Raw genomic sequence first — 144,179 nt, 5'->3', positions numbered from 1 at the left:
AATAATAAGGAAAACTTTAGAGTAAAGTGAGCATTTCTGCACCAGAAAGGTGTCAGAGCTTCTACGTCAAGGGTAAGCGAAACGTCACTGTAACGAGAGTTATGTCTAGAACAAGTTCGACGCGGAATGGAGGAATCAAGAATTTCTCCAGAAATAAATAGGTGAATTATGGGCGATGCTGTTGTCCTCCTGGCATGAGATTTTCGACAAAGCTTGCCTGTAGTTCCGCGGTCTACACCAACCGATGAACTTAACGCCTATCTTAAACCACCAGCCTTATAGAACATATGAGTAAAATGAATATCAAGACGAACATGCGTGTTCACTTATGAGGTGAAACAATTGCAGAACAGTATGTACAACTGCTGTTAATAGGCAATAGAGTATTTCCTATAGACACATTTTTGCAACATGCTCTCTTCACTCGATGAACTTATAACTAAAGCGCTTCCAAATACACATGAAAATTACAACTCACACCAATGACTGTGCGAAAAGGCCATTTTGGCTTCCAAAAACGACAGCGTTAAATAAACGATCACGTACAGAATGTGCTTTCCGGCAATCCCACTAAACTATTTATCCGTTGATACAGTAAGGGATACTGAACAACTGTTAAATACCCAACGGAACTTTTAAATTCGCTGGAACCCCTGGGAACGCCCCCACACAATTTGACTTTAAAAACAGGCTCCCCTATCATTCTATTACGTAATACTGATCCGCTAAAACTGTGTAACGGAACAAGGTTCATCATAAATATCTGTTGCTCAACTTAATAGAAGCAACGGTCATCGTTGGGAATGCCGCAGGAGAAAACATTATAATCCCTCGCATTCTGTTGTTACCCATTGACACAATTATGCCTTCTACGTTCAAACGATTGCAGTTTCTCACCCGGCTTGTATTCGCTATGATTATTATCAAGGCACGGAAACAATCACTTTGTGTGACAGATATTAATTTGGAAACTCCATGTTTTTCGCAAGGCCAATTATCGTAGCTTGCTCAAGAGTCGAAACACGCCAAATAATTTGCCGTGTTGACTCCAATTCTTCAATAAAGTGGACAGTTACACAGTTGCTAAAATATTAGTTTTTATTAACATCAAATATTTATACAATTATTAATTCAACAATCTTACATGAAATATTAGGATAGATTAAAATTCCCGTTATTTCTCGTATTATTACATCAGTATTATTCGTATCCCCATCAGTTGCTGATTAACTTAAGTTAACCACTGGTGATTAACTTTGGTTAATCACTGGTGTGTCGTATAAATAAAAGTTAATAATAATTATTCAGTTTAGTGAACTCCTGTATAATGGATACAATGCTAATTTCGATCTTACGGTGTAAAATATTCAGTTTTTATTATTGGATTATTTGGTCAGTAATAACAAATGGAAAAGGAACAATCATAAAGGATAAAGAAAGATAACATGAAGAAATATATCTAAAAAAAAAAAACAAGAAGATTAATATTAAGGGGAAGAAAATATTGTAAACAAAGAAAGAATAAAAACATTAAGAAACGATGATAAATATAAAAAGGGAAAAAGAATTAAATCTAAAGAAAGAATAAAATTATTAGGAGAAGATGATAAATATAAAGAAGAAGAAAACCTTATGACCAAGGAAAAAATTAAAATATTAAGAGAGGATGATGAATATAAAGAGAAAATTTGAAAACTACCGAACGTGTACAAAAATTAAGATCAGAAGAATCTCATCAACCCAAAGAGCGATTAAATGATTAGCAAAAAAAAAACAAATAAACGAACTGATGGTCAACTCCGACTTAGGGAGAATATTGTCCGACAATATCAGAGGAGTAATGAACTGAAAGATAAAAATTTTTTACAATTTAAATAAGATCGGGGCATGCATGCCTCAATGTATATGTTACTTTGTGAGGGTCTATTTTTCAGTCACTCTGAGTTAACTTTAATGTAGATAAAATTAAATAGAAATTCAAGATTAATTAACAGTGATAATTAACAAAGATAATTAGCAGTGCCGCTCCTCCTTCCGGATAAACTGCTGTCCGATGGGCGTGATCGCATTGGGTGAGTGGCCTGTCCGGTGACGCAGCGTACCTCCAACGAACTGTCTGCTTTAGATGCTGGAATCCAGGCCACAGGCCATGTTCTGTAATGGCGCAGATAGAAGTGGCCATTGTTTTACGTGCGATAAGTCCGGCCATACACGTAAAGATTGTAAGCAGGAGCCTCGGTGTACATCCTGCGAGTTGTACGGTCTTGCGCCCGGAGTTCGAGAATGCAAGGCGGGTCCATCTGCTTTACAGTAAAGTCATGGTGTCTTTGAGATACAGCTCCACCCGGGATGGGCGAGAGGCTTCGGTCTTCCACCTTCAATGTTCGGGTGGGGACTCCTTTAGGATGCCATTGGAGAGAATGTAAGACCGGAGTCTCGGTGGGAAGTTCCCAAAAGGGAACTCTTCATTTGAGGCATGGCATGCAAAAAGACCGAGCCCCGGCTGCCTGGGCAGGGTCTTGCGTCCTTCCGAGGTAGTTTGAGGCGAAGGCACCCCATGATTAACAACAAAAATTCCCTAAAATTTTATTACTTGTTTAAAGTTTAACACCAGCCATTTAGTAAAGATTATATATTGTACATTATTTACATTTTTAAGAATATTTTTAAAATAATAAATTAGAAGAAAAATTTTATTATCTAGGTACTGGAGTCACAAAGGACAGACGATATATTTTTTTATATTTACCGTACAAAAATAATTTAAAAAAAATTAAAAGCATAAATGTATGGTTTAACTTCCATGGTATGGTAATTAAGCATATGGAAAATTCGAATTTATATTTTGACTGAAGAACCGTTCATTTTATTTAAATGTGGATAATAAAAAAGAATTACGTTGCAAGGCTTCTTAATTTCTTTATATTTCCTGAGTTACTGGTAGGCATTTTGATATTTGTTTCAATAGAAAAAATTTATACCCGTCCCCTATTTTTTTCACTACTGAGAAACACCGACCACTCATAATTTACAAATAGTCCATATCTACTTGATGTTATTAGTTTACTGTTGAAAAAACGTTTTTCTCAATAGAAGGCAATTGATGTTTTTTGGAACCCTCCCACGCCAAAAAAAAAAAACGCACAGGTGGTACTTAAATAAAAACAAATAACATATTGCTAATGTATTACGTAGTGAATCGGTAACTACCCGAATAAAATTATAAAATTAACATTTTTATATAACAGTAGATTATTTTACAAAGAAAACATTTAAATTTTACTATTAACTTCTAAAGTTTAAAATTATTTCCTGTAACAACTGTAATTTGTTGGTATTAGATCTTTTAAACTTTATATTAGCAAACTTTTATAATTTATTCTGTTTCTTATTTTCAATAATACTTTCTTTATAATGTAGTGCATAATATCAATATTTTATTTAGAAGCATATTTTAATTAATTTAATTTGATAACTTCGTCATCTTCTTATACGTCTATTCAATGAAATAACGTTTATAGGTAGCTGAAATTTTTTATTACGGAGAAAATACAACAGGAAAGATTTAAAAATAATTTAAAATCGTAAAAGAAAGATAATGGTAAAACGTTTTATCGCTTTTCTATTTGGTCTTGAGTTAAGAGATCTTAAATTAGAATCAATTATGAGATGCAACCAACCAGGGTAAAAAATCCCCTTAAATATGTCGTTACTGTAATTAATGCTGTTAACAATCCCAGGAAGAAAATTATGTTTCTCAAGACATCTTGTCATCAAATAAGTAATTATCCAAGTAGCTTACATCCTAAAAAAACGTTTTTCCTCATAAAAAAATAAAATAAACTGTTAACTAAGTTAAAATTCTTAGTCAGAAAAGGCTGTACTAAAAACTCAAATTTAAATAGTTTGATATAAAAATATAGTAACCTACCCTGCTAAATTTCTTCAAACTTTTAATAAATTAAATATACCCACCCCACAAAGTATAATTCGCTGTCCCATCACCGTTAAAATCAGCCCACTTTAAAGTATTTTTTCAGTGAGAACCTACCATTCCTATAGGTTTTTCTCTGTGAAGTGAATAATTTATAAATACAATATTATCTTTCGACACGGATTACACAGTTTAAAGTATACCTAAGATAACACTAATAGTATAAAAACCGTCTAATAACACCCTCGTTCACGTCATAATGTCTGAAATTTACATAAACCAAAACTTTATCGTTGCATAAGGATAGAAAGATCCTTAATCACTGTTACTTGGCGGAGAAACGTAATAAGTGTGGACATGAAACTGCTTACAAATCCGTCAGCTTTGGCATGCCTAATTGATGATGGAAGAAGCCTGCAAAATTAACGAGACCATTACAGTGTTTGTAGAGATTAAAATCTTTGTCCGATTTGAAAATTTCTGACAATTCTGCTACTCAAGTAAACTAATGACAAATTAGGAATAAGATAGAAAGAGAAAAATAAACAATAAGATAGAAAAATAGAAAAAAGAAGTACAATACAGTAAAATAGTATTTTGGCTTAACTAATATGTACATATATATATACAAAAAATACATACAAATACACACTCAAATATCATAATATACAATCAACTTATACTCATGCAAATATATAGTACCCCCGCCAGGAAAAAAATCAAAACCTACCGCTTCAGCTGGTAAAGTGATGCTGACGGTGCTTATAGATATTAAAGGCCTAATTTACTGCGATTATCTGGGAGAAAATCGTACTATCAACAGTGAGTACTAATCCGGCATGCTAGAAAATATATCAAGTAAGGAGGACACGTCCTGATTCTACCTCAAAAGGCATAATTCTTTTTCTTTATGATAACGACCGCCTTCACACCACTCAAAAGATACGAGAAGCTAAAGGCTGGTAAAGGATTGCGTTGTTAATGCTTGACTTTATAGCAATAATGTAAATACAATACTCAAGTAATGAGAAAATTTATTAATAGTAATAAAGTAATTCTACATAAATTAGATTACTATCAGTTTAGTATGAATACTTGTAATTTACGGTGCTACCTTTTATTGATTCTGTTAAGCATCTTGGGATAGATTTTGACTGAAATCTGAAGTTTAATATCCATAAAAATAATTTGATTAAGGTTAGGAGGCTTGAATACAAATTTGGGATTCTTTGCCATATTTTGTTTTATAACCGGCTTAGAATGGTTTATTGAGCATTTGTCCAGGTCATACTCTCCAATTTTGGTTTGAGGGAATACGTTTGACTATGTATTCCAAACGCTATTAGTACTATCGACTCCTTATTAACATTTATCTTGTTAAACTGTATATTTTTCCTAGTAATTTGCTTTATTATTTCTTTAACGTTGGTAATCTTTAAAATTTTTTTGTTAAAAATGTATTACTATTTGTTTATAAAAATCAACATTTATTTAAATTCTTTTATAATCATTCCTGTACAGGTACACATTCTCTGATGATCTAAACCATTTTAAATAATAAATATTATTATTTAAACCTTTCAAATAAAAAAAAAACTCTGATGTAGATGACACATGACTAATTAATTACATTTAGACATTATTTTAAAATGAAAGTACATAAAATTTTATTTCGTTAAAACTTCTTTTTCTTTTGTTATAGTTTATCGTAATTTTTTTTTTTTTTACAATCAGAGGTTAATAATTATTAATAAATCAATATATTTAATTAAAGAAAAAATAGTTAAAAAATGGAAATGAAGTCTGATTCGAACCGATGTTGGATGTTAGGTGAACCGATGTTCACCTAACGTCCAAATATTTCATAAAAGGTTTATTAGGCTATAACTCTGGAACGAATGAAAATAAGTACTACACTTATGATATATCGTTGAAAAGCTCTCAATGAGGACTTATTACTGCAGTTATAAAACTTGCTTTTACTGCTGTTTTGGGCACGTTTGGTTCAGTCGATTGCAATCAAAATGGGAGGTGCACAACTAGATGTTACAACAGTCCTAAATCCAAAATTTCAACATCCTAAGATTAATAGTTTTTGAGTTATGCGAGATAGATACTTACGTAAGTACGTACATACATACCCACGTACAGACGGCACGCCGAAACTAGTCAAAATGAATTGAGGGATGGTCAAAATGGATATTTCCTTGGACATCTGGAAACCAAATTTTTTTTGTAATCACAACACTTCCTTTACTTCGTACAAGAAAGTTAATTTTAACAAATTGTAACCCTATAAATTTTAACAAATTTTAACAAAAAATTAAAAAAATTAAACGACGTTAATAATGTCTCGTATAATATCTTTAAAAGTTTCTGTTAAATTTACAATTTTCCAATTTTCCAATTTTTAATGCATACGTTTGATGCCTTTTCATGTTATTTTTTACCTCATGCTAATAGAGTTCTCTTTGGGAAAGGTTTAATATCATGAAGCCAGATGGTATTACTGTGATATGATATCAACCACTACATGATATCAACCATTAACAATTTAATGGTTGATATTGATTTGGGTATTTTGGTTTTTGTACACTCCTTAAAGAGAGATAACTGAAGATTTTTTTCTGTAAATGGTGAGTATGATTTTAACAGCGTATATTAATTTTAATATTTATTTATATTTAATTATTTATATTTACTTATTTAATTAGTTATATTTATTTTAATTTAAGTATTTTGTTTTTATTCCTCGAAGTATCTAAGCGATGTTTTTATTAAAGATATTTTATTGCAGTATTATTATATGGTATATGCGTTGTATTAAATAAGTAAAAATGCTTTTGTATATGATTTACAGTTTATTTTATTTCCCATAAATTATTTCCTTTCGACTCTGAGAGGTATTTAAGTAATATAGCTTTAGAAATAGATTATGATTTTGATAACATTTATTGTTTACATTTATCACAAATCTAGCACTCGCCAGAAGTATTTACTTTCGAGAGCAAGGTTAATGTGTATTAGAAACGATTTATTGAATCAATATTTTTAACTTTTTATTATATTTTTATTTTCGTATTTTATAATATTTTGTATTTATTCAAGCGAATTTTAAATAAATAAAATAAAAATAAATAAAGTAACCCCCACCTATTTTGTTTGTCAGTGAAGTGCGTGCTATAAAAAGACTATCATGCATTTTACATAGTACAAACGAGTATTTATTCTTACGATTTTTCTTTTTAAATCGCAACCATTTGTAAAGTCCAGGAAGACTTTGCTATAGCTTTTCTTTGATCAATCTTACCCGATAAGTCAGCAATTTTACGTAAGTTGCTGCTAATGTAGAAAAGTGATAACGTAGGTGAACAAAAAGTTCGACCGGCCAGCAATTTTAAATTATGAAACTTTAGTATCTGTACATCCGCTGAAAACGATCATTTCGAAATCAACAAGAATGCTACCTCAGGAAATTAGAATCTCGTACGGGAATGTCTGAAAAGCCATAAATAAAATAAAATACGTCTATTTCTAATTCATGACAAGTAGTAATTGCGAGAACCCGATCACAGAAAATTCTTCAAGTATTTCAAACGCTTTATGCGTTTTGTTGAGGCAATACTTGGATCTTGAATAGAATTTCTTTTTGTGCCGAAGTTTAATTAGACAACTTTGTCTAGGTAGCAATGTAAAGAGGAAGAAAAACTGATATTAGAGTACAGAGGAACCACACTTTTTTCCCCAACAATTCATAACATCCAGAAAAATTCGGATTTTGTTCCGTAATTTTGCGGAAGAGATTAGTGAATCCAATATTTTTCACGGAAACAGTAATACCTGAACGCTTCCTGCAAATTATAACCAATTTCATAGCGTTGCTATAACAGGAACTCGATTGCTGACTGCAGCAAAAATGTGCAACAGCCCACACATCGAATAACACAATGTTAAATTAAATGAGTTCTTTGGGAAGAAATTAATTTCCGGTGGTCTATGATCACCTACCTCCCAGATTTATGTCGCACAGAATTTTGTCTTTGAGGTTATTTAAGTCTTATTGAGTAGTCTAATTGAATAATTGAAGTTATATATAGGAAGAGTCATTGTGTGATCGTGGTTAGGCCATATGAAGTCGGTAGCACGTTGTATAAATATACCGATGGAAATGTCTGCTGAGGCATTTGCATCGTTAGCCTCCTGAAAGAGACCCAACCGATAACTGTGGTGTGTTATCAGGTTTAGAGGGTCTAAAAGACGACCTCCTGTAAAGCCCATCAGGTCTACGATCGGAGAGGGTGGTGTGGCGACCGGGATCGTCACAAGGTAGGTTTCTTTCCCTACGGGGGTTCAATATGAGGTTATTTAAAAGAAATAATATTAAGAAATGATAATCTTATAAAAGATCGATTCAAACGGAATATTGAAGTTGAATATATCACTAAGTGCTGCAACCATTAAAAACCCTGTTAACATGAAGAAAATAGTTTCTGTATTGCTTAAAATGCAGGACACTTCGAATATTTATTATAAAAAAATGACTATAATTTACGATATTTAATATCGTAATATTTAATATTAATTTATTTCTTAAAATTTAATATAGGTTTTTTACATATTGGTTTCTAATTTTTTCATATACGGGTTCCGTAACTTCACTCATTCTGTGTAAAAATATATTAAATTCTTTAAAAAATATACAGGACACATTTGTTAACAAAAAAAAAACTGAGATATTAATTTATTTTCTAAAAGTTAACAATTTAAAGAAAAATATAATTAGAGAAAGAAATGAAATAAAACACTGAATTAATTATAAAATAATCCAACTACTTCTCTTTTAAATTGGCAACATTGTCACCTCACAAAGTAAATTTATAATAAGAAGAATAGATTAAACACTGAAACGGAAAAAAAAATAGAGAACGGAAGAGAAAGTAAGGTAAGAGAATTTGAGATGAAAACAGATATACGATCTTAGTAGAGTGGTTTTATTAATACACGGTTAACCAACTCCAAAACAGAGCGTGTGCAGCCTCGGGTTTTAATTAGTTCAGAAATCCAGTAATAATGTCTCTCGTTCAACAGTCATTCACTTCTTCCTTCTTATCGTAAGTTCTATCATATGATTTTGGTTTATTTATGTGCTTCTTTATCGGGAATAAGAGGATATTTTGCTTAGAAACTTCTCTTATTAAGAAATTTACATTATTATTTCGTCTTATCCCGATTTTATTTATTTTCCTGTGACGAAAATTGGATAAAACTTTTAACCAAATAATAATAAAAAAAGATAGAAAGTATTTTTAATCAAATAGTTTACCACTAATATCGTTTACAGAATCCAACATTAATTTTTTTTTTAATTTTTAATTGGGTTATTAAACTTTACACCTTCCTTTTTAATTTGTGTAAGGAATATTAAGATCATTTTTTAAATAAGCTTAGCAACCTAATCTAAACCGTTTGTGATACAAAATTTTTTAAAACGAATTTAAAAATAAAACGGTAAAATTAAACCCAAAAATTAACTTCTTCTGAATATTAAAATGTTGTTTCATTTTTATAAGAAAATTGCCCTAAAATAGCTTCGTTATGTGGGAGATTATTTATTTAGGAATCCAAATGTAAATGAAGTGTTCGGAGTATTAAATAATGGTCTTTATCAAGACATAGCTTTGCCTTTCTGTTCCGAGTTAACTAGAGACACTGTATTCTCCGATAAGTTTCTTGCTAGAAAATCAATAGTCTCGTGTTATTTTCTTATAAATTATCTAAGATAATTTATAAAAAAAATTTTTTTTTTCATCAAAACTAAATGCAGCCGCTTTGTTTCGTTATTAAGAAATTCGATATCTAAATAATTTAATAAAACTAAAGATATATTTCCACATTAAATTCAGGCCCACAATTTCCATATTGGTAATTGTGAGCCTGAATGTTCTCAACTTAAATATCTCTTATTGAAATATGATGGACAATCGAACTAGTACAAAACAGAAAAACATGTAGTAGTAGTCGGAAAGCAGTCTTTATCTGTATAGGCTTCATAGCTGATAAAGCGCTCAAAAGAAGTTTGCGATATTATTGTATTGTGCTGAGTTATGGTTAGCTATTCGGAAGTACCGTGACGTGTTTCTGATAAATGTGAATTAACCATAATTACAACAGTGAACTTTCGCAATCGGTTGATAACGTTCGTAAATTTTTCTATGATCATGGGGCATTACGTAAAACTAAGAAGTTTCCTGTGTGCAACAAAGACATATGGTTGAATAATAAAAATCATATATTTAGATGTAAAAAACTTGTTGAAACAGTAGAGAAACATAAGAATAAAATTAAAAAGCAGTGCGATATGTCTGTTTGTGTGGTATGGTTTGATAAAAGAAAACTTCCTTTACAAACAAGTTTTTGCTTTTCACTATTTTGGTGTTTATTAAAACCACTGTGACAATAGTTGTGTAATGAATTAAACATTAGTTCCCATGCAGTTGTCGACTGGTCTAACTATTTCCGTGAATTTTTTTTTTTTTTTCAGTTGTTTTGTTCAAATCCGGTACAAATAGGAGGACCTAAAAAAATCGTCGAAATCGAGGAAACTAAATTAGGGAAAAAAAAATTATAGTAGAGGAAGAACTATTAGTGGTAGTTAGTTTTTTAGTTGCATTGAGCTAGAGACAAAAGCACTATTATTGGTTCCTGTTGCAACACGCAGACATACCACTTTATTGCCTGTCATACGAAAGTATATTCTTCCCAGTACAATAATTGTTAATGATTGATGGAAGACATATAATTGTTTACAAAACGAAGACTAGTAACATTTAAAGGTTAACTACAAATATAATTTCACACATCCAGACACGGAAGATCATATTGATTTGCATGGCATTTCTCCCGCCATCATTCCCATTCGGTCGCCCTAAAGCATAAGACCGAATGTCTGTGCCACAAACTGTTACTGAGCCTCGAATCAGTTTAGCGACCAATGTCCTAACTAGCTCCTCGAGCTAACCTAATTGCGTGAGCGAACTAAGCATGGTGCCAACACACCACTTGCTTCGTGTCCCACCGCTCACTTGTCATATATCCTGAAATGGGTAGGCGAACGCTGTCAACTACTAAAATATGTGACATTCAATAAATTAAATTTATCACGTCAAGTCAGCAATTCGCTGCCACGCTTATGTCGCTGAATGTCAGCAAGTACCTGTCCACTATATATTAAAGCGCTTGGAGCTTCTATTGGCTGATAACTCTCGGGTAGCTTCCTACACTAATGAAGTAGGAGTCTTTCCCTTAAATAAACTGCTGATGCCGGTTGAATAAAGCAACGGCATCAAGGAACACCCACACGGTCCGACAATGCGGATCACGCCGCAATTTTTCGCTTGGCCTCTAAGTTCCAGGGTGGCCTGAGTTCTGGCTCCCCCAAGAGCTGGGCACTTAAACATAAATGTTCGTTCGACTGGACCTCCCCGCAGACGCACAGCTCATCACCTGCCGGGCGGATCCGAAACAAATATTGGTTCAAGTTCACGTTGTTGGAGAGCACCTGGGCACCTGTTGCCCTAAAATCGAAGGAGAGGCATACCATCCCCCCAAGTTCTGTGTAAATCTATACAAGGACCTTCCCTTAGTCGTGGTGTGCCATTCTTGCTCCATGCATCCATTGCGAGGCTGTAAATCCTCCTCCTCAGGCGGGAGATGGACAACTGAACGAAATTTAGAACCGGTACATTGCGATCACCGTTCCGCTCCGGTACAGGCCCGGCTCGAAACGCATGCCAAATACCTCGGCCTCCCTGCCTCTTTGTAACTTCCACATAGCCGCACGAACTTTCACCACTAAATTGATTGGGAGAGCCTTTCCCAGTAAGGTGGTAGCCTCGTAGGAGGTTGTTTTAAAAACACCAGTGCATAATATTAATGTTCTGCGCTAAGCATTCCTTAAATTCTGAATAAATGCTCTATATGTCCAACCTATGCGCCCCAACGGACGCAGTATAAGAGGCCATACTTTCGAAGAATACTCGATACACCATGTACAAATGAAGGCCCGACAGCCCGTAATCGTTCCGAGCAATACTCCTTAGGTTGTGCATCACTGAGACGACGTCCGCCGCTACTTGCCTAACGTGTTTGCTAAACAGCAACTTCTCATCAAACAAAACACCTACGTACTTATGAACTGTAACTCGGCTGATCACACAGCCTTTATACTTAATGTGGGGGTTACGACTGCACGATAATTTTTCTGCACCCTTGAGAAGCATTAACTTCGTCTTGGGCACAGAAATCATTAAATTTTGTACGTCCATCCAGCCCTCCGTGTTCGACAAAGCCGCCTGCTCCCGGTCTTCTGGCTGCGGTCGTGAATTACCACCAACTAACAGGACAGTCATCGGCCAAAGCCTGGGCCGTTACCCCTTCTGGGAATGTCAGTCTCAGAAATCCGTCAAATACCAGGTCCCACAGCAGGGGACGGAGAATGGAACCCTGCGGGCTTCCCCTGATGATGGACGTTTCCACAGCCGGGTGCGCATCTCTAAACATAGTCTTACGGTTAGACAAATGATCACGCACTATGGCCTGCAGGGCTACGGGAACATTGTGACTTTCCAACTCATAGAGAACAAAACTCCAACACAAGGAAAGAAATGCTGCCTCTATGTCAATAAAAATTGGATAAACATATTTACAGTCGGCGCCTTCCACCTCGGCTAGAGCATTTAAGATGCAGTCCTGGGTGCCAATCCCATTCATAAAGTTATAATGGCCTCGATTTAGAAATCAGTTCATATCAATGCTATCCCACAACCAACCTTTCAAGCAACTTGCCGATTACCAGCAAGAGGCTGATGGGTCGATAACTGCTGACCTCACTCGGATCCTTTCCTGATTTCAACAGCACCCTCACCAAAGCCTCCTTCCAACAAGTCGGAAAGCAACCCCAGCTTAGGCACCCCGAGAACAGCCTGCCAAGCGGCTCTCTTATGTCACGCAGCAGATGATAGAAAATATCTGGGTCAAGTTGGTCAATCCCCGATGCTTTTCTCAGTGTCATTCGAGAAACCACTCGATCTATATCTACGTGTTCCACAGCTCGTACGCCAGGGAATTCTCTCATCCGCCCTAACGCCGACTGCTGCTTCACCCCCCGGAGCTTCTGGAAACAGAGTATCCAGGAACGCGAAAAGGCAATTTTTTGTCTTTTGTTTTAACCTCCGGTACCACCGTTAGGTATTACATCAGAAGATGAGATGAATGACAATTTTTAACGTGTGAAAATGCCATCCCTGACGGGGATTTGAACCCGGGACCTCCAAATGAAAGGCCGAGACGCTACCACTCGCACCATGGCGGCCGGCCAAATTGTATCCGTGAGGCTTAACGCACAAGGTAGCAAATTATTAAGCGTGGAAAACTGAATCCATACCATAAAAATTTACATTGAAATCATATAAGTTTAACGTACATTGAATATTCAATGGCTAACAGATCTTTGATAACTGGAATATTCACTGTCATTGCACACGATTGTCCATGTCCATGCGCACGCGTTTTTCCAGAAAATGTAAAGTAGCATACATTTTATATAACATATGTGCTGTAACAGTAAACAGTTTTAATGTAATAATTTGTTAATAATTAATGATTTTATATTTTAATTAGGTTTATATTACAAATTTATTCATAATCACTATTTGATTATTATATCCAATTTTGTAGAATATAACCTAAATAAACAAAGAAAGGACGCTTAGTAAAATATTGTCCTTTGTTGAAAATTTTCATACAGCCCGCTTTTCTCTTTACCATAATATTTCTGGGGGAAAAACTACACATTTTTTATGTTTATATTCTATTACTTTTGGAGTGGACATTTACACAAGAAAATAAAAGAAAAAAAGATAATGTAAAAAGAGAAGGAAAAAATCAGGTCTGTAAAAGGTAATAGTATGAGTAGTAAAATGAGAGGGAAAAACTCTACCCGTGGAACAGAAAGGCTCGTTTTAGACTGTTGGGATTTAAGGCATTATCTGAGCCAGCGTGTGTCAACAAACAGAAAACGGAGTACACAACGCCTGCTACCGCGACCTTTACTCCACTCCCCTTTCCTTTTTCAAAAACCCTCCCTTTTCAGTCCCTCTTCAACTCTTCAACCCCAAACCTAGTCACAACTCTCGACCTTCTCCTGTATACTACACACGACACCCACTATCGCTGACGTTTCCACTAAGTGCTACGGATAAACGCATTTATTTATAGATTTTATTAGAACAAATATTTAACGAATCAAGTGACAGTTTTGATAATAAAACACTGACATTTGATAACGATAATTAAAGGATTAAACAATGCTTTATCCCAAAGTACATTTCGGAAGTTTTATCGAAATGAATGCCATTTTATCTTAATTCTTAAACAAATTAAGATAAATTCTTTAATTATCTTAATTCTTATTCTCAGTTTTTTTTATAATATTTCCATCAAAAGTTTTTATAGAATACATTACATTTCATGAATTTGAATTTCATATATATATATATATTTATATTTCATTTATTTAATATAATTTTGTTATTGTGTAGAATTAATATTTTTTAAATTTTTTAACGCTTACTTTTCCCTTAATCCTTATTGAATTTTGCTTATTAATAATTTAAAAAAAACTTATTGATCAAGTTAACTACACAAAATTAATAAAATATTAAAGACAAACTCTTTTGTAAATATAAATTTCTTAAGAAGGATAAACTATTGCATTGTACTTTTGATTAATACCTGTTAAAACTTCTCATTTCGCAATTAAAGAGCCATCCATAGCTTATCCAATCTATGGTGTATATTTACTGACAAGAAAAATCACCGATTAAATTTTCTTATGAAATTTATTGCACGTCACTTGCTAAGTGAAAAAAAATCACATTTATTTTTTTAATATTATTCATCCGTTTTATAACAAAATTTTTCTTTAATAACTTTAACAAAACAGATATTTTCTGTATATTCCAATACTTAATTTAATACAATACAAATTTGATTAGCCGTACTGATTGTTCAGTACTACATTCAGTGACTCGTAATGATCGATCAGATCATGTTCATTTAAAGATAAATTGCCTATAAAAAACTGTATACGCATAAAAACAGTATCGATGTTAAACATTTGAAAGAATTTAAATACCTAAACGAGTATAAGGTCAACAACCAAATTTTGCACGTAGGGCAAATAGCTCTCGGAAAAGCTTGAACACGGGGACAAAAAAATACAAAAATAAAATACTTAACGAAATTTATTAAAGATTTGAAAACCACAATAAAAGTAAGATGATTAAAGTTTCTCGAATACATGACTAGAATGAGTCCAAAATGACTAAATAAATCTTTTTAAAAATTTCGTTTTTGAAAGCTAAATTTAAAAAAAAAGGGAAACAATATATAAAGCAGATGAAAGAAGAATTTCGTAACGTAAGGATTAAAGAAGAGGACCGTTTGGATAGAAGTTAAGAAGAATACTTCACAAAAGTTAAGGTTCTTTTAGAGAGAAAACGAAACACGGGTACAATCCGAAATAATGAAGGAAATATGGAAAAGAAGAAAAAAGAAAACACAAATGATATTGGCGTGGTCTATAGAAGCCGATTTCGAAATAAAATAAAAAAATTTACATAAATTATAAAACAGACAGATTTTGTAATACTCCACCTAATATAAAACCTTTAATTTTGTTTCCTAACTGCTTGAATCCGAATGTTAATATCGCACGTTTAAAAATTAATGAAGTATATATAATTGCAAAATAGCCCCAAAAAGATACTTTAGAAATACCACAATGAGTACGTTCATACATTCTTTTAAAATAAATTTACCTTTCCTTTTGATAACCGAATGATTTATTAAAAAGAAAAATATTTCAAAGGATATACAATTAAAAATATTTTATTTTTCCATCAAAAATACATTTTCTGACGCTATAGAAAATACTGTTAAACGTTCAGAATGATTTTTAGACGATGGAGATTTCTGACACGTGAAGATTGTTTGCTTTTACAGTGATTTCTAACGAATATCCAACTAACTGTAAAGAGTAAAGACAACAGAACGCACACCATATAGATGGCCGACAACATAACGAGTATCCAGCTCGGTAGCTGCCTAAGTTAGATAGAACCATATACGATAGAACTCAGGAAAGCGTGAAATAGACCTTCACTCCTATGGGACAGCATTTTATCCCTAGCGGCGTCCAGTAGTCGGCGAAATCCTATTTCTCTCGTGAATAACTTCTTATTTTGCTTCTTCTCAGGTTCTTTAATGATAAGAACAAACCAGACGGACCGTGTCTGATATTACACACATCTGGTGGATTTCTTCCTTTTGTAGGTAATTTATCGTTTAAAAAGTTTTTTTTCTTTTAGATATTTTATTTTATGTGTTAATGGGCTTGGAGATTAAAGAATTTAATAATCTAACGAAAAATATCTCTGTATATAATAAAAGTAAAAAGCTTCATCTATGAAAAATTTTTTTCCGTTAAAATATTTAACTATAAATATTTTCAATGTATCTGAGATTTAAAATACACGTTTAACAAAACCCAGCTTAAACAATTTTGAAGAAACTTAATATTAATGTTGCTAAACTTCTCGAGAATTAGCAGAGCTTAAATTTAAAACTTCTCCGTAAATTTTACATTAGTTTTACATTTACGACCTTTTTTATTTAACTATTTATTTTCTTTATTAAAAGAGATACGATTAAAAAATAGAGCTATAAAATTCATCTAAGTTCAATACTATCCTCTATTACAGTACAGTTTATAAGGATACATAAAACACATTAAAACACTTCAAGTAAAAATATTTTGATTCTTTGAACAAAATAAGAAATTTTTTAAGAAAAGTTAACTCGTTTCCCTAACCGCTATGATTGATGAAATTAAATATCCTCACCCTAATAATTTCACATAAAAAAACATTTAAAGACAATTCTAAGAATACAGGTTGAAATAATTTTTATACAATTTCTGTTACAAATGATATTTTAAGGTAAAATAATATTTTTCACAAACGATAATGCCTCATTTCAAAAAGAATTCATATTAACGAAGAAACAACATTTTCTTTAAAGTTGTCAGAAGAAAGAAACCGTGCAATTTTTTTTTTTTAAGATTGGGAATGCTTTACGTAAATATTCAGAAACGATTGTCCTTACGAAAAATTTGTAAAGTTAACTCTTAAAACCCTAAGTCTGAACCTAGTCGGCCATTTGGAATATTAAGAAATCATCAGTAGAGACTTTGGAAAATTTAATTTAAAAAAGTAGTAATAATAAATAATACAGTACTTACAAAAGAGTATAAAACAAAAATTTCTACCGATATTTTACAAAAATAATAAAAAATAAACTTAAAAAAAATACATAAAATGTTTCAATCCAGGCAATCTCAGAAGAATGTGCAAATAAAATATCGAAACAAGTAGCGGCTCCCGTGTACGCACTGTGGAACTGCAGCACACGTATTTCCAGTTGGTATTATCGATAAAATTTATTATGATGAGTCCCTTTTTCTTTAATTCTTTCTTTATACTTCTACAATATATAAATAAGCTTAATGTCAGCAGCTATAAGCTTAAGCTTAATGTCAGTAGCCGTAGCTATCCCCCAGTTTATGAAAAATATACAAAAATCTTTGTATGGAACTGTGCGCTTCACAGTTCCAGCGGCGTGGTGTTTGGCTGTTGTGGCCACGCGCACATAGGAAGTTGCACGCAGAAATAGGAATAGGAAATTTCAGGGCATAGGAAGTTGACTGCGAAGGAGAGATAGAGCACTGTCGCTCCCGCAGTGCCGACCCTGGCGTGCTGGTTAAAGGTAGTTTTTTTTTTTAATTTGCTTGTGTATGGAACGTTCCTTGTTCGTTCTCTTTTTTAGTTTAGTCGGTGAAAGGAATATGAAAGCGGTTTAGTTTTTTTTTTCAGTAGCGATCACAGAAGATGGCGGAAAGCAGAACTCTTTCATTTCCAAATCTGTCAAAAAACTCGCTGGAAGGCGAAAGAGAAGGCAATTAGTAAAAGCTAATTATGTATTTGTTTCTGTGTACATAGAAATTTAAACTAAGCACCGTTAGACTATAGTGTTTTTAAGCGAACATTTCATTAAGTTATTATCTAATAATACTAAAAAAATATATTAGCTACATTGACAATTTATTATTTATTCGATTAAACCAGACATGGTTTTTAAGCACAATGTCCTTAAAAACTGTGTATCATATTCTTGAATGCGATAAAGTGTAGAATTAGATTATTATCGTGCTTCCAGTAGTTCTATTTGATTAATTATTTTTCGGTTCTTTATTTTACAGAAAACTTTAACCACGGCCTTCCAAAGGCCCAGAAAAAACTTTCTGGAGCAGCACCCCCACTAATTTTAGCTACGAGCCGCCACTGATCGAAACAGTTTTAATTTATAATTCAGAAAACCGACCACTACTTTGCGCACGCCTCATTTATAGGTTGGGTAAATAAAACTTACTCAAGTAGATAATATGAACGTTAAATCAATCAAAGAGACATTGCTGCCCATGAAAAGCAGTTTTATATTCTTACGACAGAAATCATTCAGAAAAGAATTTTCAACAGCTTATTAGATATCGGTTCCCTACAACATTTAAAATTATAAACTAAATAAAAATAAATTAATATCATTTCTAATATAATAATTTTTTGGTTCCAAATCTGTGGTCTTCTCTAGTTATAATGTGCTAAATACTTCGTTAACTATAGTTTAAATTTTTCTCTTAGTTTGTCGCAACCAAATATCTCAAATTGGAATTATTTCAACTAATTAGTTCAGAAATGTTCACACGTTTAGACATGTTCAGTTTTACCTTTACTGTTTCCTAGAACAAAGGAAAATTACCTGATGCAAAAATTCATATATTTTAATTCTTCTGATTATCTAAATTACAGGATTAGAAAACAGTATAACCTCTACGATTGTAAAAAAATAAAAGAAGAGATTATAATAAAATTCATATATTTAGATTTTATAAACATTTTTATAGGAAAAGAATACACATTAAATTAAGGGAATAGCTAAATTGAGTAGAAATAAATTAATAAGGAACACGTTTGCAATTGATTAACTTGAATTGCTACGGTCAGCGGTACTTGATGAAATGCAATTGTTATACTGACCGATACCATCCGCTATGGTAATGAACTGTTCTTACTTTGGAATAAATTCAAGAGAACTATTAACAATTTATAGACTTCCACAAGAAGTTAATTCAGCTACAAAGTTATAATTAAATATTTCGTATTATACAAAAAAAGAGGGAATATTAATTTAAAACCCGCTTGAACTGTAATATAAAGTAGGTTGCAATTATGAAGTAAAAAATAAAAATAAAACTATAAGATAATTAAACTTTATATGAATTTTTGAAATATTATATCAGATGAACTAAGTATGTCATTAGGATAAAGCAAGGAATGTTTCTGCAAAAAAAAATCATACTGATATAAGTTCCAAAATGCTTCGTATCGAATTATAGTTACGAGAAAATTTTGCCCTGATTTCTAATTTGCAGGTTAAATGATCCTATTGTAGTATCCACTGAGATATAAACTAAGGGACAAGATTAGTGGTTCTATGTAATATTTAACCTAAAAACACATTTTTGAATTGATCCTATAAACCTTTGATTGTGGTAAAACAAAAACTGTAGTTAAACAACACTACTTTTTTTTAATAACCTCCGGGACCATCGTTAGATATTACTTCAGAGGATGAGATGAAATAACAATGTTGTAGTAAGTGAAAATGCCATGCCTGACCGAGATTCGAACCCTGGACTCTGGATGAAAGGCTGAGACGCTACCACACGCGCCACGAGGTCAACTCTTTTATGTCTGGCGTAAAATAATTTTGTTAAATTATTTATAAATAACTATAACAATATAAATGAATTTTGTAGAAATTAAATAAATTTAACTATGAAGATCTGTAACTAAATAAAGTCAATCAGAGAGTAATTCAATTTTAAGAAATTCGACTTTTATTTAAAATAAAACACAACAGAAACTTTTATAATTTCATAACTATAAACCGTAAATAAATTTTAACTGACTGATTACCTTATAGATATTGTTAAAAAATGATTTCCTTGGCTATTTCATTGTTTAGACATGTTCGTTTCTAAAATAAAAAAAAAAACCTTTTCTGCAGTGGGGCAAAAAGTGCTTTTTCACTAAAATTAAGCGCCTATACACACGTCTAGGGTTGTTGTTGAAAAATTCCATATCTACTCTTCGAAGTGATCCCACATGCGCCGTATTCGACTAAATTTGTCTCCTATCTGTTACTTCCTCTTTCCAAACCTAAAAAAATGGCTCGTTGAACAAAGATTCACTTCAAATGGTGAGGTCAATGCTGACAATTCCGCTCATTTTGGAAAATTCGCAAATTGGGCAAATCGCATTATACTAATCGTAATCAAATGTTGGGAAGTCGTTGGTTTAAATGCATTGAATTGCAAGGTGACTAAATTAAAATATTCTGAAAATCTCAGGCTTCTTTGTTAGGACATGACCTTTCCAAACGGCTCTATAATGTTTTCTAGAATAAATATCTGTACTGCCTATCCGGTGCGTCTTATATTTTGTATTCAAACCTATATTTTATGATTTTATCTAAATTTCTTAATAGATACTCATCAAAGCTCACAATCATAGGTCTGATTTTGACCGGTAATGCAAGATTTAACAAAAAATTGATTCATAAGAGAATAGATATGAAAACTCATCCGATGAAATTACAGTTTTCTAATATCACTGTAAAATAACACTTCAATTTTAATTCGTAATATCTTATTGGTAGAATTTTGGATGTACTTAAATTACTGCTTTTGCACATTTAATACGACTTTTACAAATCAGTTTCACTGCGAAGTTCAGGGATGGTTAATATTTGCTAATTCTTACTTCAAGAACATTATTGTTTCAAATCAGTAATAAATAACAATTTATGACAATTTTCATAAATTATGGTATTTATTATTGTACTCGGTTTCCATAATTTAATTAATAATTGAATTTATATTTAATTATAACATTTTAGAGGTTTATTAAACCAGCAATCGCAAAAATGTTCAATATTTTTATCCATGATGGATTGTGATAAAAATATATAGAAAAGAAAACTAAAATTATTTTTAATTTAAGTTTTAAAAACTTACGTTCCAAAGCGTTCAATGACTTTTATAGCCACATTCATTAATTTAGTGTTGTTGATTTGCCATTCTGGAATCTTCTGACTGTACGTTTTAGTAAGGAAGACAAGAATTTAGAATAAAGATGAAACAAAAGAAAATATGATTATAAATGTGTTGAAGTATCAAATAGATTAAGATTTTACTTAGTTAAAAAATTTGGGTTGTTATTACTGGTGGATTTTTATTTGCCTCTACAAATATTAGGCCAAAGTTTCCTCGATGTTATTATAGAGTGCTTTTATGTGTTATATCTATAATACTAATCTATGACCCATTCGTCTAGAATATAAAATTATGTTTTCAGATCGTCGTTAAAATTAAACTAGAAAATCTTTAGTATAGGAAAAAAATTGTTCAGTTTAAAAAGTCAATAGTTTTGTCACAATGACAGATCTGAAGAGCGAGCCGGCTGAATGCAGATCGGCAGAAATCATGTATCACAATAAAACGGTTGATGGCATTTCCTAAAAAAATGTAATTGGTTAATTGTTTTTTATAATTGTGCTATGAAGATTAAAATAATTTATGGGATCGACATTTCAATTAATTTTATTAGTTATTTAATCTTATTTTGTAAATGTATTGTTAAATAAGGCTGTAATCACATAGAACCGATCCTGTGGTTGACATAGCCCATGGACTGGCTGAAATCCTTTATCAGGCCTAATGTAAGATCGATTAACTGTTTACCTACGTTTTACGCGAGTACGTATTTTTTAACATAACGTGTGCAATATTAAATAAATTATAACAAAAACAACAAAAAAGTGTTAGGAGATTACACAGAACCGGGTAGCTGACTACGACCCTCTAGCAAGAATCTTTTATCTAATTCTTTAAAATATTATCGCTTAACTTGATCTTTGTTCATTTACTTTATCTCTTTATCTTTAATAAATATTATTACAATATATTTGTTAAATCGTTAAGGTTTTTTTATTAAAACAGAATACTTTAATAATATCCTAGATCCAAAAATTTAATCCTATTCCAATATCTAATTTTTTTTTAAATTTGAATATAACGATCAGAATATATTAAAACTGTTTCTTAAAGGTGATAAATTCTGATTAAATTAAAATTAAAGGCTTAGTAAGTTCTTTATAGATATCATTACAGTGTACTAATATTATTTAGTTAACATCTCAGAGGAAGAAATATATGGAACTACATATATACTGGGTTAGTCTGCTAAGATTAACTGGGACACTAACAACTTGGAAAGCAGATTAATTTTTGTTCGTTGCTTTTTTTTAGAATTAAATACTGTACATATATATAAGAGATGGATATATATTTTACCTGTAAGTCAATTTTACTGTAAGGAGAATAGAAAAATATTGATGCGATTTAATATTTAAATGTTATCTTTTAAAATGGTTTATATAGAAGCATTTTAATAAAACGCGCATCATTATTAATTGTGTACACCGACGTTTAGAAAATTTAAGTGTTAACTTATCTATATTATTGAATATAAAATTTTTCTATTAAGAGAAAAAAACAAATATCGACCTCTACAAACCAGACAACAGGATTGTTGGGCATAACTCAACACTACTGTTCGGCTTACGAGAAAGAGTATTGTTATGGTTATGTTGCCATTTTTATTAGATTAACGAACCGTTTATACGAGTAAGATCTTTCCGCTTATTTATTTAAGATACAATTAAATGTTCTTATTTTTATAGTTTCTCTAGATGAATTTTAAAATAATTAAAACATTATTAAAGAAAAATCCTGAATTTTCTGTATCACTTTCAATGTATACGTAAATACACGTATTTGCTCACATAATTTTCAATAACATCCTCTGATTGGTTAATTACTTATAGTTATTTTTTATATTATTTAATACTTTTTGTAAATTAATTTAATATATTTACATTTTAATTAATTAATAACAACATACATCTTTTTATATTTTAATTAATTGTATTTAATGTGATTATTATTTTCCAATTACAATAAAAGATTTAATGTATTTATATACTTTACCAAATCAGAAACCATATGAAACAACTTTCTAAAAACCAGTCGTTTATGGGAGCGTGTGAGAGTTTTTTTATTTTTGTGTAATAAAAATTATATTTTAGAAATTTTTTTGCAGCCAATCTATTGTCTTTAATATACTTACATATATCAAGATGCCAATATTTATTCCTCCAAACAAACAATAAAATTTGTCTTAGTAAATTAAATATTAAATTTATATGATATGATTTCCTTTAAACATTTGTCTCAAAAAAAATAATAAAAGTTTATAATCCCCTAGAAACTTTCAGAACTTCCTAAAAATAGTTCATCTAATCTTACTTAATACAAGTAATTATAAATCTATAGTATATTTAACGAGTAATTAAAATTTATCTGTTTTTACTTAGTATTAACAAAGTAGAATACATTATTTTATTTCTTGTTTTAACCAAAAATCAAACTTTTTTCCAATTAGTTCATATTCATCAAAACTTTATGTCTAAATAATGTTAATTTTATTAAATACATAATAGTTTTTCACAATAACGAAATGTATTTGATTTTAATGACATTTTCTTGTTAATATTAAAAAGAAAATCCTGATTATACTCGGATATAAATGTATATATATTTACAAGTAAATCCGTTTAATCAAGCTAAAACAGTGAGTTTCTTGAGACAAGAATTACAAATAATACAGTTAGAAAGGGAAAGAGTTATAAGAAATACAGTGAGCGGGTGGGATTGAGATGTACAGAAAAGCAGATTGGCTGACTTGAGAGATGTGCAGTAACATGTGAGTCTTTTTAGTGAGAGACGAAAAACAAGAAGGACCTTCTTGAATATGTTCTTCATGAATAATACACAAAAGTAAGAAAAGAGAAAATATATTTAAGTAACGCAAGAAAATTTGAGTGGCTTTATTTTACTATAACAGACTGTTTTTTTTCTTTCTATTAATCTGTAAAACTGGCTTCTTACATTTGAAATCTAAAATGAAGATTATTATTTCTTTTTATGCAGAATTTATTAAAATTATGACATATTAAATTTTACTTTAAAAAATACTATTAACTATAAAAAAATTACATTTAAAAATAACTAATCTGTGCAAAAATATCTACTTGGAAATTTAAACTTTTCTTGACAAAATATACGTTTAAATCGGACCGACTGAATTAAATCATTGCAGAATTTTGCCTTAAAAAATTTAAAGAAACAATTCTTTTTAATTAAGAACTATTTAAAGTGTTGCTAAACTATTTAAGAAAGTTGTAATCCTCATTTCATTTACTTCCGGATTTGATCATGCATTTTATGGAAATAGAAATAATTTAAAAAAAGCTGACAACAAAGTTTCCTGAAACTGGTTATTTATTTATTCTTATATATCGGGATAATAACGATATATGAAAATAAACTAAAAAAAAGTTTTAAAAAATCATGAAAACGATGTTTGTAAACTTTCATCGGCGTCCGCACTCCCAATATTTCCCCTGGTATTCTTTTGGGTCACTTGCCCAACTATTATGCCAAGAAAGATATAAAAAAAAATTGAGTTAAAAGTAATAAATAAAAAGATGGGAAAAAAGATGTGGGAAAAATTTTTTTTTAAATAGGAAGATAAGTATGTACGCATGCACTGACCTTAATTTTAAGTGGGGTTATGGTTGAAAAATTTTGAGAAAATTGACACCCAAAACCTATCTACCCCAATCCCCAAGAGACAATTTTTCTACTATACTTTATTTACAGCCGGTCTCCTACACACTTTGAAATCATAAGTAAATCGATTGACAAATTATAAAATGAATAAATACTATTCAATGACATTCCTCGTCGAATATAAAGTTTAATAATATACATTATTTCTCAAGAACGTATAATGAGAGTGTACAAACAGAAAGGTATACCAGCACAAATAAAATTAATAGATTACTAAAATTAAAAAAAGTAATAAGAGATTCATCTAGAATAATAAGTGAGACGACAAGTAATAAAAAAAAAAATACAGTAACAAATGAGATAACAAAATCGAAATTAACATCCTACATCAAAATAATCAAGAGTTAAACAATGGTAACAGGCAATACGACAACACAAGTAATGACTCCTTAATATAACATTGAAGTCGAATAATTTCAAACGATAGTTAAATTCCTACTCACTAATCGACACGTGAATTTAATTATAACCAACTATAACATAAAATCTGAGACTATGGGTATAATATAGAAATCAATCTATCGTGAATAATTGATATCATAGCTGTCATTCCAGTCTATGAATTCGATATCCTGTCCCATATATCACTCAGGTCTAACACGTAGAGCCTTTTTAGTCGTCTTACGTCCTTACTATTGCCCAACACATTCACGCTATACAGTTCACATGTGCATTTAATCAAGATATGTAGTCCGTGCTTCCCTTCTGGAATTATACCCAGAGATATTGACCGCATAACTTTACCAACGTAGTGCCCCATAACACTACCCTCCGTAAAAAATTTCATCAAAATCGGATTATCCAGTCAAAATTACTAAGTATGAAACTTACCAACACACGTACGTACATAAGAACATACAAATATTAACCCGCTGTTTTTGTTTTTTGGAGTCCTTGGGTCATGTAAGGTAGAAAAATGAGAAAATACCCATATCCCGGTTTTTGACTGATTATCATACATTCCTTCTTAGCTGTAGAACTACGATGTCAGGAAAGTAAAAATAATAAATGATTTCGATTGCTACGAGAGATGCTACGATTTGCTGATGATATAGTAATTCTAGCCGAGAGTAAAAAGGATTTAGAAGAAACAATGAACGGCATAGATGAAGTCCTACGCAAGAACTATCGCATGAAAATAAACAAGAACAAAACAAAAGTAATGAAATGTAGTAGAAATAACAAAGATGGACCACTGAATGTGAAAATAGGAGGAGAAAAGATTATGGAGGTAGAAGAATTTTGTTATTTGGGAAGTAGAATTACTAATGATGGACGAAGCAGGAGCGATATAAAATGCCGAATAGCACAAGCGAAACGAGCCTTCAGTAAGAAATATAATTTGTTTACATCAAAAATTAATTTAAATGTCAGGAAAAGATTTTTGAAAGTATATGTTTGGAGTGTCGCTTTATATGGAAGTGAAACTTGGACGATCGGAGTATCTGAGAAGAAAAGATTAGAAGCTTTTGAAATGTGGTGCTATAGGAGAATGTTAAAAATCAGATGGGTGGATAAAGTGACAGTGAAGAGGTATTGCGACAAATAGATGAAGAAAGAAGCATTTGGAAAAATATAGTTAAAAGAAGAGACAGACTTATAGGCCACATACTAAGGCATCCTGGAATAGTCGCTTTAATATTGGAAGGACAGGTAGAAGGAAAAAATTGTGTAGGCAGGCCACGTTTGGAATATGTAAAACAAATTGTTAGGGATGTAGGATGTAGAAGGTATACTGAAATGAAACGACTAGCACTAGATTGGGAATCTTGGAGAGCTGCATCAAACCAGTCAAATGACTGAAGACAAAAAAAAACAATTTTTCTTCAATTCTATTATATTTTTACAGACACAGAATTTCTACAATCCTTAGAATTTTAGCATTACGTACATTCAAGCACCTGCACAAGTAGAGCCATCAGTTTTTGCTCTCTGCCTGATCATTCCAAAAGGAAGATTGCACGACCATATTAATTTTGAATATTTTATTTTCATCAAATTTTATTATGTAGACACATAAAAATGCATTCTAAGAATAATTGAAATTTACAGACCATTAATTTTTCGATTGTCTTTTCCGGTGTACATTTACAATAAATGAAATGTTTTAGGATAAATTTCTAAACTGCAAAACCATTACATTTTTATATACCTTTTATTACTGGTTTTTTAAATGAAAAGTTGGAGAATATAAATATGAAAATTTCTACTTAAAATTAACCCAAACCAGCCTGTAAACATCACAACATTTGTACGGATCTTTGACTAGTATTCCAGAATCGTTCTTTAAAAAGAATAATTCAAACATCACAGTAATTCTATTTTCATCAGTTATAAGTTGTTATTATTATCAATCAATCGTAAGTAAGTAAATTATAAATTGGTATAAATTATAAGGGTAAGCTGACGGGTAAAAGAGCCAAAAAGGGTAAATTAGGATTAATAACTACGACATTATTATGTAATGTATTTAGGGAAGTTAAGAAGGTTTGGAAAAAAAAGAGATTTTAAGAATAATAAAATATCACATTACACATTAGTTTTCCTCAAGTTAAATGTACTGCAGGAAGCTAGAGTATTTGCACTTTCACCAAATCTTACGATGATTCCCTTTTTAAACCCTAAAATTTAGATTTCCTATTCTGATAATTCTAAATAGTTTTCTAAAAAATCACATTTTCTATTATTATCTTTTTTGATTATTATTAACGAAGATATCTCACAGAGGCGCAGAAAGGGGGAAAATTAGAGAAATAAACGAATTGTAATATTTATAAATTTGTTATTGTAATTTTAAAAGCAGTGATTTTAAGAAGTGAATGAAATTTACAAATCGCTTGAGTAATTCGTGAAATTACTTCGGATAAATCTACATACTCTTTCACTTAATGGCAATACAGAAATACAAATTTAATGGTAAGCGGTTAGAGAAGTAAAACTTCTTAGGGTCACAGCTACTATTACTGTGTATAATACATAAGTATTACTTAACTAAAAGAAATGTATATATCTAAAATTAAAAACTATTTTCTACTTCATTCACCAGCTGGAAGAACTGAAACCCGTAAAACGCTTAAGCTTACCCTAAAATGCTTATATTTAATCAATTAATTCTAACACCACCTTTAGTATACTTGTATAGGAAGAGAATAGAAGGAGAAAGGACATCATTATGAGTTTCTCTTACTAGTCATTACAAGTAAGTAATTAATTTCCACTACGAAGTCAGATGAACTGATAGTATACTTCTAATACCGGTAAAAAAGTTTTAATCGGTGGCACGACTTTAATATTCCCGCTGCTAAATCTTGAATATGAGCGCAATCGGAAGAAAAATGTACTAATAAATTTTGAGATCTTACCGAATCGGTTCGAATAATAATCGGTTAGAAACGTTTGGGAACAAATCACTTTTCCGAAAAAGAGAAGTGATGTGAATTACATCATTTATTTACGACTTTGATTAGTTCGCTTATAACTGGGTGAAAAAAAAGGAAATGAGGAGGTATTGCGGCAAATAGATGAAGAAAGAAGCATTTGGAAAAATATAGTTAAAAGAAGAGACAGACTTATAGGCCACATACTAAGGCATCCTGGAATAGTCGCTTTAATTTTGGAAGGACAGGTAGAAGGGAAAAACTGTGTAGGCAGGCCACGTTTAGAATATGTAAAACAAATTGTTAGGGATGTAGGATGTAGAGGGTATACTGAAATGAAACGACTAGCACTAGATAGGGAATCTTGGAGAGCTGCATCAAACCAGTCAAATGACTGAAGACAAAAAAAAAAAACTGGGTGGTGAATTTAACAGAACTTCCGACTCATATACATCAAATCAAAATGAAAGTGATTGAGATGACATTTTATATTGAAATTTTAGGAGGAAATATTGTGACTCCAACCGCAGAATTCTACACTTGTTAGAAAATATGCACAAGGATTTCAATATTTTGTTAACATTGATAACAACTTGTCGTTTTTATAGATATCTACTAACGATACTCTTATTTTAGTTCTTCTCAGTCGAATGATGAGATTTTATGATCGAAAAATCTTAAGGAGAACAAGAAGTTAGTCATTTTAATAAAGCAAAACACTTTGATTATTGAGAATTATAAAATCGAATTTTTTGTTTTACAATAGAAAGGTTTATTGGACAAAAAGCACTCCAGGCGGTATTCTTTCCACGCTGTTTCGAGAATCCAAGATCATAGCATGTGACCTTATCCTCATAATTGTTACATTTGCAAAGGAAGATAGGAAACAATAAAATCATGTACGGAAAATTTTCAGGCTCTTCTGAACACTCAATTGTTTGATTTGATGCGTCATTTCCAAAGAGTCATTGTTGGTTAACAATTTAATAGCAACCCAGTTTTCTTATCGGATTATTAAATTTTATGAGAAACTACTTCAACGTCGAGAAGTAAGATTTATGACTATCTGAATAATAAAAATCTAATAATGTGGAGCTTTTTTACATACAAGAGCTTTTAATAATAACGTTTTGCAATTTCCCAAGAGTGTTTGTGGAGATGGAAGTACAGATCGCTTTTTATAAATAGGTCGTGATAGGTAACAGAACGCTGAAAGCACAGCATAGCTGTTTAGTTTTTTGATGAATCAGTAAGCTATCGGCTTCGAGGGCAATTTGAAAAAGAGAATTTTAAATACACGATTATTCTGATAATTTTATTTACGTTAACGATCGAAAAAAATTTCCCAGTAAAGATTGAAAATTTCCCAGTAAAACTCAGAGACGATGAAAAATACCAGATTGTTACCTTTCGTTCCTATGTAAGTAAGGCTGAGAGTATAATAGTTAAATGGAAGAAAAGTCAAGTAGACTTGCTTTTAAAATCAATTTGCAGGTGTGAAGTGATTCCTGAAACCTCTGAATTATCCTTAGTCGTCTGAGTTATCATAGTTAAAAACCCTGTCCGGAACATTTAGCTGGACAAAATTATTACGAAAGCTAATGAGATAATTATCCCTTCTAAATGTTTGTTAGATTAAAGATTGGGACCGACTGTTCCAGAGAGATTCTATGATGATGAAGCACAACTGGTACCGCGCTAAGATGTAATAAAGGTAATGAACTTTTACCACAATAATGAAACAAAAATTCTAAATTTCTACAGACTCCAGTGCTGTATTAGAGGTTGTTCTAGGTTTAAATAAATCTACGTATTATTACGACGATGAGCGGCAAACAGAAAGAATTCTCAAACCGGATTTTACGCGAGAAATTTTATTAATACTCTGCGCTACTCCAGCGTTAATTATGTGGTGAATGTCTCTTATTGACATCACAGCTAGGGTAACATCACCAAGTTTTTACGGTTCTTCCAATTATTCTACTCGTTGTAGACTCATGAAGTTGAGGGATTTTATACCTGGAGTATCATGAACATTATTGTACTTTGCACAGACAATTTCAGTGGAAATCGGAAACGAAGAGGTGGAGGCACATATGCGTAGTGTCTAACCGAAGGCTTTCCGACAGCTGAAACTTAGGAGGTGTATTGCAGTTTTCTAGCTGGTAATTACACAAACTATGGTGTTTTAAATATGTAGTAAAATGAAATTCATCGACAAACAAATTTCATATACACTGTTAATCAGGCAGTACTTATACCACTCCATTCAATTTTTTGTATTAAAATTGGTGAGACCTTATTCTTTAACTTTAAAAAGACATTGGTTGTCAGGAAATCAAGGCAAAGAAGACAAGAAAAAGAGCTGATGATGAAGCAAAAAGGGGACGACTTTTCGGTTTAGTCAATTTGAGACCGATTGTAGCAGAGATTCAGTTATAACTGCAGTTTTAAAATAGACCTATAAAAGTTTTATTAACAATAGGCGGAAACGTCTGGAAAAGAGACTATTTTTTTTAATCTAATAAACAGTTCTCGAACTTTCTCGTCCAATTAGGTAGGTAGAGCTTGAAGAAGAAACATTTTTCGTTAGTTAACATAGACCGTTCTGGAAGAATATGTCTACTGCGACTTTATCTAGGGATGATATTCTATGTAATTTTATTCTATATTCTACGTAAAGTTTGTTATCAGTTTTCTGATAGTTCACTTATCACTGAAAGTGATACTCTAGACGGTAACATGTATTAAATATTTGGTGTCAATTTACTGGGATGTGTGAATGTTCCTGACTGTTGAAAAAATTTGCTTTTCACATTAGCGATACAGGACTGAATGTACTAAAATTGGTATCCGGGTTAAATTATAACCTTATGACTCAAGTGTCTTGGGTGGAATCTCGCTCCGTTATAAAATAAATAAAAAGGAAAAAATGTATTTGTAATATCTGTTTAAACTTTATTAAATTAAGAGAACATCATTTTTCATACGAATGAGCTTAAAAAGTTTTTAACAATATTTTTAATTATATAAGTTTATTTTAACAAAAATTAAAGTTTATTTAAAAAATAAAAAATGTTTTTGAAAATAGAAATAAACAAAACAAAAAGTAAGTAAAGTTAATAAATAAAACAACAAATAATAAAAAATAAGTACATTGAATTTTATTTTTCGATCAAATTTGCATTATAAAGCGGTTAATACGGATGAATTTTTATTATTTACATAAACTTCACGTGCTTTGTACTACTGTGCTTATTTACACTACACATTTGTTTGTTTTACCTGCTCTGGAACGCAAATGGACCTCCCAATACGCAATCTAAAATTTACACTTTATTTTTTTACTCTGGATAGTTGTTTTGTAAAAAAAGTAAACTTAGAAAATAGAACCGAATTAATTCTTTTTCCCCTTCATATTTAAATTTTTATTTCTGAACTCGGTGAAAATTACAAGTTACTAATTACTGCTAATATCCTAATATAATTAATTTGGTACCGATTTCTAAATGAAGTTCAAAAACGAATTAAAAAAGTTCTTTAAGATATTTTATGCTTTTTAAAGTTTTTTATATATTTTTTAAAATTTTATATATTAATTTTCCTGTTTTCTCAAAATATTATCTAAAAATACTTTTAAAATCAGAATTTCATCAGAACGTAAATAACATTACGCTCTAACAATTCAATATTAATTGTTAATAACGAAAAAAAATTCCAATTATCTACATCGACTTATAATTTTCGTTATAAAAAATTCAATTAAAGAACAAATTTTCAAATTATATAAAAAAAATTACTATAGGACCATCTGATAGAATTCTTCAACAAAATAAACAAAAAAATCATCGTGCGTAATATATTTTCGTGGTGAAAAGGTTGAACCATTTGAAAATAAAATGGGGTTAACAACATTAAAAAAAAGCATTTGGGTTGATTTAAGAGAAATCTTTTCTTTTTTGAATTTATAATAACAATAATAATTCAACATGAAAACATCATACCATCAGGGGTCAAATATGGAAAACGACATGACCGATTTAACCTTCACGGTCGATCCACCGACCTAAAATCGAATATCAAGAAAATCTCGGACTTCTAGGTGGTGGTAGGGTGGTGTCCCATTCAGTACTTATAGTAGTGGTGTCCATCTTTTCCATCATTGTGCATCTGATGAATTGGAAAATCTTGAAGCATGTCCAGATAAACTATACATTTACTGGAAGAAGAACGGGCAATACAGACTTTGTTTAGTAAGAGCACAAAAACATTGAACTTACGGCTATCCGAAGGCAAAGTTTCAAGAGCGTTTTCTTTTCCCCATATTAGGCAGGTATGGGGGTTCACCTTGCTACTGATGTGAAACTTTGACTCATCACTAAAAATTACGCTGTCTAAAAATGTATCGTTGTCTGCAATTCTAGCCGTCATTTTCACATAAAACCTGCTGACGAGAAACTTTGTCGTTATCTGTAATGTGTTGAACCACAGATAGTTTAGATAGTTTGTATGGCTTCAAATTCAATCGTTTACGTAATACGCGCCAAAGGGTCGTTTGTGGAATGCCAGCTTCGCGTGACGCACGTAGAGTTGATTTCTTTAGACTACGTACAGAGCTTTCCCCGAGTTGTATCACAGTAGCTTCAGGGACGCATGGGCGTCCTGTTGATTTTGTACGTACAACAGAACAACCTGTCTCAACGAAGGTTTGCTGCCAAGAGTAAATTGTATGCCTACTAGGAAGCTCCCTACTGTACAATCTACGAAAATTACGTTGAACTGCAGTTGCTGATTGCAAATTGTGAAACCAAAACAAAAAGCGAGCACGTTCCGTACCATTAAATGTATCCATTTTTACCAACAGTGGTAAAAGTGCTGGTGACCGAATTCGGTACTAATGAACTACTCGAGTTAAAACTTGATGGGTTATGCAATGAAATGAGACCTCAACAAAACTTATAGGTTATTTAAGTAAGTTTTTATATTCTTTTAAAATTCATCGATCTTTTAAAATCCGCCGATCCAACTGCGAGCACTTCAGATGAAACGAGTATATGAAGACATGAGTAGAGACGATGCCGCCCATTACTAATTGAAGAGTGGAAAGCAAAATGGGATGCAGCCCCTACGGGGACTTGGACGAGGAGACTTATACACATACTGGGGCCGCGGCTAGGCAGGAGTCACGGGGATGTTGGATATTATGTCTGATATTTATCTACAGTCCTCTCCAGTCTCGGGGAATTCGGAGCCGATTTATAGAGATTTAGGCGACGCGAGCTTTCCAACTGCGTGTACTACGACCTAGAAGATACCCGCCAAAATACCTTTTTTGAGTGTCGTAGATGGGACAGACTTAAGGCAAAGTACAACGTAGGAGGTATTATCCCAGAATCCACAGTAGCAATCATGCTAAAGGTAGTTGAGAAATGGAGAACAGTTGAGAGATTTGTGGCGGAAGTACTAAAAAAGAAAAATGTTGATTACCAAGAATGGAGGAGTGTTTTAGATGTGTAAAGAGAACGCGAAAGGAGAGGGTTAAGCTGCCGTCCGCTCTGTTAAGAAGCCGTCCGTCCGTGCTTGCACGAATGGGTGGTGGGGAAAGATGCACGGGGAATCCCGCACCCTCCCCTGCATGAAAAAAAAAATAGAGAGAATGAAAAACACAGAGTCCCGACTGCTGGGGCGTTGACCCGGGAACGACATAGCCGAGCCCGGCTCCTTGCGCCCCACCCCTTAGAGGCAGGCAAAGAGAGACAAGATCCGAATCAGCAGACTGACCTGCCGTGCCGGACGCCACGCCGATATAGGGAGGCCCGTTAGAGTCAAAGGACACCCCTCGGGCTCGAGTATTACTTCATTGTGGAGCCGATCAAGAGGAACAGAAGAAAAAAAGTTGAATGTTATTAGTTTTGCGTGATAAGGTACGTCAAATCTGTCTTGATTATGTCGAATAATATTTACACTGAAAATGTTTCTCACATCGAGAGGTTTCATTAACTGAAACATCAGTATGAACTTCTTCAATTTTCCAAAACTCTCAAATATAATTGAGAGATTTTTATAATTGTTACTAGCAAGGAAAGGTGCCAGCATCATTTCCCTTGACTTTATTGCGAAGGCAAACACTAAGTATATATCGTAAATTGGTTTCCTGAAAAATAGGAAATCCGGAATTTCGAATGGATTATCCTGGCAAGATAAGATTCAGATAAAACTAAGCTCCATCGAGGATGTCAATACCATTCGCTACGTTGAAATTGCCATCTACTGGAAATATATTATGTGGTAGATTGAAATGTGAAATATCTAATGTGGATGAAGGAAAGCTGTCAGTTATTCTGGTAAAACAGCACATTGCAATTAGAATGAAAAGTTCTAATATCGAAAGTGCAGTGTAAGTTTAACACTGTATTCAGATTGTGATGACGCGTATTTATTCCTAGAAAGGGAAGATCGGTTTTAATAAATTTAAGTCCCAATCTTCGGGCAAAACTATATGTGCAAAAAATTGCTTGACTACCAGAATCTAATACGATTCTACATGAATGAGTATTACCATACGCGTATATATATGACTGGTATTACATGTACCTGTAGATAAATTATATTTTATCTACATATAATATATATTTTTGTTTGACTGATTCTTAAATGAACAATAGGTATTAATTTCACGCGTGTAGCCTTCTAATTTAGAATCATTAATTTTGTCCATTTGAATGATAGTATTATGCTTTTTAGCACAAATCTTACATAAAGTTTTTTAATAATAATATATAATAGAATGACCTTTACGCAAACATTTAAACAATAATTATTATCCCCAAAACGTCTTGAAGATCATCAATGGACTAATTAAAAAATTCTTTAAAATGTAGTAAATAATGATTTGAATTACAAAACAAACATTGGTTAAAGTTAGATTTTGAATAATAACTGACATTATTTCCTTTGTACTGCTTGTTAGCATTTAAGGTAAAGTGTTTGAAAGTTTTAGTGGAATTGTGTAACGTTTTCCTTTGATATTGTTGCTTGTATTCACTTACCCGTTTGAAGTAACTACAATGAAATTTTTGAGAAGTTGTTTCGAAATAATAAAATCTTTAAATTTGACAATTTCTCCCTCCATAATCTTGAGGTGTTGTAGACCATTTTTAATGCTAGAAATTTGACGACGATAAATTCATATGTGTTAACAGGAAGTTGCATTGCTTCATGCGAATTTACATATAAGGATATTTCGATAATAAATTTAGATAAAGAATCTACAGATTCTTTTTTTATAGAATCTGATCTTGAAATGTGATCAGCATTATGATATGCAATTATATATTTGTTGTCATATCGTACCCTTAATGAATCTAAAGCAATTATATAATTTTCATTTGTTATTGGCAGATTTTTAATGATAGCTAATGCTTCATCTTTCAAAAAAGAATGCAAATAATGTAATTTTTATACATTGGTTAAATCATTTCTGTTATGTACTAAATCATTAAATGTGTTGTAATAACGTCGTAAATCTAAAAAATTACCTTCAAATGAAGGTATATTAATGGGTTGTAGTTGTATCTGATTAATACTAGTATTTGAACTAACCTCTTGATTTGAAGATTTTGGTTATCATTACAGTTTATTAACTGTTGTAATTTATACTCTACAGTACACAAGTCTTCCTCGACTTGTTCGCGATCCGATGATAAAACATCATCGTCAAAATTCATTTCAAGTTTTGATTGAATGATATATTTGCCTTGTAAATCAAGAGATTTCTGAACTTAATTTGGAAGGCGTGTCTATCACCTTGTGAAGGATCATATTCATTAGTAAATGTGCCGATTCTTGTTATACAGACCTTTACTGAACCTCTTTGTAAAATTAACTGCTCTTTATCCATTATAATATTAATAGCTTAATTGACAATCTAAATTATTAACAATTTAAATTAAATAAGAAATAAATTAAATGTTATTACGTTAATGATGAAACAATAAAATTTAAATGTAAAATAAAATAAAAAAAGACATTACACGGTATAAGCAAAAATTACACCGTATTGTTCAAAATCTACAAATGAAGAATTCAATTAAAAATATTCTATCTAATACAACTGAAGATTTAAATCGTGCACTGATAAAATGAGCTACTTATGACAGTATTTATACCGCCATAAGAGTAGTATTTACTCTTTATGGCGTTATACTTTAGAATCAGGCTGTAATTTTGAAGGGCTGATCGTATATTTGTATCCTAGCAACATTCTTTTTAACAACGCACAGTTTAGGCACTTCAACTAAACACACTCAGAACATGCGCAATACATATGTAAAAGCAAACAACTCCCCACTCTTCTAAAGCTAACCGAACAACAAAACCAAGGCAATACAGTAAGAAAAACATTTATTAATGAATACAGTTCTACAAACAGTTAAAAATAGAAAACATGATATTACAAAAATATCAGAATTAAAGAAAATCCCCTAAAAATTATTTAATGCGAGAAGTATACTGCATGATCCGGAATTGGAATTTTTCAAAAAACATGCATGAGAAATTTTTTTTCCACTTCTTTTCAAGATATAGTCATGTTTTACATACCTTTTGTACAGCTAATTGTACAATATAATAATCAATAAAAAAATTAAAACCCAGTTTCTAATAACTTTTACCAAAGTGTACTGGGTGGGATACGAACACGACTTAAAACTAAAACATAACCGAATGAATTAAATGCATACAAAACCTGAAAAAACACACATGTATAAAAATATATAAATAAAAAATAAAAACAACCTACAGAGGGACTTACCTGGGCGAATACCATATTTTTCTTAAAATACCATGCATATATTTATTATCCGAATATTCACATGTTTACGAAATAAATATATATATATATATATACTGGAAAAAGGACCATCTGCTACAAAATAAATATTTCTCCTTCCAGTCGTTAGTATTACGTTAACAGAAATAAATATTTAAGTAAAGTTAACGTTGTTCAAATAATCTACAGTCTTTAACCTATGAAGTAAATTACCTGAATCGTACCTGTAACAATAGAACAAAAGAATTATGTTAAAAAAATATTATTTGGGATTTTTTTAATAGTTTAATAAAAACAACACATCAATACAGCACCATTCAAAACATAATGGTATAATCAATCAATACAAATTATAATCATGAGAAAAAATACAAAACCCTATTTATTAATCAAATAAAAAGAAAATTACTATTTGTCAAAAATAAATATTTCATAACTGTTGATTAGCTTGAAGATTGAATAATTAGACGAATCCATATTGAGTTTATGTAGCATTTGTAGAATACATTTTTGATAAGATATATCTGGTGGTGTTGTTTGTTGTAGTTTGATTTCAGTTTAGTAATAACACATTGGATATTAATAATACACGTAATATTTTGAGTATTGAAGTACATTGAATCGGATTAACGTAAATTAATTATTGAATAAGTAAATGCATTTACCTTCCCACTACATAACATCTTGCAACGTGTGTCCACAATACTCGAGTGTGAAACAAAGGAAGAGAACGCGTCTGAACAGCCCTAGCGGCGTGAAATGTAACTACAACAACAAGCTACCATTACAATATTTTGAATAAGAAAACATGAAATTAAAACTTAACATAACTGACCGCCAAATTCGGCAGATTTTGAATATAAACGATTGAGTAATACATAAATAATTAAGTTATAAGAAAATTCATAGTATAACGTAATACAAATATGATACAGTTTTTTAACATAATGTAACCTTGACAAATAATACAATATTAGGTAATATCATATAATAGTTAATGAGATATACATAAGTAATAAAATGAATACATATAAAAACAAAAAAAAAAAAAACATTGAATAAAAACCATTAAGATTTAATTATTTATCTGATAAAGGTAGCAGACACAATTTATGTATTGGTCTACGAAATACACCATTTGATGTACGAATGTCAACAACTCTAACTAAATTATCAGAACCCATGAAAGCATGAGTAACAATTCCAGATTTCCAAAATAATGGAGAAGTATTGTCATCACAAATTAGAACTAAATCGCCCTCACAAAGATTTCTATTGAGAAACGCCATTTATTGCGTTGTTGCATTTGATGCAAGTAATCTTTAGACCATCTTTTCCAAATAACTTGAATAAATTTCTACAATAGTTGCCACCTACCTAAACGATTTTCTGGAATTTTGGAAAAGTCTGGGTCAGGAAATGAAGTAAGAGGAGAGCCAATTAAGAAATGAGAAATGGGTCAGGAGTAAGCGGTTCAGGATCTTTAGGGTCATTAGAAATAGCGAAAAGTGGGTGAGAATTAAGACATGCTTCGATTTGAGTTAAAATTGTATAAAACTCCTCGAAGGTAAGAATGGTTTGTCCAATGACACGGCGAAGATGAAATTTAACACTCTTGATCCCGCTTTCCCACAAGCCACCAAAGTGGGGCGAGGAAGGGGAAATAATTGACCATTTGAAATTTTGAGAATTTGAACAAAAGATTGAATAGTCGTCGTATTGAAGTCCTTTGATTCAAAGAATTGAAACAATTCATAAAGAGTGTTCCTAGCACAACGAACGTTAGTAGCGTTATCTGAATACGTTTGATTACAAATACCTCTACGAGCAATAAATCGTCTTAAAGCTGCATTGAAGGATTTTGTTAAATCTGAAACAAGTTCTAAATGAATAGCCTTAGTAACTAAGCAAATAAAAAGCGCAATATAGGCCTTTGAAAGAATTTTAGATTTCTGCCCGCCATGGCGAATCATAATAGGGCTACCATAGTCAATAGCGCAACTAGAAAAGGCTCGCGAAGGAGTAATTCTAGAAGAGGGTAATTGACCAAGTTGCTGAGATTGCTTATCAGCATTAAAACGAAAACATTTTAGGCATTTCCGAACTATAGAACGAATAGCTATTTTTGCATTCACAATCCAAAATCTTTGACGAAGAGAACTGTGAGTTAATTGGAGTCCAGCATGTAAAAGACGTAAATGTTCACTGTGGATGATTAACCTTGTTATGTTTGCATGAGGATGTAGTATTAATCGATGTTTTTTATCGAAAGGCAAATTAGAATGTTCCAGTCTACCTCCTACACGAAGTAAACCTTTACCGTCTAAAAATGGATCTAGTGAACTGAGTTTACTTTGTTTCGAAGTGAAACGTTGGTTTTGAAGACCATTAATTTCAGACTGAAAATATGCTAACTGAGATTGATGAATGAAAAATTCAAGAGCGAATTCTAATTCATTTGAAGACAATGCATCAAATTTTTTATGGTTAATAGACTTATGCTTAATATTTTGAATGAATCTAAAACAATAAATAAAAACATGAATTAGTTTAGACAGCGATGAGTATTTCTCAGTATAATCAGTAATATTAGAGGTCATAACAGATACTTGAACAGTTTGACGTTTTTCAACAAGGAATTGAGGATCAATATTTTTTTCAGTAGAATTAAAGTGATGATTAGTTGGCCAACAGGAAGAATCTTGTAAAAGCCAGCTTGGACCATGCCACCATAATGCAAAATTAATTAATTTTTCCGGAAGACATCCCCGAGAGAGTATATCGGCAGGATTCGAAGGTGATTCAATATGATGCCACTTCGCATTAGAAGTCAACTGTTGAATTTCTGAAACTCGATTGGCTACAAACAACTTCCAATTGGTGGATTGACCATGAATCCAATGGAGTGCAATCATGGAATCAAAATTTAAATGAATTTCATTGATTTTTTCATTTAAAGCTAATGTTACTTGCTTGAGTAAACGTGATAAGAGCAAACAAGCACAGAGTTCAAGTCTTAGAAGAGTAATTTGTTTTAAAGGGGCAACTCGTGATTTAGAATACAATAAATTACATGAAACCTTATTATTAAGTAATTCTAACATATATACAATATCCGAAACCCTTAAGAGATTCATCTGCAAATCCATGGAGTTGAAAGGATTTCATGCTACTATCAATGCTTAACTTTACACATCTGTCAACATTTATAGAACTAACTAAACTTAATTGATCTGTCAACATTTATAGAACTAACTAAACTTAATTGATTGTACAAAATTTGCCACTGCGATAGTAAATTATCGAGTAAAGTATCATCCCAATTGCACTTGACTTGCCAAAGGCTTTGCATAAAAATATAATGGGTCCAGTGAGACCTGATGGATCATAGATACCAGAAATAATTGATAAAATATGTCTTTTACTGAATAACTTCCTTTTTTTTTTTGATTGACTTCATAAGTTAATTTATCTAAGTAATTATTCCATAATATACCTAAAGTACGTATGTTTTCATTTTTATTTTATGATATAGGTGTGTTTAATGGTATAGTATCATCAGTTGAGAAAACAATATTTTGACAGTTGGAGAAACACTTATGAAGGGGAAAGCCATACTGTTTTAATAAGTTATATACATCAGTTTTCAATTACTTAATTTCATGTACACTATCAGCTCCTGTAATAAGGTCATCAACATAAAAATCATTTAATATGGCATTGCAGGCATTAGTAAATTGATCGTTATTATCATTGGCAATTTGAACTAAACGAGTAGCTAAAAATGAGGCACTAGTTGTACCATAGGTTACTGTTCTTAAGGCATAATGCTTTAAGTCTTGTTCAGGGTTTTCACGCCACAGAATTCTTTGCAACTTACTGTCCCTTTGAATAACTAGAAACTGTCTATACATTTTTGTGATATCAGATGTGATAACATAATTATGGACTCTAAATCTTAAAATTATTGAAAATAAGTCTTGTTGAACCGTAGATCCTATCATTTGTGTATCATTTAGATTAAGACCATTGCTGGATTTGGCTGAGCCGTCACACAACTATTAGTTTGGTTGTTAAGCTTGTTTCCTTGAAAACAGCATGATGAGGTAGATAAAAAACCTCTGAATCAGATATCAATAAATCCTTTGAATTAAGTTCAGACATATGACCTAGATCTATATATTCATTAATAAAATTAGTGTATTCCTTCTTAAAACTTGGGTCTTGAATAAATTTACTTTCTAAAGACAAAAATCTATTTTTGGCATTATTAAGGGAATCACCAAGTTTGATGTTATCTGATTTACAAGGTAACGTAACGATAAATCTAACATCCTTATTTCTAATTGTATTTTCTATGAAATTCCTTTCACATATTGAGTTATCATGACAGGTTTGTTTGACAAAAATAGGTTCTTCTACTTCCCAGAATTTTTCTATCTGTGATGAAAGAGGTTTATTGTCAATATTAATGAAAAAAGAAGAAACGGAATTGTGGCATGTAACATTAAAGGAAGGTTTCCAACTAATATATATCCTAGTCTAGTTTCTTGTATCAAGGGAAAATGCTGGTTACGTACAAATTTATTCGGCAAAATAAGGTTTAGGAAGTACTGTGCACCTAAAAGGACATCAATATTAGAAGAAATGTTAAAGTTTGGGTCCGCAAAAAATAAGTTCTCAGGTAAATTGAGATGAGATGAATGAAATGATTCAGCAGGAAGATTGTCAGGTTCGGTAATACAGCACAAACAATGTCTAATGTAAAGTTTTCATAGTGGGAGTATAGTTTAACTGTGACACTGTAATTTGATTGACATAACGAGTTATTAATTCACTTCTTTTCAAGATATGGTCATGTTTTACATACCTTTTGTACAGCTAATTGTGCAATAGAATAATCAATAAAAAAATTAAAATCCAGTTTCTAATAACTTTTACCAAAGTGTACTGGGTGGGATACGAACACGACTTAAAACTAAAACGTAACCGAATGAATTAAATGCATACAAGACCTGAAAAAACACTCGTGTATAAAAATATATAAATAAAAAATAAAAACAACCTACAGAGGGACTTACCTGTGCCAACACGATATTTTTCTTAAAATACCATGGATATATTTATTATCCGAATATTCACATAATTACCAAATAAATATAAACAAGTTTGTTGATGAAACAGTAAAATAATTAGTTTAACATACTGGAAAAAGGACCACCTGCTACAAAATAAATATTCCTCCTTCCAGTCGTTACTATTACATTAACAAAGATAAATATTTAAGTAAAGTTAATGCTGTTCAAATAATCCACAGTCATTAACCTATGAAGTAAATTACCTGTATCGTACCTGTAACAACAGAACAAAAGAATTATGTTAAAAAAATATTTTTTGTAATTTTTTTAATAGTTTAATAAAAACAACTCACCTGCAGTACCATTCAAAACATAATGGTGTAATCAATCAATACAAATTATAATCATGAGAAAAAATACAAAACCCTATTTATTAATAAAATAAATAGAAAATTACTATTTGTAAAAAATAAATATTTCATAACTATTAAATATACTCGTATATAATGTTGTAGATATAAATTGTTGCTAGCTCTTTTATAGTACGAAATATATTTGATATTAAAATTCTTTAGATTTCACATCATATCCGTGGTCGAAGGACCAAAAATATGTTCGAGTAACTTCTGCTGTGCTATAATATCTTGGTTAGGAGTAATTATCTTGTATATATTATCCTGTATGTATAATAATAAATAAAGGCATCGTTCGTTTTATGTTTGAATATGATCCTTTAATGTTTCATGAATAATATTACATTGTTACTTAATTTATGTTTAAATGAATAGCGTTTGTGTTTACTGTAAGCCTGCTTAATTTACACTGACTGAACAATACAGAAATAGTTATATTGTTACATTTTTAATATAAAACATCAGCTGTTAACAAGTCTAGCTGAATATTGATGAATTCATTTATTTTACAGTGAGTAAGATGAACTATAGAGTTAATATATTAATTTACTTTTACAATATAATAAAGAGGTGATGATACATGAGTCTGAACATAAACAACGGGAGGAATCCTCTTTTGCTTTTGCGTATTATAATACAGTAGACAAGCTAAACTAAGAGCCGAAAGTGCACAAGTTAAACAGATCCGAAAGGAAAGCGAAAAAGAAAAACTACATGATTACACCCACATACTTCTAACTTTTTTATTTGTACCCAAAGAATTATGATAAAATAGTTGTAATAATACTATACGGATATCTAAATTACTTGAATAGGGAACTTTTTATATCAGCTGGTTAAACGTCAGGATTGCTATAATTAAGTATCATATATAACTTACTGTCTTAGATGAGACAGTAAGCTAAGAAATATGAATACAGTTACCTTAAACTGTATTCAGAGTATATATGAATAATTTTCATATATCCTCTTATTTAATCGATCATTATTCACTTATCGTTGCACAAAATTAACTGTTAATTTGTCTACGGTGTCTTAAGATCTTCACTTGTGAATGCTGTGCATTATCTCTTCGGTTCTTATTTTCAAATATTGCAGTATCTTTTACTTTTCTCATTGTTAAATCATTTTTCTTACCATTTATGATTTATTTTATTTTTCTTTCTGTTGTTTTACTATTAGGTATTAAATGTTCATAATTTATACTATTATATAAAAACGAAGAGGTTCTATGTTGGTATAAGTAAAAAAACTACTCTATCAGTTGCAACCAAATTTTTACCAATGTTTCTTAGCATAGTTGAGAATGTTTTTACATATATTTATGTAATATGACTATTATCAGTTTCTGATTGTTGTATTATTGTAATGGGTTTGTTGATTTATTATGTGTAGTATGGTTAATATTTATTTTCACTAAATATTAAGATGTCTGATGAAAATTGAATTAAAAAATCAAAACGTTGTAAAATTAATAATTAGTGTAATTAATAAATTTTCATCCACGTTACTGCTAATTTTCACTTAAGATCATTCTAAAAAAGTACCTCCTACGTTTTTTTTCTATTTAATAATTTTGAAGTTTCATAACCATGTGATAGCTTAGTTAATCAATTAATAAAAAAATTAAAGCAATGTAAAAAAAAAAGCAACGTAGTTAAAATTTTTAACTATTTTTTATCATTTTTCTCATTCTTTATTTTAACATCTCTTTTACCAAATTTTAGATAATTGTAAATTAAAAGCAATTTTAGAAAAATTTTTATAAAATTAATCAGCTACAAAAATGATAACTTCAATTTTTTAAATATACTTAAAACTATAATTATTATAAGTAACTTATATTTTAATTTTATAAATGTTATAATTTATTTTACAAACTTACATTTTATTTTCAAAGTGACGTTCAATACTTCATAAGTTGCATAGAATCAAATGAGAACTGACAATTTAAATTTGTAGGTTAAGTTGATTCTTATTGAATGCACGTGTAAACATCGTTAAAATTCATGAAAAAATCGTGTAAAATACTCACTTCAATACTGCATCTTACAAATTTGGTCAATGTATGTTTTTTAATTACACTTTAAAGTGTTATTTCAATAAATTATATATAATATAATACAATATTCTCAATAAGTGCTCAATTCTAGCAGACTTTGCAATGCTTTGCTATTGTTAGATTTGAGTATACGCCCAGGTTAAATGAACACAATTTAAAGTTTCATAAAACCTTAAAAAATTGAACATTAGGTACTTCACAGAATTTAACCTTTCACTTTGTAAAAATCAGAATGTAAATAAATCCAAAAGGCAAAACAACAGCACTACTTATCGGATTTAATTCACACCACTCTCTAATCACAGAATTCGGTAGAAAGTAATTTAACGAAAAGGATTATGGCTGCAAAATCATTACAATTAATACTCAACATTAAGAAACTTATAAAACGTTACGGAAGTTAATAAAATTTAACCTTTCACTTTATAAAAGTCAGAATGTAAATAAATCCAATTGTCAGAACAGCACTACCTATAGGATTTAATTCAGACTCTAAACAGAGTAGTCCGTTAAAAATACAAATTTTAATGTAATAACAACAATAAGCTACGATGCAAGTAACTGGTATACGAAAAAGCAACAAAATAAAAAAAATTCTTAAAATCCGATCGCAGCACCAACTACCGGGTCTGACTGATATGCCAAAAATTAAAAAAAAAATTTTTAAAACACGATCGTAGCGCTGCCTACTGGATCTAGTTGTGAACCTTAACCATCCCAAGATCAAGAACAACACATAAATAAATAAATTAATTAAAAAACATTTTCTGTTGAATCAAATTGTGAATCTAAACCATTCTCGAATCCCCTTGAACACACACAAATAATTTCATCAAAATCGGTCCAGCCGTTTAGGAGGAGTTCAGTGACATGCACACGCACACAAGAAATATATTCTTGTGTATACAATTGTATATTCTAATATACAATTTTTTGCTATTTATATTTTGTATTGCTGTTCTGATTAAAAATTTAATCTATTCAGGCAAAGACTGCAGCAGTTTTTATTCATTTATCAGTGGAGTAGCTGATCACCATTTCCTATGTCATCTATGTAATACATTATTATATATAACAATCGAAATTAAATATTTATTTACTTTTTTATGTGCACAAAATTTTATACCAAATACCTTTACACTCCCATTTTGAAGTCCCTATCCCTAAAAAATGGCAAATATCTTGAAGGACATTTTTTTGAATGAAGCAATATTTTTCTCTTTATTATGTTATACATGTAAATTTTGAAAGTAAAATCTTTTTTACTTCCTTGTACGAAGTAAAGAAATTAGTGCAATCGCGAAAAATTTCGGTTTTTAGATTTCAACGAAAATATCCATTTTCATCATCTCTAAATCCATTTTGACTAGTTTCGGGGTGACGTCTTATCTTGCATAACTCAAAAACGATTAGCCGTAGGATGTTGAAATTTGGATTTAGGACTGTTGCAACATCTATTGTGCACCTCCCCTTTAGATTACAATCGACTGAATCAGAAGTGTCCAAAAGAGCTCAAAATCCAAACAAATTTGGAATTTAGACTTTTAATAAGCCCTCATTGGGAGCTTTTAACGATAAAATATAAGTGGTACTTATTTCCTTTGGATCTAGTTATAGCCAAATAACATTTTAATTAATGAAATATTTGGATCTTACAAGGGAAAGGCACATCGGTTAGAATCCTACTTCATCTTCTTTTTTAACTTTTTTTATATTGATTTATTAATAATATTAACTTCTGATTGTAACAAAAATTTTACGATAAATAATTTCAATAATAAAAATAAAAAACAAAATAAAAAAATATGAACAAATATTACAATTTATTAATGAAATAAATTTTATGTAATCTTCATTTAAAAAAAAAGTGTATGTACAATTTAATAGGCGTACACGTTGCAATCTAGGCGTTGTGTACGTTGCAATCTGTTCAACTATAAGTAATCCCCCAAGATCCAATGCGATGAGGATGATATGTATGACAAGTAAATGAAGTTTAGTCTTATACAGATTCAGGCCACCATTCCTGAGACGCGTGAATAATTGAATCCTAACCACCATAGTACCAATATCCACTGTCTAAAACTCAAATCTGTATAAAAGCAACGAAATTTACCAGGATTTGAACCTCAGAAGTTTCGACTTAAAAAAAATCAGCTGTTAACTAATATGCGACGAAGAGTTAACCACTAGACCAGCCCTGTGGGCGGAAAGTAAAATTGATACAAAAATCCAATTTCTGGTTATGAATGAAAATCATAGACATTTAAAAATATATTTTATATGTTAAAATTTATAAAATTTTTAAACATTATATCGGTAACAAAATATTTATAATACAGATTGTACAAAAAGGAATATCGGGGATTTTAGGTTTTTTAATATCTCCTCTCTTTGATTTACAGTAACGAATCACAAATAAAATGAAAGAGTAACACTGACAGTTTTTCTTACACTTATTCAGCGTGAAAACGCTTTACTACGCGGCACACATCCAATCGATTGGAAAGTTTGTCCCATACTTTAACAGCATGTCTGAAGTAACGGGATTGAAAGCTACTCCAATCTTGTGCCTGAACTTGGGTACATCATTAGGTAGTGAAGAAACACACGAGATCTTTTATAAAATTCGAAAGAAAAAACTTACATCTGGTGACCTTGAAGGGTACCGGAAACAAACTCTGTCATCGAATCCATGCAGACCATCGAGCGGTTTGGGAAAATGACAAAGCATTGCCGATGAGGAGATGGCACCATCTTGTTGCCAAAAAAAATTTTGATCTGAAATTGAAGAAAGAGCTGTATTCGCAGCATGCCTGCGAAAAGAACTACCCAAAAGGTTCAATTCGGTATATCGCACAGAAAAGCTTTATATATGAGAGTTCAAGGTGATCTCTGATCCCCAAATATAGACATTATGTGTGTTAAATTTTCCACTATGATGAAACTTTGACCTATCACTAAACACAATACAATCAGAAATGTTGTGTTCTTCATAATGAATCATTTTCATCGAGAATTCGGCACGCAAGCGTAATAGGCTTCAAATTCTATAATACTTGTAAATGGTACACACGAATATGTAACCTTTTCCTTAAAATATTCCACACTGTCATCAGCATTGCAAAGTTCACGTTTGGACTTCCTAACAGATTTTTTAGGACTATGCAGTTATGACTTTCTGACACGTCCAACATTTTCTTCAGATCCTCTCGGTCGTTCCCTACGCTTCTCTTTATATAGACTTTCGATAATTTCAAAATGATCATGCGATTAGTGAATGTTATCGTCACTTAAAAAGTTACAATTGAAACTTTCTACGGAACCCACGTTGAACACTATAGATTCACATTTAGCAAACTGCAAAACGCAGAACTTTTCGTGTTCAGGAGTCGTCAACGTTACAAGTGGTACTGTTACGCGGAAAGATCGAATCAATCTTTGGTCGTGTATGAAACAATAACTGTACTTTTTGATTCTAGCTTTATATCCAAACTGTACACCTCATCCAAGACATTTTATAATAAACTGAAACCTGATATTCTTTTTGCATATCCGATAAATATTTTGAGTTTTTAATTTTTTTTTTTTTACGTAATAAAATTATATTGTATAATAAAAGGAGGTATATTTTATTGTTCGTAATTGTTATTTTTTAAATGGTGCCATATATATTTCCATTTTCAATCAAATTTTTTTTCCATTCAACAATAGATAAACAACTTATTTTTTATTTTTTTTTAATTTTGAATCATATTTGCAACAAAAATGAAAAATTACTTTACATAAATAGTTTATTACAAATTTAATTTGTATTAGATGCTTATTTTGTAGTAAAAGTTACATGAAAAGGTTAAGTTTTATTATTCCAGTTAATACGTAAATTGAAGTCGTCTCCGCTAGTCATCAATATTCTAATATACATACAGTAAAAGTTATAGCTGATTAACTTTGAGGTATGAAATGAAACGAATGGAACACCTGACAGCTTAACTCGTTACTGATACATGATATTCAGTACATAGAATTTTGAATTAAAATTAAGCGAGAGAGAACGAGGAAATACAAGAGGAGGTGTTAGATGAATACGAACACATTGAAAGTTTTGAGAATGCAATCAATTTTGGAAAAATGATCTAGTATCCATGGTAACGACACGAGTTACGTAGTAACGAACAGTTGTATACCGCGTAACTTTATAGATTGACTAAAGGAAATTCCAGTAAAATCCATTCAAAAATGTACGAAGTGAATTATTCATTTGTTTTCTGTATTAAAAAATATGTAAAATAAAAATAAAAAGAAAAACCGTTTTTCTTCTCTCAGAATACCGATTTATTTTTATATCTACTCTAGTTTAAATAAACAGTCAAATAAACATATATATTCAAAACAGGAGAAGTATTCACTCAAATCATAGAAATAAGATTAAAAGATATGTCTTTGAAAAAGAGATGAGTTACACATGTTTTATTCCATCATAACTTCTGAGATCACACGCGGGATTTCTGAGTAAACAATCATATTCATAGAAAGTTAATATATTCCTACACGTCCCATCTGTAAACTTCTTCAGCGATTTGTCTACAAATATATTATGTGAATAAGACTTTTTTTTATCTTTGTATATCTTTTTACGTAATCATATTCTTTTCCTATCATCTGTTTTTTATTTTTCTTAGAAAAATTAGAAACCTATTACGGGGAGAAAGCAGTATTATCGGACCAGGTGTTATTTATTACAGTTGTTCTGTTATGCTAGATTACCCAAGTATTGATATACTTTATTTACAACTATTTGCTATTTGAATAATTTTTAAAACTACTTTAATTTAATGACTATGATTCACTTAATGTACTGCCGTGATATAATTACAAAGTACAAATATTAAATTAAAAGTAGAGGTAAAGTAAAATATTAACTTACAAAATAAATTCATCTACAAGAGCTTTTTTTATATTTGTTCTATTTTATTTTCTAAATTATCCCGTAATCATAACCGGTCTTCTTTTTCATTTTGATGTTAACTAAAACGGGTTTAATTGACAAACTAAAGAAGTATGCAGAATCATTTACAAACTGAACAATAAACTACACAGTTAATTTTAAGTGTTCTATAAATTATGTCAACATTATTTTTTCTATTTTTAAACCTTCTCCACACTTTGCTATGAATTATCATAAAAACAACTTTCGTTTTTTCATTACTTAAGTCAAATTTCCAACTCCCTTATGTTAAATTAATATCACATCTTTTAAACAAAAATTAATTTAATTCTACCTCGTTTATTTTTTCACGCACTTACTTGTATACGATAAATCATTTAAAGATTTATTTTACCATATTAAATATTTTTTTCATCGTATAACGTAATATTACATTAAATGTTTATTACAAATCACAAGGTTTCTAAATTACACAATTTTAATTTTTTTTTTATAAATTATCCAACCAAACATAAAGAAAAAGGAAACCTTCCAACTAATCGAATAGATTGATTTTCATCCCTCCTCAAAAATTTCCCACCTAAGGTGTCCAGTTAATATTTTTTAAATTTATTAATTTTTCTTCTGTTTGATTTTATTGTTAAAAAGAATACAAACAAACAAAAATCGCCTATCATCTCACGAACACACAACAAAAACTTTTGTCATATATTTCAAAATTAAGGTTTTACAGAATTATGGTCCTGTATGGTCTAGTTTGCGGTGCTTTTCAAAACAAGAAATAATAAAAGTAGAGAAAATAATTCTAAGATAAATTAATTGATCAAAACATGAAGATGAAATTTACAACACGAAAAGCGAATAAGAGATTTACAAAGATACAGAAATAATTGGGATTTCATCCGAAAATGAAGATTAGGATTTCATGAACCGAAATAAAATTTTATCCAGAAATTTTATAGTTTTACATCTTACCGTTAAATTATATTTTGAAATTTTATCATTTTATACAGAATGAACAACAACGTATTGACAAAAAGATATTTGATTTTTACAAAAACAGAATCACACAGACCACATAGTTTATGGAAACAGAAAACTTTATAAAAACATTGAACTCCTAAAGATTTGCTTGAAAACAGAGATGAATTTCGAAAAATGATAAAATGATCTACAGTAAGTTTACAGGAGGAACATACCTGAATAGTTAAACGGAAGAAAATAATCAACCGAGCGAAAGAACGAACCCCTTTTGCAATCCTTAGAGGTCAGAATGAAATAATAAAGAGATGAAAGATAATATTTGGAATGGAGAAAAAAAATTAACCGTATTAATTTGTTTTATTAAACAACTTTTTAACGTCTATTGATAACCTAAAATATGTTAATATTTAATATTACTTTTTTAAATATTAAATTTTACTGATAAGGCAACCATAAGTATATTGTTAAATTTCATTTATTTATATCTAGTAAGGTTTGATTTTATTATTTTCATATATTTTTACCACTTTTACACGGATTTGAATACTAGACAGTGGATACCGGTTGTTAGGTTTAAATTAACCGCATATGTGAATGAACGGTCAGACTATGTCTGTACAAGACTATAACTCAATTATATGTAAAACATAATTTCCTAGGTCATGAGGTTTCTTATCGCTCACAAGGTTTTAATTGTAGGGTTTTAATTGTAGTGTACACAGAACGTGTTCTGTGTACGCTATTTTATAAATTAATGATCTCTTAATTAATGTAATAAAAACTTTTAAGCTATGACATAAAATTCTCGAGAATTACTGACGTTAGACGCAGTATATCTTGTCTTTTCCTGAATAACTTTTTTGTTATACATTGGAAGGCTTAAATGTAAAAAGCTACTGATAATTCAATCGAGTATTTTAATCTCAAATATACACGCGCAAATGTACATAAGACAAAGTTACAAATGGTATTACGTGGTTTAATTTTTTAAAAATAAATTAATTTAAAATAAAAAAAGGAGTAAGGTGAAAAGAAAGAACGTGCTGTTGTTAAAAAGTAAAATGGTTGCAGGCAACTCGGTAAATTAATTTACCCTTCTTTACGCGTCCAAACAAATTGTATATCAGCTACAAGTAAACTTGCTCTGGCAGACACACATTTTCAACTTAAAGAGTTAATATTAAAGTAGTTAGTCGAGTTGAAGTTAATAAATTAATGTACTAAAAGAGATATATATATATATATATATATATACAAATGTATAGGCTTGAAAAAATTATATGTGTTGAATTATTGAATAAATATTAATAATGTTATTATATATAGGGCTAATTTAACTCTGATAATAGATTTTATTCTTTCTTTTTGGATACAAACCTTTCGATCGGAAACATAATGACATTAAAATAAGCCTAAAATTTACACAATAAAGCTTATTTTTATGTAAATCTAATATATCCAGTAAAGTGCTTGAAGGAAACTTCTAAAAAGAAAGTGTTTTTTTGTCTTTGAATGCGGATTAAATTATCCTAGACCAGTTTCTTGGTATTTTACTAGTCGCGAACAAAGTTATTCTGATTATCCTGAGAGAAAATCGGAATGAACACCGACTCTCCTTGGACACAATCGGTTAGAACTGGATGACACAATTGGAGTCCAAACTGGATTGTCACTAGAATAGTGACAATCACTATTCGCTATGGTCTGATGAGATTTCAATTTTCATACAAGGTTTTGTTTTGGTGCCACCCTTCAGGTTGACTTTTTGAAGAATACTGAAATACGTATAATTTTATTTTCAAAGGTGTATCTAAATAGCAATTTTTCACAACTGCAATTGTAAATTTTGATTTCTGACTTATACAGTTTTCATGAAAACAATTTTCCCCTAGAAAATTTAATATTTTAAAAATAGTGAAAAATATGTGAATTTAATTTTAAAAAAGAATTTAAACTCCAATTTCACGACTGTAACACCATCAGTTCCTGAAACAAATTTTAAGAAAAATACTTTCCCCTTCTTACACTCTTTTCGATGAAGTTTTCAAAAAGACTTCCTTAGACGGTGCCTGTTTTATTAAAACAATTTACCCTTCAAAGTTCAAATAACTATGTTAAACAATTTAATAATTAAAAAAATGTTTAATATAACACAATGAAATTTGTGGTCGCCATTTTGCTTTAAACTGTCAGACTTGATGTTTTCGATACCGTTTTTCTTGTCTTGCAAAAGACCGTTAAAACAAGTTATAACATGACCGTATATCCCGTTAAAAATTTTTTGGAGATGCCCCTGCCCACTACCTCTTGTGAATTTGCAATACTCTTAATTGGGGCTTATCGAATTAGCCTCTCTTATCGGAGAAAATGAAAGGTTTCCAAGGTCAATTTGTTATTATAGGTACCTTTGCTTCGTTTGTATGAAAATTTGAAGAGCGAGTACTGCTTTAACACTACAAGTAGACAAGTTCTCCATACCTCATTCTTCTATGTATTAAGTTTAAGTAAGTTAAGAACGAAATAAATTCTGTGCAGGGGAAGGGAAAATAAATAATATCGTATAAAGAAAATACGAATTTTAGTTAAAGTATAAATGAAATTTGTAAAAAAACTTCCGATTTAATCTATTAATAAAGATGTAAACTAAAATTTATTGCGATTCAGGAAAAAATATATATTTTTTTAAATACACATACTTTTTGGTGAGAATTTACTTGCAATGTTTTAAAATCAGTTTTGTATTAAGAATTGTACGTTAAGTAATCATGTAACCGTAAAATGACGGTAAGCTGAAATAAGATTTACTCGGCTAACTTTTTTTTTAACAAGCGTACCGTACACTTAAACGTTTTGTTTCACACAGAACGTTGTAAGCTGAGCTAAGCTATGTTTTGTTACACGTTCTATGTTTCATCGGATTGCTGGTCGGGATTTTTTTTCCGTCTTCCATCTTCACCGATTATGCGTACCTCCGAGCATAACGAAGCTTATTCTAATCGTGTTATACATTTGCCGAGTTTGAAATTGTGTAATTTCAATTTTATACTCTCTTTATAAATCTTTATATGACTATCATTTTTGTGTTAACGAAAATAAAGAACATTTTTTATCATTTCATAACAAAAAATTATCTTCTACAGATTAAAAGAAAAAAAATAAATTTTATCTTAGTTTCAATCTTACATAATTTTACGCTCATATGAATGACAAAAACATGTTAAAAATTTGTGGAATTACTCTAATACGTGATCTGTTTTAATTGTTCTTGTTTTAAACGTTCTAGATATATATATATGTTTGTTATTCTTTCTAAAAAAATGTATAAAAATTGTTATTATAGTCTTACAATTCACTTGTTATAGGAATACCTTCTCTTATCTATTTCGCCGCGCAGTGCATCTGCATCATCAGAAAATAAAAATTTTCTTCGTTACGTTTCGGTAGTGATGTGTTGTTAGGTGTGAAACTCCTAACACCACATCACAATATTACGTATTAACAAAAAGCACACAAAATTTCCGTGTTACCCGATCTAATTTAGACTTAAACGTAAACCAATTTGGATTTATTTCTTTATATGATCCCGCATTATTAAGTAGTGGTTATGCACCAAAATCTCCGATCAAGTCAGTTATTATGTGAAATGTGACTGTATCAGTTTGATCGGTAAGATACTATCTTTTTTACACATTGAATTTGAAAAATGTTTACATTAGTTCCTCATAAATTAATGAAATAATAATAATAATCACTGGTCTGTTCTTTGAAAGAATACTACTAGTAAATTTTTTAAATTAGTTTTATATTAAGAGTTGTATGTTAAGCAATCGTGTATCTGTAAAATGACTGTATGCTGAACTAATATTTACTCGGTAAATCTTAAAAACTTTTAAGAAAGCATAAATAAAATTCAATCGATTGCTGAAAGAGAATTAGGCGATAACGGAATGGCTTTTGACCAGGTAGAAGTTGAGTAGAACCAATTTCCAATTTAATATCCATTTTTTTGTCAATTTCTGTGATGAAGTGGTACCGTCTTAGTCTTTCATCCGGAGATCCCGGGTTCGAATCGCGGTCAGGAATGGTATTTTTCATACGTTACAAAATTTCTTAAGGCTAAATGATCAAAGCAGTCGATGACTGCTTTGATCAATTTTATTTTATTGTATTTGTATTTATTTTATGTGTAAAATAAATTTTACAAAAAAATTAATAGTTATTTTCGTAAACTTTAAAAAGTTAGTAATTCAATAAATAGAGATTCTTTTGTTAGAATATTGAAAGAATTTAAGATCCATAGCAACACGGTTTCAAAACCTGAATCTTTAAATACAAACTTTTGAACGTTTGCTGACGAACTAGTAATTTAGACAAGAAATATTAGAAAGGTGAAAATGAAAATTCAAGAATTGGAAAAATGTGGACACAAAATGATTTTTCAATAAAACTAAAATCCAAACAATGAAAATTACAGAAGAAGAATCGTTTAAAAGAGTCCAAAAATTAAATATTTAGGTGAAGTCCAATGTTTTAGTAAAAATGAAATTGAATTTAAATCTCCAAAGAAAACCGGATCAACCGATGAAATGATAAAAAAGTTAAGGGAAAAGACTAAAAAAAATTTCGGAAAGAAAAATAAATCAAAATTATGCATGCATGATGCTTAGGAGGTCCAATCGAAAAAATAAAAAATAAACTTCTCTATTGAATGTGTTATCCAATACTTAAGTGATAACTTAAGTGTTCCTTAAGTTATCCAATACTTGATCAATTCTTTGTAAACCAGTACCTTTCATCGTTTTTCACATTGACCGACTTTTACAACAGTCAATCAATGTGACTTTTTTTCAAGCGTTTCATTACAAATAAATTTATTAATCGATGGAAAAAGTATAAAATTTGTTCTCGAGTCTCATTTGAAGCTTGCCGTCAAATCAAGTCGACATTTAATTTCAAAGTTCAACATCTTTTAACTACTTGCATTTCATATATTTTTACATTTTAGCGAGCCTCTACTCATTTTCAAAACTAGACTGTTTATTCTCAATCCTACTCATTGCTTCCCTGGAATCTTTGAGTCATTTTGAATGAGCATGATTTCCTTCAAGAGAAAATTCTTTTCTCTTAGTGTATTAGCAGTATCTTCTGTAGGCCTGCCCGTATTTCCGAGGAAGTTTTCAAAAATGAAAAGAATAAAACAAAGACTAAAAAAAACTGAATTCCAAACCGATTCCAAAAAGAAAGAAAAATTTTGAAAGAATATTGCCCTGAAAAGAAAAATAATATTTTTTCCACTACGCTCTTAATACAATTTTTAAAACTTAATTTTTCAAGTCAGCGCAGAATTTAAAATGAATTAGAAACAAAAAAAAACATGATTAAATTTTCAAATTATAAAAACGGTACAGAATTAAAATAATGCTTTTAATATTAGACAATATAATATTATTGTAGTATATATATATATATATATATATATATATATATATATATATATATATATATATATGTACAAACAAATTAAATATTTGTTAAAGGTTTCTTAAAGTTTTGTTAGACAATCTTGACTATTCAAATGAAATTACATTCATTAACATTATAGAGATCGTTCCTAAATCAATTATGATAATACTGAACCGTCACAATTAGTACGACCCTACTTAAATGTATTAAATTCTTTGTCAAAGATTAATTTAGAACCGTTACCTCTGCATCATGTGAATAGACCACAGCTTGCATAGGCCACGAATGGAAAATTTAACTAAACTGATAGTAGTGGGTTGTTGGACTTTTAACCAATAAATTGTTAAGATTTTGTTCAAGCGCTTTATTTTCACATAACTGAACTCGTAATATAACAACTGTTGTATAATGAAACTTTTAACTTAAACCAGGATACACTATTTTATGTTTATAGATCTGTAACAACAATTAAACACGGAAGAAAATACCTCATTTTTTACAAAAAAGGATTATGTTATTGCAAACAACATAATTGAACTATACTAGAAGAGAACAAAAAAAAAACTGATTTTTTAGGGGTAAAAGTAGGTAGAGCTTTAACAGTATCTGTAAAAAAACAAACAAATAAAACTTACTTACCCGCACATCTCTGCTTTCTGTGAGCTGATCTTAAAACCCCATTAACAACTTTTAAACTGTAAACAATTAAAGTTGAGTGCCCCCTGCTGACAACTAAATTATTCTGTTACAAAATTTTGTGTTTTTGATTATTCCGTTTTATAATCATCGCTGTATTTCGTTCTTACTTTTAGTTTCTGTACTGTAGTTAAGAATTTCTTATTTAATTTAATTTTAATTATTTCCCTAAATAATATTATTGGAATAAGAAAACTTGCTTTCAGTTTTACATTTTTTTCTAACAATTTCACATCACTAAAAATGTATCATCAAGATTTAAAATTAAACTAACATGATTTTAAAGTACTACTGCAAATCGTACTACACAGTAGCACTGTTTAATATCGATTACAAACTGTCAGTATCTTTCAAATTTTATTATTCACAATACATATATAATAAGGTTGTTTTTATTAGGTATCATAACTACTTCTAAAAAAACATCAAACGAATAAAGTATTACACCTTACGTTAACAAGAAAATTAAGAAATAAATTGATCCTTTAGGACGAATACCTTTTAGCCTTATCGTTAATCCTTTTTAGCGAACTTAACCTAATTTAGGCTAAGCTACAGCACTGCAGTAGCTTAGCTTAAATTCTGTTAAATGCCCAAAAATTTTAAACGTTTTCTTATGCACTTCTAACCATATATATATGGTTAATTTATCTGGTTATCTAAATTCACTAAATTCTGGTCACTAAATTCAAGTTATTTCGCTTTGTTATAATTAGATTTAACGAAACTGAATACTGTATACATCATTCAACCAAAAACTTTACACACATGTTACTGTATTATAATTACTGATATTTTCCATAGTATGATTAAATGGATTGGCGTCTGTCTACAGATAGGCTTTTCCTTCATATAGATCCACACTAATAACTGCCTATCATTTTCGAGTGATTCTCGCAATGCCACCCATAAGAATATTTCGCAACATGTGTTGCGACAGGTCGAACGTTCACGAGCTGTTGGGGAACTTGAGAGAATACATTCCTTTCTGGATCTCCGTATTTACTGAATGATCCGCGAGGAGTGGTCTATAGTGGCTGGCTTTCTTCGCACCCTTGTGTGTAGGTGTGTAGGTCTGCAGAGGAAGTTTAATCGAGGTACTCGATTGTGGTAGGACCCCGGGTGGCTAGGGTTCCGGCTTAGGCATTGGATTGGTTGGAGGTAGGCATTGGCATCGTGCTACGGTTGTATTGGTATTGTTTGTGATTCACTTCGGGGCTTCCGCTGGTGGGGGGTGGTCGCTCCGCCGCGGTATGTTAACCCGTGTGACTGCGAGCATGGCTTCCCTCCGCCGGTGATGGTCGTGATCGTTTAATGCCACGTAATGCCACGCGAGACACCATGATTGGACCGGATGGTGGTGCGGGGTTTGTCCTCAGCTCGATGCGGATCGGAATGAGGTTGCGTTCCCCTTGTTAGGTAACCTAAGTCGACTAAGGTCGACTTAATTCGGTGTAGGTCTGAATTTCTATGTTGCTTAAAATATAATTTTGATTGGTATGAGTGTAGCACTGATCTAACTTTAAACTCATTCGTTTTCTAAGGCATTCACAGTCACGAACGGTGTTTTCAAATCTTTACTAGGCACGGGGTTCGCGTTTCCGCGGTTTCGGTCAATTAGTTTGAGGGAATCATGTTAGGTTGGATGTGAAGATGTCCGTTTGAGGCCTATGTGAAGGCGAAATTTGATTTGTATTTTACTGATGCAAATGTCTGCCGAGGCATTTACATCGGTAGCATCCCGACTGAGGCCTGGCTGATGACTGTGAGATGTAATCTGTTAGAGGGTGTAAAGACAACCTCCGGTAAACCCCCTTAGGGGTTGGAACGGAGGGAGTGGTGTGGCGACCGGTAAAGTCACAAGGTGAGTGTAGAATCACGGGGTTGGGATGGATTCTACATTATTTCAACGGTATTAGTGTGTGCGACAGATATGAGGTCTATGAACTGTTTGTGTGATTGACAGAACTATGTAATTTTTATTCGTTTTCCTTATGTACTATTGCGTGATAATCACCGGTCTGAAGTTATACCAGTAGAGTTCGGCCGTTTATTATTGGCAATTGGGCATAGCTGCGTAAATCATAAAATTACCCCACCAAAAAGAGGAGTACGCATGCGTTTTCACCAAGGACAAAACTTCAGTCGGCAACAGAGACGGTACAGTCATATTCACAATTTTTTATAGTGCTTCTCCAGTTGCATGATTTTTTAGGGGCATATATACAATTTGATATACAGATAATACAATTACGTTATAAAATACACAATATAACCACAATTACGCAGTAATTCGCGTCTCATTTTTTGTGCTGACTATTGAAAGTCACACAAAAGTCGTGCTGACGTTGACAGCACGAACCCAGTTACGGAATTAAACCCATACGCGCTACTATTGCTAATTTCTAACCAGCCCCTTAAAGCAAACTGTCCGTAGCCTCACGCCAGGTGTCAGTCTAAAATCGAGTTGCAAAAAACGAACAGCCGAATTCTACCGTGTGCAGTGTGATTAACTATATCAGGGAGAAAAAATCCGCTGTTGTACTTTCAACCGCATACAAAACAAATTCGTTTCTCGACAAATACCTCCAAAATCCTACTGCTGTTTGGGAACCCAGCCGACATTAAATTTGCTAATAGGGGGATTCATCGATTTTAACAATTAACCCCGGCATTCCTATTACTTTGGGCGTTTCTAAAAGTTTAGCGACCTACATTTCTCGCGAAATGTGGGTCCACAACTGTGTTGTGGTTTATTTGTAGTTCACGCTTACAAAACTGAATATTCCCCATCTCGCAGTTCAAACTGTAAGCGATACTTTTCGTTAAGGTAATCTTGAGAGATCTACACAGAAATTAGACCGTAATTGAACATCTTTCTTAGACTCAATTTTATTGCGACACCACTTTCCTTGACTTTCAGTTACACTTAATAAAATGTTATGCCAATTATTACGTGTTTCCTCCTTTAACAGAATATTGCCTTTGAAAAAAATAAATACACCATTCTTTAGATTTATACAGATCGTTTAAATCGAAGATATTAATAGGAATCTTCATAGTTTTTCACAAAACTAAACACTATAATTTTTTGAACCGTGCATGTACTTACCGGCAAGCTTATCACAGTAATGTGATTAGATAACGTCGGTTTGCTCCCATAATACCAGGAAACAATACATTAATGACTACTAATTCCTATGTTATTATAACACACATTACCACGATATAAATGTATAAAGAATACTTAAAGCGATGTGAATGTAACGTAATTTGACCCTGTAGTATATTAACTGAACAAAGCTCATTAAAAGTCAAGTATAATTTCAGATTACAAGTAGGATATTCATTAAAGTATGAGATTAATGACGTTCAGCATAGAGGAGGATGGGTTTGTAATCATTACTCTCAGAGAAGCAACTTTGAATAGTATTACAGGCTTTCACACTTCTAAAGCTTTTTGTATATCGAAAAATAAAGAATTCCTTGGTCAGATAATGGAAAAATTATAAACAAATTTTAATAAGGTTTGGTTAAATATCAGGATATTTTTTGGAACCGACACAATAATAAATATAATAATAGCTTGTGTACAACATTCACGGAGTAGGAGGCTACGTTTATTCTAGAAAATGAAGAAATGCTAATGCAAACAATGTAATAAAAAGTGATTTATAAAAAGTGTCAAGGAATATTAAAGTGACGGACAAGTAAAGTGGTATGATAGATTCTCTATTATTTTTAAACCAAATAATTTATTATTGCTCTTTCTTACAGAAATGATTAATTGTACATCAGTTTATTATCAGTAATGAATCAATTTCTTCCTCGCTACAATTAATTCATAATACAGCCTACCATTGTCATACTACAGTATTCTCTTAACCCTATATCTTATCTTTATTAGCATCTTTTAATTTATTAAAGTCCTGTTACAGAATTTCAGTAATTAATTAAATTCTACGGATACTTTGCTCTTTTATTATTGTTAATTTTTTATCATAAAACATAATAGAATTACTTTTATAGGAAACTTAATATATTTTATATTGCAAATATGAAAATGAAAATTGCCAGCACCCTAAACTCCTTAGAAACGCTTTTATAACAGTAGCTATATGAACGTATGATATCATTTTCTGAAAAAAGGCATCCAATGAAAGGAAATACTACCTAAAATCTTTCAAAAACATCTCAAATCTAAACCCGGGAAAACCAAGCGTAAAAGAAGAAATCACTTTCCCGAAAAATGTTAGTGTTTCATTTAAATTGGAACGAGATCCGCTCAGTTCGAAAAATTGGTTTATTCACATTAAACTCATGCAAGACTAAGATAATCTCTTTTTAGTGGCACATTATTACTTAATAGTAAGATTATTCGGTTTATTTTCAAAAAATATTGAACCGAAGTTAAATCTTAAAGGCCGAAGTAATTTTGTCCGTTACCTACGCACAAACTTAAAGTCGCCCTAGAATCAGAATGTATCTTACTGTGCGTTTAAGTTTTAAACAATCCATAATTTTTTTTGGGCGAATAGATCATCAGATGATCACGAAAATATCATATCTTCTTTCTTTCTTTCTCTCTTCCCAGAATTTCTTCATGTGTTCTGAGTGAAATTTTTATTTTCAGCAGTCCATTTCTTAAGACTTGACTTTTTCTGTTCCGTAGTTATGATCAAATTGTACAAGAACTTTTACAACACATCTCTATTTGAGAAACTTTCCTGATTTCCGTTGAATCTTTGGATCTTTTTTTCATATTTGATATAACCTTGATGGTTTTTGTATTTCAAAATTTTATCAAAATCTTTTCGATCTATAAATTCTTATTGTTATCACTGAAACCTTAATTCTAAGTTTGTAAACGCACTTTTTTTTTAAATTAACACTTTCAAACCGTGAGTTATGCACTAGTTAACACGCATTCATTTTTTTTTTAGATGTTGATATCAACAATACTGATATAATATAGTATTAATAAAATAATAGAGTAATTAATGATATTATAATAAGATTGATAGAAATTGATGAAATTTCTATCAATAAAGTAGAGTGTAGTTATCGTAAAATATTATTTTTTTTATGTTAAATACTTTTGTAATTTTCACGTAGATTAAATTTGAAAGGCGTTTCGTATACGCAAACGGATTGAAGCAAACAAAAACGATACTGCTAAACGCAATAAAAATGGTCGGAAAAAGATGGGACTGTTTTTGAGCCTCTTCCACAATGCATATTAAAAGTATACACGAATAACTCATGACATAAATCGTAATAAAATTTGGGTTTATTTTTTATTTGCGAGGTTAAACGGCCACAAATATTAGATTTATCGTGAAGCGGCATTATGGTTCATTATGGTTCTGGCACGATGGATTAGATCTATTACTGTAGAGACAAAACCTAAAAAAGAAATAAAAATTACGGGTGTATGGAAAGGAATAGCACAAGGTATATGGTGCCGAATAGCACAAGCTAAACGAGCCTTCAGTAAGAAATATAATTTGTTTACATCAAAAATTAATTTAAATGTCAGGAAAAGATTTTTGAAAGTGTATGTTTGGAGTGTCGCTTTATATGGAAGTGAAACTTGGACGACCGGAGTATCTGAGAAGGAAAGATTAGAAGCTTTTGAAATGCGGTGCTATAGGAGAATGTTAAAAATCAGATGGGTGGATAAAGTGACAAATGAAAAGGTATTGCGGTAAATAGATGAAGAAAGAAGCATTTTGAAAAATATAGTTAAAATAAGAGACAGAATTATAGGCCACATACTAAGGCATCCTGGAATAGTCGCTTTAATATTAGAAGGACAGGTAGAAGGGAAAAATTGTGTAGGCAGGCCACGTTTGGAATATGTAAAACAAATTGTTGGGGATGTAGGATGTAGAGGGTATACTGAAATGAAACGACTAGCACTAGATAGGGAATCTTGGAGAGCTGCATCAAACCAGTCAAATGACTGAAGACAAAAAAAAAATGGTAAGGAAGGACAATTTACTCTCAAAGGAATCAGAAGATACACAATCTTATCCAGAAGAAAGCTTAGGCCCCCTCAAGACAGCAAGCACTTAATTTACATATAATTAAGCTATCGCGGAATGAGGAATTTCTAATCAGATTGGAACAACAAATTAATGATACATAATCTTGCGTTGATGAGATTAGTAACCTTGTATAAATCTTAAAATATTTTGTTCCTATATGATAAAATATGATAATATATGATAAAATTATATGTCCTATATGATAAAATTCCATACAAGAAGTAAAATGGTTTCCTAATAACAAAACTTCACTCGACCCAAGAATTCTGTGAATTTACTGGTTTGAATGCTATATCTAAAATCCTCAATTATCTGGAGGAAATGTAGGTTTTATATTTAGAAATTTGATTCAATAATAATTTCTGAAAAAACTTAAATTTGGATCTTTTCGATCTAGATTCATTACTTCTTATCATACTTCCACGGTATCTTTATTTTTTATTTTTTATAAACAAAAATTTAACTTTTTTCTATAATATTTTTCCAGTATGTATTGATATACTGATAAATTTCTTTAATTGATCTTAATTTATAAATATTTTTATCAGTTTTAGATCCATATATTTTAATGAGTACTCTCTTTTTTACTTTTAAGATTATATCTAAATTGTTAGAGTAAACTATTTCCATACCTTAAGAGAATGACAGGTTTTATTACCGACTGTCCTGTAATGACTAATTTTGGCATTGATGGATTAAGGATTTATGTTGAAATATTTTTTGTTAAAAATACTAGTTTATCTAACTTTGGAAATTTCTGCTGGAAGTAATTTTCGTCTGTTCCATATATATAATAAATTCTTTAACTATATATATATTATTTATATTATTTCACAGTACGAATATGTAATCATTTTTTTATTTAAATAAATGGTTACGTTTTCACTACCTCTTGCCGTCGGGTGCTGAAACCTAGTGGTGGCTAGGGTGCCCACAACAAACTATGGTCACCAGACCATCACAGGACTCTACGTCACAAGCTACTCCCTCAAACACTGTACGTAGCGTCTCCTAAGCAGTCTACATTCATACCTGACCCAAGGCGGTCGTGCCCGGATGGACTCTCTCAGTTCTTGTTCGAATAAACATTACATTAAGTTTTATTTAGCTTATGCTTACCATAAGTAATTATGTTACCATGATTAAAGTTAAGTTATAAGTTATAAGTGTTATGTTACAAAATTCTTTTAAACCGCCAAGATGGCGTACAATTAAACAATCCTTCAGTTATCAAAAGGTGTTGTCTTCATTCATCACCTATGAACACATGCAGTCCACCCTCGCTCTAAAATCTACCGCAAAGCTGTTGTACACGGACGTCCCAACGACGTCGCAACAGATTTAAATAAACAAATTATAGAAAAAACTTGTAAAAAACATAACATCGCATTTACCAAACGTACAATTTTTTTTTTTGAAAGTTCTGAAATATCCTTTTTTTATAAGGCGAGATTTATTTTGTTTTAATATTAATTTAGATTTAATAATAAATAAAAGAATAAATTTAACAAGACCAATTGCGCTGTTCTGCTCAAGAAGACAGACTTTTTGTTTTCGATGCCCTCACTATTTCGCAGTCAGAAAGGCACTGATTTTCAGAGTAAAACGCCCTACTTACGTTTGATTAACAAGTCGATCATACACATAAACATTAAGTTTAAACTCGATCACCACTGTGACTCACTGCATAAGTGCGTATAAAAAATACACCAACACAGTCATTCAAAAAAAATTATTAAATGTTTATTTGTTTATTTATTTTTTGGGTAAATTAACTACATTTCTACTTTTTCGGTTTGTTTTTGAACAAAAGAGAAATAACACTTCTAGTATTCTTAAAATTATCTGCAAATATGTAGAATGCAGAATTTATTTATTTTTTTAAATCGTATATTAAATACAAGGTTCTCAGAACTGAAAGTTTATTTCCGATAGCTTTTAATAATAATCATCATGAAAAACAACAGAACTTGTTTGAAAGAAAAAGATGAATGTAGTAAGTGTTACAATTATAATACTCTTTATTCATTTAATGAAATTTCGACTGAAAAGAACGCCGCAATCAAGGTAACCCTTCTTACAGCTTTTATCCTTTTGCGTACTGTATCTGTTTCTTTTTTTCATAGAAGCTGCATTTAAAATACCAATTTCCATCTCCTTTTAATTTTTCTTTTTGTTCCTTTTATTCTATCTGTTAAAGGAAAAGGCTGATTATATACCTTACAAATTTCTCCTTTAAATGAATGCATACAATCCTCTTATTAACTTTGTTATCGCTCTTACGTACCTCAAAGCTACCGCTTAACTTAAATCAAATAAAGTTTTTCAAGTCTTAATTTTCTGGCAATATTACGTTTTACTAAAATATTTCCATATAAAAAGATGATTAAATTTTTTAAATCTCTCTTTTGATCTATTTTTATTGATATCTTTATCTAATTACTTTGATTAATAAATTAATTTACATCGCTTTTTGAATTATAGGAACATTTACCCGAAGAAGGTTTTAGCAAACTATGTATAACAATTTTGATAGGATTAACGAGGAAGTTGTTCAAATTGTTCCCAAAATATTGTAATTTCAGTTGTTAATATTTGTTAGCTTTATCTTTTACCCTTGAACTGGAATTAAAAAATTATTACCAATCCGATAACCTTTTACTTACAAAAAAAAAATATTTATAAGCTAATATATTATACAGAAATATAATACGGAGATAATTATTTTCTAAATGTTTCATTGAAGTTAAAGAGATTAAAAATTCGAAATATGAACAAAGGAAGTAGAAGTAATGTTTTACCACGCATTTTATTAATTTAAACGACGAAATATCTGCTGTTTAAAGGAATTTTAATAAAATAATTTAAAACAGAACGGACTGTATTCTGATGTTGGACTATATATATTTTTCATTTCTTCAAATAAAAAATTATAATACTTCAACTTTATATGTCTTCTCTCCTTAAGTATTTTCTATTTTTTAAATGTAGACTTACTTCTTTAACTAATTATTTTTACTTAATCAATAAAGCAGTCTTCTGATTTTAACTTAAGGAAATACAAAATGCTTTTAAAAATATTTCTGTAAGATTAAGTACTGCATAAAATTGAAACTTACCGATTAAGAAAGTTACAAAAATTAAGCAAATAAAGGCTTAAAATATTATACTGAAAAATAATGTTCATTTTTAAATTAATAATTGAAAACAGAAAAAATTGTTAGAATCTTACTGAAAAGTACATATTTTGGCTAAACCTGATTATTTCTAACGCCTAAAATTTACGATTAGTTTGGCTGAAGATAAAAAATTTTCTAAAGGAAGAAAGGTTCATCGTTAACAATGTCGATGATGTGATATACTGTTCGTTCTAAAAGTCGATACAAAATCTGAAAAGGGAAAATTTATTAATCCTGTGATCGACTACTGAAAAGAAATGATATATGTAACTGCTGAAAGGTATGAAAATATTTTTAATAAAATTGAAAGCAATAGTAGATTTAGTTCGACGTAGATTGTCATAATATGAACTGTTCGAGACGAGATAACGTTCTGAATCTAGAAAGAGGATACAAGAGTACGGCACGAGTATAAATATGCAAATGTGACAGGAACCGAGCAACAAATTATTTCAGTAAACGTCTTGCTAATTCAAGTTGCACCTGGAATGTAAATGAATCGGTGAGCAACCAGGTGATCCGAAAGCTAACGGCTGACTTTACTTCAATGCTATTTTACGTTTTGACGCCTTTCCAGCATTTTGATGAGGTCGTGAGCTATTCTACGGTACGTTCTCTCATTTTTCTTAACCCTTCTACCCCTTTCTCGTTCTCTCTGGATTTATTCCCCCCACCTACTTATTACTGAGTACGTTTCAGAAATTTCAAATGTCGGTTCCGTACATATTAAGGTAATTACATCAAAATTTCTATTCAAAAAACTTTTTACCGCTGATGATTAAATGTGCTGTTACCTCATTAAGTTTTTTATTAAAAGAAAAACACTCCGGCTTAAAGGGAAAATTTACGAGAAATATTTAAGTATACATAAGTAAAACGTTACAATAAACTGTTTCATACCTAATTTTGAAAGATATAAATTTTTTGAAATCCTAAATTAATAATTTATTAAGTATTAAACGTCGGTCGTTCTCGTAAATTAGTCATAGTAATTAATTTTTAGTTAAACGTTACTTAAATTCTTTTTTTTAAGAAGGTAACAAATCTGTTTTTTAAATGCAGGGATTTCCGAAATGTAAATAAAAAGAGACATTTTGTTCTTACTATACAAGGAATTTCTTTTTTAGAGAATTAGACAATACTTTTTAATACATTATTTTTATTTAAAAAATATGAAATTAAATTCTTTTTAAACTTAAGAAAATATAATTGTGCGATGGAAAAATAAAAACTAGATTTGAATAAGAGATAAACACTAAAAAATTAAAAAAAACACTACTGCAAACAAATTGCTGACAAACATTGCTCTTTCATATAGGATAATTAAAGGACGCGCGGGTGACAAATTTTTACGTTGTATTATTTTATATCATATTTTTTTTTTTACTTTTTAATTTATTTAAATATTTAAAAAGCCTATAACACTCCTGGTAACGTAAGGAGTTAAGAGGGTGGGGGTCATATATCTAAATCGGTTCAGCCGTAGAGCTACTACGGCGGATCAACACCCTAAATACATTACACTCCTTTTTGGGCAGTCATATAAAAATATGTAAATCAAAAAGGCCGCTATTTTAGCATCAGGATGTTATGTTCAGAACTTAGAATACTGTAGGTACAGTTCTTGCAAAACGTTTGAATAAATAGAAATAATTACTAAAGTTTTAATATTGTTTGTTTAACTGACTTTCATTAGGAATAATAATAATAATACAAATATTTTTATTACTATTGTTATTAATAGCAATAATATGATGATGATGTAGTGCTATGGAAATTAATGATTTCATTACTAATAATGTTATCATGGACAAGTGATCATGTAATATCCTAGGTGTACGTGTAATACTACAATATTAGTAATTGAAGCTATTACAATATCGACATATAAACCTCTATATACTAAACATACATATATATGCATATTTGTATACGTATGTACCATTATATAATAGGGGCGTTATAACCGATAAGATGATGAAGACGATAATATGATCTAACTAGTAAATGGCATGTCTAAATCCTAATATCTAATTTAAATTAATATCATATGAGTTCATAGTAAATGGACATACGTAATTCGGATAATACGAATACGTTCATAGTAATACGTATAGACAGTAACTAAAGTCTATTATACGAAATAGGACTTGGATAATTCATTGCATTGCGTTATTATTATTATTTGCCAGTATTAAGGTTGCACATAACAAATTTCTACACTGCATAGGAAATAAATCTTAAAATCAATAAGGTTTATTTAATACTAGCTGCACGGCGTGCCTCAGGCACGCCTCCGCAGGTAGGCCCTCCAGGCAGGTTGTCCTGGGGGGCGGCGTCTCGGAATGGAATTAATAGCTGTCCAAAACTATAAAAGTTTTGGACATTAGAAAAACATTTTGGAAATTAGACATTTAACTCTATAAATTGACACTAGCCAATCGGGATTTTCTACTAGTGATCGGTACATTCCGTGCCCACTTTTTGATTATAGTTCACTATTTTATGAAGAAAAACAATCTCATAAATAAATAAAAAATATGTAAAAAAAAGTTTTAAAACACCACTGTTAAATTAAACGCACTAAAAGGTAAAATATAATTTTGGGACGGTATCTCAGTATGGATTTGACAACAAGCTTTGATGGTGATATGTAATATTAAGTAAATTCAAAGCTTCAAATTAAAAATTTGATGTTTTTGCTAATTTTTTCATATGCGTGATGAATGATCTTTAGATTGGGGTGCCGCAGCACCCCACTCTTTAGGCCATCTTTAGGTGTTGTCAAATCCATTCTGAGATACCGTACTAAAATTATTTTTTATCTTTTAGTCCGTTTAATTTTAGAGTGGTGTTGTAAATTGCTTTTTTACAGTTTTTTTTTATTTTTTACCTTTTAGCGCATTTAATATGAGTGCTTTTCAAAAAGTTTTTTTTTGTATATTTTTCATTTTCAACTTTTTAGTCTTCATAAGTTTATACTTTACAGCAGCGCTAGCGCACAGGCTTGAGCGTATTGAGCGTAAATATCGGACGGTAAGTTTTATGGTGGGCGAGTGTAATAAAAACATAGGGCTAAACGATTTAATTTCCGGGTAAGCAAGATCCAGTAGATCAAGAGTGTACGGTGTATGTTAAACAGTTAGCGTTTGACCTACCGATACGTACGCAGTTTGAATCGTGAAAATAGGACTAACGGTTGCCTAGATAACGGTGGCACACATCGTGCCCCCTACCCAAATTTCCGAACGGCGGACCGGGAGCACTTGTAAATATTATCATCCCACGGTACCACTAGAATCGGATGGGGTATCCTCAAGAGGGGGGTCAAAAAAATTTTTCAGAACGCTAGGACCGACCGTCAATAAGTATACACCTGACCAACACGAGACATGTACTATCGAATCGGGATTTTCAGCAAGTGATCGGTACATTCCGGTGCTGAGCTAAGTTGAACGCACACACAGACACACATAGAAATGCCGTTCAGTAGCGTAGTATTAATGAGTTTAGTTTTAATAAAAACGAGTTTAGGTCATTTTTACACTTTCCAATTGTGGCATCACGACATGCAATGGTGCAGTGATCTATGTTTCTCTATAGAGTACTACATAGTCTGAACGATCAAAAATTATCATGTGCGCTTATGCGATAACAATTACACAGACTCAATTAATCCTATTTTCTCATACGTAAGAGTTGTAATGAAATATCAAAGCCTTATTGATTTATTTTAAATATAGTTATAAAAAGTTTACTAAAGAGTTATTAAATACGTAGGTATCTGGTTGTCATGGGGTCGCTTTAGTTTGTTTAAATGTTTTCGATGTTGTAAGTAGAAGTATAAGTGCTCTTTTCAAGAAATAAAACGATATATTATAATTATTTCATAACGTAAGATAGTTTATCGCTATTTAATTTTTGTTACGACTTAATAACTTTTAAGCTAATATTTGCACGATACAGGCAGCATATAAAGGTTATTTTTAAATCTATTCTGGTGTTCTGTAAGTTTTCTCAAATATTTCTTGCTGCTATGGCTAGTATGGGTTACTATAAGGGTGTAGTTGGAAGTCAATCAGTTATAAAAAAATTCTATTATTATTATTATGAGGATGCGTTCCTGATTGATCGATAAATAGGTCAATTCTTTAAACTTTACATTGAATTTTTTTTTATAAATTCCACTTTATATGAACTCCGTGTTTTAATAAAAATTATTTTTTAACATAAATTCATATTTTAAATATTTTTAATAAAATTTGTCGAGCTTCAAGTAATTCAAAAGGGGTCTTGAAATCGCAAAGGTAAATATTTTGTAACAAAAAAAAATTGTACAGTATACCTCAATTTGTATTATCTTTATATTCGCAGGGTTATATCGTAGTTTATAGTCCTTATTATGCCTATCCTTATATTTGCAGGCGCTATTACTAACTCTGCTACGTTCTGTAAACTGTTCGCAATATTTTGTTTATACCCTATTAATCTATATATTTATATTACTATTTTCTGTGCGTAAATAATCCAATATGTTTAGTTAAATTCAAAACTGACTTTAAAATTGTAAGTGAAATATCATTATTCCCGACTAAAATCTATATATAAATATTTTCACGCATACTGTTATAAAAACTACAAATTTTTGTAGTAAAATAAAATTTTCGTCAGCTTGTAAATTCTTATTGTTATCACTGAAACCTTAATTCTAAGTTTGTAAACGCAATTTTTTTTTAAATTAACACTTTTAAACCGTGAGTTATGCACTAGTTAACACGCATTCATTTTTTTTTTTAGACGTTGATATCAACAATACTGATATAATATAGTATTAATAAAATAATAGAGTAATTAAAGATATTATAATAAGATTGATAGAAATTGATGAAATGCTATCATAAAGTAGAGTGTAGTTATCGTAAAATATTATTTTTTTTATGTTAAATACTTTTGTAATTTTCATGTAGATTAAATTTGAAAGGCGTTTCGTATACGCAAACGGTTTGCAGCAAACAGAAAGGATACTGCTGAACGCAATAATGGTCGGAAAAAGATGGGACTGTTTTTGAGCCTCTTCCACAATGCATATTAAAAGTATGCACGAATAACCCATGACATAAATCGTAATAAAATTTGGGGTTTATTTTTTATTTGCGAGGTTAAACGGCCACAAATATTAGATTTATCGTGAAGCGGCATTATGGTTCTGGCACGATGGATTAGATCTATTACTGTAGAGACAAAACCTAAAAAAGAAATAAAAATTACGGGTGTATGGTAAGGAATAGCACAAGGTATATGGTGCCGAATAGCATAAGCTAAACGAGCCTTCAAAAATTAATTTAAATGTCAGGAAAAGATTTTTGAAAGTGTATGTTTGGAGTGTCGCTTTATATGGAAGTGAAACTTGGACGATCGGAGTATCTGAGAAGAAAAGATTAGAAGCTTTTGAAATGCGGTGCTATAGGAGAATGTTAAAAATCAGATGGGTGGATAAAGTGACAAATGAAGAGGTATTGCGGCAAATAGATGAAGAAAGAAGCATTTGGAAAAATATAGTTAAAAGAAGAGACAGACTTATAGGCCACATACTAAGGCATCCTGGAATAGTCGCTTTAATATTGGAAGGACATGTAGAAGAGAAAAATTGTGTAGGCAGGCCACGTTTGGAATATGTAAAACAAATTTTTAGGGATGTAGGATGTAGAGGGTATACTGAAATGAAACGACTAGCACTAGATAGGGAATCTTGGAGAGCTGCATCAAACCAGTCAAATGACTGAAGACAAAAAAAAATGGTAAGGAAGGACAACTTACTCTCAAAGGAATCAAGTAGAAGATACACAATCTTATCCAGAAGAAAGCTTAGGCCCCCTCAAGACAGCAAGCGCTTAATTTACATATAATTAACCTATCGCGGAATGAGGAATTTCTAATCAGATAGGAACAGCAAATTAATGATACATCATCTTGTGTTGATGAGATTAGTAACCTTGTAGAAATCTTAAAATATTTTGTTCCTATATGATAAAATTCCATACAAGAAGTAAAATGGTTTCTTAATAACAAAACTTCACTCGACCCAAGAATTCTGTGAATTTACTGGTTTGAATGCTATATCTAAAATGCTCAGTTATCTGGAGGAAATGATATCGTAGGTTTTGTATTTAGAAGATTGATTCAATAATAATTTCTGAAAAAACTTAAATTTGGATATGAGGAAATACTGAAGGAGTAATATCTTGATTGATTTATTTATTTTTGTTAATTAATCAATTTTTTTTAGTTAATTTGTTTAATATTCATGCCAGTAAAAGTAAAATGCTTTGGTAGGTTTTTAGGGTGGCTATGTTGCGGGTTGTTATAACTCATATGCAAACCGCTTGTACGCTTATTCCAATCCTAAACAAATGTAACTTATTTTTTTATCAAATTTTAAGAACACCATATTCCATATTATTTTTTAATGTAATACAATCTATATGGTCAAAATTAAAACAAAAAACGTATTTATGTTTTTTCTAACTTTTAACGGCTTTAATTTAATTAATCAAAATTATTATGCTTCCATTTGAAGTAAGTAATAAAATATTGTTTCGCTAAGAGGTAATATCGATATGACATAAATTTTTAAATTAAAACTGTTTAAATTTCATTAAATTATAATATTCCTTTTATTTAAAAAAGGTTTTTTTTAATATATTTTGTTTATTCATTTATAATTATTTTTTTTTTAAATTAACGCATTCTTTCTTAAACAAGGAAATACACTCCTTTAAAGGAAAGATATCAGCAGTAGAGGAACTAAATCACCAGATGATAATTTCTACGATATAATTCGATAAGGTTGTGTTCATAATTTTAAAAAGTATTAGTTTGTTAGTCAAAATTTTGGTTAAAATATGATGGGCAATAATAAAGTAGACGTTTAAAGTAAAAATATTTCAAATAAAAAAATATAAAACTATAATTCAATTAATATAATTTAATTAACTGGTTTTATGTAAACAAAAAGTAAAATTATTCTGCGCTGTAATGAATACGAAAGCATTTAGGTTTCACAAAAAAATAAAAAATAAAAACGGCTTGATACAACAATGTATATCTATTTTGTATCCGTAGCTTAAAGTGTACTTGTAAAAATAATGAGTGCCACCTAAATTTGGCGGTTAAGATTATTGAGAATTATTTATTTTAATCTTCGCGCAGTATTTGGTGTATCGACCAGAGTAAATAACTTTGTGGTAATTCATATCATTAGACCGACCGTTTATTACCTTATCTGTAACTTAGCGATAAGAAGCTAAACATTCCTACAATTAATAGTGTAGACTATAAATTTATAGTTCTGCAGTCGTATTTAATTAACTTATTTTTTGAATGTATGAAATCTTATTAATTAAAAAGCAGCGATTAAGTTAAAAGATCAAAAAATATTCACTATTTCTCGAAAATATATCAACAGTCATCATACGTCTTGTATGAGTCAAGCTACAGAACTAAACTGCAACAAATAAATGAACAGTTCTCAAATTAAAATCCATGTTCGAACGTAACTTAAGAAACAAACATGCTTTCGTTAACGTAATTAGATTTCTTTACTCTTAGGCGTATGAATCAAGTAGCGTGTAGGCAAGTTAAAAATTGTACGAAAAAAACATGAAATAATAAAAAAAACAAATACACAAGCTAAACCACGTTCAATTTAAACTATAAACAGTTTTTTAGGTAGGTTCGCTTATTTTAAAATTTATTGCATTATAAGTGATATTTTAAATTATAGATTATCTTTAATTTAGTTCTTAAAAGAAAAATTATAAATAGATAATTATTTATTCTTATATTTAGAATTTATTCTTATAAATAGAATTTATTTAAACCGATAAAATCATTGGTTTTTTTTTTTTTTTTTTTTTACAATGACTTGAGTCCTTTAGGCGAAACAAATTTTTTGCAGAATATGGCAAAGAGATATAACACACATCAAATTTAATAGTAAAATATACTATCAAATTTTAAGGATGTAAGGAATAAAAAATTGAAGAGGGAGGATGAAATAGACGACTGGATGTAAGATGTAAAGAAAAAATCAAACAAAATAAAATTTTAGAAAATTGTTTTGATATTCTAATCGGTGTAAACCAGCAATCTTAAAAAAAAATTTAGTAACTGGTACAATCTACAATTGACAAATTTTATATAATTGATTGAAGGAAGGTATAGTTCATTATAAATTCATTTGATGTGGTGACAAACAATTAAATTTCAATCATTACGTCAATTTAACTGATAATTACGTAATGAATTGCTTAACAAGCAAAATAAAATATTTAAACAATACAAATATTAATGTTATGTTTGTACATACGCAGCAGTATTTTACATGTAAATCCTAACCTGAATTAGCTTACGTTAATGACTTTCACACATGATAATTAAATATTTGTTCAATTAATTGAACAGTGCAATCAGAAAATGTAAACAGAGAAGTACAAAGATTAAAATAAATTAAATTTAATAAGCTACTTTAAATTTATTTGTATAATTAATTCGTTTTAAAATAAATGTTGAATTAATCCAAGAAATGAATCGGTCAATTAAAATTAATTAGTCAATTCAAATTAATTTATCGTTAAAAGACAATTAATAAGAATTATAATTACGCTAAATATATTTTGGTAATTTATATTTACTTTTTTTTTAAGAAGCAGTATTTTTATTATTGTCTTTTATAAATATAATTTATTTCCGATATATATGAAATTAAATTCTTAAAATTTATATAATAAATAAACTACACAATTAACTCAAAATACATATAAATTAAGCAAAATCATTTACTATTTAAAAGAAAATTCACCCAACTCTAGGCAATTTTAGTTGTTATTCTTTCGTTATTAAATTTTAGTTTTATCTTCCCTTTTTTCTCTCTATGTTACTATCTTATTTATTAAGCTTGCAATTGTTCTTGTTTTGTACAGAACCACCAACAGTACTGTTATCTGACTTAATTTTACCTAGATTGAATGTTCAGAACAGGAATATTAAAACGTAATCTTTGAGGATCTTCGATGGAAGTTTATCTGCATGTGATTGTGTGATAATATTTGCTTGTGGTTTCTTTAATATTGTAACCTATTGTAAATTTTATTTTTAGACAAAAAAAAAAAGGATTTCATGGTCATGTGGTCGTCTAAAGAGAACTGATATGAAACAACGTTTAAAAAAGAGACGAAAAACTAACCATATGTTGATAAAGGTACAAATATTAGCATAATCATAATTAAAATGAATCTCTGCGTATTTTTTCCAGCCGATTTAAAAACTTAAGCTTACTTTAAATCATTTAATATTATTTAAATAACTTTTAAGTCTATTCAAACACAAATTTTTTCTTTGTTAAAATGATTTTTAAACAATGATTAAAAAAAGGATATTGTGCAATAAAATGATATATACCTTTATCAGCTAGAGTATAATATATGGAAAATTTCCTTTCTAATCTAAAAAATTGTACTTGTTAAGATACAGTTATTTCGTTTTAGCTGTAAAGTACCAAATCGGGGTACAATTTTATTCTTGTTGCTACATAAATATGAATTATAAAAATTGAATTTTCGAGTTTAACGTACATACTTTTCTATATTCAACTCATACGATTAGCAATAAATGAATAATTTAATTTTCATATTAAGTATCGCAAAATTTACCAAATCGATATTAAATGAATTACATATACAACGTCATCGAAAAAGGTTGTAGAAATTTAAAAAAATCGTATTTCAGAAATTATTATTGATAATTATATATTTATTATAAACTGAAAAATATATATACAGTTTTATTCAACATGTATCCTTGACGCAGGTAGCAAAAGAAACCATGTGCGCTGGCCGCGAGTTCATTTCGTTGTAACAGTATGATAAATAAAAGAGCTAATTAAAAATAAATATTAACTAAATAAAAATATATGATATTTGTAACATAAAAAAAAACATTAAAAATTTTAATTGAAAATTATTTAAATTTAAGTAAAATAGATTAAATGTAAAAATACACAGAACCATGATGTAAAGTTATTTAAATTTACATTGAAATCAAATAAAATAAAATACAATAAATTGATAATCTAAAAACTGAGAAAAAAATAATTTCATAATTGAGAAATAAAAAAAAGTTCATAAAATAACATATGGTAAGACAACAAGAAATACTCATAAGATAAGACAACTGAATAGTATTATGAATTTATAGATCCTTAGCATTCACAGTTTTATACACAGTTTAACATGCATAGTTTTATAAATGTAGAATTTTTAATGTTAAGCAGAATATTAATTTATTTGTTGTATGGTATCAAAACGTTTGTTACAACTTCGCCGGTAAGAGTCCGCAGAACTGGACGGAACAGCGAAGTCAAAGAAACAATTTTTACAATTAGTACATTTTACAATTAGTTACTAAACATGACCTAACCTAAAAGTGAAATAAAAACGGGGAAAAAATAAGCGTGAAAACATTATATTTCAGTTCACTTAGATTTGTAATAAAGAATATTTTCAAAAAATACCTTGAATTTTGTTAGATAACGTTTTTTCTTCCATTTGATGAACCGCGAGACTCGAATGTCTACTTCCCCCAAAAAGATGGGTTTACGAATCGCGCCGCTAGGTAGCAGTACTTGATAGTAGTAGATGCGTACAAAAACTCGATAATGTAGTTAAAATAACAAAATTTAAAAGGAAATATACTACAGCTTGTTTTAATAGTAAATGCTCTTATGTAAATGAAAGTACTGAAGATGAAATAATTGTTTTAATTTCCATCACTTCATTAAAAAAAATAAAAGTATTAGTTTACAAGAGATTATAACTGCTAATAAAACCCAAAAAAAACAAGAACAGTAGGAAATTGTTGCAAATGTGGCAACAAAAATTTTCTACATAAAAAGATAAAAATTCGATTGGTAAAATCTTTATTCTACAATTAGAACTATTTGAATTAATTGATGAAGAATTTAAAAAAGAAATAATTTAACAATAATATTAAGAGTGTGTCCATGCTTACGATAAAAATCGAGGGTTACACTTACAAAGTGCAATATTACACCACGGATCTACTAGTTTTATTCTTTTACGGATCTTCTACTAAGATCATTTACTAGTTTTATTAAAAAAGGAAAACTATGGTATGAAGTGAATGATATGATTATCGACAAAAAAAATTGGCAGAGATATTCTAAAAGCGTATATTTGTTTGTTTTTGAAAGGAAATAAATTTTAATAATAAATGCAAAAGATAACAATCAGTAATTCATAAAAACAATAAAAGAATAATCTAATAAAACGCATTGAAATGATACTGATATCTAAAGCGGTAGTACACTACTAAATTTATGTTATCAAGATCTGTTGTTAATTTAGAATTTTGTTTAAAATATATATATATATTAAACATATGTAATAGACAATAGATATAAACAATACACAATAGATAATAAACAATGTTTAAGCGTTCCATATAATAAGAAAAAAATAGAAAATTTTGTTACAAAACTCTTACCGGCCCGATATCATTTATATGTAACATATCACATTTACAGAAATAATACAATTATTCGTTATTTAATAAATGAAATCGGACCGGTAACAGTTTTGTAACAAATTTTTCTATTTTTTTTTTTTCTTATTATACGGAACGCTTAAACAGTATTTGTTATCTATTATTATATATGTATTCTCTATTACATATTTTAAACAAGTTTTTTTTTAAACAAATTCTAAATTAATAACAGATTTTGGTAATAGAAATGTAGTGTCTTAATTTTTTTGATATCCATATCATTTTGCTAAAAACAGTTTTATTTATATTACAGAAAATTTTGTTTTTTGAGCGGAAGAAATGATATCTGCATGACTCTTACGACGGTTTACAATTTCATTGTAATCTTTTTGGATTCATTATAATAATTTGTTAAACGTATTTTTATTAGTATGGATTATTTTGGTATTTCAATTCGGTAATTAAAAATATATACCGTGTTTCACCCGTTCATCTATTTCTTTGATTATATTACTATTTATTATTTGGACATAAAAATGATTGGGAACTTGTTAGAAAATATATTGGAGTAATACGAAAATTGACGTTTACAAACAGTTAATTTTGAAGTATTTGTTCCTGTTGAACGGGTATTGTACGTCGTATTTTTAAATTCAAAATCATTTACATTTTTGTTTACGTGTAGTATTACTTTCTTGATACATATTTGTCTCAAAGTAGGTACTTCAAATTCTTCAAATAAGGGTGTACCGAGATATAACCTTGGTCTACCAAGAGCTGCTTTAATTAAATATTTCTGGAGCATAAATATTTTATTAAGATGGGTACCATTTATTTCTCCCCATATCTCGATACCATCTTGAAAACGTGAATGAGCGTACGGAAAATATATAATTCTTTTTATTTCAAGATCTTTAATTTTTTTATTTCGTAAAAAATATGAATAAGGTATTTTAGTCTTGATGTTAAATACTGTACACGGACATTCGACTTCATATATGATCGTCCAATATTATTTCAAGATATTTTATTGACTTGACTTCGCCTACTGACACAACGGCAGTTACTGTTCATCGATTCGCTATTATTTACTGATCATGTACGTAGTTTTAGTTGAAATTCACAAGGGAGTTTGCCGGTTTCAGTAGGCGAGTACGACATACATTTCGTTTTATTTAGGTTGATCGTAAGAATATGGCTTTCAAACCAGGATTTTACCTTTACTAATCCACGGGTAGCGCTCTTAAACATTTCTTCCCACGTCTCGCCAAAAAAACCAAAGTTGCGTCATCAGCGAGTGATACTATTGTACCGTTAGTAAGGTTCAGTTTTAAAAGATCGTTGACATATATTAGAAAAAATATTGCGAGAGAACAGTACCTTGTGTTAGTCCGAAGTTTGGGGATTTTCTGTTATCACTGACATTATTTAAAATCAAAATTTGAGTTCTACTCTTGAGATGGTTTTCAAACAGTTCTTTTACTGGTCCTCGTATACCGCAATTATTTAGTTTATGTATCAAAATTTTGTGAGGAATTGTGTCAAATACTAAATCGAGGAATAATGCTACAGCGTTATTATTTTTATTAAAATTTCTGTTAATTATTATAGTTCAATGTAAAACCGCATTTTTTATTGATTTTCCCGCTTGAAAACCGTACTAATTTTTATTAGTAAAATTATTTTTATCAAGAAACTTTATTATTCGGTTTTTATTATTTTTTTTAATTATTTTGTAAAAGTTACTTAAGTTACTTAGTTTACGAGTAGTATTACTTTCCTGACACATATTTGTCTCAAAGTAGGTATTTCAAATTCTTCAAATAAGGGTGTACCGAGATATAACTTGGTCTACCAAGAACTGCTCTAATTAAATATTACAGAAATAAATAAGCATGTACAGACTTATAGGTCTGTAATTTGCCGAGATGTTTTTATCTCCCGATTTATGTATTACGATTATTTTGGCTATTTTAAATTTAGTAGGAAAATACCCTTTAATAAAACATTTATTTATTATGTGTTCAAGCGGTTTTACTTCGTAGTTACTTATTTTTTTTAAAGCAAGAAGCATTAAAGCTACCGATTCCAGGTGACGAGTTATTTTTTAAATTTTTTATTATATTTAATATTTCAGTAATATTTGTCGGGTTAAGAAACAGGCTATTAATAGAGGGTGGAGTTAACGAAAGAGGCAGATTTAAGTTATTTGTATTTTTTAGTATCGCATACACTACATAATTGCATAATTGTATTCCATAATTTTCTCCTACATTTGTAAAATATTTATTTAATTTATTAGGTTCAATTTTCGGTTGTGTACTTTCTTTATTTATATTCAACATTTCATTAAAACATTCCCAAATTTTCTTAATATTGTTGTTATTTAGTTGAAACTTATTATTGAAATAATCAATTTCTGCTTCTTTATTATAGTGTTTAATGCGTTCCTATATTTCTTATAATAATCTTGTAGTTTTTTATTAAAAGATTGTTTTAATAATTTACGGTGCATTTTATCTCTTTCTTTCATAGCAGCTACCATGCTCGGAATGATCCATTGTTTTAGTGGTTTATTTTTATGTGATATTTTTTATAATCTGTTTATATTTATTTAAGTAGTCGGTAAGTGTATTAATAAAATTCATCGTTAATGTATCTGTAGTATCAGTGTTATTATTGCATACGTCGTTCCGGTTTTCTTTATGTAAACTAGATTTAAGTTCATCATACATAATTTGTTTTATCGATAATATTATCGGTTGTTGCCTTATCTTTTACAAAGTTTGTAAGTTTCATATGAAATGAAGTACAGTAATGATCAGCGATAGCAGTCTTCAGGATCGCCCCATCACATCACTCCGCCCAACGGAACCACTATTAAAGAAAATAGGGCATATGCAGCCGGTTGACTGCATTTCGCCATCGAGACTGTTTTGTTTAGAGACAGGTTTGTTTATATATGATTTAAATTCATATTTATGCACAATACTAAGAAATTCATTTATCAGGTTATTATTATTAAGTATATATAAATTCGTGTTCCCTATTAAAATTACTTTATCATCCTGCTTTATTTTCTGTAGATAAGCATCTAAGGTAACCAGGCAAGAATGTATGTTTTGGGAAGGCGATCGATAAACGGCAATCAGTTTATGGTTCCCATCATCAATTCTAAAATTATTACCGACTGAATTTGCATTTCATACTCTACTCTCATTATCTCGCGTTTAACATTTTTATCTATGAATAAACATATCCCTTCGCTCTTCGTAATTATTATTTTGAATGACTGCGTTGTAATCTTCTAAACTGAAATAAAATTCAATGTCATCAACCATCAAAGTTTCGATCAATATAATAATTTGAAACTTAACTTTACTATTACTTAAGTAAAAAACAAATTCACAATTTTTTTTTTATACTTCTTATATTCATATGAATTATGTTTAGGTTACATTTATGGTAAAAATAATAAAAAATGATTTATTTCCATTGTATCGTTGCAGTCATACGCTACCAAATCATCTAATTCATTATTTAAAGGCAAAACAGGATAATCAGTTAAAAACAACCAAGTTAAAATTAATAGAAAGTATAATAATGAATGAAAAAAAGTACAATAGTAATAATAATAACACAATAAAAAAACAAAAAATCTCTAAAATTACCCAATTCCTGTCGGACTGAATAGCTTAAATATGAATAATAAATAAAATAGGAAAAATATTAAATTTTCCGTTAAAAAATCAACACCTACACAATTACAGTGAAACACATAGAAACATAATGAAGCATATCAGAATCAACGTGCCGATTTGTGAACAAATTACTTCTTTTCTAATCGAGTGATATCATCCTCCTTAGTGATTCTGACGGCTTTAAAGAAAAAACTTAATAAAATTAAGTTTTTTCTTTAAAAACAATTCTTCTTTCACCCAAATATATGTAAGCTTGTTTTGCTTTTTAAGTTACCTGGCTCTACTTAGGATGATTTTGTTCAGTTGCGCCAGATATTTATCGATATAAATAGTTCCTTGAGAGAAACCGTACATCCAAATCAGTAGATTTAAGAGATCCCTTTTCTTTCGTCGCAGCCAACCATTTCATCGCTGTATATCTGTGGACAAATTTTCATGTAGGTATCCTACATGCAAATTGCTTGTAGGAATCCTATGGAATATCGATACTTCACCGCTCTGAACGGTATATTTATTTATTGCCTTAGCCACGTCTTCTAAAACTTTATAACATCTTGGTTTTGTTTCCGGAACACCATTTACTTCTAGATTGTCGATTAGCGAGTACTGTTCTAACTCATTTAAATCACTCCAGTATTTCACGTTTTCTTCTTAAGAGATGAGCATTCTTTTTTTAATGTTTCATTTTCAGTTTTAAGTTGATCCAGAGAAGCCTAAATATAAGTTTCATTATATTTCCTTTACGGAGTTTACAATACCTTGTCGATTTTTTCTTCGATCTCAGCTTAGGAAAGTTTTCAAGAAATCTGATTCTTATGCACGACGGATGGAAGTACGATCGACAGACGCATCATTCTATGATTTCTGTAATGTGCATAAATATTTTATTATACACATTACACGAGTCTTACATAGCAATTAAAGTAAGATAATATAATCTAATGTAATTAATAAACTTTTCTCGTAATATGCACCGAATTTATTAACAGGGTTAAATAGTCACGAAGAACAGCGCACAGTTACATAGCGTTATTATCATCTGTTTGCTTGAACGTCTCGATAAGAACTGATAATCAAACGAGTGTTTTTATTTTAAAATCACAATTTCAAAAAGTTAACGAGAAACCCAGATTTGACGTCTCTAGAGTTTTGTTCTATGGAGATATATTAAAAACATTTTTTACAGTGAAACAATCAGGGATTTAAAAAATTTATGACAACCGATATCCGCTGCTATAGCCACAGTTACGCTTGCGATGATCTAGCGGATCGGGGCAGAAGTCGATTATCGGCTGGATATTTGCAGAGCTCATATTGAAACATTCTACGATGTGTAAAAAATCATTTAGTTGGTAAATTTAAGAAAAAAAAAATACTCGTCTGATTATTTCTAGCAATTTCTGAGATACGACTTTTTTTAATTGCTGTAACCTTTTCGATGACCCCTCTCTACTCACTACAGAAAAATATTATGGTGTTTAAAATCAGAAAAAACCTTAGGGTATCGGTTCTCCAGTCTATTAAAACACCTGTGTATATAATAAATGAATGTTTAATGTAGAAACAAAATAGAAAAAAAAACTTTAATTTTAAAAATATTTCATGCGACGGCATTCAAATAAGATAATTTTTTGTAATGAAAAAAATAAAAAAATAAAATAAAATAAAATGCTGAGATAGGAAGGTTTTGAGAGGTTAATATTTTAAATGAGATTGAAATTCATACAAATTTTACTAGTACGAATTATTTGGGTCTTAAAAAAATTGTAATTTAATAAACCGCTGTCTTTATATCTAAATCGACGTTAAAAGAAAATTATCTAAGGTAGCGGACGAAATTACAAATATTAATTTAATTAAAACGTACAGTATGTTGAAATATTATTTTTTAAATTATTAAACACAACACTTATGTTGTACACAAAATACAATAACTGTTCCTATTTAATCAATTGTAATTTAAAAATTTTGTGGTTTATAGTTATCAAAAATATATTTAAAAATCTTACTTTTTCTTTTTCTTGTTTAGCCTCCGGTAACTAGCGTTTAGATAATACTTCAGAGGATGAATGAGGATGATATGTATGAGTGTAAATGAAGTGTAGTCTTGTACATTCTCAGTTCGACCATTCCTGAGATGTGTGGTTAATTGAAAACCCAACCACCAAAGAACACCGGTATCCACGATCTAGTATTCAAATCCGTGTAAAAATAACTAGGATTTGAACGCTATATTTAAAAATCTGAAATTTTTATAAGTACGTTTTCTTTTATTATGCAGTACTTAGAAAAAAAAACACCATTTTATAAAAAACATTCTTAAAAAAACATTTTTTAATTTCCTGGCGAATATAACTGGAATAGCTATATTAAAGGGGAAAAGTTTGGCGATCATGTGAAAAATGAGGTATCGGGTCTTGTGCAAGTAATACGTGTTAGGGTCAAAATAGTTCACCCAGAACAAAAAAAATATGTGTGTACGTACGAATCTACGTAATGAGTATCGCACTGTTTTTTGGCTTATATCCCAGGAGTGACCAAACCAATTTTCTTTAAATTAGGTCAAATATTTATACATATTGACATCATATTAATTTTTTTTCAGAATTCGTTACTGTGAGGTGATAGGTTTGATTGGCTTTTCTCCCGCCACCACCCCATTCGGTTGTCCTAAAGCATAACACCGAATTTCTGTGCCACAAACGGCTGAGCCGCAAAACAGTATAGCGACCAGTGTTCTAACTAGCTCCTAGAGCTAATCTAAAAGCGTGAACGGAATAAGCGTGGTCCCATACACCACTCGCTTGTGTGTCCCACCGATCAATTGTCATATATCACTAAAATGCGTAGGCGCACCCCGTTAACTACTAAAACATATATGACTAACAATAATTAATTTATCTCGTCAAAGACAGCAATTCGCTGCCACGCCTAGGATGCTGAATGGCAGAAAGAACCCGTCCACCATTAAAGGGCATGGAGCCTTATTCTGGCTGGTAACCAGCACTATCTCTCGGTTAGCTTCCTATAGCAACGTGGTAGGAGTCTTTTCCCTTAGGAAAACTACTGATGTCGGTTGAACAAAGCAACCGCATCAAGGAACTCCCACACGGTCCGACAATGCGACTCTTGTCACATTGACTCGCCGCTTGTGAGCGGCCAATTTTCCCCTTGACCTCTACGTTCCAGTGTGGCCTGAGTTCTGGTCCTCCCCAATAACTGGGCAATCAAACATCATGTTTTCGTTCGGCTGCACTCCCCGCAGACGCACAGCTCATCAGCTGGAACACAATCAAATATTGGTTTAAATTTACACGGTTGGAGAACACTCGGGCTTCGGTTGCCCTTAAAAACGAAGGAGAGGCATACCGTTCCCCCAGATCCTGTATAAATGTATACAAGGACCTTCCCTTAGATGTGGTGTGCCATTGCTGCCATGTCTCCATCTATCCGGTACCCCTGCACTGGATCTGCAGTCCAGCATGATTCAGTCCAGGAGCGTGTCCTTGCGACTCTAATGGACCTCCTAGCCAGCCGTCAGTTGGTCTGGCATGGCAGGTCGTCCCACCGGTTCTGGATCTTCTTATTTTAATTTTCCTGCATCTAACTTTAGAGGCGGGGGTAACCGGGCCCGGTTATGCCATTCCCGGTTATGTTATTGGAGAAAAGACCGAGTCCCGCCCCATTCACCGGGACTCTGACTTTCCTCCAATTTTTTTTTCGACCCTACACCTAAAATGCAGAAAGGTTTTGTGAAAATTTTATTTTTTCTATTTTAGCCTTTATTAAAGGGGTTGCAACTTTATTTTTTAGCAAATTTGTTATGCTTAATCTGTATATGAATATTTTTAGAAGAATTTTAGTTAAAATTTATTCCCCACAGAAAACATTCTGTTTTCTGGCTATATTTTAATTTTTATTATTAATTTTTTTCTTCATTCTTTATCACTTAATTAGCTATTAAAATTAAAGTAGTTTTGGCATTTATATTTTATTTCAGACCCAAAATGAGAAGGAAATTTTTTCTTTATTTCATAAAATCAATTGACTTTATATTTTTCAATATTTAAAAAAAATATTTTTTAACTAACCTTTTTTTGTTCATTTCTTTTGGCATCACTATTTTATGAATAATTTTTTCCTAAATTTTCCTCACAATGAAGCTCCTGCAATCAAAGATCTTTTTATTTAAAATTTGGGAATTTTGCTGTTTCAATCATATGTTGGTATTCATGACTTGACCGATGTTGCCGGGATAATTTCTACAATACTTCCCAGTATTTAATCTAATATAAATAATCTTTTTTTGTACAAAGATGCGATTTATTATCAGATTTAAAAAAATTATTTATAGTCAGTTGTTTTGCTAAATCTTTTCTATGCAAAGAAGCTTATTACATCAGCAATTTCAACTAATTAAGAATTGTAACTTAAACTCGTTAAAGAAGTGGAAATACTACTTTATACGTGCAAAATTATTGTTCAATATTTTTATTCCATTTTTATTCAGCAATTTTTTTTAAGTCATCATGGCTTAAAAAGGATCATTATTTGTTCGCTTGATCAAATAGAAATGCAATATTTCCTTTACGTTATCCGGAATACTTCATCTACTTACTCTGATCTTAATTCCAAATTAATAAATTAGTTCAATTATGTTCTGATTGTCTTCCTCCAGCGAGTCCTCTAATTTTTACTGGTTGATTTTCATATTAAAGGAAGACTCTCTGCGTAACCTTTAATTCCATATGAATTTAATGAACAACAAACCAAACAGGGTTTAATTTATTAAGCGATACGTTTCATATCAGGATGGCCTATTTAATGATGTCCTTTTGTGTTTCTATTCAGCTAATGACGAATTTCTTTAAGGATGTGTTCTTAATAATTGAGGACTCAGGGTCTTTTCACCCGCTTTTGATAGTTTTAACGATATTTCTTCAGGAATCATTTGTTTTTAAGCGGCTAGGTTTTTTATACACTCTAGTCATTTTGTGTTCTGAGGTTTTATTGTTTGTTTGACATGTTTGTTTTATAGATGAACTGCCTGACAAGTCAGGTCTTTTGAGTCAGTCGCTTATTTTCATAAGTGTGGAAAAGTTTTAGCTTGCGTCGAGAGTTAATGATCACAGTAGTCGACGCCCACTACATTAAAAAAATAAATAACTTTTCGAGTACTATTTCAAATGAATTAACTAAAAAAAAATATATAACTCTTTATTCAGAAGTGATTTTATTTTTAAAGTATTCTGATCATAAATATTTTAATAAATTATTAAATAATTTTATCGGCAAGAAAGAACCTCTGATTGAATTAAATTCAATAAATATTGAATTATAAAAGCTTTTATTTTAAAGTAAATAAATAAATAATAAACCAAACACTCAGGAAGTTTTGATCAAAATATTAATAAACAAACCAAAATAAAAATTGTATTGGTATAACATTTATGATATTTACTTAAAAAAAAAACAAAAAAAAAACACAACAAAACTGTTTAAACAGAACCTGAATGATGAAATGAAGTATCAGTTTTTTTATCTTAAAGTATAATTACATTTACTGTTACGGTTGCATTGAAAAGTCTATCCATTAAAGCTAATGAAATTAGAAAAAGTAATTGACACGTACAAGTAATGGTAAATAGTTAAATAAAAACACAAACAGTAAATGAGGATTGAATTAACAGTCTACGTATTACCTCAATAATAACTATTAAAATTGATCCAATGACAAGAGAGATAAAATGAGGGAGTAATAGAAGGAAAATGACAGAAAGCGAGAGAAAACAACTTTCTCAATTTTCGATAACGTACAAAAAGAACCAAAGAAAATTTATTTTTGTATTATAACTGCGTTTTTGATATTGAAAAATACCTTTAAATGTTTGGTTTTACTTTTGCAAACGGGCTGTTAAATAAAACTAGTTAGATTAATTGTAGTTCATGATATGTTAATAATGCAAACTTATCATATAAAATAAATTAAAAGACGAAAATGATTAAATAAAAATTAATTTTTTTAATAAAAATTTTGAAATCCATAAAACTATTGTGTACGTAAAATGTAATGATGAAATATACCTCAGGAAAATTTGCTTTGTTAGGAATGCTCGCGAAAATTATACATTATGTTGTTTATGGAGAAATTAAAAATCATAGTCCAATTATTAAACCGTAATTCCACAGTTGTAGAATTTATTTACAAAATATACTTGAGCAAATGTGAGCTCAGCTAAATTACCAGACAGACCCTCTTAGCGATTAGTATCTGCAACGTGCACTACGCCGATACAATTATAAAAATTAGTCGTAACCTCTGGTAAGCGTACAGATATCATTTGAAAAACTGAAGAATGTTATCAGAAAACAACTGCACAAATAGCCGCACGATTAAATCTATTTACAATTAATCAATTATCATTTATAATTTAAATCAAATGATAAAAACGTCATCAGAGTTTCTGTCTGGAATGTTAACGGCTTTATGCAATGCTGGTATGAGTAGATCTTAGATATATAATTCACCAACGTAGTTTCTTGCTATTTTAGATGCAATATCTATTCGTTACAGTATATCTATTCGTACAGTATAATTATCCTGAAGACAGAGCTAAAGGTGGAACAGCAGTACTCTAAAGAAAATATGGCGATTAATTACAAACAATTAATATTTCCAGATCCATTTTTTCTTCAAGAATTATGTTATAAAATTCATGGAATTTTCAAGATAAGTGTAGGAAAGGTTATTCAGCACCCACAAGGCGTCAAATAAACGGATATTTATTTTTTTTTTAATCATTAGCCAACAGTTGAATGACTGAACGTGGTTTTAAACGCAAAAAAATAATTATTCGGGATTCAAATGCAATAAATCGATACAAAGGATGATTAGTAGCATAGTGCAAAGAAAACCCTAAAGAAGTATCTTTAGGTTTAGTATCTTGTAGACAGTAGTCTACAAGAGAACAGAATTATTGATGAACGGACAGTAAATTATTGATGAACTAGACAGTCTTGAAAAGTATACTAAAAAATATGATAAACTGAATCCAGTCTAAAAAGTTGTCTCCCTGGACGGTAATAAGAGTAGTGGTGTTCTTCAGGAGTACAAGAGATATATACTCTATAATTCTTACCTCTCAGAACGTGAATCCATAATGACGATTACGTTTATAAATGATACGAAAATATCACGACCCGAGCCTCTGAAATACTGCAAGTTAACCTGCAATTGCACCAAAATATAGTGTCAAAAATATAAGATTAATAAACATAAATATGAAAATATTACCTTCATTTAAAGGCAGAGACAAGTGTAATTTTATCATTTGGTGACAAAAGTATTCCCCTGCTATATTAATTAAAATACCTTTTATGACCACAAATCTAGATAACCATCTAATATTTGAATGAATCGAAAACAATTTGGAATGAGGCTACGTCAGATATCATGAATAATAGATTCAAATTAGGACAGCTATAATTTGATCTCTTCTTAGAAATTAGAAATCCTACATAAAAAAGAATATAAAATCCATCTCTCATGCGTGTGATACAAGTTCGTGGAATAGCCATCTTAAATTTAAATACTTTAAATTTAATAAACAAAAAACATTTTCAGTCAAAATGTTATCAGCACCGTCGTCCCACATGAAACACCATGCTGCATCACGAAAGAGAAGTTACAAAAAGTCCTTAGAATTTAAAAAAAAATGTATTATTTTTAAAAGTGAAAATATTTCAAAAATTAGTAGCAAGTGAAAAACAATTAAGTCATTCACAAATTAAAACGTTTGAAAGCAATCTATCTACATAAAAATTTATTTAATACCACCTACTCGACATCAATCTCTCTTTTTCTGTTTAGCCTCCGGAACCACCGTAAAGAAATACTTCAGAGAATTGATTGAGGATATGTATGGATGTAAATGAAGTGTAGACATGTACAGTTTCAGGTCGACCGTTCCTGAGATGTGTGATTAATTGAAACCCAACCTCCAAAGAACACCGGCATCCATGATCGTCTTCAAATCCGTATAAAAATAACTGCCTTTACTAGGATTTGAACCTCAGAACTCTCAACTTCGAAATCATCTGATTGACTCCACATCAATCTAATTATTCTGTAGTGATCAGTAACCCGCCTAGTTAGTCTAGTGGTTAAACTCGTCATCGCAAAATCAGCTGATTTTCAAAGTCGAAATTTCTAAGGTTCGCCTCCTTGTAACGCAGTTGCTTTTATCCGAATTTGAATAATAGACTGCGGATACCGGTGTTCTTTGGTGGTTGGGTTTCAATTAATCACTTTGGGAAAGCAACGGCAAACCACCCGTAAAATCTGCCAGTAAAATTCCAAGAAATTGGAATCATCAAGGATCGAACACGACTGAATGGCTTTTTGACTTTTTGATCAATTTGATGTAAACGTAAACATTATTGGATTTATTTAATTAATTACCAATGAGTGTATTTATAAAGTACACTAGTTGTTTTTGTCTAAAAAAAAATTACATTATATTTTCTAAGAAATATTAACAAAAAATCTGATTGATTCATTACAAAAAAACATATTTCTGATTAGATGACATCGTTAATTCATACATAACTTATGAATGGTGCTGTTGACTCCAAAAATAATTCATAATCTTGATTAAAAAATGCTGTTAGTATGTATGTGTATCGGCTTGTATTTTCTTTTATGTCTTGAAAAGAATGGACAAACATTCAACTGTGGAATTTGTCTGTCAGAATATTACTGAGATTGATTCTAGTATTTTTTTTTTAAATTTAAATTAGAGGTTGACGGATAACAAGGGAACGTTATATCTTTAAGGGAGTTTTTTACAATGAAACTTTTACTCGTGGTTGATTTTTGGCTGATCGCAAAGTAATATCTTGAGAAATACCTTTCAAAAGCAATGTTTTGTAAAACATCTCGACCATAAATATTGTAATATTTAATTTAAAACTTTTCCCAATTTTTTACAGATTTTACCGTTATATCTGAAATATTTATATTACTTTTTTCTAGATGAAATCTCATCAGAGAGGCTATTTTTATCCTTTACCAAAGGAATTAAAATGCAGAATGAGAACAAGGAATGTAAGAAAAGACGTAGAGGTAAATTTAAAAAAATAACTTATTAATAATTAAATAAATTAACTTTTTTGAAAATAGTAACAAATATTACTACATAAAAAATATAATTACTGAATTTATTCCAATTCTTAAAATAATTTTTACCAGTTAATCAAATGGCTTAAAAAATTAATTTTTATCATTTTCAGTAAGTTAGAAAATACGTAAATAAATATTTAAGTACAGTAATAACGGTAGTTATAATTTTCTTAATCAAAGATATAGGTTAAAATTTATAAAAAAGTTGTATTTTTATAGCCTAAAAATAGAAAATTATCATCGTAAGGATATATTAAAAATTCTTAATTTTTGGTTTTTATTATGTCAAAAATTACAATACAAATCATTTAAATAAACAGGTGAATTTAATTGGCGTTTTACCAGGTACCGTATTTGTTAGTTTCCTGAAATAAAGGAGAAGAGTAAGTATTTTTCGTTCATTTTGTAAATGACGTTCAAAATTCTTTAAATTCTATCAAATATTTTCCATTTTGATTTCCTTTATTTATCAACATCTTAATCTTTCATAAAAATTATTTTCCCGAAGATTTTTCTTACAAGAAAGAGAGAGAAATATATTTTTATAGTTTGTAAAAAAAAATTATGTACAAAGTTTTTCCAATTATATTATTTTTTATATATATTTTTTAAAAAAACGCCCGTTAAAATGCAGCAAGTACGTAATAAAAAAATATTTCCGTCAGTTAGTAAAAAGCTGTTATTCAAATTTTGAAAAATATATTATTTTTAAATAAAAAAAAAGTATTATTAAATATTTTTTTTATCCAACAAGATTCTGCTTTACAAGGCTTTCTTGAAGTCGGTATGGATTTACAAACTTGAACTCCGGGGCACAACCAGTGCCGTGGAGATGCAGCAACGTGGAGATAAATCAACGGTTCCAGAATAAAGTACTACGGAACATAACCCAAGCTCCGTGGTTCGCGAGGCATAATGAGATCCACAATTCCATATTTCTAGAACAGTTTGAACGTCTAGTTTCGAGATGCTTGTCCAGGTTGGAGAAGAATATTAATCATTTACCTTTGAATTTACTAGACAACAGTGAAAACGTTAGGAAGCTGAAAAGACTCCACGTGCTTGATGTGGTTGATGGACCGTTATGACGATCCAGTTTGTTGGAGATTCCGCTTCTTTTAATTATTTTTGTTTTATTTTCCATCATTCAAATTTACGGATGTTCACGTTTATTATTTATCTATGGTTATTTTAAAGTTAATGTTTCATTTATTATTCTATTTAGAGTTAATGTTTTATTTATTTCTGTTCTATTTACGAACTCGACTTGATTAATGGTGTAAGATATTTAAATATTCAAAGGCACTATCAAATATTATGTTATTTTATAGTTACCAATTTTTGTTAATGGTATTTATCTTAATTTATACTAATTGTTTCTGTACTCGTTGAGGACTATCACTGGATGATCCTCTTTCAAGTGATAGTCTGTCGTACGAGTTATTTATATCTTCAATATAGAAGCTACAGTAAAATAAAGAAACTCAGCAAAAAAAAAAAAAATAAATGTTTTTCTATATTTTCATTTAAATAAATTATTTAAATTGTTTTTCTATATTTTCATGAAAAAAATTGCATTAAAAATTCACTACTTCACAAAACTCTCACAACACATGAACACTTGATCTGACTACGCTGTCATCAACGCTACTGCAGACTGAAAATATAATTTTTTTAATTATTTGATTTTTCCTTCTGCAGAATATCATTATCAGTTCCTTCTAATGTGTATCGCTAATGCGATATTTTTTAAACCCTTGTCTAATGCTGCCTGGTGTTATCAAGTTCCACGATTTAATAATTTACTCAAATAATAAGCTCACGAAAAGTTCTTTATTCTTCCGGTAGATTCACATCTATTCTGTTGATTCGCATCCAACAAATTATAGCGTTTTTAAGATTATCTTTAAAAGGCTTGTTAATAACTATATCCAAAACCTGCAACTGTGAAGTCATGCAACAAAGTAATATAATTAAATCCGTGGTTAGTTTTTTTTTTTTACTTCGGATTTTACATTTTGGTCAAATGACCTGTGAATGCGTCTCATATTTACATGGATCGCTGTCTTCTAAGATCTAAGTCTCCAGACCCATCCAAACTTTTTCATTAATTAGGTAACTTTTATTAATAATAATAACTGAAGGCAGTTATTATTATAAATGTAAATGAACGAAAATAGGAATTTAAAAAATATACGAATATAGAAACAAAAATTAACAACTTTAAAAGGTCTTTTTTTTTCCTGTTTAACCTCCGGTAACTACCGTTTAAATAATTCTTCAGAGGATGAGTGAGGATGATATGTATGAGTGAAATGAAGTGTAGTCTTGTACATTCTCAGTTCGACCGTTCCTGAGATGTGTGGTAAATTGAAACCCAACCACCAAAGAACACCGGTATCCACGATCTAGTATTCAAATCCATGTAAAAATATCTGGCTTTACTACGACTTGAACGCTGTAACTCTCGACTTCGAAATCAGCTGATTTGGGAAGACGCGTTAACCACTAGACCAACCCGGTGGGTCAACTTTAAAAGGTCGGTCGAATCAAACCGTAATTGGGCCCCACATATAGTCGACCCCCTCATTTTATGTGAGATAATGTAAGAAAAACCTCGAACTATATTCGGGCTAATACGATAAATAAGTAAAAATTAGAATTAAAAAACCATGTCGTTTGAATAACAGATAATGAAAAATTGACATCGTATTGAAAATGTTCAATCACGTTTTAGTTATATAGGTTCGGCTATATTTGTGTTATGTTTAGAAACAGCCAGAAAAAAAATAATTAGACACGAAATAAAATAATGTTCCAACTTAGTTTTTATTTGTTTATTGTCATTATTATTATTATTATTACTTTAAACAAGGATTGGAGAAAATCCTCTAGGGAAATTTAACCACCAGTTATTTTGCGTTCCCAAAATACTAGCCACTGAAATCAAGATAAAAGGTTAATTTTTTGTTAACAAAGTTAAGGTGGCACGAAGAAAGCATTTTGAACAATCTAAAAACGAAATAATCTTAAAATATATGTGACATTAATAACGTAAGAGAGACAATACTAACATTCACTATATAATTAAATTCTATTATACTACACGACAGCAATGTGTGTTGTAGTACCACAATGGGAATTCACAAGACATGGTTATAGATAATATACATATACCGAATACTGAACGTGAAGAATCATTACGTATTACGTTCGCTAATTAGCTGAAAATACGATTTAGTTTGTAGTAGAATCCATACAAACATCTGATAAAACAATATAGTAATAATTCTAATAATACTCAAAACGATTCTATTACAAAATTATTACGCAAGAAATAACGTTTGCTTGTAACTGAAGTTCATCTAATTAGAAATTAATAATAATTGTAATAAATGTTTTTTGCTAAGTCACTACTCTTTAATATTATTATAATTAGGATATTTACGTTTCATTTTCCAAATTTGACTTCACGGGTAGATTTCAGTACGCGATGTCAATGGTTTCAGATTACTTCTATTGTTTTTTTCCGGTAGATTGTAGATAAAAGCAAAATTATAAAACAACTTTTATTATAATAATGATATTTAAATTATCATAATATATATTTCTTGTGAAAATATTCTTTTTAACATTTTTTTTTGTTGATAAATTTAGAATTTTTCAGAATTTTACCGGTAATATTATAGAATAATAATCCAGTTAAATGTAAGTTTAACTAATAAAAACTTTATTTCAGTTAAAATTGAATACCCAAAAAATGATCAAATACCATTAAAAAACTTTACTTAAAATCTGAAACTAACTGATAAGATTGGTAGGTTTTACTGGTTTAAATAAAATTACTCCTTTTCACTGCGATTATTTATAACAACACTTGCTAATATCTCTTTCTCTTATTTTAAAAGTAATAGTTTTCATATATTTCCTAAGTATTATTTATTCGTCAAGTAATATTTTTTTATCATTATTTTGTTTTATTTCCTATTAACTTATTGTATTATCCAATTCTACTATCTTATTGTCTACTGACGGTGATTGTTTAACAATCAAAATGGCGATCTTGTTTTGTATTTTAAATAATTTTTTTGCAAACAGTTTTTAATCGATTTCTTGTTTTCCAGCTTATTTAAGTTACTGTTTTGCAAACGTCTATATTTGACTGAATTCAGGGTTTTTTATAATGATCAATTACGATCATTATAAAATCAATTATTGACCAGGGTTATGATCAATGTCCTACATATAAAAATATTTGAACTAAATTTTAAGAAATCGGTTTGGTAAATCCTGAGTTATAAGGCCAAAAGCAGTGCGACATACGTATACATCCTCTTATATATTAAAAATGTTGGGCTGAAAACCTATTTCCAGTCCGTGTGGGCCAACAGCTATGTTATCAAGCGTCATCGGACTGCAAACTTGAGTCTCTTCTGAGAAATCTCCAAAATATCTTCTTACATCTCTTAATTAAGAAAGTTTCCGAGATTATTACTCAAAGTAAAATCTCACTGAAGGTTACCGATGCTTAGTGAATTATTTGCGGGCCATTCCGAGCAGAATAAAAAAATCACCCCGACCCGTTCTGGACGAACTGTAAGACGGTTTTGAGCATGCATTTTACCTGTGGTATGAAAGGAAAGAGAAAAACAAGGGGGTTGGGGGTGGGATATGTTGTAAATAGAACATGTTTTTAGACAATTTTTAAAAAATATATTACAATAATTCGTAATAATAACGCTGTTGAGCAGCAAGGCACAAGCATTTTAGCAACAATACGTTTTTAGCCGATTTTTTAAAATTTATAACATCTTGTAATAATAACGCTAGAACGCAGCAACGGGTCATCAGTACATGCATACGTTGTTTTTTTGGTCTAGATGAACTAGGTGGACCTTAAAAATATAAAGATCTGAGAAAATCCCGATACACATTTTTGACATGATCACCACAATACCTTTTAGAATACCCTTTTAATATAGCTAGAACAGCTTTATTTATGTTTTGGTTGAAAAAATTTGTAGTTGTATTTTGTAGTTATGATTTGCAAAATTTTATAAATAAAAAGTACGAGTATTACAACTACAGCAAAGACTCTATTATATTATCTTCTTCGTTTACAATTGAACGATGGTTAGTCTACCGATTTTAATTTAAAACAAAACTTAAATATATACCCGGCATTATGAAAGATTACCAAAAATATTTATTTTGCATCTATCTTTTTTTTTAAGTATTAAAATTTGGCAAAAATTATATCGTGTAGTAAGTAATGAATGTGAATAGAACTTCTGTAAATAACAAAGAAAAAATTTAATAATATATTATATAATAGTCTGCAAAAAAAGCAACTTGACTTCATCTTGATAGATCCTCTAACCGGTGAGCTAATGAAGATATGAATTGTTAACAATATACAACAGTTTCGGTTCGAATAAAGTAATTTTTTAATAAAAATAAATAAATAACATTACGTTGAATTTGAATGAACTTACAAAAAAATATTCACTAAATACAAATATAAATTAAAATCGATATTAAATAATAACTGCACAAAATAACCTCACAAACAAATAAACACCGACTTCTTGTTGAACCAACAGATAATGTTACTCTCGCATGTAGCACTGCTAGATAGCTAGTTGAGTATCTTCCCATCTTCCCCCTCACTAGCTGACCAAGCCATGCACCGTTGCGTCGTTATTATCATTTTCATGTGTAGTGTCCGACCGACAATATTTTTTTTCTTTTTAAAGAAGAACGCTTATAATTCATGAACCACTGGGCCGATATTGATAATTTGTTGATGTTTTATTTATTAAGCTGTGCGGAAGAATTTAGCTGTAAATTAAGCTATTTTTTAGAATGATTTTAGAATTATTATATTTTTGTTACTAATTATTTATATCGCAAATTAAATCATGCTCTGTAAAAAATACACGTCTGTAGTTTCTAAAATATAATTCCAAAAATCTGTTGAATTTTATTCCGTTTATCAAAACTAGATAAATTATTTAAGATAAAGATATGACAGAAATGTTGTGTTTTTAAAATGATTTTTGATTGGAAAAAAAATTTATTTTTTTAGCAGCGGACCTTTTCTTGTAACCTGCTATATAAATATACTAGAAGTGATTACCTGTAAACTGGTAAGATTCGTTGTATTTTTATGTAATATTTACGCTTTATATTAAACTGCTGCAAAAATCAACCTTCTTATTTCTGTTTGCACAAGATCAAATATGATCAACAAAACTTGGTTTCATGAAACTTAAACAATGAAACTTGAACAACGAAAATATCAATTCATACGATTTAAATGTTACGTACCTACACATACCTACACATTCATTTTATTGAAATTTTTTTTTTAATCACAAACTGTGTTTCAAACCTATCTCTATAGTTATTATTTTTTTTAAATTTATCAAGAAATATTTTACTTAAAAACATACCCATAACATCTATTATTTTACAATTTATTGGAGTTATTAGCTTAAAAACGTCCCAAATTAATAAAACTTGTCTAATGTTGCCTATCAAGGAAAATATGATTTCATAAATACAAATAATTTCTAACATTAGCTTTAATATATAACCAACCCGTCTATCACCTACAAATTTTATCAAATCTGACATTTTTTTCTTCAGATAATGAGCTTTGTGCACCAATCTCACTTAAAATTAAAATATATATACATATATTTAAAACGTAAAAAAAATAATAAACCGTACAGATAATGTTTAAATTTAGAATTGTATATTTGGACTTAAAACTGATAAAAACTATCAATAATATAATTAACCCTTAATCGTGAACAAACTTCAGAATGATTTTATTTAAAAATATAAAGCAATTTTTAATACCTGTAAGAAAAAAAATTGACGCAAAATTAGCCATGTTTTGTTGTTGAAGGAAGGCTCATGTTTGTGAAAGCTGTGAAATCGATAAATTTCGATTTTCACAAACACTTGCATTTATTCCTTGCATTTATTTCGTAAATTGGTGTTTCAACATCATGTAAAAAAAGGTTCCCTTTCAATTATTTAACTAAACGATAGATTCTGCCTTTGTTTGGCCGATTATGCACACAAAAATATCATGAAGCACACGATATACAGCTACAACCGATTAGATATTTCGATAATAGATATGATTTGTAAACGTTGTTGAGGCGTGTAGCGTTCCATGATGATTTTCCATAAACTATTGAAAACAAATGACTTGAAAAACTTAAACAAATCAAGGTCGACACCGTAATGTGTCAACGTTTTGCGCTTTTTTAAAGATTTCTCACATTTATTTAATTTTAATATTTTTAATGAACAGTTATTTAGGGGCGGAATATTTTTCAACTTCATAATAAAATTAGGAGGTGAACCTATCTTTTTAATTGTTTTTTTCCCCTTATAATATCATAGTAATAAACAATACCTTTACATATTTTTCCAATTCCTTATATCTTTTAGTAATGTAATAAAGCAATCTACAATAAATTTTCTTTAAATTAGCACCATCATTCAATAAAATAAATATGTTTTTCAGAACATATTTGGGAAGGAGGTTTAAACTTTAAGTTTTTTTTTGTAAATCCAAAATAGATAAAAAGCATTCTTTCAGAGATTTTTGTGTTAATTAAGGGATTAAAATATTATTCGAATATCTGAAAAGACTTTGCTGGAAATTGTACTTAAGACCAGTTGGCTAAAACCTCAACATGTTAATTAAATACCAGTTGATTCATAAAACGTAATATTTCTCCTTCTGAAATCAATTTAAAAAAAAAAATAATATCGTTTACTAAATTTTAAGAAAAGACAGATAGTTGGAAAAGTACGAAGATCGTATAGTATTCTATGTTAACTTGAAGTGACTGTACTCTTTTCTAGACTGGCCGAGATTCCCACAGCTTTTTAATTGAAATTCTTCTTTATTTCACGACCCTTTTTACATTCCGTTGTTTATTGAAATTAAAAAACCTCTACATAAACTGTAATATTGCTGTTAAAACACATGTTTTAGTTGCAAAAAAAAAAATTATCCTATATTCACTGGAACCTAAAGGTAGCATTTTAATGAATGGCCACTATGTAGAATCCGACCGTCGGAAACATTTCTTAAATACTTAAAAAAGCAGATAAAACTCTGCTTTATATATATATAAATAAATTATAAAAAAAATCACATTACTAAGATGGAAAATTTAACTTTCTCCATCATGTAGTTTCACTATATAATTCAAAAACATTTTCCTTCTTTTGTCATAAAATTTTAACTGCAGTATTAATAATAGGATATTATTCTGAGAAGAACGGTAATTAATTAATAATTTTAAAATGTCAGTATATTATTATAAAATAACATGGTATAATAATGAAGGAAAAGTACTTTGAATATTTCTTTATATTTTCTAAAGAGACTTTATAACATCAATTAAATTAAAATAATATTAACTAAATCATGAACAGAAAAAAAAGTTACGGTAACTGAAACTGGTAAAAAAATGTATCGGTTAATTTATTCAAATCGATATATCAATCGATGTTGTATCCAGTCCTAGTTTTCTTATTCTGCTACCGGATTTCGAGCATAGAAATTGCCTTGCTTTAACTTCAGGAGTCCATTAATCATATTTAACGCTACTAACTTTACTATACATCAAATATTAAACGTATAAACGTGTATTACAAGGTGATTACAGTTGCACGAACGTTATATATAAATCAGTAGAAAAGGAGTTGAATAAAATTACTTTAATTTTTATATTCGACGCTATTAAAGTTATTTACTGATAACAACAACAACGCGCATATTAAAGTTAGAACATTTTAATACATATACATCTTTAAATTTAGACGTAAACTACAATATGGGCCGTTACATGTGATTAAGGGATATCTGAAGATGGATGAGACAATTGTTAAGGAAATTGGTAGGAAAATTAACAATAAAGGTTACAAGTAAAAATATAATAATACCTTTTGTTACATTAAGTAGTCAATGAACATTACGGGTAGTAATTTACAGCTTTTTTAATAAATACGATGTCAGGATTTATAAATCTATTACAAAAAACTTTATTGAAAAATCAATGAATATTATCCGTCAAAAAAATAAATAAATAAAAAAAAGAACAGTAACAACGGAAAGACCGTTTAATAACAGGGGTTGATCCTTCAGAGGTGTCCAAGTATTTACGTCCACTGTGGTACTGGGAATGTCAGTGAAGCTGATGGCCTTGCGTGGGTGATTAACCTAGCACGCGAGGCAGATTATTGGGCCACCTCCGCGTTGTTGGAGGAGATATCCTGGGCGGGCCTGATGCTTCGCTCGGGTTCACTGTGGGCTGGTCAGATTGTTACTGACATTACCCGTGCGATAAATTTGGCCGGTCGGTCAGTAGACGTAGGCGGACTGAATTATTTGATGTTAGTGGACACATCGGAGGATGAGGAACGTTTGATCAATAGCTTGATGGAATCAGCTGGGTTGGTGTTGGATTAGAATGCCAATGCCTATTTTTGGGGGCCTCACGGGACTTCTTTTGTATCGAGTGACTGAGTATGTGGCTTGGAGGCTCTCTCGTAAGCTCCGGGCACACACAAATATGTCATAACTGGTTACCACAGTTAGTAGGTTCTCGGTGAAGAAAGCGGCAGGGCCCCCAACTGCGACAGCGGTGGTGAATACGGCAGGCCGCACATATGCGGATCTCCTTCTCACTGTAAAGGACTCCTTGTCGCCGGGCGAAGCAAGTATACTCTCGGTGCAACGAGATCAGGGAGAGGACCTTCAAATCAGAGTTACGGACGCTGGAGATGTTGCTGATTTGGAGATGTTGATGATTTGTTGGAGATGTTGCTGGAGATTTGTTGCGGCAAATTTCGGACAAGGTGGTGGGCACGATAGTTACGGCCGGTAGGAGCATTCGACGTGTTCACTAGCTCAGAAAGGACGTAGACGCCCTTAACTCTGAAGTGGATTTGGTGCGTGATATCCGCAAGACGGCTGGAGACTCAGTGACGTGGATGTCCTCCCCTGTGGCCATCATTTCGGAATACAAAAGTGGCGAGGGTGGCAGTTCCGCCTCCGTTCACGGATAAATTGCTGAAGGATGGCCACATCGCATTGGGTGGGCATCTTGCCGGGTTTCAAGGAGGTCAGTCGAGGAGCGTTGCTATAGATGTTGGGAGATTGGGCACCGAGCTGGGTCCTGCGGCCCTCCCGATAGACGAGGACATTAGGGAGGTGAGGCTCCAGGGAGGGGAAAAATAAATATATTAAGATTAAAACAGAGTAAAATAATAAATTCAGCTTGAAAAATAGAAGTTATTTTTTATTTAAAGATAAGTTTTTAAAAATGTATTTTGTAATATTAAATTATAATGGTTTTCAATAAATAAAAAATAAAAAAAATGTGTACCCCACATGACTTCCTTGTACAACTGTTAAATTACATATACACTTTTTTTTTTAAATGAAAAGTACATAAAATTTTATTTCATTAAAAATTACTGGTATTTTTTAATACTTTTTTTATTGTATTTATTTTTACAATCAGAAGGTAATAATTATTAATAAACCAACATATTTAAATTAAAAAAAAAGAGATGAAGTCTGATTCGAAGTGATACAGTGGAAGGCACCACTGTAACATATACATATTTCATTAATTAAAATTTTATTTGGCTATAACTCTGGATCCAACGTAAATAAGTACCAATTATGATATATCGTTGAAAAGCTTTCAATGAGGGCTTATTACTGCAGTTAAGAAAAAAGTCCAAATTTTAACGTTTTTGGATTTTGGGATTTTTTGGACACTTTTGTCCAGACGATTACAATCAAAAGGGGACGTGCACAACTAGTCATTAAAACAGTCCTAAATCCAAAATTTAATCGTTTTTTAGTTAAGCGAGATACATACGCCCATACGTACGTACGTACAGACGTCACGCCGAAACTAGCCAAAATGGATTCAAGGATGGTAAAATGGATATTTCCGTTGAAATCTGAAAACCGAAATTTTTCGCGATCACAATACTTCCTTGCTTCGTATAAAGGAATACAAATATTGAAAAATAATAAGTAATATCTGTCCTATGAAACAAGATGTTTTGACTGACTGGTAATTAACGCCTAGTAAAAAGTACTGAAGACAGATTGATAAAGATTTGTATCGTACACGTTCTTCTTACGGTGGAAGAAACATTAAGAATGTTTTTTTTTGAAATTCCAAGTTTAAACGATTAAAATGGGGTAACATTAAATTTTAGGTTTTTTTTTAATTTCTCTATACGAAATGAAGACACCATCTTGATTTTTAGTGTGTATAAACTTCATACAAATGTTTAAAAACTAATTAGTAGATTTTTTTAAATTCGATCTTGAAAGGGTTGAAGAAGGGTAAAAATACTTTGAACAACGATTGCAAATTTTTTCAATTTCTGACTATACCGAACCAAATATTCATTCGATTTATTCCTGAAAATACTCTTCAGATAAATATCTAAAAATGCTTTTTGAGTTTTTTAAATTTTAATATTTTAAGGGTTAAAAAAATTTAAATTATTTAAAATTTTTGCCGTTTTATGATACCAGGATTGAATCAATCTTTATTTTAATTGGTAACATCAGACGGTAATTTTGAGAATAGCTATAAAATTTGTTTCATGCGATATCTGAAACAGAAGATAATTAGAGAAAATAAAAACTATTTAAACATTTTTCCCAATCAAATGAAACCTACAATCCATCGTGATAGGGGATTACGGGCCATATCGTCTAAAGGACATTTCGGACTAATTGTATTTATTTATTTTTAAGACACATTGTATTTTTGAATAATAACTCATTTTTAGTAATACAAATAATAAAATAAGTTTGAAGTAAAGGAATTAATTTTTGTATTCATCTTCGAATTTTGATTATGTATTTCACAGGCAAAGTCGCGACGAGAATGCTAATATTTTTATATACATAATAAATTTAAAAAAATAAAATAAATCGTTGTATGTTTTATGTAATTCATCAACTTTTAATACTGATTTCAGCAATTTTCTAGATTTTTACACATGTGTATTTTCGTTTTATTTAATTGTTTCGTATATTTAAAAAAAAATTAATTAATGTATTAAATTTTATCATACAGATAAAATTAAATTACCTTTAATTAATAAAATTGGGCTTTATTGTAATAGTATATGATTCTATATGTTTAATCTTTCCAAATAATACAAATAAATCATTGTTTTTAATGGGATAAACCAAATAAGATATAGTATTTTGCTGCTTTCTTTTTAAAAATAATTTTTTACTGCATTTGGAATAGGTTAAACCCTTTCAGTTTGTAAATCTTCTAAATCATTTGAAAACTTTTCTTTACTATATAATTAACATTTTTTATTAATATTTTTTTGAAGCATCACAGTACTTTTATTTAAATATATATTGTAGTTAAAGATAAATTTTTATTATTTATTTTTATTTACATAAAAGTAAAATCGATGCATTTGTTTACATACACCATACATAAACGCGCGAGTGAGCGTGCCTAGAGAGAGTGAAAGACAGTGACGCAAAAAAAATATATATATACTGTTTTAGAATTATTTTTTAGAAACCGAGAAGATTTTCTTAGAAAAAAACTTTACTTAAAAAATAAAATTGTAGAAACGAAAATTAGTTAAAATAAACATAAATATAAAAATTAAAATACAAATAAATAAATGTTAAATAAGTATTAAAAAAATATAAACACGTAAAAATCTCTACTTTGAAATATTAAAAAAAAAGATTATCCGTTTTCAGTAAGATAAAAACAATTGAAAAGAAATGATATATTGAATAAAATTTAAACAATTTAAACTTTCACTCCGAATGGTTCCCACCCCATTTATATATGTTTGGATAAGATAAAAGTTTACCTGACCTACATATAGTGTAAAACATTCAATTGTTATAGAAATATCTCTTACTTTAATAGAAATTAAAAAAAAAGATTAATTTTTGTAGCTTTAAATTTTTTTAAAAATAACTAAATTAGGTTTTCTTCTTCTACAGTTCAACAATAAAACTGCTTCATCATTGTTAATAAGATTAAGTTTGCCGACTATCTCATCGCTATTTGTTAATACCTTAAAAAATTTGTTTCGATTAAATTTAATTTCACGACCATCTTTTAAGAAAAATTCCTATACAAAAACAAAGTAATTTAGGATGTATTTAGTGGAAGTTTTCCCCTTCAACTTGTACCTACCGATACTAGTACTGTACACTTTCACGTTTAAGGTTGCTTTAATTTTATAAATACAAACAGCCGGTTATATTTCGAAAGTATTTTTTTAACGAATATACGAGTATATTTACAGCTATTATTAGGAATTAATTAATTTCTTTTTTACATTTACTTTTGCTATATCTTTATTATTTATAAATGATGATTCTTTAACAATTTTAGAGTTTTCTTATTTTATCTTTGAGGCCATATTGGATCACATAGTCAATAAATTTCCGGAGTTCTTCGAAGAGCGCACTTTCTTAACCTTCCGTTTCTGCCAGTACTTTTTAAGACGGTCTGATCTTTGTTTCCGCATTTCGTCTGAAACCTCTACTGTGTGTGCGTCTTCGGGTCATCTGTCGAGAATCAGTGTGCTTTGAGACTGTTGTTTATTTTCAAACACATTCACGTTATTTCTCAACACACCAAGCACATCGACTAAAGTAAGTTTCATCCATGATTTGTAAAAAAAAGTAGTATTTTAGTTTATAAGCAAGAAAAAGGAAGGAATATCCAAAAAAAACGTCTAAACGGGGTTTGTGTTCCCCTAAATTAAACATTTTATTAATATTTTTCTTTATTTTCTTTTTTTATTCATCTAAGGAATTTATATTTCTCCTAAAACTTAAAGGAAGTTAAAATATCTAAAATTTATAAAACAAAAAATGTGATAACCATTTCGAAAAAAATCAAAATATATTGAATATAAATCAAATTACAACACACTTAAAAAAATGAAATATACTTTTTACTTATTTCGAAGTGTTTATTATTCCTAACGCCACGTGTTACTCGATTATTTTTTATTTTCAATTGCCTTTTCTTATACTTAAACGCAAAATTTTCTGTTCTGTGTCTGGAACCCATACAGACATCGATACCACATCCGTCAGTTTTTTCTTTCTTTCACAGACATTTCTCTTTTCGGGGTACAAACTCTTCATCGATGAACTCCTTATTTACAAAATAAACTCTTCCGCAATTTTAGCAAAATTAAATTCTTCAAAACACCTTCTTCAATTGGTCTCGGTACCTTTGGATGCGGCTATGAAAACTCTAGTTAACGATTTGGATTAGCCGTTATACATATATTTTTTAAAATCATTGGAACAGTCTTCTAAAAACTTGAACTATGTGTTTTTAAAACTCGAAGATTAACAAAACTTCATCTTTATTAAATTGAAAAAATCATTGTAAGGAGTTTAAAAAAAAAACCTAAAATTTTCACTGTTCTAAAGGGTAGTTAATATTTACAGACTTATATACTATAGAACTTTAAAAAATAATTTTAATTATATTTTAAAAGTTGCTAACCGTTGTTATAACACTTCTTAAATATATTTCAACATATATTGACTGATCTATTTAACCGAGAGGGTATATTCGTTTTTATAATTTTATAAATTAATAATTTTCATAAAATCATTAATTTACGGGCTTTGCCTAAAAATATCAAATATTGTTTTAAAAAAATTAGTAGAAAAGATATTATTTTTTAAAAAAGTAATTAAAATAATAATATTTAGCACAAAATTAATCTAATATTAGTGCTGCAATCACAATTTTTTTAGAAAAAATTCACTTCATAAGATTATTGTTTATAAGCTAAAAAGTATTATAAATAAAAGAAATGAAACCTAACAAAATAGATTATTTTTCGATAATCTCCACTGTCATAAAAATATAAATTTTTCTTTTATATTTTAAAATAGAAAGATGTAAAAAAAAATTAACCGTCGTCATCTTTTTAAACAGAACAAAGCTGAGAACATGTTTTGTACGACTGCCAGAATCGATATCATGGAAGTAAAGGAGACTGACTGTAAGATAGGATGATAAGAGGTGGGAGGGTAAACTTTAATTTATTCTTGTATTAAAGTGAACGTCATTCTTATTTAAAATATGAGAGGAGGACAATCGTTCCTGACAATGATATCAAGAAAGCCTACAGGATAAAAAACCATTCGGCATATATTCTAAAATTTTTAAATATTTTCTGTAGGAAAAATTCAATTAAAAAAAAACCGTAAAGTACAATAATAAAAGCATAAAAATATTATTATAAAATACTATTTTAAAATTTCTTTAAAAAAATTCATCAGTTAATTAAATAATAGTTATCAACATCAATGTTAACAATTATTAATATTTTTATGAACAATAATTAATTTTTTTTTTTCAAAAATAAACCTCACTGAATATATAAACTTACACATAAAAACTTATAACTTGCCGGCGTGATACTACTATTTGTGTTACAAGAGTAACCATAAATAAAAAGGATATATACATAAGGATATTTACATAGAGTGATTTCTTAAAAAATATCAAATAGATCTTTAAGCAAAATCGGCATTAGTAGATGTATAAAACTATTTACCTTTACTTAATTAATACTTCTTTAATGTATAAATCAAAACTGTTAAGAATGTTTATTCACTGCATTATAAAATAAATTCGTAAATTTCTAACGTACTGAAAGAAGTGAAAAAGATAAAGTTGGGCTAAAACAAAGTGATTTTGGACGTGCGGCATGGAAAAGACGGTAGCTACTGATAAGTGAATAATGGAGTTCATAATGTCGCCACCCTCACCGTGTAAGGCTTTTATCAATCAACGTATCTGTCTTTTGTTAAACATCTCGTTCAATTATTCTCTACATTTCAAGGATAATATTGTTTTTACAAGATTGTTTTCATCCAATTTTTTGTCACATCGGATAAGATTTTTATTAAAATCAATCGCGTAAATTCAGATTGAATGCTAAAATTACACGAATTGGTACTGACTCCCTGGTAGATGGTCTCATTTGTCTGCCAAATAAATTGTTGCTTAATAAATTTATCCTGAAACCGGTATGAATATATCGTGCACAAGTACGCGGGACTATTTGTAATAGCAACGTTGAAATCGTAGAACGATTTCAAAACTCAGATTCTTATCAGAGGCTCCACGGTTTGCTAGAAACGGTGAGGTGCACGGACATCTCGGATTGCCACATCTTCATGAGAAGATACGGAGGACCAGTAGAGACCGCATATCAAAGCTGGACAAGCGTGTGTATCATCTGACGCTGAATTTACTCGACAATGGTGAGGAAGTAAGAGGGATTGAGGAAGAGGCTACATTACTGACTTCACTGGTCTTTGAGAGCACGTTTGATCTTTGAAGTACACGACCCGCGGGATGGTACAGTGATTATTATGTCAAAGATAATTTAAACCTTAAGAATATATGCTGGACATACAGTACGTTGAAGTAGGTGGTAGAATCTGAACCGGCAGTCTGATTCTCTGCTTAGAATTCGGTGTCTGTATTTTTTGCGATATCTATTGTCTGTCTGTCTTTATCCCATTTTAATATTTGCGATTATTATTTGTCATCTGTGGTCTTTTTTTTTGTTATTGCATCGTTTGTCTAATGAGAGGTGATGCGTATTATTAATATAGTATTTAAGGTAGTCTAATTTTTGTTTGGATGGTCTCCTGATACGTTAATCTTACCCAAAAATTTTGTTTACGGTCGCAAACTTTTTAGAGACCGATTGTAAAATAAAAATTTTAAAAAAGTCGGACAATTGAAACTGGAGAGATCTCTATATATTGTTATTTAGGTTAGCGTGTTGATACGACGAGATTAGAATGGCATTATATCGACTTTATCAACTTTAAAAAAAAAATAATGAATAGTCCCTATATGTTTTGCTTAGTTATAATGATTAATAATGAAAAATTAGTAATCTCAATTAAAAATAAGGTAATTAAGGATACCAACTACTCTTTGAATTAATATTTAGTTTACTGACAAAGACGAAGATCGTATAATTTTCCACAATTATTAAATGAAATATAAATAAACTTACTGAATTTTCTCAATTATTAGTAATAACACGAAATCATATTCTATCAGCCTTACTTCCAGAGAAAAACTATAATCCATTATTTTTTTTTTTTTGTAAAACTGACCAAATTTTACGTAACAGATACGCTTACTGTATTCATATAAATTTCCACCAAATGATTTATACGAGTTAGTTAAATTTAATCAATTCAAGTTGAAATAATGATGAAAATCATGAATTATTTGTATTTTATAGTTTTACTTAGATTTTTTGAAAATGAAACGGAAGAAATAAATTATACGATAAATTATATATATATATACAAATTAGTTTTTCTCCTTTATGAAGTAGAAGCGTCTATTCTTAATAAAACGATAGTAAAAAGATTCGAACTCTTTGAGATGTGATTATTTAGAAGAATATTGCAAATAGCCTAGACAGAGAAGTCAAGACTGAAGAGGTCTTGCCAATATTAACAAAGAGAAATTAATAAAACTTATAAAATTACAAAAATTAGAATTTTATTTTTCATATAATAAGAGGATAACGTTATAATTTTTTGCAAGTAATTAATGTAAGGAAAGTTCGACGGAAAACTAGATGTTGAATAACGAAGCACATCATGATCGGACTACCTTAGAGAATGGTTTAATTGTATATCAAATCAAATTTATAAACTAAATAATAAGTTTACAAACTTACATCGCTATTTGTATGAACGCGTAACAGAATAAAAATAATTTTTTTTTCTGATGATAGTGGTAGTGCATGTTCATCCCAGCGAATTCGTATGACCATATGGTCGTTAGGAATAACGACCGTGCAGTATATTACCTGCCTAATCGGTATATATATATATATATATATATATTTATATATTATCTCATAAGAAAGAACATCGAATCTTTTATACCAATTAATTGGATTTGAATTAATTCATTCGAATTAATTTTCAATGTAATAGTACCAACGGTTACAAACAATGTAATCAAAATTTTATACGACCACTTTTTTCACATGATTTCGTATCAAGTCTTACCGCACACTAATAAAGAGTGAACCCCTTTTAAGATGAGAATGTAAAGATTTCTCTGTTTTTATAACTAAAAAAAAATTATAGACATTTTAATACTAAAATCTAAATAAATATCAATCAGTTTTAATCGTCGTTCAATTTTTAAGCTCCGGTGGTTAATTACTAAGAATTTAAATAAAATTAAAAACAAAAAAACCATTTCTACTTATTTTCCATCAAGAATTTATTCATGATTGAAATTATTATTACTCACTCACTCACTGTTACTAGCTTACCCACTCACTCTCTCTTTCTTTAAATATATATAAAGAGAAAGTGAGTAAGGAAATACTACTCCGTAGCGGAGCGATAGCATCTCCGACTAATTCGGAGGTTCCGCATGGAAGCCTAAAGTAGTAGACTCCGCCTTTCATTCGGTAGGTCCTAGCTCAAATTCTAGACAAGTTTGAAATTTTTCACTCGAAATAAAAATACATCTCTTTTTAGCGGCTGAAATTGGGTGATTAGCAAAATAAGAATAAAAATGAATTTATTTCCTTTTTCAAGTAATTATAGTTATAATTACTATATTATATAGTTATATTTATATAGTTATATTTATATAGTTATAATTATAGTTATAATCACCCAATTATAGTTATAATTACTTGAAAAAGGAAATAAATTCATTTTTATTCTTATTTTACAAGTATATATATGCACATACACACTCCTATATCTCGGTTAGGAAAAACCTATTTCAAACAAAAGATTTTTTACAGCAAACAAATCAATAAAATTATTACGATTGGAAAAAATATCGTTGTTTTTTTCTTTCATTTTTTAGTTATATGAATTACCAGAGAAATATAAAAGAAAAATATTAAATTAAAAGCTTGATTTATTTTCATTTCGATTGTATAAAATTTGTTAGCAGATGTATTTATTGATACCCATTAGTTAGTATATATTTAAAGGCATAATTCCATTCATGTGTAAAAATCTGTTCATTCGAGATCACTTATATAATACAAATATACAAAGCAAAAACGAAAGAAAGAGATTCCTTTTATACAGAAAAAGTCGGTTTGATAAAAACGAGTATTCTGATTACCGATTAACTATACGTAGAAATTTTTTTTATGGTCGATACACGCTTTAAAAGAGCTTCAAAATAATTTCCATCCGATACAATTTAATACTTAATAGGATCTGAATATATACTCTTATATTTAACCTTAACATTTCCTCCTTGACTGTACGAACGTTAAATTATTTCATAGAGTTTATCTGAAGGTTTTATTATATTAAAAATCAATTTTGTTTATTATATATACTAAGTAAATGTAGCAAAACATTGGTATTAAGATAAAAGATAGGTTTATGGCTTTACTATGTTATAATAAACGTTGAAGTAAGGAAACATCAGGAAGTGTAAGTAAATGGATGGTTAGTTATTAAATACATAATTTGCTATTGGAAGGAGGTTGACGTTAAAAATAAATTTTGACCGTATAATCATCCTCAACCTAAAATCACATTAATATTTAGGAAATGAGATCATAGAGATATCTTTTGTACATGTTCCCTAGATATCGGGTGGTACTTTCAATGCGATTTGACCGACGTTTGATGTTGAACATGAACCGCTTCTGTGCGATAAATTACTGTAAATACGTTTGACCTATCAAGAGTACTTCTGTCCCTTCAAGGGCACTACTGTTCCTTCAAGTTCCATTAACTTAAAATTATTAGATTAAAATGATCATAACTCTGGAAAACAATTTTCCGATAAAACTAAAATAAAAGTCCCGTAACATTGAACGAGTTATCTGCATTCTTTCTCAGAATTCATAAGTTTCTGTTTAACTGAACTTTATTTTGTAATATTTTTCGGTTAGGTGGTACTTTAAACGTATTTAATTATATTTAATCTAGTAATTTTTTTTTTTAACATAATAAATAGGTTTTAAAATGATCAAAATGGTCAACCTTTTTATATCCTGATCGAGCCGCGAAACACGCAAAAATATGCGAAAAGAACACATTATTGACAATACTAAGCAATCATTTATTATTTTTTTACAAGAAGATTCTGAAAGTGAAAGTGATGACTACGATTATGGATTCTGATTACAGCATCTTCAGAAATTCTAATATATGTTGCGAATTGGATGGCGTTCACTATCTTAAGTAAAATAAAAATAGTTTTATTTTGTTGTAACATTTAAAAATAATTAACTTAATTATTACAAAACAAAAAAACCGCTCATTTACTAAATTATTATATGAAAATTAATTTTGTTTTCTTTTACACATTTAAGTTACAATTTCAATTATCTGTAAGAATTCCCAATGTTCAATTAAAATTCGTTTAAATATTCAATTAGTATTAATTTTCATATCTAGCAATTTATTAAACGATGTACGTTATTTTAACTTAGTTGTTTATATTGCCACAGATATGACTGTAATACACGTAAACGATTTCATCTGAGTTAAATATGATACTAAACAATGTTACTTTCTTGTAGTAAGAGTAATTATGTTTATATACGAGTCATTTCTGTAGTTAACGAATGAAGACTGAATATCGCCTGCACTTCAGTGGGCTGAAATGCTGAAGTATAACAATATTTGATTAGTGAAAAAAAACTAAGGAAAATCATTTAATTCTTTACTCTTCAAACCTGACACGGATGCATGTTATTCTTGAAAATGATTTTTTTTTGAGGGGGACAGAAATGGCTTTTATTTGTGTCAGACAAAGTACAGCCTCTATGGTACTGAAACTTGCTAGCATTAATATATACTTGTTAATACATACATTAATTATGTATTTTAGACAGGATTAAATCTACGTGACATAATCATTTTTTAAACCTATCAACTATTTTTATGGTTAACACTACAGCAGATCGGTAAAAAAGATCGGGTTTTTAAATCACATTTTACCCTTATTCTTTTCAACTTAACCACTCCATAACATTTAAAAAAATCTTCATTTTACCCTTAAAAATTTACTGAATTATGCTAAGTTATACGAAAACAATAAATTTTATATATGGCTGTTGATTTGTTGTAGAAATATTATTTTTCGTACACCGTTATGAGCTTTTTAAATTATCATTTATATATTGTGTCGCTCTCGTAGTTGATCCAAATCTTCTGTTTCAGGAAAATCAGCCCGTTATTTATTTGAGTATTATACGTATGTTTCTTAAACCAACATAATTTCATATCAAAACAATATACTAACATCGGTAGGGTAATAGTAACAAGACAGCCAACAGTAAAACAGTTATTTAACAGATAATAATAGAGATAATAACAGATAATTAATTAAGTTGATTTTTTTTGTCTTCAGTCATTTGACTGGTTTTATGCAGCTCTCCAAGATTCCCTATCTAGTGCTAGTCGTTTCATTTCAGTATACTCTCTACATCATACATCCCTAAGAATTTGTTTTACATATTCCAAACTTGGCCTACCTACACAATTTTTTCCTTCTACCTGTCCTCCCAATATTAAAGCGACTATTTCAGGATGCCTTAGTATGTGGCCTATAAGTCTGTCTCTTCTTTTAACTATATTTTTCCAAATGCTTCTTTCTTCATCTATTTGTCGCAATACCTCTTCATTTGTCACTTTATCCTCCCATCTGATTTTAACATTCTCCTATAGCACCACATTTCAAAAGCTTCTAATCTTTTCTTCTCAGATACTCCGATTGTCCAAATTTCACTTCCATATAAAGCGACACTCCAAACATATACTTTCAAAAATCTTTTCCTGACATTTAAATTAATTTTTGATGTAAACAAATTATATTTCTTACTGAAGGCTCGTTTAGCTTGTGCTATTCGGCATTTTATATCGCTCCTGCTTCGTCCATCATTAGTAATTCTACTTCCCAAATAACAAAATTCTTCTACCTCCATAATCTTTTCTCCTCCTATTTTCACATTCAGTGGTCCATCTTTGTTACTTCTCCTACATTTCATTACTTTTGTTTTGTTCTTGTTTATTTTTATGTGATAGTTCTTCCATAGGACTTCATCTATGCCGTTCATTGATTCTTCTAAATCCTTTTTACTCTCGGCTAGAATTACTATATCATCAGCAAATCGTAGCATCTTTATCTTTTCACCTTGTACTGTTACTCCGAATCTAAATTGTTCTTTAACATCATTAACTGCTAGATCCATGTAAAGATTAAAAAGTAACGGAGATAGGGAACATCCTTGTCGGACTCCCTTTCTTCTTACGGCTTCTCTCTTATGTTCTTCAATTATTACTGTTGCTGTTTGGTTCCTGTACATGTTAGCAATTGTTCTTCTATCTCTGTATCTGAACCCTAACTTTTTTAAAATGCTGAACATTTTATTCCAGTCTACGTTATCGAATGCCTTTTCTAGGTCTATAAACGCCAAGTATGTTGGTTTGTTTTTCTTTAATCTTCCTTCTACTATTAATCTGAGGCCTAAAATTCCTTCCCTTGACCCTATACTTTTCATGAAACCAAATTGGTCTTCTCCTAACACTTCTTCCACTTTCCTCTCAATTCTTCTGTACAAAATTCTAGTTAAGATTTTTGATGCATGACTAGTTAAACTAATTGTTCTGTATTCTTCACATTTATCTGCCCCTGCTTTCATTGGTATCATGACTATAACAGTGTTATATTTAAAGTGTTATATTTTCTCAATGAAATTAATTTCTTACCTTTAAGGATAAATTAAAACCAATTATTCGAAACATTTTATAAAATTTTCGCATGACTATTAGAATAGAATTTGGTTGTATAACATTACGCAATAGAAATTCAGTATTAAAAAATGACGTTAAAATTAAATAAAAATTACTATCTTCCACGGAGAACCTGCAATTTTTCTTTTAAAATTGTTTTTCTGAACTTTTAAGTTAGCTAACATTATTACTAGTGTACGATTACAATACTATTCTAGTCGAGAATAGCTTGATTTCGTGTTGTAAATTATTTTTTAACTTACATAATAGACTTAACTAATTCTATCTTAGTTTTTTAATTAATCAATATATCCGATAAAAATTTGACTAACGAAATTTGTTAAGGAATTAAATTACTAAACTATGGAATACTACAAATTTTTTTGAGTATTTGGTAAAAGAAAAAAAATATATTCGTATTTGTATATAAACTTTAAAACGGATTATCGTTAAATGATGTTGGTGATGATCAAATATTAAAACCAATAATGGAAATAATTAGATCAAATAATTTTCACAGAGTAAATAGTTTTTGTTGGTAATTAATTGTTGGTAACCGGGCTGGCATTAAAATGCGAGGGCTTCCAGGGTGCCAGCCTTGCACTGGATTCGGTCGTCAGTCTACTATCCGGCAAGGTCGTCCAGGTTGTGGAGGGAGTTCGAAGCTTCAAGCCTGTAACGGGTGAGGCTTTGGGCGAGCTCCACAAGTCTATCAAGAGGGTGGAGGAGAAGGTGAAAAAGCCTATCTCCTTCGCCTCGGTAACTGCCGTGCCTGCGCCTAAGCGGGTAGGTCCGCCGCCGCCAGCACAGGCGCCGGCCAAAATTAAGCGGGCCACTGTAAAGGTGGTCCCAATAAAGCCTGGTCAGGGGGCTTCGTCGGCTATGACGGAGCTAACCCTAAAAAAGATCCTGGACCCGAGGAAAGAAAAGTTCCAGATTTCCCGGGTCACGAAAACCAGGGATCACGGTGTAGTCCTGGAGGTAATTAACGAGGGGCAGGCAAAACAACTGCTGGAGGCAGAAGTTCTTGTAAAGAACGGGCTGAAGGCTCAGCTGCTAGCCGAGCGGAAGCCCCAGATATTGGTGTATGATATGCCAAGGGCAACGCGGATGGAGGAGCCTGAAATCCTCACGGCGATCCACGGTCAAAATCCAATGTTGGATATGACCGTCGAGGACTTCCTTAGGGAAACTAAGGTGATCCGGCAGCTGGGGAGAAAGGAATCACTGAAGAGTCACTGGGTACTCGAGACCTCGGCAAAGATCCGGCAGGTCTTAGTGGCCAGTGGAAGATTGTTCTTTGGGTGGACGGCCTGTAGAGTTGTCGACCATGTTCAGGTAGCCCGATGTTTTAAATGTCAGGGATTTGGGCACACCGCTCTCCGATGCCGAACGCAGAAGGAGATGTGTGGCCACTGTGCCGCTCCGGGGCACAGGGCAACCAACTGCTCTGTCAAATCGGCGCCACCGAAATGTGCCGCCTGCTGCCAGGTGAAAGGCAGTAATGCTGGACACCGGGTAGGGGGCCGGTTATGTAAGGCGTACGATATAGCACGGGCTCGAGCTGTAAACAACACAGCTTATGGCGACGCTTGAACGGTCAGAAGCCCTTGGGGACATCTTTCACTTCGAACGCTTACGCCTGGGGCAGATTAATCTGCATCATTCCCGGGCAGCCACAAGCGAGGCCATGAGGCTCCTTGAGGAGTACAACCTTGAGGTCCTCTTGGTCCAGGAGCCGTACGCAGTCGCGGATAGGGTGGTCGGCTTCCACGGGGTGAAGGTTATTCATTCTCGTGGGGGACGGCCGCTCTCTGCGGTTGTGGTTGGCTCTGACAATTTGGGTGTATTCTGGATGGCCCAGTGGTCAGATGAGCAATTCACCGTCGTGCGAATCACGAGGGGTACGCTCGATGTTGTACTCGCGTCGGGATACTTCCAGCTTGGATGGAGTATCGATGACTTGTTGGCGAAGTTGGGCGGGATTCTGGACAGTCTCCCGGGCACCAGAGTGCTGGTTGCCCTGGATGCTAACGCCAAGTCTACCGCCTGGGGTTCACCACTCACAGACCCCAGAGGCGCTGGTCTTGAACAGTTCGCAGAAGCCAGGAACCTCTACCTGATTAATGATGCGGAGCAGCCACCAACTTTCTCCAGCGAACTGGGGGAAAGTTACATAGACGTCACCTTGGTGACGGGTGACTTGGTTCGAAGGATAGGTAGTTGGACTGTCTGGCCCGAGGCCAGTGTGAGCGATCATAGGCTCATAACCTATGAAATTGCTTACGGAGGCGGTCCATAGCACCAAATCCAGGTCGCTACAACCTTAGGGGCCTGGATCGACACAGGCTGAGGCGGGTATGCGATGCTGCATTGCAGGGATTGCAGTGAAGCATGGAGTCTAGGGAGGAGGTGGAATTGATGGCGGAGCTAATCGGCCGGGCCATCAAGACTGGTTGCGACGAGGTCCTACGGCGGCCTAGGCCAATGGACGGACCCGTCACAAGTGGCCAGTCCGCTGATCTGAGCGTGCCTGGAGCCGTCATGACCGCATTTTCCGGGGGGTCGTCTGTGGAAGGCAGACGGAGGCCCGGCAAGAAATGGTGGTCCTCTGACCTTAGCGTGCTGCGCGCAAGAGTGAGGTCCGCGCGGATAAGGTACCAGCGTTGCCCCCCAACGGGGACCATCGTTAACCACGTGCACGCTGAGCGTCTTCGGATCTACCGGCGTGCCCGTAATACATATGTTCACGCCATCAAGGAAGCCAAACTCAAGTTTTGGAAAGACTCCATGCGGGAATTGCAGCGCGATCCCTGGCAGCTCGCGAAGACCTGTTACCGACCGAAGCCATTGCACGTGTTGTCCAGTGTTCGGTGCGGGTTAGGTGGTCATGATCACACTTTAACAATCGATTTAGTGGTGAAAGTTCGAGCAGCCATGTGGAAGTTGTGAAGAGGTCGGGAAACCGAGGTTTTTGGGATGCGGTTTCGATCCGGGCTTGAACCGGAACGGAACGGCTATCACAAAGCACCGGGTCTAAATTTCAAACAGTTGCCCATTTCCCGCCTGCGGAAGAGGCTTTGGGGCCTCGCGATGGAGGCATGGCAGGATGAATGGGACACCATGACTAACGGAAGATCTCTGTATAGATTTATACAGGATCTGCGGGGATGGTATGCCTCAAGTTCATTTTTAAATGCGGCGGGTGCCCAAGTGCTCACCAACCACGTGAATTTGATGCAATATCTGTTCAGGTTTCGCCTAGCGGCTGATGAGTTGTGTGTCTGTGGGGAGGTCCAGTCGAACGAACATCTAATGTTTGACTGCCCTGCTCTTCGGGGGGGCCAGAGACCGGGCCACCCTGGAACTTAGAGGTCAGGGGGAAAACTGGCCGCTCATAAACGGCGAGTCAATGTGGCGCGAGCCGCATTGTCGGATCGTGTGGGAGTTCCTCGATGAGGTTGCGATGTTCAACCGTCATCGGTAGTTTGTTTAATCTAATTTGGGATTTATTGATTCCTGTGGCGTGTCGGTGGAAAACCTTCGTAGAATTAATGGCTGCCATCAGCCAATAAGGTCCAAGCGCTTTAAATGGTGGACAGACACTCTGGCAAACAACGACAGGGGCGTGGCGGCTTAAATTGCCGTCTTTTAAATTGTAACTTTTATAGTTTTAAATTGTAACAAGGGGTGCGCCTCCCCGATTTAGTTTTAATGTGACAAGTGAGCGGTAGGGACAAATAGGCGGGTGCTGTACGGCGCCCAGCTTAACCGCTCACGCAAGATAGGAGCTCATTAGGAGCATTTAGGTAACGAGGTCGCAAATCTGTTTTGAGGCACAGTAGCCGTTTTTTGGCACAGTACATTTGGTCTATGCTCTAGGGCGACCGAATGGGGTGGTGGCGGGAGAAATGCCAGCTAACCAAACAATTCCCTTGTCCCTATACTTTTCCTGAAACCAAATTGGTCTTCTCCTAACACTTCTTTCACTCTCCTCTCAATTCTTCTGTATAGAATTCTAGTTAAGATTTTTGATGCATGACTAGTTAAACTAATTGTTCTGTATTCTTCACATTTATCTGCCCCTGCTTTCTTTGGTATCATGACTATAACACTTTTTTTGAAGTCTGACGGAAATTCCCCTTTTTCATAAATATTACACACCAGTTTGTATAATCTATCAATCGCTTCCTCACCTGCATTGCGCAGTAATTCTACAGGTATTTCGTCTATTCCAGGAACCTTTCTGCCATTTAAATCTTTTAATGCTCTCTTAAATTCAGATCTCAGTATTGTTTCTCCCATTTCATCCTCCTCAACTTCCTCTTCTTCGTCTATAAAACCATTTTCTAATTCATTTCCTCCGTGTAACTCTTCAATATATTCCACCCATCTATCGACTTTACCTTTCGTATTATATATTGGTGTACCATCTTTGTTTAACACATTATTAGATTTTAATTTATGTACTCCAAAATTTTCCTTAACTTTCCTGTATGCTCCGTCTATTTTACCAATGTTCATTTCTCTTTCCACTTCTGAACACTTTTCTTTAATCCACTCTTCTTTCGCCAGTTTGCACTTCCTTTTTATGGCATTTCTTAATTGCCGATAGCTCTTTTTACTTTCTTCATCACTAGCATTCTTATATTTTCACCGTTCATCCATCAGTTGCAATATATCGTCTGAAACCCAAGGTTTTCTACTAGTTCTCTTTATTCCGCCTAAGTTTGCTTTTGCTGATTTAATAATTTCCTTTTTAACATTCTCCCATTCTTCTTCTACATTTTCTACCTTATCTTTTTTACTCAGACCTCTTGCGATGTCTTCCTCAAAAATCTTCTTTACCTCTTCTTCCTCAAGCTTCTCTAAATTTCATTGATTCATCTGACACCTTTTCTTCAGGTTTTTAAACCTTAATTGCTTCATCAATCTCTTCGTATACACACTCTACCTCATCATCATCATGGGCGCTTGTAGGCATATAGACGTTAACAATCGTTGTCGGTTTAGGTTTTGATTTTATCCTTATTACAATGATTCTATCGCAATGCGTTTTGAAATACTCTACTCTCTTCCCTATCATTTTGTTCATTATGAAACCTACTCCTGTTTGCCCATTATGAAGCTGAGATAATTAATCTAAATTACCTGACCAAAAAATCACCTGACCAAAAATCTAAATACCTGAAATTAATCACCTGACCAAAAGTCGCCTTCCTCTTCCCACCAAACCTCACTAATTCCTACTACATCTACATTTATCCTATCCATTTCCCTTTTTAAATTTTCTAGCCTACCAACCTTTTTTAAACTTCTAACATTTCACGCTCCTACTCGTAGAATGTTATTTTTTAATTTTCTGGTGACCCCTTCCTTAGTAGTCCCCACCCGGAGATCCGAACGGGGGACTAGTTTACCTCCCTAGTTGCCTCCATCATTGCTATATGAAAATGCAGAGAGCCACATTTTCTTGGAAAAAAGCAGCTGTAGTTTTCCATTGCTTTAGCTGCGCAGTACTAAGAGGACTGAGTGATGTTGATATGGCCGTTTAAGTCATTCTGACTCACGCCCCTAACAACTACTGAAAGAGCTGCTGCCCTCTTTCAGGAATCATTCCTTAGTCTGGCTCTCAACAGATACCTCTCCGATATGGTTGCACCTTCGGTCCAGCTACTCTGTATCCCTGAGCACTCAAGCCCCCTCACCAACGGGAAGGTCTCATGATTCATAGAGGAGGTATTAGAGGAGGTATTAAGTTGATATATATTGTAAACTTTTTTTTTTAAATATGTAACTTAAATAAATTGTTTATTAGGCCGGTTTTGAAATAAATGGCAATGATTTTATGTTTAATAAAACAAGTTGTAAATTAATGTAGAAAGTTAAAGTACAAAAGTTATTCTTTATAAAGAATAAAATTATTATTGTGTAATTGCAATATAAGTTATATATTTAAACCGCAGTTATAAAAAAGTGATATTATGAAAATCGATTCACCTCACAGGATAAAAGATTATTTACTTTACTCAAACTTTAACTTTTCCGTGAAGTCAGTATTTAAAAATTGTTTAAATAATTTATCTAAAATTAAAACATTTTTCTATCGGTTAAATCGGTAAAATAAATTTTTTTATTAATATAAATATAGCTAAGTAGTTTGAAACTTATACCAAAAAAAAAAACTGATATTGTTATATATTTATATTCGTAAAAACTAGACCATCGTTTAGTAACATTCATTAAAATTTATTTTTTATTACAAGTAAACGAATAAAATGTTCTGATAAAGATACTTCTTTACGTAAAGAAAAAGGATTTAATTTAGATTGTAAAAAGAAATTTGAAGTTTTGCCAAACTGCTAACCCTTAAGTTAAAAACTTATACACATATGAAGAACTGAAGTGGAAAAGGTGAATAAAAATATATAGGTTATATTAAATATAGTTTGCTGAATAAAATGTTTTCCTCTTCATTAATTTGTAGATAACGGGAATATAATACCACGTATCATATGTTTTACTAAAGCAGTAAAATAAAAAAACAAATAAAGTATTAATAATTCTATAACTAAACCAAATATTATCTAAAAAAATTTTTCCCATAATATACTAAATTTTCCACGTAAAATTTACAAGCCTTATTTTTTTTTCAAAAATGTTTTCATAAAAATTATTCTTATAATAAATTATTTTTTCATATATCTATGAAAAACGAGCCTGTTTACCAAAAACTCCTCGATATTCTCCCATCTAAAGCCGTAATTTACATGACTAAACTGTTTAATGGTATTCTTTGAGTGATGATGTTATCAGTCTGAGTGAACGGTGTCTCAAGTAGTAATTGCATCCAAGCCGGGTAAATCAGTGCGTGATGTATCCTCGTAAAGGCCAATAAGCCTGTACCTATTATTTCTAAGGAATTCGAAAGGCTGCTCCTTCAGAGATTGTGCCTATATTAGAGGAGAGATAAATTATTCCTGACCACCAGTTCGATGTCCGCAGTGGTCACTGCACCACTGAACCGTCACAGGGATAATTCGTGTTGTAACCAACTGCTTGGAGGAGAATAAGTTTTGTTCGGCTTCCTTTCGAGATATACAGCAAACATTCGAAAAGTTCTGCTCCCTGGTTTGCTATACAATCTAATAACAAATCTACCAACCCTTTTCCTTTATACTGTTAAGACACCCTGGGTAACGCTAAATGGCTTACTGTTCAAGATGGAAGCTTTTAATGGAAATCAATCAGGACGTAAAAAGCTTTTCATTCGAATGTCCAGTAAGAGGCCTAATTAGTTAAAGGCATTTAAATGGAATGCCGGAGGAATGTCACGACAAGAAAACAGAACTTCATAACGTTGTGACGAAAGAAGATATAGATGTACTCATTATCGTGAAAGCTAACGGTCATAGATGACAGTCTTACAAGTTACAACGATCTCTAAAAAAAAAAAAGGCGCACAAATTTTGCTTCAGTAGCCACCTACGATATTTTATCAATCAGAAAAACTCTTTAATAACGACAAATTCAGAGTTTTTACTCCACAATACCTTTTGACGTGTAGTAAAAATAAAATAAGCTCTTCACTGGGAGAAAATGATGCTATTATATCTGACAGCCCTAGAAGAGAAAGTGTGGACATGTTCGGGATAACGACTAGCCATGACTTTTTGATATCCATCTGCACCAAATAAATACATATCCAACATCTAAATGTGCCATTTGTGTCGAAAAAAGAAGTTATGTACGGGAAAATGTAGTGAATGAATGTGATTATTTTAAAAATTTTAAAGGAATGTCTGTTGGAAAGATCTACTGGCGAGTAAGGAAATTAATGACTTTTTATCAAAATAGAGCATCCGTAATAAATAACTATTGCATAGTTACTTGGACAGACGCTTCTCTTAGATTAAATACAAAGAAGAGTTATTGAGTTCTTTGACACTCGGGTATTCCTCAACGAGGTGCGTGAGAAAAGTAATGAGACTGACTTTTAACTTACCAAATTTTTTATTTTTTTCAAACAACAATGTTATCCCCTTCAAAATAGTTCCCTTGGGCAGCTGCCCAAGGGAACCATACAGCGGCGGAGTCGTTGTTCCTACTCCTGGTAGCAGCGCTGGAAGGCTTCAACTGGTAGGGCTTTTAACTGGTCGGTCACAGTCTTTTGAATGTTCTCCAGAATTCCAAAATGACGTCCTTTTAAGACATGTTTCAATTTTGGGAAAAGGAAAAAGTCACAAGGACTCAAATCAGGTGAATAGGGGGTTAAGGAACCGTAAGAATGCGTTTTGAGGTCAAACATTCCCTGATGGAAATGGTCGTCTGACACGGGACACTGTCATGATGAAGCATCCACTTGTCTGCAATGTCTGGTCTCACGTGAATCACTCTTTTCCTGAGCCTTTCAAAGACAATTTTATAAAACACTTGGTTGACAGTTTGTCCTAGATGAACAAATTCTTTATGCACGATAACCGTACTGTCGAAAAAGCAAATCAGCATGGTTTTCATCTTTGATTTGCTCATTCGACATTTTTTCGGTCGAGTAGATGACGGAGTGTGCCACTCCTCACTTTGCCTCTTTGTTTCAGGATAGTACTAAAATTTCCATGATTCATCACCTGTGATCACACGATTGAAGAATTCTTGGTCGTTGTCAATTCTCTCTAGAAGATCAACGCACACGTTTCTTCGATTGTCCTTCTGTTCCGTTGTGAGGTTTTTCGGCACAACCTTTCGCATGTCCAAATCGTCTATCAAAATTTGATGTACGGTGAAAGTGTTTAAATTTAACTGTTCACTCATCATCCTTATTGTTAAACGACGGTCTGATCTCACAAGAACCCTCACATGCTCAACTTTTTCGTCAGATTTTGAAGTTGAAGTTCTCCCTTAGCGAGGTTGATCTTCAACGTGTTCTTGGCCTTCCAAAAATGATTTGTGCCAGCGGAAAATTTGTGCTCTTGATAGGCAACGTTACTCATAGGCCTGTTTCAACTTTTCAAAGGTTACATTCGCGGATTCCTCAAGTTTAACACAAAACTTGATTGCACAACGTCGCTCTAAATTCCGATGCTCCATTTTCGTAATACACAACAAAAACACAACTTCACTGATGGCACTGTCAAAAATAATGTGTTGGCTGAACGGAATTGAAACTCGTACGCAGCATGTGGACGGGATGAACAAACCGGTCTAGCACAGATCGGTACACACAGCGCTGCCAGATTGCTCGCAGTGTTACCAATCTCGTTACTTTTCTCACACACCTCGTATGTGCTATGGCCTATCATCAACTACATCTCCACTGCAGACCAAACAAAATTAATTTTTTATTTATCGACAGACAATAACACTATTGCATCGTTTGCCGACGACGTGGCAATTGTGGATGTCGAAGATAATCCAATTCAAGCCTCGACTAAGTTACAATCTGGATTAAATCTTCTAGCCTAGTGGTTGAAGAAATGGAAAGTAAAAATCAATCAAACGAAATCAACTCGCATGACATTCGCGATTAGAAGAGGTGTCTGAGTACCCAGGAAGCCATTTAGATGATGGTTACAACCCGCGAGGTGAAAGTTTTCGGTATTTAGCATTCACCTACATCGTCGTCTAACATGGAAGGTTCACATTAAAGATAAAAAAACGACTAGATATCAAATTTAACCCTTTCAGTATTAACATTCAGATATCAGGACATGTTTGTCGAGAAATATCAACGTCCTGTTATCAGAACGTTTCAATTTTTTATTTATTTATTTATATATTTTTTTTTTGTGTTATTCAGCAACTTTTTTAATTGTATGGTTTTAAATTAATCGCAAGGATTTGTAAATTCGGAATATATATATATATAAATTCACACAATTTATATACATTAAGAAGGTTTTAGAGGTAAAGAATTTAGTTGAATTAGACGGTTTTGACAAATGCTGCGTAGTTGTTATGTTTTGTCAGTTAGCTGTGCGTGTTATTGTTTTCAGATGTTTTATGAGCTTTGTGAATTGAGTGTAGAATTGATTTTTTTACTGAATTTAATTACTGAAAATAAATAGACCATGGTCACCGGTGAAAACACTTTGCGTGATTTGTTGGACGATGAAAATCTAAGTGACGGGCTAACAGATCATTACTTAGACAAAAGGGAATATTGCTCTCTTGCAGACGATACTGACAGTGATCCTAATTACGATCCGGTTTTTGAAAATCATACATCAACTTCAGGTATACTAAATCTAACTTTTAGTGACGGTAACAGAAAAAGACAAAAGTTATTTAGTTCCTTGAATGATTGTATTGATGATGGAAACATAACTCCAACAGCGGAACAAACTCCCAAAGATATTTCATTAGTGACCTTTCAAATTTCGGGAAAACTGATGATATTCAGTGGAATGAGGTAAATTATATAAATGACCCTGAGATGGAACATAATTTTTGTTACCAAGAATCGCCCGAAGTCAAACATTATCTACCTATAAATTCTCGCCCTATTGCTTATTTTAGATTATCTTTTACTGTCAATTTCAAACAGTTGGAGATACTGGAGGGAATTTTTAATTTTTTTCAGAAAAAATACCGTTGGAGAGAAAAAAGAACTGTTCAGTTTGCAGTGACGCTAGCACCAAAGCCGGAGGAAAAAGAGAAAAAAACAATTTTTCAATATATATCGTAATATACTATGTAATGTGTGCATCCCTTATGTTTCCACAGTATACTTTCAAAATTTTTGTGCACGTTTATAAGTGAAATAATTTAGGCTAAGCATTGATTTATGGAGTTCAATTTTTTTTTTATCCTATAAAATAATATTTGAAATATGCATTTCCCCTGTAATGTTATACGAGGAAATGCAACCTGCAGTGCTAATATAGATAAAATACATTTGGAGAACTAAAAACTCAAAAACCTACTTTTTTTCATTGCAACATGACTTTTTTATTTTTCAACGGAATTCTTTCAAACTTTTAAATGTCAAAGTTTATAATGATAACTATATATAATGATATAGAATATTAATTATAGTTTTGTTTTTATGTTTTGGGCCCAGATATTTTTTTAAGTGCGTTCCATCATGTTAAAGACAAAAATATTTTTGAAAACATATTTGGTGAGTAATTTTTTATATTTTTTATTTGCTTTTTTATCTTTTATGTTATAAATTACTTATTGTAATAGAATATTTATTTATGCGCAATTAAAAAATAATCATAAAGTTTCGCCAAATATAACGATTTTTACGAGAAAAAAAAAGTAAAATAGAGACAAACAGCTAAAAACGAGTCTGGTATTTCTCAATAGTTCAACCAAAAAAATCGCTGGTATTTTTGCGGTAACTCTTTTTTTCCTTTGCTACCAAAAGGATTAACGAGCTGTACTGGTTATTAGGCAGGAAATCACAACTATCTCTAACTAACAAGCTACTTCTATACATAGCGATTCTAAAACCGGTTTGGACAAATGGAATCCAACCTTGAGGTGCGGCGTGTACCAGCAATATAGAGATTATTCAGCGTTTCCAGAATAAATTTATGAGATGCATTTCACAGGCACCTTCATTTAGAACAACGAAATTCAGAATACTTCGGGCTACTGCGAGTTTGAGACGAAGTCGATTGATTTGCAATATATGTATATGTATAAAATATACCTATTGTTGAACTGATATCAACATTTCTATACATTTACTAGCGGACCCGAGAGACGTTGCCTGTTCAAACGTTGTAAATAAAAAAAATAGTTTTTCAAATAAACTATAAGTTGTTTAAACCGTTTTAATGAAAAAATATGTAAAAAAAAAGATTTTTAAATACCTGCCGCTACCACGAGTACAGTTATCACAACTCGACCTATGAGATCTTTCAGCGTTCTATCGAGAGCTTCAAGTGAGTACTTGCGAGCCATAGTGCATTCATCCCATATAATAATTTGACATTTTCTCAAAACGTCAGCCGTGCCTGAATGCTTTTTTATTTATATATTGCGTCCGGATTTGTGTGAATGTTCAATGGCAACTTGAGTGCTGAATGCGCAGTCCGCCCACCATCAAGCAAGGTCGCTGCAATGCCTGATGAAGCAATTGCCGACGCAAAAACGTTTCCAAAGTTGCCACTAATAGTGGCACTTTTTAATTGTCATTTAGAAGCAAGAATTGAATTTACGAATTTTACGCAAAATCAGTTTTACATCCTGGAATCCTGGAGCCGATTGAGATGTGGCTCCAGCCAATAGTGTTTTCAATGGTTCTGGTGGCGAATTTAATGGTGGAAGAGAAAATTTTCCTAATGCGCAGCAAAGACCGGCCGATTCACCTTTGTATTTAAATGCACGACAGTGTTGACAATCTTTGTCCATATTGCCGATGACAATTAATGCATGTGACGAATAATCTATTTCCGGCTCAAATTCGAACGCAAGGCGGTGAAGTGATGCACGTGTCAATGCGCGATGTTCTTGCACGCGTTCTCGATCATGTGATCTGTGTGCGTCGGCGACTCGTTGACGTGCCTGTCTTTGTCTCACTGCATTAGCTCGAAGACGTTCATTGTGGTGCTAGCTGGCTTGTGATGCTGACTTTCATTTGCACGTGTGTTTGCAACCTGGTCTCTTAAATTTATATTGTCAATTGATTTTCTGCCGTTCTATTTAACCGACGGTTATGGACTATTTGTGCATGCCGTGTACGTCGTAAAATTAATAATTAGTGTAATTAATAAGATTTTCATCCAGGTTACTGCTAATTTTCACTTAAGATCATTCTATAAAGTACCTCCTACATTTTTTTTTTATTTAATAATTTTGAAGTTTCGTAACCATGTGATAGCTTAATTAATCAATTAATAATAAAAAATTAAAGCACTTTAAAAAAAAAGCAACGTAGTTAAAACTTTAGTAGAAATTTTTTATCACTTTTCTCATTCTTTATTTTAACATCTATTTTACCAAATTTTAGATAATTGTAAATTAAAAACTATTTTAGAATTTTTTTTATAAAATTAATCACCTACAAAAATTATAACTTCAATTTTTTTTAAATATACTTTAAATTATAATAATTTATTTATTATAAGTAACTTATATTTTAATTTTATAAATGTTATAATGTATTTTACAAACTTACAATTTTATTTTCAAAGAGCCGTTCAGTACTTCATAAGTTGCATAGAATCAAATGAGAACTGACAATTTAAATTTGTAAGTTAAGTTGATAGTTATTGAATGCACATGTATACATCATTAAAATTCATGAAAAATCATGTAAAATACACACTTTAATACTGCACCTTACAAATTTGCACAATGTATATTTTTTAATTATAATTTAAAACGTTATTTCAATAAATTATAATATAATATTCTCAATAAGCGCGCAATTCTCGCAGCGTTGCCTACCGGATCAAATTGTGAAACTTAACCATCCCAAGGTCAACAACAACAAACAATAAATAAATTAATTAAAAAATTATTTTAATTCTATCATTTTCTATTGGATCAAATTGTGAATCTAAACCATTCTCGAATCGACTTAGTCACAGACAAAATTTTATCAAAATCAGTCCAGCCGTTTAGGAGGAGTTCAGTCACATACACGAAGAATATATATAGAAGAAGTATATAGAAGAAGAAGTATAGAAGAAGTATAAACTTTATATATATATATATATATAAAGTTTATATGTATAAAAAAAACCTCTGTAAAACAATTTTTAAAGAATTACGATAAAATAGGATGATTCACAAAAAAACCATTGTATGCTAAACAAAAAGATTCATGATGAATCTTTTTGCTATTATTATTCAATTTAATATTATGTTGTAATAGGCAACCAGATGTTATTTAAACTATTTTGAAGAAAATGTTTACGTAAATTCTGGAAAACATAGGTACTCAATGTTTAATTAAATTTCTTTAAATTATATGTAATCCCCCAATTCCAAAGGGTCTTAGCTCACAATCGGAATCATTTATGTATATATTGTTTTACTGCTCGCTTTAATTACTTTTATCAAAATGCTGGTTCGTTGCCTTTTCGTTTCATGCGGATAGATTTTTTCATACGTTCAACTTTTAAGCACATGCATATTTTAATTAAAAATAAACTTAAAATAAATTCATTAAACAGAAATCAAACTAACTTCAAAAAAGGTCGTCTCAAAATACAAGGAAAACATTAATTAAAATTAATCGTTAGATTTAAAAATCTAATTTGAATGATTCTGTCATTTTCTTTAACGAAAGTATAATTTCACGCATTCTGAATGAAAAATTAAAAAATCATCTTGCCTGTTAATTTCTTAATGTGTGTAACTGATTACAATAATCCGATAATAATTACGTTTTGATAAATAATTGTCTTAAAATATATGTCAGTTTGATTTTATCACTCGCCCAGTATTTATAAATTTATACAGTAATAAATGAAATAAATTTATACAGTATTCTCATAAATCATTTACACCCCTATCGGTTGTAAATGATTTACGAGAATTTTACAGTCAATTTTTTAAATGAATTTATTTGATTTTTCAATACTGTAAACAAATAATAAATTTTAGAAAATTTCTGTAATTTTTTTTTATTCTATCATATTTCTTACTAAAATAATTTATGCAAGAAAATTTGTCAGTGAAGTACAAAAAAGTAAGAAAAACTTAAAATGAAATAAGTAGTCTCTCGAGTCTGACAACCACATGGATGATGATTAATGAAAATCATGCGATGTAACGGTTATGGTATACTGAAATTCTACTGTCGGTTGAATGGTATCATCATATCAAATCTCTACTTTTCGGTTTTGCTATTGGGTAACTAGATCTCGCTAAAAACTCTTACATTTCAAGGTAAGTTATTTTACTTTTATCGTAAATTATATGATGAAATTACAAATATTTTCAAACGTATTCCAGTTTTCATGAGTTTTTTTTTTACGAAAGTAAAGTTTCCACTTTAATTTAATTTGAGAATAAAAAAATGAAATTAAAATCAAGATATGAAGGCTGTAGATTTTGAAAAAAAGATATATTTGCTTTGTATTATATTTTCATATCACATGCAAACTATTATTTCTTAAAACTGCATTCATAGGTTGAAATTAATCAAAGTGTATCTATTTTCGATTAAATGAAAAATATATACATTATAGAAATAGCGTAACGATACTACAGGTAATGTCATTATGGTCATTCTTACTTCATTGTACGAAGTAAAGGAAGTATTGGGATCGCGAAAATTTCGGTTGTCAGATTTCAACGGAAATATCAATTTTCATCATCCCTGAATGAGTCAATTTTGACTGGTTTCGGCGTGAGATCTGTGCGAATGTATCTCGCATAACTCAAAAACGATTAGCCATAGGATGTTGAAATTTTGGATTTAGGACTGTTGTAACATCTAGATGTACACCCCCCCCCCCCCCTTTTGACTGCAATCGACTTGACCAAAAATGTCTAAAATTGACTTTTTCAATAAGCTCTCATTGAGAGCTTTTCAACGATATGTACATATTTTCATTGGTTCCAGAGTTACAGACAAATAAAATTTAATTATTGATATATTTTGATTTTACAAGGAGAAGGCACATCGGATCGAATCAGACTACATCGTCTTTATTTTATTAACTATTTTTTTCAATTTAAATACATTGATTTATTAATAATTATTAACCTGTGATTGTAAAAAAAATTGTACGATAAATAATTACATAAAAATTAAAATAAAAAAAATTGAAAAACAAACAGAAATAATCGGTGAAATAAAATTTTATGTACTTTAAAAATTTGTATATGTAATGTAATAGGCGCACAAGGAAGTCATGTGGTGTCAGATTTTTTATTTTTACTTCCTTGCAAGAAGTAAAAGAATTATTGTGATGGCGAAAAATTTCGGTTTTTCGATTTCAACGAAAATATCCATTTTGACCCCCGAATCCATTTTGACTAATTTCGACGTGATGTCTGTACGTACACATCTCGCATAACTCAAAAACGATTAGCCGTAGAATGATGAAATTTTGGATTTAGAAATTTTGTAACATCTCGTTGTGCACCTCCCCTTTTGATTCCAATCGACTGGACCAAAAGTGTTCAAAATAGTTCAAAATTTGGATTTTGAACTTTTTCTTAACTGCAGTAATAAACCCTCATTGAGAGCTTTCAACGATATATCATAAGTGGTATTTATTTTCATTGGCTCTGACTGTTAAAGAAAATTACGATAAATAATAATTCAATAATAGCAATAAAAAAAATTAAAAATATCGAAGTTGTTATGAAATAAAATTTTAGGTACTTATCATTTAAAAAAAATATGTAAATGTAATTTAATACCTTACAAGAAATCAGGTGTTGATCACATCAGAGTTTTTTACAGTTCTTAACGAAATTAATATTTCAGGTTGAAATAAATATTTAACAGAAAAAATCTGAACCAAAAATTGTGATTCCCAGCCGCAGTTGAGTAGTATGCTTTATTATAACACATACGATCGGAAAATTATAAATTAAAATTTCTTAATTGAATTTTTTCCAAGTTAATTATTTTTTACAAATTGTACACAATAATTTTTTGTTTCCGTATTGAGCTGTGATAAAAAAATCTGTATTCGTACTCACACAGTCGTAATTTCTATAAAATAGGAGGTATTATTTGATTTTTAACTGTTAACCCTGACTTTAATTAAATTTCAATCGAGTAATTAGCATATGTCAAAAGAAAAACATTAGAGATTCCATTAAACATTAGAGAATATGGGTTATATATAGGTTATAATATATATACCTATATACAGGTATATAGGTATATAGATGTATATACACCTGTACGCGATTTCGATGATTAAAGAGAAAAAATATAAAATTCATCTCTAAACACTAGTTTTCAGACTGTTGTCTATTACAAAGAAGACTTATAACAAATTTCTGCTAAAGAATATTTTGATTAAAAAAATTTCTATAAGAGAATTACAGATTTTTTTTCATTACGCAAATAACCTTCAAAACTTCTTCACGGTAAAGACATAACCACAATATAAAACAACGGAGATTTAAAGGTTCCTTTAATATGAGAAGCAAATTTAATTCATCCGACCTCCCGTATTCTTCAACACTACTTTCCGATACTAGCATCAATTAATATAAAACACACGGACAGTATTAAAATAAAATATCCTCGACCAAAAATTAATAATTATCTGTTGAGTAACTTCCCCCTCCCCAAAAAAATATCATTATTAAAAATCATTACTAAAAATATGCATCAATATGCTTGGTGTTCACAATTTATTTTTAAAAATATCTATTGTAATAAGCAAATATCCATTAAACCATTAGCTATACTTACTTTGGCCACCTCATAAGATACCAATATATGCTAGAAACTAAAGCCTACGTTACGGTAAAACAGAATTTTACTAAATTGTTTACAACCAAAGATATATATAATTATAAATTAGTATGTCAGTATTGAATTGCATTTAGAAGTCTTTAAACACGTTTAAGTCATCATGAAAAATAATTTTTTTTTTTTAAACATATTAAGTTTATTTTAACGGAATATTACGCGTAACATAATACAGCTAACTAAACGTAGGAAACAGCGTTAAAATCATGTAATTGCTTTTCAAAGAAATGCAATACTTCGATAGGTTAAAATTGGTTTACTCAACTTCATTGATGTTATGAACTGCTTTTCAAACTGATTTCAATCCTGAATAAAACTGTATTTTTCTTTTAAAAAAAGTACCTTTATATTTTTAGAAATCAGGTGTATAATAAATTAAAATAATAAATCCAAAAATAAATATATTAAGAGGGTCTTATTTTATCTATTTTATATTCTAATTACTCAGATAGTATGTTATTCAAAAATCTACAGAACACAAACACACACACGCGCACGCGCACAACTCTCTCTAACGCGCGCGCGTAATATAATATATATATATATATATATATATATATGTTTATAGTTATTTTTTTTATTTTCATCTGCTTTTATTGGTTTAATTTTAATAAATAAAAATTGTAAAAACATTTTTAAACTTCATTTAGAAAAAAAATATATTTATCGAAGCAAATGTTTCTAGTGTATGGTTCTGTTCAGATTACTTATGACATTACTAACCTATTTTATATTTAAAAAGAAAAACTCGACTTTAATATGTACATCTAAAATACGGTGTATTTTGTTCCAATATAAGACAAACCGATAAGCTCAAATATGAAAAATTACCTTTTACTTTCTGCAGTTTATTAATTATACAGACTGCTTTCAAATATTAACACCAAGAAATGGATTTAATCATTATAAATTATTGTATATTATTCAATGGAGATGAATGAAGTACAACGAGGTACGGACTATCCCTGGGAGGTTATGGACTTGCTTATAATAAAGAGAACGTTTAGAAGGAGATGGCAGCAGTTCGGGAGGCCTGAGGACAGGAAGCGATGAACAGAGTGGCGCGCAGATTGAAAGTACTACTGTGTGTACACAACAGTGAGTCCTTCAAGAAGTATGATAAGAGTCTATTTCCTCTGAGGAGGACGCTCATTCTTTGTGAAGGATGACGAGAAATTCAAGCGGCCGCCAATCTCTTTCACGCCGTTGAAGACGGCTGATGGGTGGGTTATAACAACAGCCAAAAGGCCGAGTTGTTCGCTGAACACTTAGGGAAGGTGTTTCGGCCGCAAGAGATGCATGTCGGTATCGAACAGGAAGTTAGTGAGTTCTTAACCGATTCCTTTGTATCTCCCCCTTTGAGATCCTTCTCGAAGGTAGAGATAGCACAAGAGGTGAAGGGGATGGGGTGTGTATGGAAGGCTTCAGGGTTTTACTGCATTACGCATAAGATGATACCTTCATTCCCGTCTCGGGCTATTTCTTACATACGGGAGCAATTTAATGCGATCTTTAGGGCAACCCTTCGGAATGGAAGGTTTCGCAAATAACGATGGTCTTAAAACCTGGAAAGCCTTCGCGGGAGATGTTTTCGTATAGACCTATAAGCCTGCTACCGGTATTATCCAATATCTTTGGAAACTGTTCGTGTGCAGATTGTGGCCAGTGTTGGAAAGTGAAAGAGTGATACCCGACCATCAATTTGGCTTTACGGGTGGTTACTCGACTATGGAACAGCCCGTAGAATTACTAGTGTATTTTCAAGGGACTGGAAGAGAAACAGTATTTTTCAGTGATCTTTTTAGTCATAGAGCAAGCAATTTACAAGGTTTGGATACCAGGTTTTCTTTTGAAATTGAAATCGTCCCTACCACAACCGTACTTTTTAATTCTACGCAACTATTTAGATGTCGCTTCTCGCGCGTTAATTGCAATCAAAAGAAGTCTGAGTTTTACAATAACAACTCGGGGGGTTCCACAGGGCTCAGTTTGTGGGGCCGGTTCTGTTTCTGATCTACACTTCTGATCTGCCTACTCCAGCCAATGTCCCGGTTGTATCGTACGTGGATGATATGGCTATCTTGGCGCTTGATGATATCCCGGCTACTGCCTTGGAGAAATTGCAGTCTGCGACGGATGCCATCAGCGCTTGGTTGCGTACATGGAAGATAAAGGTTAATCCGGCGAAATCCAGCCACGTGGCATTCACGATGAGAAGGGAAGATTACCCTACGGTTCGGTTAAACGGTGTCAGTATACTTCAAGTCAGTACGAAACGGTACCTGGAATTTTACCTTGATCGTCGTTTGACGTGGAGGGATCATGTTAGGGAGCAGATGAAGTTGCTTGAAATTACGCTTCAGAAGATGTACTGGGTGTCGAGTAAGAGATCGCAACTTTCTTTATCCAACAAGGTTCCGCTCTACAAAGCTTTCTTGAAACCAGCGTTCTTGGGATTGAACTCTGGGGAACTCCCAGCAATGTGGTGGTTATTCAATGGTTTTAAAACAAATTTCTACGTAACATAATCCATGCGCCGTGGTTCGCGAGGAATACTGAAATCCACGATTACGAAGGCATTCCATACGTTCGAGAGGAAATTGGACGTCTAGTTTCTAGGTATGCGTCCAGGTTGGATAAACATATTAATCATCTCGTTTTGAATCTGCTAGACAACAGAAAAGACGTTACGTGGCTAAAGAGACTCAATGTATTTGATCTTTTTGATGGCCCGTTATGATGATCCGGTTTGGCGGCTTGGTGCTCACGTTTATTGTTTCTTGGCTGTTTCAAAGTTACTTTTTTGTTTACTGTTCTATTTTAAGTTGTTATTTATTTTGTCGTTTTAAGATTAATGTTGGTTGGACCTTCAAAGGCACTAAAAATTTTATATTATTTTGTTATAATATTGTTTGTTATGTTACACTATTGGTTTTGTATTACTTGAGGATTATCACTGGGTGGTCCTATTTCAAGTGATGATCAGTCATACCACTTAATTATAGTTGCATTGTAGGAGGTGATTGTAAGTAAATAAAGAAATTCACCAAACAAAAAAAAAAATGCATTATTAAAATTTTTTATATATTTACTATTTATTCAATATTATTAAACGTTAGGGTTTTTCATTAATATGAGTATGTGATATGAAGAAAAAAAATTTTACAATTTTTATTTCTTTTTATTTAAAAAATGTGTATTATATTTTATTAGAATTTATTATAAAGTTCAATTTACCTTAAAAATACTGTTACGTAGATTATTTTTATTTTACTTACAATTTATTTTTTATGAATTGGGAATTTGGAAGTTCAACAACAGCTGTGAAAAATGGATTGTTTTGTGTGTGAGTGTGTGTGTACGCGCGCGCGCGTGTGAAAGAGAGAGAGATTGTGAGAGAGTGAAATAGAAAGAGAGAGCACCACAGAGATCAGATAAGCTTACTGATGAGTTACAAAGTTACTATTATCTCTTATACGGTAAAAGGTGAAATCTGCCAGCTATGAGAAAACCTATCTAGGCAATATATTTACATAAAATATAAACATACTAAAACGTCTGTTAAATAAATGTCGGTTTTTTAACAGATGAAAATCCTTTACGTTATTTTTTTTTCTCAAAATACGACGGTTGATGTAAACACATGAAAAACTCATAAGCTCCTTAGTTAAAAAAAAATCTGGATATAATGTTGCCTTCAGAATAACAAACAAAACAAATATCATTACACATAAAACACAAACACCAAGCAAACAAAATCCTCTGAAATAAATAAACTAAATTGCTTTGACTGCACAATATTGATCAAACAAGATATAGTTATTAAAGAAAAAGATACAATTAACATATACAGCGCTCTATAAAACGCGCGCGCGTGTGCGCACACACCAAGAAAAACCCGGCCAATTCTTTATAAATTTGAATATTATGAAATTTATCGACACACAAGAATATATAACAATAATTGAGCAGAAAAAATTTACAAGCGGATCCAGCTACTGAAAATGGTCGCATAGATGGCTAAAAAATTTTCAAATATCTTATAAAAAATGTATTATTAAAATTCTGTTCTGTATATTGCTACAACATTTCGTATTTTAATTTCCTACTTTCCATTTCCCTTTACTTTTTGTCTTTATTTTTTTTTAATTGAGTATTATAATTTTCTATGTAGGATCTTACCTTCTTTCCTATACTTATATTTTATTTTTCAATTCATCCTTCCAAAAAGTCATGGTTTTTTGATGTTTTTTTCTATTACTGAAAACAATAATTTTTTCGATAACTATGTTTATGACAACTCGAATATCGCCCAAAATTCCGTGGCAATTCTTCATTTCTTTCCAATACTCGAACAAATCTATTTTCTACTACATTTTATAAATTGTTAGTTTTCCCAGATTGAAATTTATTCATTTCCTTTTCGAAGTAAAGGAAGTATGTGATCGCGAAAAATTTAAGTTTTCAGATTTCAACGGGAATATCCATTTTGACCATCCCGAAATCCATTTTCACTTGTTTCGGCGTGACGACTGTACGTAAGTATGTATCTCGCATAACTCAAAAACGAGGATTAGCTGTAGGGTGTTGAAATTTTGGATTTAGGACTGTTGTAACATCTAGTTGTGCATCTCTCCACTTGACCATAGTTGACCGGACCAAAAGTGTCCAAAAAAGCCCAAATTCCAATTTTTGGGGATTTTGGAAATTAAAAAAAAATAATATGAAAAATATCAAAAGTTATTAATAAAATAAAATTTTATGTACTTTTCATTTTTAAAAGGATGTGTATGTGTAATCTAACAGGCGTACAAGAAATTCATGTGATGTCCATATCAGATTTTGTTGTTCTTTTAACTCTTAAGTCTACCCCAAAATAGAAGATATCGAACAATATTAACAAATGAAAATGAGACAACTGTTATAAAAAAAATTGTTCAAAAGTAAAAATATTGTAAGTTATGTATTTCATATCGTACTGAACATCACATTCTGAAAAACACTGACTTTAGCTTAGGTAATGTACCAAAAACCTTTATTACCAAATGATAAAATAAACAAATATTCACGATCTAGAATTTTTAGTATAGTTTATCCAGAGGCTGGTGAAATATATTTTCAAGAACGAATTTTCTGAATAAAATTTCAAATTGACTAGTAATATGAATATTCGTAAAAAGGTTTTTTTTTCCAAATTGCCTAAGATTCTCGTGAAATAATATACTAAGAATTAATAGTTTCCCGTTTTAAGCGTACGGGAAAGATTATAAAGCGTTAGAATTATGGGTTCATAAATTTTTAATGATACTGTAACTTTCAAGACGTTTCAAAAAATAGTTTTTCGATTTATAAAAAGTGTAATTGTTTGAAAATACTGACGTAATCTGACAAACAGATAGTGTTCTTGAGCATTAGAGTTTAATGGTAATGTATTCTTCTACAGCAATTTTGAGTAATTAATTTTAATAGATTGGTTTCCAATGGCATTTGATCTCCTGTCTGGTTATGGTTTATTGTAGACAACCGATGGAAATGAAGTTCTAAGAATTTTTTAAAGCTGTATTGTAAGACCATTATACAGAGTATTACTTTTAATATTTATTATATGCGGGATTTCAAATATTTACATAATTTTGAGTATGGTATTAGAAAAAGGAAAAAAAGCAGATCAATATACGGTATTAAATTTCGAGTTACATTCCTTTTTAAATTAATCTATACAATATCCAATAAAATACTCGAAATTTAAAGACAAAAAGATAAAGATTTTAATTCGAAGGAATTGAAAAAATCCAAACTGAAATTTTCCTAAAGAAGTTATATTAGTTAAGGATTTCTAAACGTAAAAAATTAAATAAACCTACAATTATTCAACGTATAAAATTGACATTTTTTAAATGAGAATGAACTATATATTTTTAACGTATAGAAACCAATACAAAAATGGTTAAGAGAAACCGGTAAGGAATAATAAAAATAAGAATAGGGAAGTAAAATGAAACAGGAAAGCGACTTTAATGAGCTTAGTCGATATGGATTTTTTCTTACCGTACTGGTAACTGTCAAGAAAACAGCAATTACCTCACGGTTGTAGCGTCATAATACAATGACAAAGCTGACAACTGCAGACTGGGTATATTGCTTTTTAGGACAAGTTATTGCTGTCAGATTATAATTGGTTTCTGATGATGGAAGGGTGCGAAGAAAGAAAAACGAAGGATGATAGTGTGAAATCTAAAAGAGAACGTTTCAATGTATTATTTATTTTCATTTTGTCAAATTTTTATTTAAATGTTTAAAATGAATATAATATATTAAAAGAAAATTAACTAATTAACCTCTGAAATAATTAACGGAAATACTTTAGTTCTAAAAATAAAAACCAAGCGTCTACAAAACTATTTATTTTTACTGAAGGAATAATTGCCGACAAAGAAAATAACAATTTGACTATTATTTTAAAACGGTATTCTACCAGTTTCTGTCTTTAGATAATCACCGATTATCTTATACTCGTACATAAAACTGAAAGTTTGTTTGGCTGTAGGTTTGTTTGATTGCAACAGCATCATGCGAGAACTAACTAACAACTTGCTTTGAAAATTACAGAATACATTTTGTATTATCGCAGAGAATGCTGCAAATCATACATCGACATCCTAGTCCCTCTTGGGGATGAAGTTGTGAATTGATATTCGTAAAAAAAATAATCTTTTTACTTCATTATTATGTTTTTCACCATAGCAACAGAAATAAGTCATAAATTTTTCGTCATCTGTAAAGGTCTGTATACTTTAGTTACCGTAGTTACTAGTATTCTGTGTTTTACAATTTAGTATCTTTCAATTTTCTATGAATCCTAAGTAGTTTAATTATTATATATCAGTATTATTCTCACTGTGAGGGTCCAGGGGTGGAGCCCTCTGGATAGAAGGGAATGGCGAGCGGAGCGAGCCCCGATCGGCTAATATATTATAAAATAATTTAAATATTTAAAAACAATTGGCTAAATGTTTATGAAAATTCTTTTAGTGTTTGAAATTGAATGCCCTCTTAAAAATAAGGGTAAAATGTTGAAATTGTTGTTTTAATGTTTTAATGATTCCAATTGTTTTTTTAATTTTTATTTTTAAATCAATTAAAAACAGATATTTTAGATTGATTATTTTTAATCAGATTCAAATTTACGTTAATAATTTTACATTAACCCGAGGTAAAATAAAATGTAACAAAAATATCTCAAACAACAATATTTTGTGCTATTTTAAAAATATTTATTTTAATATAATTGTAAATTATCTTCGAATTATGTGTGATAAATATTTTTAAAAAAATAATGGTAACTTAAATAATGGTAAATAATAATAGGAAAAGTAAAAAGTAAAATATAGGTATATAAACACTGCTCTGATAATGGATGAAAAGAAGATTCCCTTTTGAAAAGCACCTCTTTTAAAGGAAGAATCAAATCCACGAGTTAAAAATATAAAAATTTAAAGTATTTTTTTGGATAAAAGTTATTTTTTATAATAAGTTTCATCGCAATACCTTTAATAGATTTAGTAATAATGAAATAATATAAGAAAATAACGGGTCACCCACACTGTAGCTTTCACAGTGTACGTTTGCGATGTCTCAAAAGTTCGCGTACCTTCAGTTGGCGATCAGGTAATATGGCATTCTGGTTTTTATGACGATTTCGTCGTCGTAGCGGTTTTTAGGCGTCCAAAGCGATCATCATCTTGAATGGATGTACCATACATTTGCACGCAGCAGCCCAACAAAAAAAATGGGGAAGAATCCTTTAATGTAGAATCTGACTTTTTTGTACAGTTGGCCGGATTGAACTTTTTATAACAAAGTACTTTACGACAGTTTAAATTTCAGTTGCATCCATTTAAAAAAAACAAAAAAAACAACAAAATGCACATCTGTTAAACTTCGCAGCACGAATCATACTGACAAATTCATAGTCATTTGGTCATAATTGGACTCTCTTTTGGGCCGAAAACTTTCCAAACGGCCCTAGTATGTATTGCCATATGCACATTTACTTTATCAAATACTACGTATATAAACGTGTTGAAGGTAAAAAACTATTGAGAAACACAATGACTTGCAAAAAAAAGATAGTAAATTGAGGTTGTAAAAGATAAATCGAGGTTAAAAAAGTAGTACAGACGAAAAAATAATCAGGAATATAATCGTAGTAATAAAAAATGCCTATGGGGTGGTATCGTCACTGCCTTTAACTCAGAAAGTTCACTTAAAATTGGTTCAACTTTTAAATCGACATTTTATAATAGATAAACTATCGATTTAAAAGATAAATGACGTTTTTTTTAATAGATAAATAACGAGTTTATCTATACAATTTCAAAGTGGCTACCGGTTTAATTCTTGATTCTCTAATAATGATAAATACTCGTCTTTTCAAATTGTGTTTTTCTAAGATATAATCGAAAGTGTTTAAGAGTTCTCTATAAATTTTGCATTTTGTAACAAAAAAGATCCTTATTTCAGCTTTATGGTATAAAAACGAAAACTGGCTCAACAAAATTCAGTTTAACTTTTTACCTAATTTAGAACTGAAGCATCGACACTTTACAAATATTTTCTTGTACATCGATTAATGAAACTGTTCTTGAATATTTTATAATAGTTAGAATTTTCAAAAGAAAATAATTCCAATTGTATCTTACAAAAAACAATTTGAAAAGTATCAGCCATTTTGAAATTTTATAAAATTAATTCGATTTTTATCTATTTATTTCATATAAAATCCGGTTTAAAAGTTCAACGAATTTTTTTGATTTCAGTCTGTTCACAATTTATTAAATTCTATTTAAAAAACGGTAAACTGCAGAAAACGAAACATTTTCGGATGATACCTTTAGAAATATTACGTTTTTTTTTCTAATTTAATGTTATTAATCCTTTAATCTTACCGCATAAAATTGTCCGTGGGATATGGAAATGGAATTGTGTAGCGTATGAAAAATGCCATGCCTGAACGAGATTCGATCCCGAGACCTCCGGATAAAAAGGCAGAGACACTACCACTCCACCACGGAGATCGGCTGAATAGTATTTTATGAAATAATATCTTTTATTCATATAACAATGTATATTAATATACGATAACGTTTAATTTAAATTCATAATAGAATCGGTTATCAAAGATATCAATCCACTCGCTGAATTTAAGTTGAAAGAAAAAATAGAATAATGATTGATCATTTTACTTCGAAAATTTAATATTATGTTTAAACTTAAATTTAATTTTCAGGAAAAGTAATCTTAGTTTACTTTATATCTTTTGTAACTCACGTACAACACAAATTTCTTTTAAAACTATTTTATTTTCCTGAAAACTTTTTTACATTCATTTGCATATCGCAAAAACTTAGAAAATTATATGCATTTGTCTACGTTATTATGTAAAAAATTTATTTATTACTTGCATTCATACTTGCTTGATATTTCAGAATATGAAATAAATATGATAAATACCTACTTTAAGAAATATATTTTACTAAGAAACAGAATGGTTTTGTTTATAAAAATATATTACTAGTTTTAATATCGCATAGCACAAATCTAATATATTGTTATTTATTACTTAAATTTTTTATGAAAATTTAAAAAATATGTGTACCTTATACATTAATTTTTAAGTTGTGAAATTTTTATCATTAGTTTCTGCTAAATATATATATATATACTATAATTCAGTATTCTTTATATAATTTATAAAATATCATTTTTACGTTTTTAATTATAACTGAACTTTTTTTTCTTTTCTAGTTATAACTCAACCTTTTTGATCGGCATCAAACAGTTTGAGCTTTGATCCCAATCATCATTCAATTCTGTTCTCTGATAATATTTTAATCCCAAGTATTTACTGTTCTTCAATTACCTATTTCACATATTCCTTTCTTTAGTCTTTCTCTGAAGATATTACCCTTGATATACGTCCCTTCTAAACCAAATTAACGAACCTGAATAATGTATAAATTCACTGGCCACCAATCATGAACGTCTCTTTAGAAGATTCTATCACAAGTTTCTTCTTTTTCTATCTGTTTTTAAAACACTTTATTTTAAATTTTACTAACCTACTTCGATCCCCCAATAACACTAAACTAAAAAGCTTCTATTCTTTCCCTTTCTGGTAATTTTTACTACAGTAAACCGATAATATACTTCTTACACAAATACTTCAATAATTTCTGTTGAATTTTTAGATGTCTATTAAATACCACCAGATTTCTTTTATGCATTAAACCTCTCCTTGCTTATGGCAATTTTTTTGTCCTTTTATTTCTTCGTTCATCATATTTTAACATGCAATCTTTTGAGATTCCAGAATCAAAACCTAATTTTAATGATTTATAAAATCAAAATGAATACTTCGTTTTACATAAAATTTTAACAAAACATGGACCAAATATATATAAATACTCATGCAAAAAATTCAAAATAATATCTTTACTTTTAAATAAACTAACACTTTTCTACGGTTTAAAAACCTTTAATCATTAAATAATTTTAGAAAATAACTCATTTGTATTACTGTTTCTATTTTGGTTTTTTTTTATGCAAATTCCCTTTCTTTTATTAATTGCGTTTTTAAATAAATTTGCGCTATGATGTCGGCTGAGTATTTCTTCTGGTAAAATAGTTAGATTTGCAATGGAAATGTTCCGGGTTAGATAGAGGGCTAAGATAGAAAATTGAGGTTGTAAAAGATAAATCGAGGTTAAAAAAGTAGTACAGACGAAAACATAATCAGGAATATAATCGTAGTAATAAAAAAAGCCTAGGGGGTGGTATCGTCACTGCCTTTAACTCAGAAAGTTCAATTAAAATTGGTTCAACTTTTAAATCGACATTTTATAATAGATAAACTATCGATTTAAAAGAAAAATGACGTTTTTTTAATAGATAAATACAGAGTTTATCTATACAATTTCAAAGTGGCTACCATTTTAATTCTTGATTCTCTAATAATTTGATAAATACTCATATTAAATACTCATATTTGATAAGGGTATACATATTTCACTTTATTGTGGACACAGTAACTGCTGTAATTTTGCGCCAATCAATTTAAAATTGATATATGAAATACAATGACCCTTAATCTCGAGCGATTTCGTTAATGGTTAAAAGGGGTGGAAGTGAGGCAGGCTTTTTCGAAAAAATAAAATATCGCTATAACTTTCTTATTAAGTAAAATATCGAATTCGTTTAAAGTTCCTACTGTTCTTCGGATAAGGGCCTAAAACTTATCTCGGTAAAACTTTTTTATATCACCAACCAATGATATCAAAAACCAATTTTTTATATCAAAAATTGGGTTTTGAAGAAAAAAAAATCATACCTCCCTTAATAGGCACAGTATCGAATCGGTTTAAAGTGGTCGTTAGTTTACTAAATATTACCTAAAACTTTTGTCTGAAACAAACTTTGATATGACCAACCCTTACGGCAAGGGATGACCAAAATATTGCTGGTATTGTAATAAGATGGGGCTTGTCGTATTCTAAATATTTTAACTTTTTTACATGCAACCATTGTAGTACTGAGTAAATTTGAAGTTTTTCTTAACTTAAAGGTGAAAATCTTTTTTATCCCTACTTAGTATCGGTGAAATTTACCTCCGCCTTCCGGCGTGCCGAAAGGAATTTTTTCTATAAGAAAAGGTTTCCGGAGGAAATATATGATATTATGCTTTCAAAAACATTATGAAATGTGGTTATCAGAAACTAGTTACAGAGAATAATAAAAGTCATTTACGGAGGTGAGAGACAAACGTTTTAAGGAAAATGTATAGTAAAAGAGGGAATGACTGGAGTAAGAGAACTAATGTAGAGTGGGAGAAGTTGTTTGGAGAACCTGATATCGTTACAGGGATTAAGCAAGGGAGAATTAAATGGGTTGGATATGTCCAAATAGTGCTGGAAAATAAAGCAGTTAGAAAACGGTTTACTGAAAACGGATTGAAGAAGAAGAGGAAAAAGAAAGTCAAGAAAAATGTGGCTGGATGATTTGGGGGATAATGGGAGTAATGAGATGGGGGAGGAAGACTGCAGGGATTTCGGATGTTTAGAAAAATATCGTGCGAGAAGCCAGACCATAGATTTCAGTACCGAAAAGAAATAAGTGTATATATATATATACATATACCTATACATACTTATTACTTTAAGAGATTTTCATATGTATTAATAAATTTACTACACAAACACATACACACACATTTTGAAATCGAGAGTTCTAAGGTTCAAATCCTAGTAAAAGTAATTTCTTTTATTCGGATTTGGATACTAGATCGTGGATACTGCAGTTGTTTGATTGTTGGAGTTCAATTAACCTCACGTCTCAGGACTGGTCGGCCTGAGCCTGTTCAAGACCACATATTTAAAGGTACATTTATATCATGGCATCTCTTTTGAGACTTCATGTCACTGTGCTACTTTCTGTAACCTAGATTTATATAAATAAATATATATATATATATATATGTATATACATACATATATAATAGATTTGTATCTAACTGCACTTTCAGGTAAAATTTGGAATAATTGTTGCTGTTTCGTCTTATAAATCAATCAATAGTAATGATAAAGTAGAAACTACTAAAAGCGATGAAAGATTAATTTTTTTTATTTTTTTGGTTTTTAAAACCAATAAATACAAAGGCTTTAGTAGCCTTACGTACATTAAAACATTTATTTATATTTAAAGAAATACATTACTTTTAGGAAATATAAGCAAACATATATATATAGTATATACATTAATATATACGAAAATCCATCGGTCATAAAAATGTCTAGTATTTAATAATTTAAAAAATTGGAGTGCCTATCAAGTAAAGCTAAGGCTGTTATATATGTATAAAAAGCATATGTACCTGTATGAAGGTAAAAAATACAGCCTTCTCTCGTCTCACATATTTTTTTCTTCATGGACAAAATATATAGGGTGGATGGTATATACTACTAAGAAAGGTTAAGGCACACGGTGCTCGACGCTGTTCTATACAGTGTGGTTTACGACAGTCCCGCAGTCCCTCCTTTTCTGAACAACAAAACGCGAATAAATTTTCCTAGATACAGCGTACATTTATTATTTTCCGTTGTTTTGAAGATCTAAACACGATATAAAAAATGTAGTTGATGTTACAGGATGTAGGGCTATTTATACTACTTTTCTTGCAATATTTAAATTCTTGCAAGCATCATTTAATAGTAATAAATTATAAAAAAAGCCTTTTTTTAACATATAATATCTAATATTTTTTGAATATACAACCCAAAATTTCCACATAACGTCTTAAATATAAAATTTAGATAAATCTAAATTTAATATAATCTCAAAAAGAATATCGGATGACGTGATTAACAGTAAGATTTTAATTAA

The 144,179-nt window shown here is 30.8% G+C and overlaps 1 protein-coding gene across 1 annotated transcript; it reads right to left on the bottom strand.

Moving 5' to 3' along the window:
* Positions 1–38,212: 38,212 nt before the first annotated feature.
* LOC142329520 (uncharacterized) lies at positions 38,213–40,282 on the bottom strand. The gene is made up of 3 exons (XM_075374194.1): positions 39,743–40,282; positions 38,937–39,532; positions 38,213–38,405 (listed from the first exon to the last, which is right to left on the bottom strand). Exons 1-3 carry the CDS (start codon positions 40,280–40,282, stop codon positions 38,213–38,215), a joined length of 1,329 nt encoding a protein of 442 aa, XP_075230309.1.
* Between the last annotated feature and the right edge of the window lie 103,897 nt (positions 40,283–144,179).

The sequence above is a fragment of the Lycorma delicatula genome, chromosome 8 (genome assembly GCF_047948215.1).
Source record: "Lycorma delicatula isolate Av1 chromosome 8, ASM4794821v1, whole genome shotgun sequence".
Lineage (NCBI taxonomy): Eukaryota > Metazoa > Arthropoda > Insecta > Hemiptera > Fulgoridae > Lycorma > Lycorma delicatula.
This window is presented reverse-complemented; position numbering and strand designations above follow the sequence as displayed.

Excerpts from the sequence above, each read along its gene's own strand:
- LOC142329520 (XM_075374194.1), bottom strand. The coding sequence starts at position 40,282 with ATGGATTTGCAGATGAATCTCTTAAGGGTTTCGGATATTGTATATATG. Across the intron at positions 39,533-39,742 it reads AAAAACGTCAAACTGTTCAA|TCTGAAATTAATGGTCTTCA; the intron begins GTATCTGTTATG and ends GCATATTTTCAG. Across the intron at positions 38,406-38,936 it reads AGAGGTATTTGTAATCAAAC|AAATCTTTGTGAGGGCGATT; the intron begins GTATTCAGATAA and ends GTTTCTCAATAG.